The sequence below is a fragment of the Panicum virgatum genome, chromosome 5K, assembly GCF_016808335.1.
Source record: "Panicum virgatum strain AP13 chromosome 5K, P.virgatum_v5, whole genome shotgun sequence".
In the NCBI taxonomy this organism is placed as follows: domain Eukaryota; kingdom Viridiplantae; phylum Streptophyta; class Magnoliopsida; order Poales; family Poaceae; genus Panicum; species Panicum virgatum.
Window position 1 is genome coordinate 31,155,319 of NC_053140.1, and position 144,179 is coordinate 31,299,497.

General features: G+C 45.3%; 4 protein-coding genes across 8 annotated transcripts; 1 reads left to right on the top strand and 3 right to left on the bottom strand.

The window, feature by feature from the left end:
• Positions 1-7,218: 7,218 nt before the first annotated feature.
• On the bottom strand, positions 7,219-11,225 carry LOC120707104 (beta-galactosidase 1-like). Its single transcript, XM_039991878.1, has 15 exons — positions 11,130-11,225; positions 10,911-11,023; positions 10,755-10,821; positions 10,571-10,663; positions 10,325-10,477; positions 10,113-10,201; positions 9,888-9,993; positions 9,693-9,780; positions 9,458-9,576; positions 9,162-9,320; positions 8,821-9,017; positions 8,634-8,722; positions 8,431-8,540; positions 8,226-8,339; positions 7,219-8,108 (listed from the first exon to the last, which is right to left on the bottom strand). The coding sequence occupies exons 1-15, from the start codon at positions 11,223-11,225 to the stop codon at positions 7,389-7,391; spliced, it is 2,313 nt and encodes a 770-aa protein (XP_039847812.1). The 3' UTR covers positions 7,219-7,388.
• Positions 11,226-14,530: 3,305 nt separating this feature from the next.
• On the bottom strand, positions 14,531-66,804 carry LOC120707103 (callose synthase 7-like). Of its 5 annotated transcripts, XM_039991877.1 has the most exons (40): positions 66,616-66,804; positions 66,446-66,526; positions 38,648-38,748; positions 37,750-37,844; positions 37,555-37,639; positions 37,356-37,472; positions 37,134-37,265; positions 36,898-36,987; positions 36,703-36,788; positions 36,410-36,542; positions 30,222-30,329; positions 30,023-30,140; positions 29,587-29,918; positions 29,451-29,503; positions 29,317-29,377; positions 28,916-28,997; positions 26,403-26,452; positions 26,249-26,335; positions 26,090-26,173; positions 25,863-25,948; positions 25,710-25,791; positions 25,468-25,631; positions 25,242-25,365; positions 25,005-25,105; positions 24,827-24,911; positions 24,596-24,747; positions 24,266-24,375; positions 23,366-23,488; positions 23,211-23,279; positions 22,940-23,093; positions 22,752-22,857; positions 21,606-21,728; positions 21,425-21,540; positions 21,222-21,305; positions 17,561-17,673; positions 17,250-17,479; positions 15,714-16,511; positions 15,579-15,629; positions 15,306-15,491; positions 14,531-15,185 (listed from the first exon to the last, which is right to left on the bottom strand). In XM_039991877.1, exons 1-40 carry the CDS (start codon positions 66,650-66,652, stop codon positions 14,832-14,834), a joined length of 5,343 nt encoding a protein of 1,780 aa, XP_039847811.1. In that variant the 5' UTR covers positions 66,653-66,804; the 3' UTR covers positions 14,531-14,831. The 5 variants fall into 5 exon arrangements, 1 of the variants encoding a protein (XP_039847811.1); XR_005688810.1 differs by lacking the exons at positions 14,531-15,185; positions 15,306-15,491; positions 15,579-15,629; ... (33 more) ...; positions 37,750-37,844; positions 38,648-38,748 and adding exons at positions 62,120-62,459; positions 63,265-63,356; positions 63,650-63,739 and having other exon boundaries at positions 64,046-66,526; positions 66,616-66,702; XR_005688807.1 differs by lacking the exons at positions 14,531-15,185; positions 15,306-15,491; positions 15,579-15,629; ... (33 more) ...; positions 37,750-37,844; positions 38,648-38,748 and adding exons at positions 61,438-61,708; positions 61,778-62,459 and having other exon boundaries at positions 63,265-66,526; positions 66,616-66,753.
• A 1,123-nt stretch (positions 66,805-67,927) lies between these two features.
• Positions 67,928-81,770, top strand: LOC120709849 (ABC transporter B family member 4-like). The gene is made up of 12 exons (XM_039995486.1): positions 67,928-68,194; positions 73,699-73,753; positions 73,912-74,087; positions 76,621-76,842; positions 76,946-77,184; positions 77,530-78,055; positions 78,143-78,416; positions 78,830-79,448; positions 79,810-80,038; positions 80,128-80,394; positions 80,482-80,745; positions 80,830-81,770. Exons 1-12 carry the CDS (start codon positions 67,928-67,930, stop codon positions 81,472-81,474), a joined length of 3,783 nt encoding a protein of 1,260 aa, XP_039851420.1. The 3' UTR covers positions 81,475-81,770.
• Positions 81,771-83,170: 1,400 nt separating this feature from the next.
• LOC120709850 lies at positions 83,171-84,389 on the bottom strand. The gene is made up of 4 exons (XM_039995487.1): positions 83,968-84,389; positions 83,610-83,873; positions 83,419-83,529; positions 83,171-83,318 (listed from the first exon to the last, which is right to left on the bottom strand). The coding sequence occupies exons 1-4, from the start codon at positions 84,387-84,389 to the stop codon at positions 83,171-83,173; spliced, it is 945 nt and encodes a 314-aa protein (XP_039851421.1).
• Positions 84,390-144,179: the final 59,790 nt, after the last annotated feature.

Sequence of the window (144,179 nt, forward strand, 5' to 3'; positions counted from 1 at the left end):
GCTCTTCTGACCCAGGGGGGTCTTCCCTTGTCCCGTCAGCTAGGTGCCCGTTAGAGTAGCGTAGCTTGCGGCGTGGCCTGCTGAGGCTATTATGTAGGCGTCATAATGGGCGAAACCGAGCCGTCGTATCCATCTGCTATGGCAGACTGGCAGGCGTGGCGTGGGCGGCGCCAGCGGCTCCACTACCTTGGTAATACGCGATCAATAGTGTCCCCTGGTCAATGAAACGCCTCGCCTTCTGCTACAACAATGCGGACGTCCACCTACCACAATGAATGCAGCGGTGGGTGAGGCTTAGTAAGCGGCCTTGTGCCTGTAGACACGTGTCGGCTCCGGACCGCCCCGAGGCAGGGCGTCGACTTCTTCCCTCAGAGAGGGGTCCGGTCACTATACAGGTGGTCCAGGACCCCATGAGGGGTCCGGGACTCCGCGGGGGTCCGGACTCCTCAGGAGGTCCGGAGCCCCAGCTACTTGCGTTTGAGTGCCTGCCTCTCCCGGGACACGTGGCGTCTCCGGACCTTCCCCAGTCGTGGAACAGTTCCGGATTGTTGTCGGGGGAACAGGACTTCGGACCGCAGGGGTCCAGCTGTTTGGATGTAGTCAAGGATAACTACAAAGGCCCTTGCCTAGACATAGCAAGAGGGGGTACCCCAGTCCTGGGGTACCGACAATCTCGTTCTTCCATATGTTGCAATTCTTGACGTGGTTCTACTGTATCTTTTGTCTTTCCATACACTCCCAAGAATGCTATCAGGTTGACGCAAAAATTCTTCGTGAGGTGCATCACATCAATTGCATGACGAACATCTAACACTTCCCAATATGGTAGCTCCCAAAATATAGATTTCTTCTTCCACATGTGCGCCATTCTGTTTTCGTTCGGAACAGGTTGGCTACCAGATCCCTTTCCAAAAATAACTTCCAGATCTTTTACCATATTGAAGACGTCTTTACCACTACAGTGCATCGGTTTTGTTCGGTGGTCCGCTTGACCTTTGAAATGCTTGCCCTTCTTTCGTACCGCATGCCTTATGGGAAGAAACCAACGATGGCCCATGTATACAACCTTTTTACAGTGAGTCAACCATATATTATCGGTATCATCTAAACAGTGTGTGCATGCTTTGTATCCCTTGTTCGAATGTCCTGACAAGTTACTAAGAGCAGGCCAGTCATTGATCGTTACGAACAGCAATGCTCGTAGGTTGAAGTTTTCCTGTTTGTATTCATCCCAGATCCGTACACCTTCATCGCCCTAGAGCAATAAGAGTTCTTCGACCAATGGTCTTAGGTACACATCAATGTCATTTTCAGGCTGCTTTGGACCCGGGATAAGCACTGACATCATGATGAACTTTCGTTTCATGCAGAGCCATGGTGGAAGATTGTACATACAAAGAGTCACAGGCCAAGTGCTATTACCACTGCTCATCTCACCAAAAGAATTCATTCCATCCTTACTCAAACCGAACCTAATGTTTCTCGCATCCAAATCAAATTCAGGGTATGTTCTATCTATTTTTCTCCACTGCGACCCATCAGTGGGGTGTCTCAACATCGAGTCTTTCTTGCGTTCCTCTTTGTGCCATCGCATCAACTTAGCATTATCTTTATTTCTAAACAGACGCTTCAAACATGGTATTATAGGCGAATACCACTTGACCTTCGCGGGAACTCTCTTCCGGGGAGGCTCTCCCTCGACATCTCCATGATCATCTTTTCTAATATTGTAACACAATGCACTGCATACGGGACATGCATCCAAATTCTCGTACTCGCCTCGGTAGAGGATGCAGTCGTTGGGGCATGCATGTATCTTTTGCACTTCCAATTCTAAATGGCAAACAAGTTGTTTGGCTTCATACGTTGTGGTAGGCAATTCGTTGTCCTTGGGACAACAACACATAGGTTTTCAACCGTCCTTGCGTTGAAACGCAGAATGCTCTAACGGATTTCTTGCTGGCGCAGAAGAAGATGGCGGAGCTGAAACCTCCGAGTTTGGTGGTGACGAACCGTAACGCCGCAATAAATCCTCAAGATCAAACGGAGGTTCATCGCCCCTTGCCATGCATTCTCTATATTTTTTTTCCAAATAACGGAGCGCTGCCCTATGAAAAGCACTAGATTTTTTGGACCGACGACCTACTCGAGTTGTGCCCTTCTCTCCAGAAGGACAACGATCACCCCCACCGGCGCCACTCCCTCCAGCTGCTGAAGCCATATTTTACTGAAAAATACCTTTATTTTCCACAAAATTATAAATTCTTACCATTACAATGCAAATATTATTTACTATTACAATTACAATGATCAGATTAATAACTCTTGCAAATAACAATGAAATCATATACAAAATATACAAATAATCCATCACTAGAGTGTGAGCATGAACGAATGCAACACTAGAGTGTCAAAATAATCCATTCATAATACAAAAAATTCTAGTATACTCATTTCATTAATTCATTCATGAATACAAAAATCAACTATCTACAATATGGTCATATATACAAGTACATCGCATGAAGTGTCTACACTCATTCTAAAAATTTCTACTATCCACATACTCATCTAAATCTAAAAGAAAATCACACCTACATATGCAATCTAAATGTCTAAGAAATGAGCTAGCTACACATTTTCTCTATTTCTAAAGTATGAAATGAGCTATACAAGCCAAGAAAGAAGAGAAAAATAAGCTCCAAACCTTTAGCGCCGATGGATGGACGGGAGAATCAAAGATCTTCACAAATATGGTGAAGAAATGAGCAAAAACTCCCCTCTCTCGATCCAAAAACAGTAAGAACAAGTGAGCTGAATGGCTCGGGCGGGGAGAGAGGGAAGGGGATAAGGGGGCCAAGGAGTTTTGTCCCGATTGGAGACACCAACCGGGACAAAAGCGGGGGGGCCCTGTCCCCTCGCTGGCCCGGCTAGCCGTTGGACCCGGGACAAAAGCCACATATTATTCTGGGTCCAAAAGATGTCGGGACAAATGGCCTAGAACAAAGACCTATTTTATAGTAGTGAACACAGATGCCCATGACAGTGCCCCCACCAACTTAAGCGTTAAGCTTTCTACTATCCCCAAGCTAACGTAGTGGCCTTGCGCTTCGCAATTACACGGTCAACCTTAAAATTTAGGGCCTGTCGTATCTGGCTCATAAGAATGCTCTTTATTATCTGTTTTAAATTACCACTATCTTTAAATACCTTCATTTCATATGATTGTTTATTTATTTATCACCTGTGCTATGCCCGAGGTCCAAGTATCGCATGTGCTTTTCCAATCGATGAAGGTATAATTGCTCTTGCTCTTGCTTTCGGTAGGGAGGGTAGCCCGGTTGGCTTAGATGCCAACCTCCGGAAAAGGATAGCCGGGTTCGAATCCTGGACGGCCCACCTTGGTGGGAGTGAGGGCGTCACCGGCCAGGTGTATCGTAGAGAGAACTTGACTTTCCACTTAAGGTTTCAATGAACCTGGCCTCTGGCCCTTAAAATAATTGTTCTTGCTCTAGGTGAAAACTAGCACATTTTTCTTCCTAGCTAAAATAGACTACCCAGTATATGTTTGATATGCTCTGCTAGTAGTGGCGTATAACAAAAGAGATTAAACCTCGTAGGTGTTCTACCCTCCTACTATACATGTAAAGGAAATGATATATGGGATAGCTTGTGTATGCTAAATATGCTACAATACCCTCTCTTTTTTTAGGTGTGAGTGTGACTTATGAGCTCCTAGTTATTTCTAATGAAATTTTGCGTGCAGTGTCACTGCAAGCAAAGCATTATGTTTGCTCTGCCTCGGATCAAATAGAAAGGCATGGATGATCATGGCTAAAGAGACCTAAAGGTGATTATTCTCTGAACCCAAACCAGTTCAACAGCAAGTTGTAATTAACTTTAGTGGAATGCTCCCAGAATGTTGAACCAGATGAGGTGGACGAAAATTGGCTTCATCGCAGTGGTACCTACACAAGGATTGGGAGAGCAATCATGAATCTGTAACAAATCACACGATAATTGGAGAAACTAGATTGGCTGGAACATGTTATTTATCAAAAACTATCTTTTGCCTACTTTATTTTGTTTTAATATCTCTTTAGTATTAGATATTTTGTTTTATCCAGATTTGCAGGCATCAAGTGAGAAGTAAAATCAAAGGTGCGAGGAAAAGGACTGGCTTAAGAAAAAGAGAGGTGCGGTAAAAAAATTAACGGCAAAGAGATGCCGTAAAAAAAGATGAGTTAGAAAAGAAAAAAAAAGAAGTAATGGGCATATTTTTTTGGGTTGTGGGGGGGGGGGGGGGGTCGGAGGCAATAGGTATAATTCACTGTGTAGTTAACAAGGCGCTACTGATTTGTTAATGTAAAGATATCATCTAAACCTTTTCTAATTGTGTATATTAAATTACAATTTAAATTGAGAGGAAAAATAATATAAACTTATGCGTAGTGTGTACAATAAACGGACAAGTTTATATTAGATATTTAACCACTTTCATCCATTCACGAGAAATATAATAGGAAAAGCCGTTCTGCCAAATATTTTTCAAGAGCTCGGCTAACGTACGGCCGCCCCAAATTCGGAAAGCCAATTGGTATTGGTGGCACGTTTGGCACGCTTTTCTATCTATTCTATTGGATTTATACTGTTGTATTTTCTTTTTCCGCACGGCCACAACTTTTCCACCTATGTCCAGCTACTCCCACTCCCACCAGACATATTTGCCAAAAATCCCAACTGATTTGCCAAGGCTGCTTAAGAATGGCACAAGCATCATTCAATTAACTAGCAAACACAAAGCTTTTATCAGGCATCATTCAGTTATCTAGCAAACACAAAGTATTCATCAGGCGTCATTCATCACCAGGTATGTGGTTTAGGCAAATAAACATCATCATCAGACATCTTAGAACACAAATATCAGGCCGGCAATAGGCAAAATTCATCAGGCAGTTCTAAACATACAACATCAAAACCCATCTAAAAACAACACATAAATGACATGCATCATCCTACTTCTTAGAGCACAGATTTCATACCTGCAAAGTTGTATATTTATCTGCCTACAGATTTTCATTGGGAACTATTTGAATTAGAACAGCAAAATGTACTCAAATATGTATTTTCCAACTGCTAAATACATTTGCTTCTAACTACTCAAAATACCTTCCATTCTGCATTCATGCTCAATACTCTGATGACCTGCAATGTAATGATAGAAAACATAAAAAAAAATCAGAGAACATTTAACTATGTAAGTAATGGAGGTAAAAAAACATTCCCTAATTAGTAGGTTGAAGAATTATTGTTTGTCTTAGCACTGCTGTATCAACTATTTACTGAAGGCAGCCATAAAAAATGAATTGTAAGATACTCAAACAAAATTGCTTAACAAAATATATTGTTATGACTAGATACAACAATATTATTGCTTATTGGGAACCAATATTATTGCCTCTATAGGATAAATTAAACAACTATTCAATTCACGACCAAAAGCAAGCAAGTCATGATTAAAAAAAAATATAACCAGCAGTTGCATCACAAAGTTAAAAGCATATCATAATAAGCTCCAAACCAATTTAGAATAAATGTAGAAGTAATGTCTTGCCATCTTCTGCTTGATTCACCCAAACTGCTTAAAACAGCATAAACAATAAAAAAATGAATTGCGAGATACTCAACAAAATTGCTTAATAAACTATATTGTTATGTCTAGATAGAACAATATTATTGCTTGCTGGGAACCAATATTATTGCCTCTGTAGAATAGTTGTATTGATACTCAACATTGAAATGCCTATATGAGACTGAAAGAAGACATAGCTAACCCAATTAAAAAGCTTATGAGTCTTACCAAAATGCTAGTTGATTTAGCCTAAGTTGCCTAGAAATAAAAAATGCATAGGCTCGACTATGAACAAAGCAAAATGCTGCTAATTTTCCGTCTCAAAGCAATAGTTGAGCTGTAAATCTCTAATTCAGAACGTAAGCTTGTGGCGCTCCGGACTCAAACAAGAACAAAAAATAATTGTATTCAACTATGTTTAGCAACGCTCCAGACTCTAATGTACCTAAAATGACTAGTAATTTCCCTAAACATTGGAGCAACAAGGAGAAACGGAGTTGGGAGGCAACAGCAACAAACCCCAGCTTGTGGCGCGAAGTAGGTAGCGAGTAGGTTGCACCAGAAGCTGGTGGTGCTCGCCGCGCCGGGCAAGAAGATGGAGAGCGGCTCCATGGCGCCCTGCAACGCCGCCATCCCAGCTATCCTCGCTGTCCTCCTTCTCACTTGACTCGCCCACCCCCAAACCACAGAGGATAACGAACGCCTTCTTCGAGTAACCACCGTTGCCATGGCTCCGCGCCCCGCCGTCACTGCCGCACGCCCGCACACCGCTGCTGCCCTCCTGCACACCCTCACGCCGCCGCCTCAGCTCCGTGGTCCGTGCCGCACCGCCATGGCCCCGCGCGCCGCTATCGCCACGTCTCTACACCCCTGCCGTCGTTGTTCCGCTTGCACGCCGCGGTAGCCGCGGCTCCGAGCGGCACCGCCGCGGGCCCTCGTGTCGCGGCTATATCTCGATTGCGAGAGAGATGGGAAGAGAGAGAGAATTTGGGGGAGGGGGAGGGAAGGGAGGGAAGGGAGGGAGAAAGAGGGGACGAGGAGTAGATGGAGGAGACCTCACCAACACTCATCTCGCAGCTAGCCATCGGAGCAGAGTCGCCCTAGATCTGGAAGGCAGAGCTCAGAGCTCATGGAAGGGAGGGAAAAAATGGATGCGGGACGAGAAGAGCGAGGAGGACGGAGGGGAAAAGCAAAGTGGGCCCCACCATGTGATGAATGAGTAGAAGCGTGTGTGTGCTCGCAGCCTGTGCGTATAGAGCGACTAAAATACGGCCGTCCGTCGGGTAGTCATTACCATTTTTCAAAACAGTTTCACACCCACCGGAAAAATTGCTTCACTAGAGGAGCTAAAAGCCTAAAACCAAAGCTCTTTTCGCAGGGTAGAAAGTGATGGATGATGGATCTATAATCAATGCAATGAATGATCAAAAGGGTCAACATGGTAGAGGATTATGGACCATTGGCACAACTTTCTTCCATCTCAGAATCACCTTTTATTATCCATCCGTTGCAAATCAAATGGATGATGTATGGACTCATTTGCAATACATTCCATCAACCACAACACTTCGAGAGACTAGCAGAGTCCAAACCAAGCACAACACACTTAATTAACTAACACCTACTCGTAATTAAGCTAAGCTTCACCTTATATTCATTAAAGGTGAGCTGCTGCTAATAAACTACTAGCTAGCTAGATAAACTCAAGCCAACTGCCGCTCTTGTGACTGCCGCCCAGTCCAGTAGTAGTTGTTCGCTATGAGCAGGTGACCTGCACGGTTAGCGCGCCGGACTCGCACCCGGCGCCGGCGAACGCGCCCGTGTGCTTCACCGTGCACGACTCCCTGCCGACGCACGCCGCCGTGAACGCCTTGAGCGCCGCCTTGGACTCGCACCCGCCCTCGTACCCTCCGCAGCTTCCCCTCGTCACGCCGAAGCTGGCCACGTCCACGCCGGCGACCACGCGCCCGTGCCCGCCGCACGACAGCGTCACGTCGTCCCCGACCTCGGCGGCTGCCGCGCAGACGGCGCCCACGGCGACCGTGCGGAACGCGGCGCGCGTCGGGTCGCCGCCGGCCTCCTCGAAGAGGACCAGCGTGTTGGGCTCGCCGGCGCGGAGGAAGGCGCGGGGCACGTGGTAGAACCGCTGCGACGGCTCGCCGCACCCCGTCAGGCACCGGACGCCGCCGCCCTCCGCCTTGAACTCGCCGCGGTAGTCGCACACGTGGCACCCGCCCATCTCCGCCGCCGTGTACGCCGGCCAGTAGCGGCCCAGGCTGTGTCCGTTCACCCACGCCGCGCCCTTGTTCAGGCCGAGCAGGTCCACCACCACGGCCTCATCGCCGGCCGGGGCGGCGAAGCTGGTCTTGTACCACGTGAACGGCCTGTTCACCGGGATGCCGCTGCTGTTGTGGCCCCGCCATTTGTGGCCGGCCTTGTCGAGATGGATTTGCCTCTGCTCACCGGCCAAGCCAGACTGAAAGGAAATGTATGTTAATTATGCTCATGCATGGATCCTTTTTTTTTTAGTTTTGCTTAGAAAAAAAAATAGGAAAGGCCGATGAGCGAGCTAGGGATTTGATGTACTAGCTACCTTGTAAGACCAAGAGCTGTTGGTGAGATCAATATCGGTGCCATTTGTGCCGACAAGCTTAACCGGTCCGCCGGCGATGCCCGCCGGCATGAGCTCGAACAAAGGTCCATAGTTCTGTTTCACAGAGGAAAAACGTGTCAACCCTCATCATCCAGGACTCAACAATGGGATGGATCAGTGCTGTTTCGCTTGACAAGTTTAGTACCTTGAGGCCGACGGTGCCGCTGAGAAGTGAAATATAGTTCTTTCCAGATTGAAGCTTCACCGGAGTCTCGAGCTGGAAGACGAAAGCTCCATTAGCCGAGTGGTTTTGACCTGTCAGACACATTGTTCAGACAGAGATTAGCACCATCAGACTATCGATGGCAACAAAACAAGGATTACAGTCGGCAGGAGCAGAATGCTGACCGACAAGCTTCCCGTTCACAAAAGCGTAGATCTCATGGCCCGTTGTGTTCACATACAGCTTGTAAGCTCCCTCTCCCTTGTGCTCGAGGCTGTAATGTGTCAGACATTTTACAGAACTCCATTAATCCGTTGAGTAGAATTGACTAGGGTGAGGCTTAGATTAGAAAAGGATCGAATTGCCGAGTACCTTGTCCTGTACCACAAGTAGTCGCTCTGATCAGTGGCTGCAGCAATTTGATCCAGGAGCTGGGTCTTCCTGAAGCTGCCACGGTCGTCAGTCATGAAGGGCCTCAGGTTCTCAGGCATCCACGACCACCTCAAGGCTCCGGGCTCCTCCTCCACCGTGTTCGCCTTCTTCACCATCACTGACGTCTGCGTCTTGATCTAGCAACGGTACAGTCATTTGACAAATGGAAACTGAAATCAGCACTCACACACCCATGGCCATATGCATTTACAATTGCAATACCTGAAATAATGAGAACAGAACAGGGCATCGATAGATAATAACCGATCAGAGCAACACACCTTGGCGGTGTTGTAGGCAACAGTCTTGCAGTCAGGCAAGATGCTGACGGACCAAGCTGGCACCAGGTGAGTTGCGCCAAGGGTCACATTGACATCCGTGTCGTTGAGCTGGTTGCTGATGAAGCAAACCGAGGAACCACCGTAGGTGTACTTGGTGACCTGCAGTTATTGTTCGTACAGATCAATAATCTCTGCATCAGTCGGGTATGTTGGAAGAACCTGAATAAGATCGTACTTTTCCCCCCCTCTTATACAAGAAAAAAAAATAAATAGTTGGCATGAGATGTGAAACGCACAGTGACATTCTTGGCGTAGGCAGTGTCATTGTGCTCCCCATGGACAAGGATTTTCTCCATGGACCTGAGCAAGTTGTGGAGGTCCTTCAAGTGACCATATTTTGGCTGCCTAATGTTACCTGATGGGATATACATAGAAAACACACATTCCCAAAAAAAAATTACATCTCGAAATTGCTTTTAACTTAATCAAACATATTACGAAGAAAGAATCCTCTGTACTGAATAAACTCACCATACTCATCCAAAGGCGCATCGTAGTCATAGCTGGTTGTGATGTAGGGACCACCGGAAGTTCGCCCGAAGTTGGTCCCACCGTGGTACTGATAATCAACAACAACGTGAATTGAGGTGATAACATTAATGGCGCTATTAGAAGATAGAGTAGTCGCGTTTGTACAATTCATGTTTAAAAGCCCGAGAATTGTACCATGTAGTAGTTCTGGACAGATCCACGCTTCTGGAAGAACCTGGCAACCGCGAAGGCAATGTCTTCAGCAGACCGATGGAAATCCGGCTTGTCCCAGGCTTTAAACCTAATGGCACAATTTTCAAGCACCACATGTAAAACTAACCGAAATTACAAAAATTCAGAAACAAAAGCAAGCAGGACCAGATCGTATCGTAAAAGAGCAAAACAAAAAAGATTAATTACCAGCCAGTCCAGTTCTCTGTCCAAATCTTGGGAATGCCTGTCCTATTCGGGAACCAGTCGTGGCAATAGAATCCATTGCACGTGTTGATCTGCAGATCATAAGAAGGAGCTTGACACATTATAGCTAGCTGAAGCTACGACATAACATCACTACTGCATAAACCATTTTATCACAAACTACAACTACAAGAATGGTGAACAATCAAACTTACCACATTGTGTGGCACATGGTGATTCTGCTGGCACATGATCCACGGGACGCCGATCTTCTGCTTGTTGGCCATGTCGGCGCACCAGTGGATGTATTGCGACGCAGACTGGTTGTTGTTCAGCTCGCCCATGATGTTGCCGTACTCGTTCTCAATCTGCTGGGCAGGCAGGATTAACATTGGAAGCTAGATACTATATATAATATTGTCCACAGCGCAAGTGAAAGGGAGACCACAATATATATGCACCTGGGCGAGGATGATCGGGCCTCCCTGCCCCGCAAACATTTTGGCGTCCTTCATCTTGTCGACAATGAGGGTGGTGAAGGTCTCCATCTCCCGCTGCGATGCGGATCGATCGGAGGAAACAAAATCAAGCACACTGGTATTGCACTCCAGACTCCAGGGTTAATTATGCACCCTAGCTAGTTACCTCGAAGGGGTCATTGTGCAGCCTGAACTGCATGCCGGGGATGTTACGCAGCCAGGCGGGAAGGCCTCTGCAACAAGGACAGGGAGACAGTCAGAACAGTAGGGATCGATCAGTGTACACAATGAAATGAAAATTATAGATGAGATTTGCTGGTACCCATAGTTCCATTCCCCACAGATGTAGGGGCCAATGCGAAGAATGGCGTACATCCCGGCATGCTGGATCTCCTTGAAGAACCTGACGATGTCGTAGTTCCCCTCGAAGTTGTACTGCGCAAAATAGAGAAAATAGTGCAGGATTCAATTCAACACGAAGGAATTCTTTCGTTGGGGCCGGGATGATATATAGGACCATTGGTAGAGATAGATTATTTGCCTGGCGCCGGCGCGGCTCGTGGCCGTTCCAGAAGACATAGGTCTCGATGGTGTTGAGGCCGCCTTCCTTGGCCTTCCTGATCAGATCGGGCCACATCTGCAGCAAAGATAGATAGATAGATCCATGGGATCAGATTCAGATAAGATGGCTGCACCAGTCGTCGTAGAAGAACCAACAAGGAGAGGCAGGCCAAGATGACGACGAAGCAGGAGCGAGCGAGCGAGGCCGTCGCACTAAGAGAAGAGAAAGAACGGCGATCGCATCTTACCTCCGGCGTGCTCCTGGGGTAATGGATGGACCCGGACAGGATGATGCGGCGCTGGCCGTCGATGACCACAGCACGGTCGTTGTAGGCGACGGTGGCCGCGCCGCAGCCGGTGGTGATGGCGGCGAGCACGAGGAGGAGGGGCAGCGCGAGCGGCGCGGCGGCCATGGTGCAACGACTAACGGAGGCGCGTGGGAAGAGCACCATGTGCGAGTAGACTAGTAGTGTGTAAATGTAAGTGTGTGCGAGAGATGAAAAAGGAGATGTGTGGGCGCGAGGTATTTGTAGGCGGCGGAGGTCCATCGTCAGGCGCTGACGCACGCTTAGAGCGATAGCTCCGGGCGGCCGGATAAGGCACGCGCCAAGCACGGGATAAGCAGCTGTGTGATCGAGGTGGGCCCCATCCTTTTTTCTCCACGTGAAGATAGATAGCACTGGATGATGGCCCGTGCCGATCGAACTGCATGCCGATTTGTTCGTGTTTGACCCCGTGCGCCCGGGAAGATCGTCGTCTATGATTGCTCTGCATGGTGGCATGCATGCCCGCACGCGTTGCGGAATTACGATGGCTCGTCGATCTTATTTCTTATCTCTGCAGCGCATCAACGTGTAGTTCTCGTACGTCTTTGATTGGACAAGGTATGATTTCCATGTACATGGAGATTATGCATGTTGGTTTTCCTTGAACGTGGAAGTGCATGCCGCGCCAAAAACCATCAAAGCATGGTCTTCGCACGTACGTATTAGGGTATGATATTCTTCACTAGCTTTGTCGTCGAAAATGGCTCTCTTAATAAGCTAGTAAGTGTAACGGGTATTTTTCGATCACTGGCTAAACCGACATTATATTCTAGCTGGAGCTAAATGTCTGAAGAAATCACGTGCACGCAAGTTTTTTTTTTTTTGACTTGCTTTTGCACGACCGCTGCTGGATGGCCGATGATGACACTTCATTGTGTCCATCCTTTGCCCCAAGCAAGCAGACACGGTCCATCACGCACTTGCTCTTGAATTGCTCCTTCGCATTTTATTGGAAATCAGTTCTGCAAATTTATCTGATACTCCTAACGTTCTAAAATATAAGTCGTTTTGACTTTTTTAAATTCATATATTTTGCTATATATTTAGACATATGTTATATCTAGGTGCTTAGCAAACACTATGAATTTAGAAAAATCAAAACGACCAGCATTTTGAAACAGAAGGAAGTATTATAATAAGTTGGATTCAAAGAAAGGTCCCTTGATATGACATCTCGAATGCGCATATCTATCATCACCCGTACTACTAGTATCTTTAATTTTACCCTTAGCTCGCTGCTCCTTATCTTTGAGGGCTCTTTATTTCCGCTGCCGGCCCAAGAAGTAGAAGAGGCCAAATCGTCGTAGACTAGATTGCGCACGGATTGGGGGCGCTTAAATGCTCAGTGCAATTCGTTGCTCGCGGCGGAGCCGGCCGGGGAGTGGTTGCAACGACCTCGATCATCAAGTGAGTGCACGCCAACTGATCTCATCTCGCCGCTTACAAATAGAAAGAGATTTACGATATGACATGACGGATTCAAAGAAGGGTCCCATTGATATAACATCTTGAATCACACATACCCCAGCTTGCACGGAAGCACGGAAGGGAGTTTGGGACCGTCTCCACTCAATTGTCCATTTTCCCCCCTCTTTATTCCCTCTGTTGGTCCAACAAGCAGAAAAGGCCAAATGGTCGCCGGCCTACTTGTTCCAGAAACTAGATTGCGCATGGAGGAGGCGCTGATTAAATGCTTTCTTTTTTTTTTGAGGGAAATGCTTTCTAAATTGGCACGTAACCAAGCGTTACGTCATTTGCAACCACCCTGCACCTGGCTTACCTATTCATTGATCGCAGTCTTATTTTTTTTGATGGGCATCGCAGTCTTATTGGAGCTAGGGACGGCGTGGATGCACGTCAAATCTGAGAGTACTTCCTCCGTCCTGAGATATAAAGTATTTAATTTATTCTAAGAGAAACTGTTGATTAAATTATTATAAAAAAGTAATAATATTTTGAGTGTCAAATAAGCATAATTAGATTCATTGTAAAATATATTTTTATAATTTAATTTATTTAATATATTAGATGTTAATATTTTTCTCTATAAATTTAGTCAAACTTAAACTACTTTAACTTGAGACAAAATAAAATACTTTACATTTTAAAATGGAGTACATGCTGCGGATAGGAAATATATATCACTATTAGTAATCTTTTCCTATTTCTAGAGCACAATATTTTCATCCAAAATTTTGTTATGATCCAACAACATTACCGACAGGTGAACCCGAAGCTGCGTATATAATGAGCGCCAAAAAAATAAAACTACATTATATGCTAAACGAACTCGAACACGATTAGAGCTCGCCCTGTTCATGGGCTGGTTTCCCTGGGTTCTGGTTTGCTTTTGGACCAACCCAAGGAAAATATACTGGTCCGGTGTGGGTTGGCTTTGCATGGTCTGCCATCAGGCTGAATAATATGTTGGGTTGGGTTGGTTTGACTGGTTTCACGGGTTGCAACGCTGTTTCCGTTTAGTATGTTATGCATGCTGGTCGGATGTTTATGCCTATTAGCCTTAGTTTTTTTTTGCTAGTACATTTGATTTGGCTAAAAAAGAAGTGGGAATAAATAGATATCAAATATTTTTCAAATAGAAAAACTCAAGGTTCTCAAAAATAAATAATATCATGTCTATAAAATTATCAAGCCCTAGACAAACACTCTGATTTAATGCAAAACTGCAATGATTCAAATTAACAAAAACATAAGAAACACCCTCACGGAAGTAGCGTTTGGACCGTTTGATCTATCATGCAAGTTGCAGCAATCCCTCGGAAGAAGAAGGTGGTCCAAGATATATAAAAAAGAATAGTGATAGAGTGGGCAACATCAAATTTTTTTGGCAAACTTGCAAAGATGACAAAAAAATTGATGTTGTTTTAGACCACTTGGGTCCACGCCGGTCTGGCTCCAACCCGTGCTAGGGACTGGGACAACGGGTTAATCTGGGTTGGGTAGGGCTGGTACCCGATTTTGCTGAACCGGTGAACAGGGCGAATTAGAGCGTCAATACACATTAATTAAGACATGCTAAAAACGAGTGCTGGAATGAATCACAGTACATCACATCTCTTGTTACTTTTGACACCGGTAAAACCAAATCAGGTTCGAACGTACGCATGCAAATAAATCAAATTGGAACAACCAATGAATATGAGTCAAATTACGAGGTGAAAACCCAATATAATATACAATTGAACTGTCCGATTATTCCAGTTCTCAACTGCACGCCATGAACCTACTGCTTGATGCTGCACATGATGGAGCGAACAAAGTAGCGACGGGGATGGCACTCACGCATTGAAATGTGATCATTACGAAGCATGAAATGTGATCATTACGCAGACGCATCAGTCGCGCTTCGTGCCGCTCCCATTCTGCCCTGCAAGGATCCTCGAGATCTGCAGCCCCCGGCTGAAGGCCTGGTTGAAGAGCAGCCGCGTTTGGAACTCGGATACGAAGGGGAACCACGACAGCACGGCGATGGGCAACAAGATGAGGAGCCCCATGGTGTACTCGTACATCCTCGCCATCTCCTGGATGGAGTCCCATGGCCCCATCTTATGGAGCGCGGCTCCAGTCCTCTGCCTGAACTTGGCACAGCAGGGGCCTCTGCATGCCGCCCCAGTGCCAAATGGGCAACATAACTTGTGAAGTGGTTCTATGATCAACCTCCGGAACAGCGGTCCACATAGTTGTGCAATCTAAAAGGAGCAACAGAAGGTGACATTAACATGAGTGCCCGTACCAGAGAATAAATGAATACACATACAGTATATGAGCAAGGTAGCGTATAAGTATATTATTGATCAGAAGAAACTCACCAGAAGAATAAACCAGCCCGTGGGGATGAAGGCCAAGATACTGGCACCAACATCTGTCACAGCAAGATCAAATCCAACAAATAGAAGGACAAGCAAACTGATGAGAACAAGGAAAACAATGCCCTTGAGGATGCGGAACACGAGTTGAAACCTTGTAACAAACTTCTCTCTCCCCATTGAAACAACCTGAAAGAAGGGGGGACACTCCAGGTGTAAAAGCAATAAGATAAAAATATAAAATAGGATGCACTGCAACACTAAACTGACTGTTACCTTTAGTGACATAAGAGCGACTGCTACAACTAGCCATGACAGTGCATATACCTGGGGAAAAGAACAGAGCATTAGCTGATTGATTTTCTAACTGGGGATTACAATGACAAGGGCCATTCTAAGCAGGTTTCTTACCAAGAAGCTTTTGTTCCCGTGCACTATGTGCAAGTGGTAAACGATACCATATTGATAGATCAAGAACCGGAGGGAGAGGATGAGCTCCAAGAGCAAGCTACGTATTCTTGCATTCCTCAGGTGGTCATGCTCACTCATCCACCAAGCCTCCCAACTCTGCTCAGGTGCTAGGCCAATACCACCTCTATTGCTCATCCACTTCCACCAGTCCATCCAGTCATCAACAGTCTTGTGCCACTCAAAGCAGGATGGGTTAAAGACAAAAGGCGCAAATAGCCAACAGAAAACAAGGAACCATATGGAAACTGTGACGTACAGATACAAACTGGAGCTTCTGTACGTACTACCATATGCTAGATAAACAACCAAAAGAATAAGCAGCTCCAATGCTTTCACAAAGTGGCTCCGGGAATACATCCGATAATTCTCAGCATACTTTGCATGGCGCACAACAAACCCTCTCCCTGTAGCTCTATACTTTGCTCCACCATGAAGTATTGTCCTGCCATAGTAGTGACTCTTTGTTCCAAGATGAAAAGTGAAGAAAACGGGAGCTAACTGAAGTTGCATAATTACAAACTCTGCCAGTGCTCTACCAAATCCTTTCTCCAGGCCAACCTCCATCATCATTGGGAGGACGAGCAACATCCCAAGTTGGAATACAGATTGAGTGGCAAGTACATTTTCAAATGGTTTGATATTTTGAATATTTGGATCTTGGAGTATTGACTTCTCTAAGCCACTCAAAACAAGGTATAGCCTCCCATATAAAAATACATACACTGTGAGAACAGCCACCTGAAAGTAATACATATAACTCAAGGCCAAGTCATAGAAAAATTATAGAATTAAATTCATATACACACGATTTACGTAGTATGTGCTCAAGCCAATATATTTTTCACTTTCTATTAGATTATTAGTCCTTGATTAAAAACATTAAAGACACACATTAGTCACATTACCCAACATGCAAGCTTTGTACAAATTCTTAGGTAAATGAAATAAAAAAGGTCAGGGAGCATACATGGCATCCCAGATTATGCTTGTGAAAAATATTGATATCCAAAAACCAAAATTTTCTAATGGTTCCAGTGATGAGACCTTTTGCATGTTTTGTTGCTCAAAAGTTGAAAATCCAGATCCCAGATACTATTCTTTTTGTTTATTAGGCTTGGTTTGGCTTAGGCTGGGTTTGTTAGGAGAGATTGAGTTGGTTAGCAGGGACTGGGAAATTGTTTGGTAGATGTCTCCACTGATTATATAAACTAGGTAATGGTGTACTCATCCGCTTAATCAATATATCAATATCAGTTATCATGCCTTGTAGGCGAAGCTAAGCCATGATGGCTTTGGTGTCGCACTGATGAGGTCCAGGGCTGTGTCCAACTACCTCTCACAACTATTCCCTCAAATTCCTAACTCCAGTGAATATCACAGCCATCCTATGGAATCAATCAATCGGCTTTCCTACTTCCTGGAAGTCATATTTATAATAAGTTACTAAGTTGATATGTCAAAGTGTGAGACCCATACCATGCTATTGAAGTAGAAGCCAACTGTGGTGAAGTACAGAGATAGCATCCTGTAGAAATCAAATCTCTGTCCTAGTCGATATATATCACGACATAATGCCTGTTCACCGTTTCCATTTGCCACCTTAGCTTCAAAATTGGATATTTGGTTCATTCCAACATCATGTCCTTTACCCAACTGTATGTATTCATGATGTGTGACATTTCCACGACGCAGAGTTGAATTGAACCCTTTGATGTCAACAAGACCATTGTGAGCATAGTGGGAAGAACTAAGCAACTATGCTCACTGCATATCTCAGGAAAACATACCTGCAAATATATCCTCGCTAAGGTTGATAACCTTCGATGCTTTACTTATGCCACCCCTTGTGAGGTGAAAGAGTCTATCAAAAACATCAGGGTGGCCATAATGGAATCGTACCCTGCATCAGAAATTTCTTAGAACTAACATTCCAAATATTCATAAAGATCACCAAAACAAGTTCTAACAAGAGCATTCCCATCCTACTAACATTTGAATTCTACCACTCCCAAAAATTAATTAAATTACCAACTAAACTTATCACTCTATTTCATGTGTATATTCTACACTATTTCATGTATAAGTTATACTTGGAATATAGGCAGCAAACTGTGACTGTAGAAGGGATAGAATTGGTATAATGGATGGATTGTATTAGCTTGAGGCCTCGGCCGGTATATATAAGAGTACAAGACTTGGGGTGCAAGGCAACCCCACCGGATATGTATGGCAGTCCGGATACAATATCTAAACTACCAAATATACTCTAACATCCCCCCGCAGTCACAGCGGGAGCACTGCAGACGGTGAGACTGGAGGAGAAGCCGAAGGTAGGAACCGACGAACTGACATCCCCCCACAGTTGTAGCGTCGGCGCAATGCGGATGCTGCGACTGGAGAGAACCGGCGAGAAACTCATGCGGATGGTAGCCCTTTGTGCCGATGTCGAAGAAGCCGAACTGGAGCAAGTAGCCGTGGTCGAGGAAGTCGTGCGTAGGGTAGCCGTGGTCGATGGTGAGCTGTCGAGGTCGCCGATGGTAAGGAGCCGCACAGGAAGCCGCGGGCGCACTAGGAAGCGCCATGGTGGAGGCGTAACGGAGACGACGCCGGAGACGAAGACGCGACGTGTCGAGGCAGTCGAAGAGAGAGTCGATGCCGCAGTCGACGCAGACACGCCATCGAGCGACACATCCCCGGGTTTGCCAGACCCGTGAATGCATCGGGGACGATGGCACGCACCGGTGTTGCCAAGACCGGACGTGAGAGGAAGAGTGCACCACCAAGACGCCGTTGTCTGAGGGACCAGCAGAGAAGGCCTCCACGACGGTCGCAGGCGCAGAAGAACGGCGAGGAAGAAGATGCCGATGCAGCCCGCAGTTGCTGGAGTAGACGAAGGGGTAGAAGTGGACGGCGACGAGGTGGTGCTGGACGAAGCGACGAGGTAACCCCGGACGATCTGGCGCAAGGCCTGATGATCCGGAGGATGCGGCGGCGGAGCTCGAAGAAGGTGACGAAGAACTCGAACAGCTTGGTGAAGACCATGTGCGCGCAAGGCGCGCACTGACGTAGTCGTAGACGATGTCGAAGATGCGGTCTAAGTGGCCGGCGTGGACGAAGTCGAGGACGTAGTCGGCGGCGGTGAAGATGCAACGACGAGGAACACCACGGACTGTACCGCTGCTGCCCGAAGAGGCGAAGCAGCGACCACCCTCCATACTCGGAGAAGAGGCGCGCAATACGATGACGGACGTCACGGGAGCCAGGTGGATCGCACATGTCGGCTGATCAGACTGAGTATGCGCGAGGCGAGACGACGATGGGAGAAGTTGGTGGAGGCGACGACGAGCCGGCGAAAATCGACCTGCGGACGTGGCGACGAGGTGGGCGGCACAGATGGGCGTCCCCTAGGGCACCGTCCATGTCGCTATGCCGCACAGTCGAAGACGAAGAAGAGGCCGGTGAAGTCGATGCTGATGTCGAAGTAGAGGCGTGCGGTCGACGGGCGGTGGGCGACTCAATCTCGAGCAGTGCTCGAGTAAAAAACAGAGGAATTACCAAAAAAACAAATCAGCAGCAGCTCGTGTAGCACCTCTGGGTGCGCGTAGCGCAATCCTCTCAATCTCCTCTTTTTCCTTCTCTCCCGTCACAGTCAACGACCGCATCTGAAGCGGAAGAAACAGAGTGAGAGAGAGGGACGGCGGACGGCGATGAGGGAGGCGGGCGGCCGGCTCCCTGCGGCGGCGCTGGAGGTCCTGCGTCGAGCGGCTCCCCGCCGGGAGGGGCCGCGGAGGGGCGGTTGAAGCCGGGCGGCTCCCTCCCTTGCGGCGGCTGGAGCCCGCGCGGGGAGAGGCGGCTGGAGCCCGCGCGGTGAAGGGGCGGCGCCGTCATGCATGCCGCCGGCGACGAGGTCGACGCGCTGTGTCGGGGCCCCTGCTGCCACCACGGCAGCATGGGGTAGGGCACGGACGCCGGAGGAGACTGCGGCTGCCACCACGGCAGCGCATATCGGGGTCGTCGACGACAACTTTCATGGCGGCGGTGACGAGGTACGTCACGATCTGCTGTTGCTAGACGCGAGGATGGCGGCGGATTAAGTCGATCCGCCGCGATGGAGGGCGCTGCCCCTGGCGGAGGTCATGGGGGACCTCCCCGGGGGCGCGCTAGGAGGCCGTCGAGGGGGCGCCCTGGATGGGAGCCGTGGGGGACGGCCAGCGGCGCGCAGGAGGCAGGAGGGGCGCCGGCGGCGCTAGGGTTAGGGCAGCGGAAGATAGCCTAGGATCTCAAACCCTAATCTCGTGATACCATGTAGAAGGGATAGAATTGGTATAATGGACGGATTGTATTAGCTTGAGGCCTCGGCCGGTATATATAAGAGTACAAGACTTGGGGTGCAAGGCAACCCCACCGGATATGTATGGCAGTCCGGATATAATATCTAAACTACCAAATATACTCTAACAGTGACAACTCCAAAATCTCTGTACCCATGCCCATTCCTATAAGATTTATCACTTCAACACCATGCGGTACATTACCAGTTCAACAAGTCGCAATAATTACAAAATCTGTGTACCCCCATTATCCACTCTAAAATTTATAGGTGAAGACAACAATAATCAAAAGATTAGGCATTCCACAAGTAACAACTTATCAAACTAAGGGTGTGGGTACAGTTCAAAAAAACTAAGGGTGTGGGCAATGTAACAGACATATTAAGAGGTTCCTTTTGGCTAGAATAAATGCCTTGTCCTCATGATATTTCATTGATAGTTAACACCAATATACAAATCTTACAATGACGAAATACTTTTATATATGGTACTGTATAGATTCAGTAGGAGTGATGCTCAGCTATATTTGCAAATAGAAACAAATCAGTTCCAAAAGTAGAACATCCAGGATATAAAGCCATTAAGCCAATTTAACCAAACACAAATGTCTACACAAGCTCCAGCTTCTCTATGTTTCTCCATTAATAACATCACTTTCTCCATTGGGATTATTATTATTTACTAGTGCACATGCTAGAAATCTTGGACTAAGCACCCAAATGGAAGAGCTAGAAATACAACAAATGGATCATGTGGAAGCCTAAATTGTATTTGCGGTTTTCTACAAACAACGAACTACATGATATAGGCTATAACACAATAGCTGTTGGTGTATATGTGAGCCCATATATAGAGGCCCATCTAGAGGCCCATGTATAGGATCTATATATCCCACCCTTCTAGGGTTTGAAGGAATACATCCATTATTTCCTTCCTACAGTAGCACCAGAAGGTGAAGTGCTACAGAGGCAAAGCAGACTCTATTTAAAACAATGCTTAACACAAATATCAAATTTAATGAGAGGAACCGAGCAAGATTAAATATGTTGATGCTGTCAACAAATTACACATCTAGCTATCAGAGTTTGCTAAATGTTGAAAGAGAGAGGAGGCATACTTAAGTGTGTTGGCAAGAACACGTTGTCCAATAGTGACGAAGCTGGTCTCTTGGTTGGACATAAACCAGGCGAGGGATGAAACACTACATGTGAAGTAACAATAAAATTAAATTAGCATAAGACCACAATGGAAGTCAATAAAACATAGTGTAAGAAAAACTGAAGACATTTAAATATATTGGTAGCAAACAGAAAAATCAACCTTCCCGTAAATATATGCTCCCGAACACCCAATATGGTGGGCTTTGACTTTCCATGTGTAATAAGGAACTCTTCCAAGAGATTTCTCATTTTAAATGCTTCCTCAAGGTAGTTATCCTATATAAGTAGAAAACTGTAAGATGTCTGCTAACTTGAAACTTATTACATATGGATTAGTGTACCTGGTTCATGTCAATTGCTTGAAGTGCATCTCCTCTTGTGAAGATTATGGCATGATTTTGATTATTAGGCTTGCCCTCTCCAACATCTGTTGGTTTACCAGGAAGCTTTATCCGGTAAATTTCCTGAAAAATAAAAATAAAAATGATAACGCACCAGCACCCTAGAATGTTTAACATGATCATGTATCTCAAGATTTCCACATGTTAATTGGCTACAATAAAAGCAAGGTCAAGCCATAGTTATTCATGACCTATGTTAAATTGGATGCATTTTTAAAGTTGAAGGACACTTAGCACACTGAGCAACAAATGGATTAATCAGTTGTTATTTCCTTGTAATATTTATATTCAGATTATTTCATTGCCTATTGGTCCACATTTAATTTATAGATAATAATAGCAACACCCCATAGACAAGCGAAAGGTAAATGTAGTTGGTGATGAGAACCAAACACTTGGTCGGGTGGTAGTGCCTCCAGTTCAGAGGATAGCCACCTGGGCTTGAACTCAGGATAGCCTCCTGAGAAACTAGTCTCTGCAAGTCTCCTGACCAGACAGTGTTATGCATGTCCCACTAAAAAAACGAGTCGGTTCGTACTCGGGAGAGTTTCAACCTTTCCATGGCCAGAAAGGCCAAGCAAAGCAAAATATGTTCGCGCAAAAGGAAAAGAGCTATAGTATTGGAAGAAGTGTAAAACAGGACGGTCGAAACAGATAAGGTGTGTGTGGGTGGGGTTGGGGGTGGGGGGGTGGGGGGGGGGGGCAGATGAATGAGCGATTTAACTTTTTCCTGCTCTGCACTGCTACTGTGTCTGTGTGGCACTGCTCTTAGAGACTTAGGACTGTTGCTTGTGATCTTCTGTGCCACTAGTTCCACAGATGGTGTGAAGATTCCACATATATATTTCATTTAGTGATATGAACATACAAATATAATTAAAAAACATATATATATATATATGTGTATTAGAAGAATACAAGAATCCTAGTTTGTTTTCTAAAGTTTGCCCAAATGGACACCTGCACCCATGTCATGGTAACACTGCTTTCTATATTAACTTTGCAGTCCAGAGAAAACTATAGTTGATGATAACATGACATCTACGGAAGGAAAGTAAAAGTTCGAGTTGAATGTAAATTCAGTACCTCATCATCACCTTTCACAAGAACAGAGTAATACTGTTTCTCTATTTTACCATTTGGTAATTGTAATTCCTTCTCATCAATGTAAGCAATGCGCAAGGCCGGATACCTGCATGTTGTGCACAGGAAACTGATGGAAAACACGGAAAAAATTATTCAAAACAAAAAAGAGAAAAGGGTCAAGAACTTACGTCAGCATTAGATTTAAGATATTCTCATAGAGACCTTTCTCTCGGGAATCCTTGGATGCCTTATGCACACCATAGAGTTGACAAGAGACAACATAAGTGAACTTGATATCAGCAATAGCCTTGGACCTCGCAGCTTCCTCTCCACCCAAATCAGCTTTTCCATAACAAGATAATTCAATATATCACAGCATAACTAAGGGATACGATTTTCATTTGCATCCACCTAAAGTAAAAATTGGAGGAACCATGTTCAGAGGACTCAGTGGCTAACCTTCATCATTTATCATATCCTCATAGCATTGTAGTTCAAGAGCTCGTCTATAGTACATCATTCCCCTCACTATAGATAACAAGATAGAAAGAATAAGATAAGCAGACAAGACACATTTTTTTATAGCTCAATGAAGGATAGGAAAATCACAATACCAGTTCTGGCAAGTGTTTGACCACGATAAGATGCCCATAAACGAATATCATCCATGTGGCCTTTTACTGCTGCTTCATCATCTGGGTCAACTCCAATACGTTCTAGAAAGTTGTTCCATTCATCTAATGAAGTGGCAACACTAGTTATCAGAATTTAGTGTACGAGTCATCATTGACATTTTTACCTGTCTATAACAATCTGATGAAATTTGTTTGAGAAACATAGTACAAGTCTGCCTGCAAAAGGTCCGGGGCGACCCGTTTTGAAGCTCGCTCCGCTCCTCAATTTGGCCCATGGACCGAAGCGGGTCGATTCAAAAACAAAAGGGGGCAAGAGGGTCGTGACCCCATCCATCCGCGGTGACCCAAGGGGCAACCCTCCTCGCATGCCGCCGCTGCGCTCCGCAGCCGTGCTCTCGCATCGACTTCGGACTGCCCATCCCCGCCGCCGCCCGCCGCGCTCCCCTCCAACCTCCTCTCTAGCTCGCTGCCGCACTCCCCTCCGGCCTCCTCTCTAGGCTCCAACCACTAGATGCCAATGTCGCCGCCACCGGCGTCGGATTGACCTCTTTCTGCCGCGTCCAAGCTCGCTCGTCATCCTTGCAAGCTCCAGCGGATTTCGAGGGCCGGATCCCGCTCGCCTCTTGGCGGATTTTGCCTTGGCCGGGTCTCCTCGCTATGATGAAGAGCTCAATGGAAGCCGGGAGTCAAGCCCTTTCCCCCAGCATACACGTGTGTGGTTGGTTCGACCCTAGGTGCCCCACGGGGCAGTTGGGCTTTAATGACGTTAGGGGCGGTTCAATCCGTGAACCTCCTACTCTGACGGAGCAGAGGGTCACCAACAGGGGCGCTCCGACCCGGACCCTTGGCAGACATAAGTACAAGGTGTTTGCAGTTCACCTGGATAGATCTTTTGTAGATAGAACAAAATCGAGATACCATCTTCATTCTTTCTATTCAATTCATAAGACGAATAGAGTACTTCTTCATTGTAGTATGGAGTCAGAACACTGAATGTGGAAGCTCGTTAGAGTGTAAAACATTTCAAAATAAATGTATTAGAAAAAAAAAACATGACAGAAACATGAAACATTTCTGCACAGAAATACAAATATGTGATTTTGCTTTCTCTATGAAACACATATATTCCAATATTAAAAAAAAATGGAATAGTTGGGCATACCTGCTATACTACTGAAATAAAAGCTCATGGATGATATATATACACACCTGAAGGAAATCATATCATGCACATGAGGTGCTCTCGGCATTTTCATAAAAAGTGAGTTTGCGAAGAATGTGATCCTCCGTCGAGCATCCAAGTTTGTTGGTACATCCATTGCAGAATCCTTCATAGTCAACAATAAATGCAGCCGGACAAACTGAAACCATAATAATTTATTCAGTACAATGGAAACATTATCATCAAATTTTAAATAAATCATAGTGGTAATTGCAGACCTTCTCCCTCCAAAAGCCATCCTTTATCATATCCATATTCAGATTCGTGAAACTTTGCTTTCTCTCATCCTCATCTTTCGAAATGCTGCCACAATTTCCCATACAAGTAGAAATCATATTTCATAAGGAATTTTCTTACTACAATGTTAGAACCATATCAGATCATCAAAGTTCTTACCTCTGTCCATCTTTCATGAAGTCACGTGTTGTAATTTCCATAAAATCTTGCAACGCATTAACAATTTTCCTCTCTTCAGCACCATTAATAGGTTCACTCTTCTGCAAATGTTAGATGGTGAGTAAAAACAAAACATTAAATATGAAGGACATGGAAACAAGCAAATACAAAGTTTTCTCGAATAAGCAAGCACAGATATTGATGGGAAAAAATCACAGTAAGAATTCTAGCACTTACCAGAAACTGTAATAATTTCGCCAATGTAGCACTTACTTTCCCGATTTCTGCCATTTCAAAGTCTTCCAGGAATGTTTTATTTGTCATGCTATAAGTCACTTTTCTATCGATTTCAATGACAATACTGCAAGTATATGCCAAAATGCCCAAGTCAGCAACATTCTGGGTGATTCAATACAAAAAAAATAATTAACTTTCTATCAAAATGGCAAGGATGGTTCTTTACTTCCGATCATTAGAGTCTAGTAGAAGGCTATTGAGGATAATCATCAAGGATTCATAACATTCTATAACTGCGTTATATCTGTCTCGGTCTAGTTTGACTTTTTCAATTAGCTCATGTTCATCGCCTTCTTTGGAATTCATGGCCATATGAAGAGCTGTGGGTACCTGGTACATTCAAAATTCCATGAATATTCCTTATCTTACAATATTTGATCATTCGCATCCGATATGGCTACTACTCACCTTGCTAGCAAGAAGGAATGGTGGCCACTGAGTGACAGATAAGTTGCTTGAAGATGATGGAGCCATCAATATGTCCTTCTCTCTGATAACATAGAAGCAATCAGGTTTAAGGTGAATGACATACTAGCCTGACATACTGTTTAGTGTTCCAACCTATCGCTGATGAGGTCTTCCTCTCGTAAGGAATTGATGAATGAATTCCAAACACAAAAGAAACTCCTCTGCTTAAGTGCTTGCTGCTAGTTACAAACAAAAAAAAAATTAGTCAAATACAAATAAACTGGTTGCAACTTTGTGAGCTTTAAGAGAAAATAAGACATCTGCATGTTCAGCCATTCGAGGCATTGGCAAACAAAAAAAAACATTTGTCAGTATGAAACCTCTCTCTGTTTTGCCGCAATGCATTTACTGAAAGCTTCTGGCATTGATTTGAATCTGGCCCTGAACATGCCAAGGGTCCGTATCTACATTAAAAGCAAATGTAAGATCTGGTAACTAAAAATTCTTGTAAACACCATATCACAAATTAGACCACTGACCTCACCCACGTGATTGAGGGCACCAGAAACACCTCCGAAGGCAGTGGAAAAAAGGGCATACCAAATTTGTATGTCCATAAAGTACACCTACAAGTACAGGGGCAGGTGAAATGGCTGAGAAAATCATAAGAATTCTTGTAATTTATTTACATACCAAGACAATTGGTGCCCATATGGTAATGACAACACCCAGGTTGCGTGGCACTGCAAGAAAAAAAATATTGTATGTCACTATATGTCAGAGAGCCACTTTTTGGGGAATCAAACAAAATGGAGAATCAAGCAAAAGAGGTTTAGAACCCACTTTTTTTTTTGAGTAACGGTTTTTTTATTTTGAGTAACGGGTTTAGAACCCTCTCTGTTTCATTTAAAACTGTTGGTGTATATGTGAGCCCATGTATAGGATCTATATATCCCACCCTTCTAGGGTTTGGAGGAATACAAGCCATTATTCTCTCCTACATGATATCAGACTAGATTCTCTCCATCTCTCTCTCCTCCTCCTCCCTTCCTCCCTTCTCCTCTGCTCCGGCCGCGCCGTCCTCCTGGCCATTGCCCAGGCCCGCCACGTCCCCAGCCGCCGCCGCCCCTCCGGGCGCGTGCGCGGGGACCCTGGCCGCCGGTGCCGGGGCCGGCACCGCCGTCGGGGCTGCGGGGGGCCGGATCTGGTCGCACGCGCCCCGTCCCGCCTCCCGGTTGGTGCTGCTGGAGCCTGAGGCTCCCGCCGCCGCGGGCGCCGCCCCTGCTCCAGGCCGCCGCCTCCGGCCCTTGCGCGGCCAGGCCCTCTGCTCCCGGCGCGCCGCCGCCCCTGGTCCAGGCCGCCGCCGCCGGCCCTTGCGCGGCCGGCCCCTCTGCTCCCGGCGCGCCGCCGCCCCTGCCCCAGCCCGCTGCCCCTGCGTGGCACCACCCCGCGCTCGCCGCTGCTGCGGGCAGGCCGGCCCTGGGTGCCGCCGCCGCGGTCGCGCTGGGGCTGCCCCTGGCCCTCTCCGCCGCCGTCCAGAGCGAGCAGGGCGCGGGTGCGGGCGTGGGCGCTAGCGCCGCCGCTGCCGCAGCCCAACCCGGGCCCCTGGATCCGCCGGCCCAAGGCGCCCCTGGCCTCCAGCCCGCCGCCTCTGCGCGGCACCACCCCGCGCTCGCTGCTGCTGCGGGCGGGCTGGCCCTTGGTGCCACCGCCGCGGGCGCGCTGGGGCTGCCCCTGGCTCCTCCCGGCGCCGCACCTGCTACCGCGCATGAGCGCGCGCAGGAGATGCTGCGGGACCTCGAGGCCAAGCTCGTCGAGGCCAAACTCGTCCAGGCCGCCGTCGCGCCAGCCGCGCGGGTCCCCGCCTCCCTCGCAGCCGCGTACGCCGCGCAGGTCGTCGCGCCCAGGGACCCCGCACGGGCCGCTGCCTCCCTCGCCGCCGCGCGCGCCGCCCTGGGTGCTGCCCCCGGCGCGTGGCTGCCCCAGGATGCCGCCGCCACCCCGGCCGCCAGATCCGCCTTTCCCGGGGCCCCTGGCGCCGCCCCTGCGGCCAGACTTCCCGTGCACGCGCCCGCGACGGTTGAGCTGGCCATGGTGCGTGTGTCCGCGCCGCCCGCGGTGGTGCCGTTCTGGACCCCGCCCGCCCGCTCAGCCCAGCCAGCAGCCGACCTGGCCCGGGGGGTGAGACCAGGCTGCACTGGCGCAGTCCTTCAGCGCCATGGGGCTGACGTCGCCGGTCAGCACCGAGTGGATCGCCGACTCCGGTGCCTCTTTCCACACCAACCCAGATGCCGGTATCCTCTCTTCTGTCCGACCACCACACCCCTCTTGTCCTTCTTCCATCATGGTTGGTGACGGGTCTTGCCTTCCTGTCACCGCCGTGGGTTCTGCTCCTGGCTCTTTTCGTCTTTCCAATGTCCTGGTTGCTCCTCAGATGGTTCATAATCTTCTTTCCATTCGTCAGTTTACAGCTGACAATTCTTGTTACATCGAGTTTTATTCTTCTGGCCTCACTGTAAAGGATTCGCCCTCCCGGCGTCTGCTACTCTGGTGTGACAGCACGGGGCCCCTTTACACCCTTCGCCTTCCTTCTTCCGCTGCACCACTCTTGCCTTCTTCTTCGCCCTGGCCGTCTTGGTCTGCCGCGACGCCGTCTTCCACCACCTGGCACCGCCGTCTTGGTCACCCTGGCCGGGACGTCCTGGCTCAGCTCAGTCGTAGTACCGATGTTCCTGGTACTAGGGCTCATGCTGAGCCCCTCTGCCATGCATGCCAGCTCAGTCATCATGTTCGGCTCCCTTTGTGGGCTCATTTGTAGCAACACAACTGCTCATGAATGAAGTTTATGGACCTAAAAATGCATTTTCGGAGTTTTGGACCTAAGTGACACAAATTACAAGTCTATAGACCTAAAAATGCACTTTCAAATTTTATGGACTATGTTTTCAGAATTTATGGACCTAAGTGACACAAATTACAAGTTGATGGACCTAAAAATGCAATTTTGAAGTTCGTGGACCTAAATGACACACCAATACAAGTTGGTGGACCTCTAGTGCATTTTACTCTTATAACTATTAACCCTTCAAAAGAAGCATTCTAACTATTTCATATTACTCTGGCGTAGTACGTTTAGATGACCTAATTCATAATGATCATAAGTTCATAATCGCATTGATGTAATCTACTATATACAATATACTTACAGAAAGGGAAGATTTGATGCCATTCATAGTTTCCAATTCGTTGATCAAGAATGAACTTTGTTGGATCAATCAACGGGGATATCTGTACAAATTGAACAATGTGAATAGAGTAAATAAGCTATAAAATAATAACAAGATGTCAGTTATCACCATGAGTTCCAATTAATGAAAATAGAAATGTTAGAAAACTGGGCAATTAACTTTTAGGAGGACAAATCCTTATATTATAAAAAATGGTGCAGAATTCTTTTTTTAATGAAAATTCAACAGAATTTTCAACTCCTCTTGCAAGTAACCATTTTCCTAAAGAGTTATTGAACTTGCATCAGTTCAAGAATATAAATTTCAATGTGTCAAACCGATGTAAAAAGAAATGCTTCATTAAGTGTTAACTAACGTACCTCAACATAGAAACTGAATGCAAGCTTGGAGATGAGCAGCACAGCCCAAAAGAAGACATACCTGTTGATTCCAGTTGAATGTCATTTTCAATTGAAAGAGAAGCAATAGTTTGAGAAATATATGAAGCACTTACTTAAGTATTGACAATATATCTTCATGCATCGCCCGTCCAACATACAATCTTGGCTAAACATGGCAAAACATTATGTAAGAACTAGCGATGCTCGATGCTTCGACTAATTTTTTAATGAGGAATATGAAAGACTGACCTGAATCCACCACATCAGAAGAACAAATACTCGTGAATTTGAGCGCTCCATGAAATTCTGAAGTTGTGGCAACAAGAAAAACAGGGCAGCAAGAATATTTGGGATCATATATATAACAATTGCAACGTTGTAAACTGACTGGTTATACCAATTCCCAATCCAACTATTTAGGATTTTGCCAGCACCGGAGGGGTATTTGATGGAACTAGAATAGGTCACTGGAAGAATAATCATCCAAGCAATAGCCACAATGAACTTTAGCAGATATCTGATTATCTTTGTCCACTCCATACTTCCCCATGCTTGTACAGTAAACAGTATATCCAGAGTTACTGCATAAGTCGAAACTAGGAACTTGAGAAATGCAACGTCAAATAAGTTTAAACATAACATATCACATGTGTATCATGATGAATGCATTGAAAAAGTAACACACCTTTTATGAAGTTGAGAAGAGCTGCTGTGATGAAGATACTTAAGACATTTCTGAAAACAGTTCCATCAGTAATTCCAAAAAGAGATCCTGAAGAACTCCATGAAACTATGAGCATTGCCTGGAAAGCCGACATATATGTTTTAATATTCACATGTAAAATATACAAAATAATTTTCATATACTTCATAAGAGGAAATACCTGGAAAGCAAGTATGAAAAACATCCACATTCGGTCAAAACTTCTAAATATGTGCAGAAATGTGCGTACTTCAACAAAATTTGTTTTGGGCTTTCTTGCTGTATCACGCTGTAGACAAGGAAAAACAGTTAGAAAAGAGAAAAATGACGTCAACAATTGGGTCAAGTAAGCATGAAAACCTACTAATTTAAAATACTGTTAACTGTTGGAGTATATTGAGCCCATGTATAGAGGCCCATCTAGAGGCCCATGTATAGGATCTATATATCCCACCCTTCTAGGATTTGGAGGAATACAAGCCATTATTCTCTCCTACATGGTATCATTAGCCTAGCCCTCTCTCTCCCTCTCCCCGGCCGCCACCGCCGCCGCCTCCATGGCCGGCCGGCCGCCAGCGCCGGCCCTCTCCTTCCCTCCCCTCTCCTCCTTCCCTCCACTCTTCCCTGCTCCTGGATCGGGCGCAGGCCCCTCGGATCGGGGCTCCCCTACCGCCACGGATACCCTGCATCCCCTGCGGGCGCAGGCGGGGCCGCCCCTGCCGCTGCGGGCGCAGGATGCAGACGGCGCCGCTGCTGTCGCCGCCCAGGGCGCCAGGCGCGCGCCTGCCCCGGCGGCCGCCCCTGCCCTGCCCTGGCGCGCCTCTAGCGCCGCCGGGCCGGCCCCTGGCGCCGCTGCCTCTGGATTCGCGGGCGCCGCCGCTGCGAGCGCCGCCTGGGCCGTGGACGCCGCCGGATCTGCTGGCCCCTGGCGTGCCCCAGCCGCCGCCGGCCCGTGGCGCGCCCTGGAGGCCGCACTGCACGCCGGGGCCGCGGGCTTGGCCGTCGCCACCCAGGCTAGCCCCGCGGGATCCTCCCCCACCGCCCCTGCCGCGGGCTCCCCCGCCGGGGGCGCGCCACTGCCGCCAGGGCCGCCTCCCCCTGGGCCGGCCGCATCCGCCACTGATGCTCGCCGGCCGGCCATGGACGCGGACGGCACCGCTGCAGCCGCCACCCAGGGTGCCTGGCGTGCGCCTGCCCCGGCGGCCGCCGCCTCCCTGCCCTGGCGCGCCTCTGGCGCTGCCGAGCTGGCCCCTGCCGCGCCGACCTCCAGCAGCAGGGCGCGCCGCCCGGAGCCCGTAAAGGTTCATTCCCCCGCAGTCTGAACTACCGACGCAGCGGTATTCAAGACTGGACAAGAAGAGAGTACAAATAGAGTACAAAGAGCAAATACCCCCGCAGCCACAACTAGCCACCGCACGTTGAGGCTAGATCGAAACTCCGAGAAGGTCGAGGAGGGCAGCCCCTTGGTGAAGATGTCAGCAAATTAGGAGGTAGTCGGGACATGGAGTACCCGAACATCGCCGATTGCGACTCTGTCGCGCACGAAGTGTAGGTCGATCTCCACGTGCTTCGTCCGCTGATGCTGGACGGGGTTGGTGGAGAGATACACGGCGCTGACGTTGTCGCAGTAGACGAGCGTGCTCTTGGCGAGCGGACTGTGGAGCTCCGCCAAGAGCTGTCGTAGCCAGGACGCCTCCGCCACGCCGTTAGCGACAGCTCGGTACTCCGCCTCGGCACTGGAGCGGGAGACAACCGGCTGCCGCTTGGACGACCTGGAGACCAGGTTGCCGCCCAGGAAGACGGCGTAGCCGGAAGTGGAGCGACGAGTGTCCGGGCAGCCAGCCCAGTCAGCGTCAGTGTAGATCACCAGCTCAGCAGAGGACGAGCGGTGAAGCACCAGGGCGAGGTCCACAGTGCCACGGACGTAGCGGAGGAGACGCTTCAGCGCTGCAAGGTGTGACTCCCGGGGATCATGCATATGGAGACAGACCTGCTGAATAGCGTAGGTGAGGTCCGGCCTGGTGAAGGTGAGGTACTGCAAAGCGCCAGTCAGACTTCGGTAGGCAGTAGGATCAGCCACCGGATCACCCAGATCAGCAGACAGGTTCGCCTGAGTGTCGACAGGAGTGGAGCAGGGCTTGCAATCAGTCATCCCAGCCCACTCCAGAATATCGAGTGCGTACTGCCGCTGGTGAAGGAGAAGGCCAGACGGGCAAGGCTCAACAGTGACGCCCAAGAAGTGATGGAGCTGACCCAGATCCTTCATAGCAAACTCCTGCTGCAGAGAAGAGATGACACTCTGAAGCAACTGCTGACTGGAGGCTGTGAGCACAATGTCATCGACATAGAGCAGCAGATATGCAGTCTCATCCCCACGGCGGTAGATGAAGAGAGATGTGTCAGACTTGGCCTCGGTGAACCCCAATGTCAGTAAGAACGTGGCAAACCGAGAGTACCAAGCCCGAGGAGCCTGCTTCAGACCATAGAAAGACTTGTTGAGTCGGCAGACCATATCCGGACGACTCCAGTCCACAAATACCGATGGCTGAGAGCAGTAGACAGTCTCTGACAGAGTACCGTGAAGAAACGCATTCTTCACGTCCGGCTGGTGCACAGGCCAGGAGCGCGAGAGCGCAAGCGAGAGGACCGTGCGCACAGTAGCAGGCTTCACCACTAGGCTAAAGGTCTTATCATAGTCCACACCAGATCGCTGAGTGAACCCCCGGAGAACCCAGCGAGCCTTGTAGCGCTCTAGTGTGCCATCAGTCCGACGCTTATGCGTCCAGATCCACTTGCCAGTCACAACATTGCAACCAGACGGACGGGGCACGAGGTCCCACGTCTGGTTGGCAACAAGAGCCGCGTACTCCTCTTCCATCGCGCGACGCCAGTGAGAATCCGCCAAGGCGTCGCGGACAGAGGATGGTACCGGAGAGACCCGCGGCTCTCCCTCGGTGGCGGAGAGAGTCGTGGCCTAAGGCGCCATCCGCCGAGTCACCATGGGATGGATATGCAGAGGATCCCGATGGACGACGGGCGGGTGGTACACCGCCAACTCGGCTCGAGAGGGAGCCGGTGGAGGCGGCGGCGGCGACGGCTCAGATGGTGGGGTCGCAGGAGCCACCGGAGCAGGAGCCGGTGCCGGTGTCGACACCGAACTACGCTGGTACACCTGCACCGGCTCAGCGTACCGCGGCGGCGGCGGTGTCGGCGCCGAACGACGCCGGTACACCTGCACCGGCTGAGCGTACCGCGCAGGTACGGGAGAAGGCACCGGGGCCGCGCGTGGCGCAGCAGGAGACACCGGGGCCGCGCGTGGCGCGACTGCGAGCACCGGGGCCGTGCTCGGCGCAGCAAGGATCACCGGGAACGATGCCGATGTACCGGAAAAACCTGCAGGGAAAGGACAGACAGGAAAAGGTGGCTGAACCACTGGGTCAGTCGGAAATAGAGACTCTAGCTCGGGGTCAGGAGACGGTGTGGAGGTGGAGTAGAGGAAATCTGACTCGTCAAAGACGACATGTCGGGAGATCAGGACGCGGCGAGAGGTGAGATCAAAGCATCGGTACCCCTTGTAGTCAGGGGAGTAACCAAGGAACACACGAGTCGAGCGGGGGGCCAGCTTGTGAGGAGCAGTGGCGGAGGTGTTAGGGTAACACGCACACTCGAAGACCCGAAGGTGTTCGTAACGAGGAGTGGTACCGAAAAGAGCATGGTGTGGAGTGGGAGCAGGAGAAGCAGTGGATGGAAGAGATTGAGCAAGTAGGTGGCGGTGTGGAGGCTCTCAGCCCAGAAGCGCGGGGACAGAGAGGCCTGGATCAGAAGGGTGCGCACGACGTCGTTCGTAGTGCGAAACATCCGCTCAGCCTTGCCGTTCTGAGGAGAGGTATACGGACAAGACATACGCAGCTGAACACCCCGAGAGAGGAAGAAAGAACGGGAGGTGGAGTTGTCGGACTCCCGCCTTGTCACACTGGACGGCCTTAACGGTGAGGCCGAACTGAGTGGACACCCAGGCAAAGAAGTGGAGGAGGGTGGGGAAGGTCTCAGACTTAGCGCGCAAAAGAAACGTCCAAGAGTAGTGTGAGAAATCATCGACTACTACCAGATAGTACTTATAGCCAGAAAGGCTAAGAACAGGAGCGGTCCACAGGTCACAGTGAACAAGATCAAATGCATGCGTCGCATGCGAAGAAGAAGAAAAAGGGAGCCGAACATGACGACCAAGTTGGCACGCATGGCAGAGAGGCTCAGCAAGAGCCCTAGTACCAGGAACATCGGTACTACGACTGAGCTGATCCAGAACGTCGCGGCCAGGGTGACCAAGACGGCGGTGCCAGGTGGTAGAAGACGGCGTCGCGGCAAAAGCGGCAGACCAAGACGGCTAGGGCGAAGAAGAAGGCGAGAGTGGTGTAGCGGAAGAAGGAAGGCGAAGGGTGTAAAGGGGTCTCGTGCTGTCACACCGGAGTAGCAGACGCCGGGAGGCCGAATCCTTTACAGTGAGGCCAGAAGAATCAAACTCGATGGAACAAGAATTGTCAGCTATAAACTGACGAATGGAAAGAAGGTTATGAACCATCTGAGGAGCAACAAGGACATTGGGAAGACAAAAGGAGCTAGGAGTAGAACCCACAGCGGTGACAGGAAGGCAAGACTCGTCACCAACCATGATGGAAGAAGGACAAGAGGGGTGTGGGGTTCGGACAGAGGAGAGAATGCCGGCATGTGGTGTGGTGTGGAAGGAGGCACCCGAGTCGGCAATCCACTCGGTTCTGACCGGCGGCGTCCGCCTCATGGCGTTGAAGGACTGCGCCAGTGCGACCTGGTCCCACCCCCCAGGCCAGGTTGGCTGCTGGCTGGGTGGAGCGGGCGGGGTCCAGAATGGCGCGAACAGGGGAGCAGCGGCGGCGAGCATGGCCGCGGGCTGGGGCTGAGGACGAGGGCTCCCCCCCTGACCTTGAAACGGCCACATCGGAATGCGCCCTGACCATGGGGCGCTGAAGGATGGCCAGGGCGTACCTCCAGGGCCAGGAGCAGGAGTGGGAGCCGGAGTCTGGTCCGGAGTGCCCCGAGCACCACCACCTCGGTCCCTCCGCCGACGACGCCCTCGGCCTCCCCCACCCCCGGTCTGGCCGGTGAGAGGAGCACCAAGGGGCCAGGGGCGCGGCGCCAGGGGCCCCGGGGAAGCGGATCCGGCGGTCGAGGCGGCGGAGGCGCCTTGGGGCAGCCACGCGCCGGGGGCGGCGGCGAGGGAGGCAGCGGCCCGCGAGGGGTCCCTGGGCGCAACGGCCTGCACGGCGTGCACGGCGGCGAGGGAGGCGGCGGCCCGCACGGCGGGCGCGGCGTGCGTGACGGCGGCCTGTGCGGCGTGCGCAACGGCCTGCGCGGCCCAGTCCTGAGCCGCCGCAGCCTCGGACTTGGCGGCGAGGAGGGCCGCGGCGAGAGCCTCGTCGGCCGTAGCAGCATTGGTGGCCATCGCGGGTAGAGGCATCGCAGGCGCGGCCACTGGCGGCGCGGGCGCGGCGCCGTGGGCGGCAGCGGCGGCGGCCAGGGCGGCCGCTTGCACGGCGGGAGGGGAAGTAGAGGCGGCGGCCGCGCCGGCCGCGTGTAGCCGCGCCGGCCGCGCCGGCACAGGAGTCGGCGGCAGCGGCGGCCACGGGGCGGCGGCCCGATAGGTGGGCGATCCGCGGATACCCAGCAGCAACAGCGTCCGCGCAGGGCAGGGGGCCAGCTCGGGCCCGCTCGCCGTGCTCCCAGCAACCGCGCCCGCGGCGTGGGGGGCGGTGGCAGCCCCGCCCACGAGAGCCGCGGCGTAGGGAGGCCGAGAAGGGCCGGCGGCGCCCTGGACGCCCTGGATCCAAGCGCCTGGAGCAGAGGAAAGGAGGGGGAAGAAGGAGCCGCCCGAAGCAAGGGCCGTGGGAGGAGCGGCGGCGCCCGGCAGGGCCAGTGCGCCCAGCACGGCGGCGAGCAGATCCGGTCCGCCCGCAGCAGAGGCGAGGTCGGGCCGCGAGGTGGGGCCGCGCGCATGGTACCACAGCAGTGCCGCCGGGCTGGAGCAGAGGAGGCAGCGCAGAAGAGGAGGGAAGGGAAGGCAGCGCCAGCGGCCGGCCGGCCATGATGCCGGCGGCGGCGGCGGCGCTGGCTGGTGGTGGGAGGGGAGGAGAGAGAACCCTAGGCAACTGATACCATGTAGGAGGAAGTGATTGTGTGTATTCCTCCAAACCCTAGAAGGTTTGATATATAGTTCCTATACATGGGCCTCTAGATGGGTCTCTATACATGGGCTCACATATACACCAATAGTTACTAAAGTTAGAATGACCTTCTGTAGGAAGCCAAAAGGTTGATTTTTGCATGAGAGATACTTACATGGTGGAATATGTAGCACAGGCACTCAGGCATAAACCGAACATTTGAAGCCTCACCCCAGATAAGAAGATACAGTCCAATGTGAAGAAGCTTCAGCTGCGGCTGCTTATGTTCTGTAGCAACATGACTGATCCTACAAGACAAAAATGAATATGTAGGAGTTAATAAGGCATGGAAGATTTACATGTTCTAAAAAAGGGTGGACGTATGAAGTGCTAATGGACACAATGAGAATAGCTATCAGAAAAAAGTTGCAAACTGTAGATAACTAGTAAAACAACTACGCCACGCACATGGTATTGTAACTAACATGCAAATAGCGACACCATGATTTGTAATTTCCAAATATCTTTTTCCACAATTCGTTCACAGTGTCAACCTGGAAAATAACATGCCAGCTCAGTATCAGATTTCTTCAGAAGGGCATAAGAACTTGAAATATAAGATAAATTCCTCAAATAGAATCTTTAAAGTGGCATATATCTTACTAAAGGTTGCCCTTCCTGTGCAGCAGTTCTTGTACTAATATTTGCTAGAAGCAAAACCATGTTTTCTCTTTGATTTTCTACATTTGATTTCTGTACACAAAAAATGCACACCATTCAGTTCTCATAGAACGATGTTTGCCAAACACAATACATGTGAATCAGTAAGACTGAAGCAGTGACACTGTGTCACCTTCTTTTAAGGTGTCAGAAAACAAAAGAATAAACAGTGACATCACCTGAAATCCAAACGCTAGTGAAAGCCAGTCAAGTAAATCTCGGATAGATTTATCCCCCTGCCTATGCACAGAAGGCATGGGCGGCATTGGAAGACCATCTATGACACTTATGGCATCAATAGCACCTCTTATCTACATCATTTACAAGGTAACAAAAATCAAACTTACTGCAGATTTTCATGAAAAAGTAGAAAATGTTAAGTTATCATAGATGTGTAAGACCTCTGGAAGTTCAACAATTGCTTCAGAAGAACCAGGAAAATTGAGGGGGATAATGTTGTACTTGTAGTTCTTGAAATGATGACCCTTTTCCTCAATCATTTCCGCAAACCTTCTCACCTAAAGTTGAAAATTGTGTTTAAGAAGTTTACCAAGAAAATAGGAAATAACATATAAGAAACAAACAATTACAACACATCACCTGGGGATCAACTTTGTTATCTGTTACATCCCTTAACACTTCATAAAGAGCAGAGGCCACTTGGTAATATCTAGCCATCTCCTCACTGTTTCAATAAACATAATGTTGATTAACAGTACAACAGAGGAGAAGTACCTCACAAGTGTATATAACTATATATTCCTCCACCCATAGAAAAGTGTATAGATTTCTTACAAGTTTCTCTTTTCTGAAATTTGACTCATACTAGCGCAGTACTTATAAAACTGTTGGATCTCATTTGCATCATTGCCCGGAACTTGTATGTCATCCTGTCAGACAGATTAATCTCAGGTATTCACAAATGAAGATGGGTGACGAGTAAATAAAGTTTGAAAGGATTAAACTGGATCAAGATAAGTTGTTTCAAATGCCAATCTTCTCTCGCAGTGGAGAGGTTAGAGTATTGAACTCAAGGAGTCGTTGAAACTCCTGTCCCGACCAGGATTCGAAGCACGGCACCATCTTAGAACAAAGTCTGGGGAAGTCTGCGCCCATGTTGTTTTTTTGGTTGGTTAAACTGGGCGTGGTCACAACACGATTGTGCCTGGTGCCCTGGTTTGGATGCTAGCACCACTGCAGGGAACAATCTTCTTTATCTGGTATCAAACTAAAGAATAATCTACTTTATCTGTTATCAAACTACTAAGCCAAGAATGCAAGGCTGTCATAAGTCATGCCTAGGCCATATGAATCGCTAATACTGAGTGATTACCAATAATCATTGCTCCTCTGAGCAGCCAATTGAACAGTGTATATGTTTGGTGCCCCCAGGGATAAACCACACCATTTGCTTGGTTGATATACTACTGAAGTAGCGAGAAATATGAGTCTTAATTTTCCCCTCAATTTGGCATAGATGAAGGAAACTTAGCTAATGTGAGGATAGGAAGATATCAAAAGAACAGATAACAAGCAGTACTTTAAATCTTAACCAGAATAAGAGTAAGCTCAGTACTACAAGATGTGCACTAAGATTTCTTTCCCACAGCCTGATGAAAAGCAGATTACGGTTTTAGGGACAGTAAAGGGGGAGGGGAAATAACACTATGAACAATTCCATGTAGAAGCTTACTTGGTCCAGTTTAATTGACATGTATGTTTTGAACTGACGAACACCACGTTGGGTTGATGAAGGATCCATTCTTTGGACTTTCTTGAAGGCATATCTGCGACCTTGGTACAACATGAACGGTAGATCCAACTTCATATCAGAAAAAACTTTTCTACTTGACATATCAATAATGAGAATATAAATGACACATTTTCTTAAAAAAATGCAACTGAGATGTTGCGAAGGTAGAGGAAAATGAACGAAAATCAAAATGGTTCATGATAGAACTAGATATGCAATAAATTAATAACATAATATGACTTATGTCGATGAATTGATTAAGAGTTATTTAGAAAGCTCTCGCAGGTGTTGTACACTAAACTAGTTTTGCCAAGTAACCATCTACTAAAACACTTTTTGAAGGCAGTGAAATGCAGTTAGTCACTACACAAGCAGCAAATTCAAATGCAAGCATGAATGTATTCGCGCATTCCTCCAGCCTGAAAAATCTGAACTATTAGCCATTTGAATTTTTTTACCTACACACTAGTATGCATTGACATGAATGCCTCATGTTCTCTGTCAAGCATAGATCCTTGGTGCTTTCAAATGAAAATGGATCTTACAACAACACAGCATGCTTATCAACAAAACAGAACAATGAGGAAACCTTTATATCGAAGTTCCAAGAATGTTGCAGTCAAAACATGAGGAAATTCGTGCCACAGGTGAACATCGGGGGTCCACCCAGATGTTGCTATGCACGTAAACCGTTTAATATAAAATGCAAAGTATACTTTGCTGACAATGATCATAGACTTAGTACATAACAAAGTGCACACCCGGCTCGATTTGATTTTGAACCGTCCCAGTGCCATTTTGTACACCAGTCACTACCTGTTTCCAACGGCATTAAATGCATGCAAGCTAATATCCCAAAATATCAACTCCATAATGTAAAGTCATGAGCAACATTTTGCCGTAACTAACGGAAGCATTCAGGTGACAACAGCAAAACCATGAGCGGCCGTGCTTTCTGGAGCAAGCAGTATTCTAGTTTCGTGAGGCAAATGTACATGTAGATCGAACCACCAACTCCACTAGCTACCGCATTGCACCCGGGGAAGAGAATAATCCAAGGGAAGGGAGGCAGGCAAAGGCTACTCACAGAGGAACGCGACGCGCGGGTTGAGCGGCTCGACCTCGTCCGCGGCGCGCACGAAGGGCATGACCTCGGGCGCGACGGCGCCGGGCACCCGCTCCCCGGCGTCCGCCTCTCCCCCCGGCAACCTCCGCGACGCCAGCGTCAGGGCCAGCGCGTCCCGCCTCCGCCTCGGAAGCGCTCCCGCCGACGTCGACGCCTCCGCCGTCGCCCAAAGCTTGCTCGACCAATGGGCGAGGCAGCCGGCGTCGGCGGCGATTTATATGCCATCGGGGAAAGATTGGGAGGCTCGCGGAGGGGATGGACGCGCGGTGCGGTTGCCGGGGCGGCGCGGCAAGCGCAGTATTCGTATTCAAGCACCCGCCGAGGAAGCAAGGAATTCTGCTCTCCGCTCGCCAAGCCGCGGGACGGGGCAAGTGACCAACAAGAGGAATGGCTTTTTCGATCTCTCTCGGCGGCGGCGCACCGCTGCGCTTTCTCCGCTCGGTCTCCGAGTTGCGGCTGCCACGTTGGGCGCCCGGTGGGTACGGCCGTGCTTTTTTTTTTATCAAGCATACCTGTATTCCAAGTTAAGGATACCATATACAGCCCCGTACGAATACAGATACTAGAAAGGATACAGGGGACAGCAATCCCACCCAAATTGCACAGAGGCCCCTAACGAACAAAAAAATTACAAGCAAGTCCCTAGAACCCCTGCAAACCAAAGACACCAGAGTTCGCCGCCGGTCGCCGCTGCAAGCCGCCGTCAACTCCAGTCACCTACTCCCCAGGTCAGAGGAAGCTCTATCGCCAGAAGGCTTTGACGAGCCACAGAAGAAGAAGCAGTCGTGGTAGAACATCGGCCGGGGACGCACCCTGAGCACCTAAGACCTTAGATCCAGGCCCGCCGCGGAAGACAGCCGCCGTCGCGGGAAGGTCGAGCCGGATCCATCCTCCTCGCCGCCACAGCACCCACAGCGACCCCTGCATCCTGGAAACACAAGACCAGCACTAGCCGCCGCCACCGAGGACAGCGCGCCGCCGCCGACCAACTCCTGCACAAGTCTCCCACGAAGGAAGACCTACCTCCACAGGCTCACCGTCGGTGCCGGAATAGAGCACCAACGGGGCGAGGACGAGCCGGGGAGGACCTTATTCAACGAAGGCGCCGCCGCCGCCGCCTCGACAGCGCTGCCGGGGAAAAAAGACCTAGAAAAACTAGTACCTAATCTACACCGCCGGGCAGAGAGACGCCGTTCCCGCACACATTCGAGGGCCCGAAGGCCACCAGAGGCGGAGGGGAACGGCGACCTCGCCGGCGGGAGCACGCGTCGCCCCCCTTTCGCCTCCTTCAACTGTAGCAGGCAGAAGAGAGGAGAGAGTTCGAGTCGTTTTGGGTACGGCTGTGCTGGAAAGCGGAAAAGCCTTTTTTGTCCTTTGCAGAAGGGGGCTCCTATACCCCTCCCGGAAGATAGATAACAGACTATCTATAAAGCCCAAAGCCCATTATTGTTGGCGTCGCGGCCCATCAGAGGCAGTCATGTGTTGCGTTGTCGAATCGCGCAAGCACATGCAGTAAGCATGTGCAGCTTACACTTCGCCACTTGTTAGGAAGGTGCAGGTGGTGGAAGGCATTCTTTTTTTCCCTCTTCAAGCCGCATCAATAATTATCACTTTCTCTATACTACTACGATCAATATTTTAAAATACAAAATTCAACATTCATTCAAACTTAATACAATATTTCTTATAAACTAGTTAAACATTTTATATGAAAATGTTGAAACCGTATGTACAAAATGTTGAACATGTATACTCAAATGTTGCAATAGTATACTTTGATTGTTGATATTTTTAGAAAAACTAAAATTAATTAAAACATATGCATATGTGATCTTGGTTTGTTGCATAAATTCTAAATAGCATCACGGTTAAAACAGAATTCAAAATATATTTACGGTTTAAAAGAAAAATAAGATTAAAGTTTTGAATCTAAATGGAATCCCCACACCACCAGCCATGCACGAAGCCGCACATGCGCGCAGTGCTGCTGTGCTCCAATCTCATTCTCTTGATGCACTCCGCACGAATCTCAAACACTGCAAGTTCAATGTCTTTCCCATTTTCCGGAAAATGTAAGATTCCTGTTTGCACAAGCTCCCGTGGGCTTTCAACCTGTTCGTATGACTGGGCTTGCCAGCTGCCCTTTGCAGCTGCAGCAGCCAGAGCGAGCAGACACCCATCGCATCCAGCCCAGCCCAGCCACGGGCCTTCTTTTCCTCTTGTTTTGGGTTCAGAGCTAAATTTTAGACCATATTACTTTAAAAATCTTAATATTTAGAAATATTAAATAAAATTTAATTATAAAACTAAGTGCAGAATCCCAAGACTAAGTTGTGAAACGAATCTAATAAGGCATATTAGCTCATAATTAGCGGATGGTTACTATAGCATCACTATAGCAAATTATGGATTAATTTGGCTCATTAAATTCGTTTCACGAATTAGCACCCATTTGTGAAAAAGTTTTATAAACAGATTTTATTTGATATTTAAAATAGTAAAATTCCTTTTCATGTGACATGAGCTCAAATGAAAAATCTGGAAACAAACAGGGTCCTGGTGGCGTTTGGATGGATAGCCATAAGCAATGGGTTTGGCTTAAGAGAGGAGATATAAGATGGAGGTGGTTAGGCAAGTTTTACTTTTATTGAAAAATTTCATTGCACAATTACCAAAATAAAAAAATGTTAATAGAGCCAAAAGAGTGTCATGGTGATAAAATTTCTTTTTTATCCTATAAACCCCTCTCCTGTCCCCTCGTAATGACTCTACCATATATATCAGCAGATTTACTGATGTAGTATAAAATTTAACAGTCATGGCGCATTTATGAAACTTCCATTAATTTTAGCACCTATTTGGTTAGAATTCAAAAAATAGCCCATCTAACTAAATAATTGTTCTAAAACCGTTAAGATTGGTAAAAAGATTAGTATACCTATATTTTGAATTTGTTAGCCAACAAGCACAAGCTTTGGTTCCTTTTTTTTTTTCTTTTCGCATGTTTGTTCCACTATCCAAATATTTGATACAATTTGCCCCCTTAGGATAACCGACTCGGCGGGCCGCATCTCTGTAGATAGATGTTGCAGCATGTTAGAGCCACTGGCTTCAACTCTATACTGTACTATAGTAGTATTAAATTTATTTATGATACTTGTTAATGGTGCCTCGAGAAAAATAATACTTTGTTAATAAGGTTGTGATTTTCTTATGCCTGATTTTTCAAATCAAATCGATTAATTTTTGGGTATGCTTTCTGGATTATCTTTCCACAGAGAATCTAGCACCAAAAGTGTTGCTTAGTGTCACATCCAATTTTAAGGACAAAACCGAATACATAACTATATGTATATCAGAATCAAGTTTCATACATATAGAGACATTATGAGTGAATAATCAGTAACAGTATAACGGAAAAGAGAAAATACAGCAAACAAAAGACTATCAGAGTTATACAGCTTATCCTGGAAACGAAGATTCCAAACTTCACAGGCAATCGACTGGGGGTTGTGTGTACGCCTAGAACTCAGCAACATCTTCACGAAACTTCATACACCTTTTTTCTTCTGAATAGCAGTAAGTAAGGGTGAGTACACTTATAGTTGGTACTCAGCAATGTCACAAGAAATAACCAGAATATGATTTAAATCCATCTTTAAGTTTAATTAATCATGTGAGGGTCCAAGCCACTATTGTCCGTGAGCACGGCTGATATATCAGTTTTACACTCTGCAGAGGTAGTACACTTTTACCACAATTTGCGTAAAAGTTCCAAAAAACTTTGAACCCAACCACGCATGCGCTGATCAGGCACAATACCACACTTCCGAGGTGTGATTGCATAGGGACGCTACGAGGCCTTTCTAAAAAATCCCTATATGTATGTGTTGGTCCCTACTTTTGCGGTACCTCAGAAGACGCAGCTTCCTTAACCAGCTCCACCACACAAACTCATAACCATCAAACAAACCACCCCAACACAACATATAGTTCATCTAATTACTTAGCCAAGACCAGAGCCATGTAGTATTGTGGTTGTACTGTTTTCTTGGGTGGTTCTCCATGTTCCATTTAAATCATATAATTCTCATAAATAAGCATAGATAGAAATATGGTTAGGGTCACTTGCCTTTCTCCAACAAAAAGCCACTCTTACTGCTCTTCGGCTCTTGCTCACTTGGAAAACTTGATCTTCAATCCTCAAACAGCGATCCTTTTACTCGAAGCAATCAACGAGCAATCATAAAAAGCAAACAAAGTAGATCTAAGAATAATACACCAAAACAAAAGAAAGAATTTAAAAGAGCATACTAAAGCATAGGGCTCGCTGCTATGGTTACAAGAGCGCAAGAAACGCGGAAAACGGAGCTAAAACAAAGAAGTTATAGCTAAAACGGGGTTTCAGGGGCTTATTTGTAAGAGTTTTGGAAAGAACAAGGGCTCTGGGTGAAGAAACTGAGGCTAAAACGTGATTAAACCTAAACTTCAGGGGCTAGCTGGAAAAACTACAGGCTAAGGATGGTAGGTTAGATTTTTGAAAAGTCTAGGGGTTAAAACAGAAACAAAAGAACTGGTTTGTAAATATTTTTAAACTAGCAAAGACTACGGGTTGATTTCAGAAAACAGAGGGGCTATTTTGAAAAACAACCTAGGGTTGACCCGTATAGGCCTGAGTTGACTCCGGTCAGATCTGATCTGGAGCGTCGGATCGCGATCGAGCGGCTCAGGTCGATCGGGGCGAGCGGGCGGCGGCGCTGTGAGGCCGGCGGTGGTTTTCGCGGCGGTGGGCGGCGGCGGGGTCGCCGGCGTAGGCCGAAAACGGCCGTCCGGGCTTGGATTTGGCTTGGATTTGGGTCGGGGAGCGAGTGCGCGATGATGGGGCGAACTTGTTGGTGGGGCTTGCGCGGGGCACAGAGGCGGCGGAAGGCGAGAGCGGCAGCGGAGCGGTGACGCGGAGCTCTGGCGAGCTAATGCGCGCGCGAGGAAATGAGATAGTGAGAGGAGGGGTCGGCGAGCTTCTCTACCTTGACACGAAGCTCCGGGGCAGCTCTAGAACGATGGGGAAACGGTGGAGCGGCGGAACGCGAGCGGCGGCCGAGCTCCGAGCTCAACAATGGGGGCGCGTGGCTAGGGATAGGGTTTGCACGGCGAGGCGGCGGCTGCGGTCGATGCGGGGCAAGGCAAGAGGGCGGCGCTATATATAGGGGCAGCCAAGCGCCTCGGCATGCGGGCCCAGGCGAGCGGGGAGGCGTGCCCCAGCTGGACTCTGGCTCGAGTCCGAGCCATCCACGGGAAGGGGACGCCCCCGACAGGCGGGGTCCACCTGGCGGTGACCGTGTGAGAGGGGAGGCGGGGAGGCGGGCTGGGCCGGGAGAAGCTGGGCCGGCGGTGGGGTTTCGGGCCGCGGGAAAAGAAAAAGAAAAAGAGGGAGAGAGAGTGGGCTGGGCTAAAAAGGGATAGGGAAAAAGAAAAGGTTTTGCATTTTCTGAAATAGAGCCGGACAAATTCAATCTAAATTTAAATTCAGAGAATTGAAATTCAAACTGAACAACAAACAATAAAACAACACATTTCAGCATGAATGCAACACAAACAAAACAATCTCATTTAATTTAGAAGACAACCAATTGTTTTTTATACTAAATTCCCTGTAAAGAAAAATAAATGTTGGCAAAATTTAAAATTATGAGAAAATTGTTGATTTATTGTTAATTTTAATTACATCCTGAAATCCAAAAATTTCAAGGTGTGACAGAACTACCCCCCTTATAAGGAATCTCGTCCGGAGATTCATAAGGCTGGCAAGAGATAAAGATTTAGATGGGTAGTATCCAACACATATTAACTTTCTTTCCGGTTATTCCTTCTTACAATATCTCCTCAAATACACTCCTTTGTTTTCCACAATTCACAACAAACACATCAACTTTCCATTTTTAACTATCTATTCATTCCTCGGCTTCGTTGGCCCATCTTTCCTAGAAGATCCTTCGTACATTGATAAAGTGATTTGAATAGAGCTTGATTGCTTCTCTTCGGCTTGAGTGTCTTGCATCCCCTTTCCTTATGCACATTTCTTAACCTTCAAGTAAAGTGACGAAGAAAAACAAACCATAAAGTTCAGATCTTCCCAAACATCCTCAGGCGTGCATTGTATTGTGGAAACCTGCTTTTCTTGCTTTAGTATCTTAGTGGCTTGATAAGACATGAGATTTGGGTATCGGAGATTGATGGAATTCTTATCTGGCTGAGATATTCTGATCATCCATCCTGACAAGGGGCCAACTAATGACATCTAACCAAGTGCAGGGCTATCGGAAAATTTGGTTATGAGGCTGGTCATCATCCTCTTTTTCACACCAATGGGCAAGATGCCTGTCTTCTCCGCACTTGAGGCAATATAATCCAAGATCATGAGACCTAGTCCTCACGCTTTGATGGACATCCATTGGCATAGTGGCCTTCTTCACCACATCTAAAACACACTCTTTTAGCAAATCCATCATGACTTCCTCGCTTTGTGGAACATCTATTAGCATAGTGGCCTTTTTCACCACATCTAAAGCACACTACTCTTTTAACACGTCCATCCCGACTTTCTTTCAGCTCCATCTCCACTCTTGGTGGAATGGCTTTTGCGTCAGGATTCTTCTTGATAGAGTTGTCATATGGAGGTTGAACCACTTCAGGCTGTAGTTAGTTGGAACTGGGTTGAACACTTCTATCTGCCAATGGTTGTGGTAACTCCACCTTCTCTTGGCTTGCTTTACTAATTTGTTTCTTAGGCTGCTTGCTTCTTTTGGGCTGAAACTCTTTGAAAGAGACACTCCAATCCTCGAGGTTTATAATCCGAGTACTATCTTCATCTTGGGAGGCTCCTTCTAGTACTGAATCTTGGGTGGATAACTTCCTCTTGATATCTAAATGATAATGTTGTCTTGTCTCCACAGTCATTAAGCTATCCTCTTGGAGACACAGACTGCCATAATGCTCACATCATTAACATGTTCCTGGAGTGTTACTAATCTCATGTTGTTCTTTTTGGAGTGGCTTTGGTGCTTCATAGTTTCTCTTACGCCTTTCATTGTTCCATGCTTCAGCAACTTGCCTCTTGACTGGTCCGGTAGGAATTTCTGCTTTGCTAAACTCCATGCTATGAGGTGATACTATATTAGACTGCAACCTTCCTTGTAAGACACGAGCTTGCATAGCTAATAGCTTCTCTTTTATCAAACGATGGCAGATTAGCTGGGATTTGATGGTTGGTACTGCTAACAGGGTTGTCGTCCCTAAGGAATGAGGCTTACTCTGCAACATGCTGTCGAGTATTGAACATGATTAAAACCATTGCTTGTAGTCCCTGAGTTTGTGCTGGGATGTTGAGGTCTTCTTTCTCCTTTCTGCTGGGACTCACCATCTGCTTGGGTGGTAGGGATAAAGTTAGTAGAGAGAATGAATATGAAAGATTGAATAACAAGGCAAAATCCATGATACCCTCTTCACCAACTCTTAGTGATCGTGATTGCTAAATAAATCAAGGTGGAGAGGAGAAAGACATGAGAGTAGCAAAAAGGAAAAGAGAGCATTCTTGTCTTCAGCTTCTTTCAATTGTCGATCATTGTAGATGCTTGGAGGTTTCTACTATTGCTGTCAGTGTTGCCTTGAACTTACTTCTTGAGGTCCTCTAAAGGACTAGGTAGAAAGACAGAGGATAACAAGGAGGGTAAGGTGTGAAAGATTTCATCTAAGCAACTGATGTTATTGTAGGTAGAAGACCTACAATACACCAACAATCATTACAAAGAAGAAAATCAGACTGTTGACACTGTTTTTTGACACGTGTCAAGGAATATTCTGCGAAGATGCTGATTAGTCCGCTCTGGTGCTCGGCCGATGGAGAGTTGCCGATGAAGTCAAGGAAGAAGAAGAGGATCTGGACTCTACGAGAATCTTGATGATTCGGTTGTAATATTTTAAGTAGTTTATATTTTAGATAGTCTTTTCTTTAGGGTCAAGTACTGTTTGCCGTAATCGGCTAGGACTTGATAGCGCTAGGCTATATATATCAGTTGTAAGGGACCGGAAAAACTTGATACACATCCAATACAACAAAATTTACAATTCCTTTACACTTTTTCGGTGACTTCGCCTTTTCTTTTCTTTTTTCGACGAGTTTCTTTCAAGTTGATCAAGGACGCCTCACATTCAAGCGACTTGATTTGCTGGTGAGTTTTTGTTTTACCGATTATATTTGAGCTTTAGCTACCGGGCACATTGCTGTGGCTTCATTCAAATCTATTCAAAAGTTATCGAGTTTATCTAGGCTTTGACTTCCGGGCGCATCGCTGTCGTCTCGTCTAGATTTATTCACCAATTATCGATATCGGCTAGATTTGTAGGTTTTCCTATGCTTTTTGGCCATTATCACATCTAAAAACATACTAGATCAGCTTTAGGTTTTGGAGTAACACTTTTGTTATCTCAAGAGCCGGTTTAGATCTGTTTTTTGCTTCACATCATCTGAGTTACACATTCGTAACTTAGATCTTGTCATACATACACGATCGGCTGCTCAAAGCCGGTTTTGTCGTTTAGTGTATCGGCTGATCCTGCCAATACGCTCGTTTACTACGCGCTTGCATATAATATCTTTTTGTCGTCCATAGTATCGGCAAAGCTTGCCGATATGCCCATCTGAGAGATATTCGGAATCCCAGCCCATACGCTCTCGAATTTGACTTTGTTTTCTCCCTTGTCAATTTCAGGTCAAATTGACTGGCATGCTTGGTTGACTTTTCCGTGCTTGGCGAACACTTGCCCTCGGATTCCAGTGTGTTGATTTTTACATCAACACATCTTTTGGCACGCCCGGTGGGACAGAAAGCTTCAACATGGTGGACATTGCTGATAAGTCTATGGTTAGTAAAGAGAACCAGATTCATGTTCCTGAAGATAAGCTCAAAGAAGAACAAAACAAGGAATATGAAGAGCTGGTGGAGAAATTCAAACGTGAATGCCTCAAGTCGTACAGCGTCAACAGATCTGGTGAGGTGATCAAGAAGTTTAATCTTCCATCTTTCCAGCCATTGACAGAGGCTCAATGTGAAAGCAAGATGATAGACGTAGTTGGCCAAGCTATGGCACAAGCCTTCATCAAGAATGCAATAGTCATGGGCAACACGGTGCACAATGCAGTGGTCAAGACTTTTGCTGAAGGCACATTACTAGGGTGCATGGGTCCTTGCTATATACAACCAGATCAGATGCGATATACTCCCTTGGAGGTGTCTATGACAGCAGCCCTATCGGCTCAAAATAGCCAGGCAGGAACAAGCAACAATCAAACTCCACCCCAAATGACTACTGCAGCATCGGCGGGTACAGCAGATCCTATTTACTCAACCACACCACCGATTGCTACAACTGTGCAAGATGGATCTGCATTTGTATTTCCTAAAGGATGGAATCCTGCTACTGGGTATGGTATGCATCCGGATTTCTTTTCTACGCCACCCAAGATGCAGTTTAATGCGTCGGCTTCTCAGCCGATAGCCTCTCAGCCTGATCCATCGGCTGTTCAGCCGATGGGTGCACAGCAGGATGCATCGGCAACACAGCTGAATGCACAAGGCACATAGAGTCTACAACAGATGGCACAAGTTAATGCATCAATGCCATCGCCGATGACCCCGCAGCAGCGTCTTGCTATCCTGCTTCAACCCCAGTCTCCTTCAGAAGTGTTATTGTCGCAATCTCCACATCAGAAGGGAATCAACTGGGTATTCCATAATCAAGCAACTGGACAGATACGGTATGTCAATGTGCCATATATGGATATTGCTGGTCAACAATCGGCCAACCCATCAGCTTCACAGCCGACGATGACTCAGCAAACATCTAATCGGATAGCTCAGCAAGCACAACAGATGCAATCAGCTGGATGGCCGATGAACTATGTAGCTCAGCAACTTGCGATGATGACCAATGCAGCGAGCACGGTTTCCCCTCAGCAAATGCCAATAGTTGAGCCGCAAGTTGATTGGAGCACAAAGATAGCTGAAGTGATGAGGCCAAAGCAACAATCCGTTATGTACAAGACTCCCTATCCTCCGGCTTACAATCAGATTTCTCTCCCCCACAAGTACAAGATGCCTGATTTCACAAAGTTTTCAGGGCAGGGAGAAGTTTCTACGATGGAACATATTAATAGGTTCCTTCTACAGTTGGGAGAAGCGGGCAACCAGGATGCACTCAGAGTCTGTTTGTTCTCCTTGTCTTTGTCTGAATCAGCCTTTGCTTGGTTCACCACTTTGCCGACAAATTCCATATTATATTGGGCCGATCTAGAGAGACAATTTCATCAGTTCTTTTTCTCTGGGATTACTGAGTTAAAGTTGACTGATTTGACCGGCTTAAGACAAAGAAACGATGAATCGGTTGCTGCTTTTATCCAAAGGTTCAGAGATGTCAAGAATCGATGTTATAGTTTGGTTCTGTCCGATCAGCAGTTGGCCGATGCAGTATTCAATGGGCTCTTGCCACACATTAAAGATAAATATGCATCGCAGAAATTTGAAAGCATTAGCCAGATCGCGAGTCGGATGACAGGAGAGACTCGATCCTATGAGTCCAAGAAGCCTTTTCAGAAGAAGATCAACTATATGGAGTATTCTACCAATGATGAATCTGAAGAAGAGCAAGAAATGGTTGCATCGGCTGAATGGATACATAACAGCAAAAAGCCAGTGATGTGTCTGTTTCGGAAGAAAGAGCCTGAGTCGTATGGGTTTGACATCACCAAAGCCGACAAGATCTTTGACTTGTTATTGTCGGAAGGGTTGATCAAGTTGAAGCCATATCACAAAATTCCATCGGAGGACGAGCTCAAAAATATAAAGTACTGCAAGTGGCACAACACCACGTCGCATGATACGAATGAGTGCAAGGTCTTCCGACAGTAGGTTCATATGGTTTCGAACAAGGGAGATTGAAATTTGAGGCTCCCAAGAAGATGATGAAGATTGACAGACATCCTTTCGCTACAAAAATGGTTGATGTGGCCAGAGATGAAGGTTCTCCTCAAGCCAAGATTCTGACGTCATCATCGGCCAAGAAATATGGAGCTGTTAATCCTAAAGCGCAGATAGCGACCGATAATGTCAAAGGAAAGGGTCCGATGAAGGATGCTGAATGTTCATCGGCACCACGTAGACGTGTAGTGTCTCAAATGCTGTTGAACAAGTTTCAGCGTGATCGTGAAAGGCGGCAGCATAGAGAAGAAGAGGAGCGACGCGAGCAAGATCATTGGAGGTGTCCTTTCTTTGTCTACTGCTAGGAAGAAGGGTTGACATTGCCATCGGCATATGGTTGTCCTGAATGCAATGCTCAAGGCAGCCAATCATATGAAAGGTCACGTCATGAGCCCTATCGGCGTGAGCGCACTCCTGTGCATGACCGGCTGGGAAAAAGGGTATCGGTGCATGATCGACTGGGGGGGCAGGACAATGCTGCGTGATCCTGCTGGGAGAAGAGTGCCTGTACACGATCGGCTAGAACAGGTGGCCGATGATAGAGTGCAAGATGATCAGCCGATGCGAAGAGATCCAGAACGTGAGCCCGATCACACGGATCAATCTCAATGGTGCCCAAGGGGTTTGACCAGGTCTCATAAGCGACATGTTCAGAGGTTACGCCAGCTGGAGATCATTGAAGAAGAGCGAGAATAGATTCTGCACAAGAAAGGGATCAGGTCACAAGTTTGGCGTGCTAAGCCCAGGGCCGATAGTGATCAAGATTCTGGATCATCGGCTGTGCCAATTAATATGGTTTTCATAATGCCGAAAGAGTTTATGGCACCAGGTGTTGAAGATCATGAACCAGAATTAAAGGAAGCCATGGCACAGTTGAATTTGGAACCATTGCCATCAACATTTGAGAAGCCAGAAGATGATAAGAGGCAGCATCTTAAGGCACTGTTCCTGAAAGGATTCGTTGATGGCAAATCTGTTACGAAGATGTTGGTTGATGGAGGTGCAGCCGTGAATATAATGCCCTATGTTATGCTACGCAAGCTTGGGAAGAATCAGGATGATCTGATGAAGATTGATATGATGCTCAAGGATTTCGAAGGAGTCGTATCTCCTGCTTTAGGGGCATTATTCATCGATCTCACAATTGGCAGTAAGACCCTTTCCACTACTTTCTTCGTTATTAATGGCAAAGGTTCATATAGTTTGCTGTTGGGTCGGGAGTGGATACATGCCAATTGTTGCATTCCATCTACTATGCATCAATGTTTGATTCAGTGGGTTGACGATACTGTTGAGATAGTATTGGCCGATTCGTCATTCAGCGTGGCATCGGCTGAAGCCCATATAGTGAGTTATGATCAGATGAATTGTCTTTTTGGTCAAGCATGGGAGAAGGATTTCTTTCGGATGGTTGATTATGAAGTCACATCGGTGAAGTCAGGAGATTCTTCGGATGAATCTTGATCAAGGAGGGGTATGGCCGATTGTAGTATCGGCCGGATTTTGTAAGTTATAGCCAATACTAGAAAGTATTGCCTTTAGTGCAAAATATATGTGAAAGCCGATTTGCAAGTCAGATACATCGGTTGTAACATAGCCGACACGATATGAGTCACCCTTAGAGCAATAAATCATAAAGACAAGTTTCTGGGTCAAGATTAAGTTGCCTGCCGATTCTGAAGATTACACGAGATGTTTTTACCATAATCCTAGAGCTTCCCGGATTACTTTTATCGCGCACAGGCGGATTTGATCAATATTTTCAATTACTTGGTTGTTATCTACTGATGAGACAGAAATCGGCCGCAAACTCTTGTGAAGTTGATATGTTTGACGAGCATGCTTTTGCTTATCTTCCTCGAGTTTGGCAATGGCCGGTGGGATTTGGGAGAGATCCTGATCTGCAGTATTTATTGCTTGATTTACCTGATTGAGTGCTTGCAGAAGACGATCCCATTTAGCTTCCAATGCTGCCTTATTTCTCATAATGTTGGCCAGGGTATCATTCAGATATTTGATCTCACCAATGGCCGATTCTGCTAAAGCTTTGAAATTATCCCTTTGCTTGATGATTTCTTTCTGCTGAAGACGATCAGCGAGTTGTTTCTAGGCCTTGTTGAATTCTGCACGATGACTCTCGATAAAGGCTGCAGGAATTAATACCTCTTCTATCGGTTCTGGAAGCTTACCCTCCAGTTCTTCCAAGATGGCTCGGATTGGCTATGCATTCTTAATCAGTTGACCGATGTCTTGATTCAGAAACTGGAGGAATTCTTGGAGTTTGGCCTTGATTTCATCCGATAGTACAATGGAATCGGCCGATGATGTTTCTTCTCCTTCTTCCTGAGAAATAGGTCCAATTTGGAAGGAGAATAAACTGTTGTCCGGAGACTCCTGTGCCTGAAAAGAAGATAAAGTTAAGATGGCTGATGGAAACAAAAGAGTAATGGAATCGGCCAACAGAAAGAATAGTTGTTTACCTGCTTCAGGCGTATTTCTTCTAGATTAGAACCAGCAGGGATGAGGGTTTGCGATGAAGAGCTCGGGATTGTAGTGTTTAGCTGGCCAAGTAATTCATATAGTGCATGGTCGGCAAGCTGAAGGATGATTGTCAGAAATATACAGAATATGTTCGTGAGCGAGTTCTGAAATCATACCTGTATCAATGGAGAGTCCGCCCTGGATTTCCTGGGAGTTGGAGGCGAATGCTGTATCTGATGAAACCAAAAGGAAATAATACCAGACTCAGAATCATGAAAAGATTTAGATACTTACTGAGTAAACAGAATCATACCTGAATGATGATTGATGGAGGAGGAGGTGTTTTCTGAGGATTGTCTTCTTCTTCAGATTGGTGTTCAGGGTTATCTTGATTGTGAGACGAAAATATGATCAGCATTCAGATAAAGTGGAGTCATAAAGGATTCAAGTTTTCTTACCTTCTGAAGAAGAAGGAAGATTGACTGGAACATCTGTTTGAAGTGTTGTTGCTGCTGAAGATTAGCCTGGAGATTTCTTTTTCTTACGAGTTGTTACCTTAGTGTAAGATACCTTGCGTTTTCTCCCAGTGGCCACATCTGTCAGAGTCGGGGCACCATAGCCGATGTTTGGCTTATCGGCTGGCAGGGCGTAGTTGATCGGCTGCCCACTCCTGCTGATTGTTGGAGGATTCCGATCATCATTCTGCAAAGAGTAGAAGTTAAAAGGCTGCGAGCAAGAAGTGCTAAGAGACATTGTGGGGGTTGATTTTGCTTGTACCTCATTCTCGCCTGATTGATAATTGTTGTCTAGAGCGATGCAGTATAAGTTGGCCGATTTGCAGAAAATATGCTCTTGCCATTCAGACCACCATTGGATGAAAGGGGTGGTGGCAAAAGGTGCAGTCTGCCAATCGGCTAGAAGTATCATGTTCACATCAGGCTCCAGGTTTTTCATTCGATCATAAGAGAGGGCGTTGTCAAGGGCTCCTCTAAACAGAACTTTGCCAGTGAAGAAGAGAAAAGGGGGCACTTGGACAAATCCCAATTGTCTGGCTGCCATTGATGGATTATAAAACTCATAGCTAGGGGTATCTTTGCCAGCTGTGAAATTGATTGGCAGAATTCTTGGAAAAATTATCTCTTTCATTATCTTTGTGGCTTCTTCGTCAGTCTTCCAAGAATCAGACTGGAATTTGAAGGGATTCTCGTAAATGACTTTTTCATCCTGATATGCAAACCAGATAGTAGAGATTTCTGGAAACCCATTGTAGAAGGACTTGAAAAAGTCAGTAATGCCAAGGGTCTTGGGATTATTGACAATCATAATAGCCACTTCACCGAATGATGTGCATCGGCGAGTGACGGTTTCTTCTTCTTCAGAGAAGTTTTCTGATGGGAATTCTATCTCTGACAATTAGACTGTCATAGTTTTGTGCATGTACATGTGCAGCCACAACTGAATAAACCACCAGGGGCCTCCCAAGTTGGTGATCGGCTGGTTCTTTCTGAGTCTGGATGATACTTGATGAAGCAGATGGTAAACTGACCCCAGAAGATGTTTGCCGAGAGGGACAGGGTTGCCAGTAGCCAGATTTTCTACCAACTTGAGATTATTGTTTGTTCGGCCAACGGTTTTACCGCAGAAAATAAATTTCTCAAGCCACATATTAAGGAATGCATCATGTTCTCTGGCAGATACAGATCTAGTTTTCATGTTCTTACTGATATATCCTTTCCATCCGCCGATGTTCTTTGTTTCGATCTTGAAAGAAGCTTTTTCTAGCAGATGGAAAGGTCGATCGGAAACATGGATATTCAGGCCGGTAAGCATTACGACATCCATTAGAGTCGGTGTCATGGGTCCATGGTTGAACATGAATGCATTAAGCGCATCGTACCAGAAGTAAGAAGCTGATATGAGCATCGGCTCGTTCCTAATCATCTCCGATAAGGTAGGTTCAGGCATTGGCTGATATCGTATTGTTCCCAGATGGTCCTTTGGGAATTGGCTATTCTGCGGAACCAATTTCTCCATCCGGGAGTAACGCTCGGCCAAGATCTGAAGGCTGGAGTCCAATCTACGTTCATATTGGAGGACTTAAGGGGGATCCTGCTGGTTTCCATGTTGATTATACTAGTTGGGTCTGGATTTCCCATAGGACCTAAGCAGACCATGCTAGATTGATTTTCTAGCAGAATAATCATGTTACCCCTCAGATTCTGAAAGGCGGAAATGAGGAACACGACTGAAGGGATCGGCAGGGGAATGAAAAACAAATGCTACGGATGAAGAAAGGAGACGTACCTCTGGAATCTCGGAGATGGACGCCATTGCTGGAGGGGATGGTCCTTAGATTTGGATCTTCGAAACCCTAGGGAGCTGCGATGGCGGCGGCAGAACAGATGTGTTCTCGAGCAAGAGAGAAGGTGGAGGTGCTATAGGGAATGTGCCAGCGGAAAGGAAGACGGAGATATTTATGTCCTTTGCTCAAGGGCAAAATAGGGATTCGATACACCGTCTGATTGGGAGATTTAGATAAATTTGAACATTGGCAGTAATGATTAACATTAATTTCGGAGCAACAGATCTATTACTCCGAAACTGGGGGGCATGTGTTGACACCGTTTTTTGACATGTGTCAAGGAAGGTGATTTCGGTGAAGGAAAGGTGGCCGATTCAAAAGAAACCAAAAGATGCACAGAGTTGGAATCGGCCAATGGGAGTCCGTCCGATGGACCAGGAGAATATTCTGTGAAGATGCTGATTAGTCTGCTCTGGTGCTCGGCCGATGGGGAGTTGCCGATGAAGTCAAGGAAGGAGAAGAGGATCTGGACTCTACGAGAATCTTGATGATTGGGTTGTAATATTTTAAGTAGTTTATCTTTTAGATACTCTTTTCTTTAGGGTCAAATAATGTTTGCCGTAATTGGCTAGAACTTGATAGCGCTAGGCTATATATATCAGTTGTAAGGGACCAGAAAAACTTGATACACATCCAATACAACAAAATTTACAATTCCTTTGCACTTTTTCGGCGACTTTGCCGTTTCTTTTCTTTTTTTCGACGAGTTCTTTCAAGTTGATTAAGGACGCCTCACATTCGAGCGACTTGATTTGCTGGTGAGTTTTTGTTTTTCCGAGTATATTTGAGCTTTAGCTACCGGGCGCATCGCTGTGACTTCGTTCAAATCTATTCAAAAGTTATCGAGTTTATCTAGGCTTTGACTTCCGGGCGCATCAATGTCGTCTCGTCTAGATTTATTCACCAATTATCGATATCGGCTAGATTTGTAGGTTTTCCTATGCTTCTTGGCCATTATCACATCGAAAAACATACTAGATCGGCTTTAAGTTTTGGAGTAACACTTTTGTTATCTCAAGAGCCGATTTAGATCTGTTTTTTGCTTCACATCATCTGAGTTACACATTCGTAACTTAGATCTTGTCATACATACACGATCGGCTGCTCAAAGCCGGTTTTGTCGTTTAGTGTATCGGCTGATCCTGCCGATACGCTCGTTTACTATGCGCTTGCATTTAATATCTTTTTGTCGTCCATAGTATCAGCAAAGCTTGCCGATACGCCCATCTGAGAGATATTCGGAATCCCAGCCGATATGCTCTCGAATTTGACTTTGTTTTCTCCCTTGTCAATTTCAAGTCAAATTGACTGGCATGCATGGTTGACTTTTCCGTGCTTGGCGAACACTTGCCCTCGGATTCCAGTGTGTTGATTTTTATGTCAACATAGACAAGGTCATAAAGTCAAGCATCATCATGCAGACACCAAATTTCACCAGTCAACATAGTCAAGAAACGATGCTAAACGTTGCTAAGCATTGTTATTTCTTCCATCTTCATCATTGATGACACGTGTCTCCTTCAACTTGTCCGTCGTTGACTCCACCTTTGTGATTGTAGTGGTAGTGAGAGTGTCATAACCTTGCTCGGGCTTGAGTCTTTGGTGGTGTTCTGAATCCTTCATCCAACTTGAGCATGAATGTGAGCAAGTGGTATGATTCCAATTGCTTCGACTTGGCTCCTCAAGATGAACTAGTAGCTCCATTCTTGAGATGGCTTGGACAGGCATTAGGATGACACAAATAATCTAATTTTTTTTTGAATCAGAAGGGATACTTTGGAATCAAAGAGAGGGACGAATCCAAAGCAACATTTATTTGGAAAGAAAAGGAGAGGGTGTCGAGAATTAGGAAAAAGGTTGATTAACCAAGGGTCAAATATAAATAAAGAAAGTTTTCAAGGAGAGAGTAAGTCAATATACAAGATCGAGGATTTTACATTTGCAAATAAGAAAGTACAAAATAAAAGAGGGTCAGGTGGTAAAGGCGAATGGTCAAGGCTGATTGAGAAAGGAAAAAATGGTTAAGGAGAGAAAATATTCAATGGAGGGTGTCAAAGAATAAGCAAGAAATAAATTTTTATACCAAAAGAAATCTTATGAAATGACCATTGCAACCTAGGCTTACGTCCTACAGTCGATACAGCTCTGATACCACTTCTGTCACACTCGGTTTTAAGGACAAAACCGAATACATAACTATACGTATGCAAGGATTAAAATTCATACATATAGAGACATTATGAGTGAATAATCAGTAACAGTATCACGAAAAAGAGAAAATACAGCAAACAAAAGATTATCAGAGTTATACAGCTTATCCTGGAAACGAAGACTCCAAACTTCACAGGCAATCGACTAGGGGTTGCGTACGCCTAGAACTCAGCAACATCTTCAAGAAACTTTATACACCTTTTTTTCTTCTGAGCAGCAGTAAGCAAGGGTGAGTACACTTATAGTTGGTACTCAACAAGGCCACAAGAAATAACCAGAATATGATTTAAATTCATCTTTAAGTTTAATTAATCATGTGATGGTCCAATCCGTTCTTGACCGTGAGCACGGCTGATATATCAGTTTTACACTCTGCAGAAGTTGTACACTTTCACCACAATTCGCATAAAAGTTCCTAAGAACTTTGAACCCAACCACGCATGTGCTGATCAAGCACAATACCACACTTCCGAGGTGTAATTGCATAGGAACGCTACGAGGCCTTTCCAATGAATCCTTATATGTATGTGTTGATCCCTACTTTTGCGGTATCTCAGAAGACGCAACTTCCTTCTCCCGCTTCACCACACAAACTCATAACCACCAAACAAACCACCCCAACACAATATATAGTTCATCTAATTACTTAGCCAAGACCAGAGCCATGTAGTATGGTGGTTCTTCATGTTCCAACTAAATCATATAATTCTCATAAATAAGCATAGATAGAAGTATGGTTAGGGTCACTTGTCTTTCTCCAACAAAAAGCTACTCTTACTGCTCTTCAGCTCTTGCTCACTTGGAAAACTTGATCTTCAATCCTCGAACGGCGATCCTTTTACTCGAAGCAATCAACGAGCAATCATAAAAAGCAAACAAAGTAGATCTAAGAACAATACACTAAAACAAAAAAAGACTTTAAAAGAGCGTACTAAAGCATAGGGTTACGAGAGCGCAAGAAACACGGAAAATGGAGCTAAAACAGGGTTTTAGGGGCTTATTTGTAAGAGTTTTGGAAAGAACAGAGGCTCTGGGTGATGAAACTGAGGTTAAAACGTGATTAAATCTAAACTTCAGGGGCTAGCTGGAAAAACTACAGGCTAAGGATGGCGGGTTCGATTTTTGAAAAGTCCAGGGGTTAAAACAGAAACAAAAGGACTGGTTTGTAAATATTTTTAAACTAGCAAAGACTGCGGGTTGATTTCAGAAAACAGAGGGGCTATTTTGAAAAACAACCTAGGGTTGACCGGTATAGGGCTGAGTTGACTCCGGTCAGATCTGATCCGGACCGTCGAATTGCGATCGATCGGCTCAGGTCGATCGGGGCGAGCGGACGGCGGCGCTGTGACGCCGGCGATGGTTTTCGCGGCGATGGGCGGCGGCGGGGTCGCCGGTGTAGGCCGAAAACGACCGTCTGGGCTTGGATTCGGCTCGGATTTGGTTCGGGGAGCGAGTGCGCGATGCGGCGAACTCATTGGCGGGGCCTGCGCGGGGCGCAGTGGCGGCGGAAGGCAAGCGCGGTGGCGGAGCGGTGACGCGGAGCTTCGGCGAGCTAACGTGCACGCGAGGAAACGAGATAGAGAGAGAAGGGGTCGGCGAGCTTCTCTACCTTGACGCGAAGCTTCGGGGCGGCTCTAGAACGACGGGGAAACGGTGGAGCAGCGGAACGCGAGCGGCAGCTGAGCTCCGAGCTCAACAATGGCGGCGCGCGGCTAGGGATAGGGTTTGCGCGGCGAGGCGGCAGCTGCGGTCTATGCGGGGCAAGGCAAGAGGGCAGCGCTATATATAGGGGCAGCCAAGTGCCTCGGCGTGTGGGCCCTGGCGCGCGGGGAGGCGTGCCCCGGCCGAATTCTGGCTCGAGTCTGAGCCGTCCACGGGAAGGGGACGCCCCCGACAGGCGGGGTCCACCTAGCGGCGATCGTGTGAGAGGGGAGGCGGGGATGCGGGCTGGGCCGGGAGAAGCTGGGCCGGCGGTGGGGTTTCGGGCCGCGGGAAAAGAAAAAGAAAAAGAGGGAGAGAGAGTGGGCTGGGCTAAAAAGGGATAGGGAAAAAGAAAAGGTTTTGCATTTTCTGAAATAGAGCCAAACAAATTCAATCTAAATTTAAATTCATAGAATTAAAATTCAAACTGAACAACAAATAATAAAACAATGCATTTCAGCATGAATGCAACACAAACAAAACAACCTCATTTAATTTAGAAGACAACCAATTATTTTTTATACTAAATTCCCTGTAAAGAAAAATAAATGTTGGCAAAATTTTAAAATTATGTGAAAATTGTTGATTTATTTTTAATTTTAATCACATTCTGAAATCCAAAAATTTCAGTGACACTTAGTGGAGAATTCTAGCTTTATACAAAGACTTATATTCTCTTCTCTTAATGATCAAAGCATCGCGCGACCCTCCCGCGTGGAGTTGCAGCATTGTTTGTGGGCCGATCGAGTAGAAGAGGGTGTTTCGTCAATGACGCGGGCCAATAGCCATGTAGGATGGGGAGCTGACTTTTGGGGCACACAGTATTTTTTTTCCTGAGATTAAGGAAAAATTGTATTGTATCAAAGCTGAGTACATCATCAAATTACAAGCACTCTCAAAATACTTAAGCACTAAATTGTTCCAAAATTCAATGCCAAACCTATGTAAAAAATTAAATAGAAGGCCACATAGGCAAACACTCGGCATGAAGGAATTGCCTCAGGCTTTCTCCAACCATTCCCCCCATCCAACTCCCCCCAAACGTACTATTTACTATATTTTACTACCTCCCTCCAAAAAATTCCTCCCCCTATAACTCCTTCTCTCCAACCATTCCCTCCATATCTATTCCCCCTATATACTATCACTCATTAACTAACTATTTAATTAACATTTTTGAATTTTAAAAAAAATCATACAGTATTTGTACTGCCATAGTACACAGTATCATCGTGTTACGGGGCTCAAACGGGATTAATATCGCGAAGAAACGGTGTGATTAGAGATATAGGGGGAGTTGAAACTCCCCCCATACGTGGGGGGAGATTCATCTCTCCCCCTGCGTAGGGGGAGCTGTGGGGGGAGCCGTTGGAGTGCTCGCTCCCCCCAAAGCCCCCCCTACGTAGGGTGGGGGGCGGCTTACGGTGAGCCGTTGGAGCTCGCCTCAGCACGAAACGAAACGAGTTCTAAAAATCAAGCTGCGTGAGGGGACGAAGGAAAAAAAAACGACCACAGATTCCAACTGAGCTCAATCGTGTGCCGTGCAAGGCGAGCCGCGAGCAGCACCTCTAACCCCGTGTGGGGCGCGAACAGCTGCATCACCCCGGTAGTCGTTGCGATCCTCCGCACAAGGCGAATGGCAGCTCCGGCGATCCGCATATATAGCGAGACAAGCAGCACCTTCTACGCTCTACGGTACGGCCACATCGTCGGGCGTCATTCGATGCCCAACTCTCGCTTTCCCTTCCCCAAGAAATTACTCATCTCTCTTCCAAATATCAAAATAATGATTTTGATCATGAAGGTGCTCCAGCAAATTATCGATTCAATTCTCATTACCTATAAGTTTTTAGTAATCTCCAAATCACATCTCTCTCAAAAAAAAATACACATCCAATCACTACAAAAGCAGTATTTTGGTATCGAGGAAAGGGATGAGTTCACGTAGATGCTCATATACACCACGCACGCACACTCATATCTATGAATACACGCACGCAACCAAGGTGAGAGACTAAGCGGACAGATCCTCGAGATTGACGAAATCACCACAGACACTTCTCTATCAACGGGCACATCGCCTACCACTAAAAAATAGCGCCAAATAAATTTGGAATACATCCAGAAAATATGAACACCCGTGTTGAGACTCGAACCTGAGCGGACATGTTCCACCATAAGGAATCTTACTAGTTGAGCTGCCACTCAGTTTCCAGGGATGAGTAATCTAATGGAAATGCACAACAACAAAACAAAATAAGATATATATAATGTATGTGTTTTGAAGAATAACTATATGAGCAGAAAAATTATGTGCAGCCGTGACAGCAACTATGCATATACTTGTCGATTTATCAATATAAATTGTTATAGAATACTTAATTAAATTGGAATTGTTATCTCATCTGGGGGCTAGCTAGTGCTATGTGACCTGGCTAATATACGGCCGGTCATAATTTAGGCCGGCCGTACGGCCTACCCAAATTAGGAAAAATAAATAGAATAAAAAAGCTACTTTCCATATTTGGAAACCACGTGAATTAGTACATGAAAAGAAGTAGTATCACGAGCAATTGTTTACTGGAATCACAACCACCACCACCCTTCCTAATCTCCTGACACATTATTTCTACTTCACTAATACTGCCATTCAACTCAATGGTCACATGAAGCAACTTTTTGAGACCAATTAAGCAAATTCATGAAGAACTCTAAGAAAATTAAAACATATACAAAGGAAATTTTCACCCATCTAAACATTCATACAAAATAAATCTTCAGGCATCATTCTCTAGCTCCAAGAAAATATGGACCGCCACCATCATCAGATTTGTGAGCCTGCTATGGCACCAAAACAAGAAATGTGAATCAGTATAAATAAACAGCAAATTGCTTAAATTGACGAGAACAATTGACTAGCAGAACAGAGAATTGAATCAGTATTAATAACTAGCAAAATGGCCTAAATTGATGAGGACAGCTAACCAGCAAATACAAAGGAGTTGAATCAGTATTAATAACAAGCAAAATGGCCAAAATTGATGAGGACAGCTAACCAGCAAATACAAAGGAGTTGAATCAGTATCAATAACTAGCAAATCCCCCCAATTCAAGCCTTCTGTGAGCCTGTTCACGCCTATTTGTACAACTAACCGGCAAACCAGACACAAATGATGAACTTATGGGGGGACGCTTATCGGGAACCATATTATTGCCCATCTAAAATAGTATTATTGCCTAATTCCTAGTTATAAATGCTTATAAATTCTACCAAAATGCTAGTTGATTTACCTTAAGTTTCATGCAATGCTTATGCACAAAAAAGCAAAAAAAATTCTAAATTGCTTCATGTGAACATTTTAAATGCTAGTCGGATAGCATTAAAATGCCTATTGAAATTTATTAAAATGCTAATGATACATATGCATGCAATCAGTTTGAGTACTACAAGATAAAAACTATCTTCCACGCAGAAATACATTTCCACGGATGTAATTTTATGCCATTTGACTGAACCACGGTTTCTCTGCATGCTTTATCTTACCCAATAAGATAGCAAAGAAAAAGATTGTCTTTCTAAACTATTAGCAAGAAGTAGCAAATAAAAGACATGCTTGAACATGGTTTTGCATGAAGCAGCTACCTTTGAAACACTGTGCCCTCAAAAGAATAGCTGGGAAACTGAAGAGTAGATGCTTGATTCTGGGCATCAAAAGTCTCCAAGATATTATTGTCCTAGCACAAAAGAAAAAATAATCAGTGTCCACCACCTGTTTCAGCAAACTGAACAAGAATAGTGGTGTGTTCACTGAATAGAAGACTGCAGTGCATTTTGCTCCAGTGCCTTACACCAGACAAGAAAAGGTAATCTTCTAACTTCGAACTAAGCATTACTCTTACCGCCGAGGTGTATGAGTTTATCGATTTTGTAGAGAAAATAATCTAATAAGTTGGCAGATTATCTTTTATATTTTAATTAATTATTATTGTTACACTTGTAAGTTGCTATTTGTGAAAAGTTAAGTTACCTTGCAGCCAATCACACTTACAAGCTCAAAGCCTAGGCATTGAGCAAATAAAGGAAATGATTCACCTGCGTCATTCATATCCAAAACATACTGACAAGGGAAAATAGAACTGTTAGAGTAAATTGTGATTATTTGGTTGGATATGCTTCAGGTTTGGGCATCCAAAATAGATGATCCAAAATTATGATACTGAAATATGATATGTTCTACTGAAATTAACAACATTAGAAGCAACTCATAGTTAGGAACTTATCAATTCCAAACTGCTAGACAACTAATTGCATCTTATGTGTGGTTCGGCCCAGGCAGGCCAAGGTGCCCACACCAATGGCCTTAGCTGGCTAGTAGTCTTAGATTGATTAGAGATAGGCAAGAGTATTCAAAATCACAATCTACCTGAAACACTTTTTTTATTGTCTCAAAATATACACCTTGCTTCTCTGATCCACCGGTAAACAACACACCATTCACTGAACTCAGTTTTTGCCCACTGGAAAGTAATGAACTGCTTCTCATATTTGATGTATTTGCCCACTGGAAAGTATGAACTGCTTTTAATAATTGATATAATTCTCTATAGGAAATTACTGAAAATGCATGTACTATTTGACAAAAATGCCTATTGCAAGGTACTCAAATGCCTATTGTAAAAAATTGTATATTTGCTCTAATCAAAGTCAAGCTGTAGAGAATACCAGCAAAGTTAAAAAAAAAAATAGCACATTGACCTAAAGTTCTATCCTCTAGCCAAATGCAAGCAAGCCATGACTTAACAATGGAACCAGCGGTTGCATCCTATAGCATGAAAAGACCTTCCATGTACTTGGTATATGAAAATCTTACTGGATTGCCAAGCTAAAGACATACACTGCTACTATTGCGGCTTCAATACAACTGATGCTGCTGTTGTGCCGACCTAATCAAAGAGGAGATGAGCTCATGTTATCCCTACTAGCATGAAGCGGAGTGGAGAAACTACGGCAAATGCAGGCAATTCCAATGTAGCAGAACAATATCGAAGGGGGAGATGCCTTTCTAATAAGAATACTTTGCCAGACTAATAACAATAATTTGCCTAATTAAAAATAAATTTTAGCTAAACTAATAATAGTACTTTGTCTGACTAACAACAATACTTTGCCTATCTAAGTACAATACTTTGCCTAACCTAGAATAGTAATGTGCCTGAACTAAAGCAAATGAAAAGCAGCCATGACGTTTAAGTACTGCCACGGCTTGATAAGGGTAAATCAGTGACAAGCTCTAACGATAGCCTGGCGAGTATGATTCTGGATTGCATATCATGTGCAAATTTCATGTCCAATTGTCGTTTCAAAGTGATATATTGCTTTTGCGACTCATGCTCTGCTCAGTGCTCACATTTTCTAAAAGCAATAGCCTAGCCTGCTGCATGCTAATCTAACAATACTACGAGCGTGTCAATTTGTTGTGCATCACGGCTAGATCTTATTGCTAGACTAATACAGTGCATTTGATTTTATTGATAGAGCATGGTTATTGTAGTAAAAAAGAACTGTATATTCTGAATAGAACTACATTTAGATTATTGCACTTAAGAAGAACCTGATCTCCTAAACAACAAACCAGCTGTGTAACTGCAACACGAATCTATCCCTGCATATATGACTCCCAGTCAGATTATACCTCGAAATCATTTAGTTTTGGTTTTCCACCACCTAGAAAAACTATATGTTGATCCTCTGGACAGATATGAGATATATATAGAAACAACAATCTAACTGTTCAGAAGGGGGCAGCAGTTCATATGCAATCACTTTTTAGTGATATATCAGAACACAGATTTAGAATGAACAAAATACTACAGATCTAGAGATGTTTATGTCACGTAAGTATTTGGGGAGAAAATCACAAAATTCTGACATAGCTGGCAAAAGGTGTTCTGGGGTCATAGCACAAACTAATCCATTAGCAAAAATTAGTCTATGGTGTCAAAACATGAACCACTCCTCGGACCGCATAATAGGCTAGTAGCTATCAAAACTAGCTGTTTTTGAACTCGGCGTTTTTGGACAAGTCATCTAAATAAATTGAGCTTAAAATTTGAAGTGAATACTTCTGTTGCACAAGGATTCTAGTCTTTGTACCAAAATCATTCTGTTACATTTACATATAAAATGCAACCAAAAGACTACGAAGCCCCAAATGGATAAAGTGCACTGTTTTCAGTTATCATAACTAGTGAACTTACCAACCAGCACACACATAATTTGCCTGTGCATGTGTATTTCTACAAACCAACCAGCAACCAGGAGCAAAATGAAAACTGGACTGCTTGATTTACCTTTGTGTACGGGAGCACAATACCCCCTACAAATTCAGAGAGCAGAACACATGTGCGCGCAAACACCCTGCAAATTCTGTGCATGGGGCGCTGCTAAACTTGCCTAAATCACACTTGCAACCCCATCCCCCTGCCCGAATAACCCTCGCCTGAATCAAAATGCGTGTCGCGGATGAACTCCGCCAGAAACAAACCGCAGAAGAGAAAAAACAGAGACATAATCAGAGACCTAATGCGCGTGAGCAGGGGTGTTTTGGGTGCGCGGGATGCATGAACTCGACCTAATCTGCACTTCCAGCACACATCCCACCCAAATAACCCCTCGCTTGAATCCAAATGCGCACAGCAGATGAGATCCGACCGAAATAAAAATCGCGGAGAGCAAAAAAGCAAGGGCGCAAGCAGGCATGATTTGAGTCCGTGGGGGTGCATAAACTCACCTGATCTGGTCTGATGGGGGTGCATAAACTCACCTGATCTGGTCTGAATCTTCCAATCCCCCTCGCCCAGATCCGCAGATGCTTCGCTGGACTCCAGAAGCGCACGCCGAGGACCTCCACCAAACAAAAATGGAATCAAAATCGACCAAAAAAACTTGGGGAACATGGTTTCAAGCATGCTGCGGGAGCGTGGATTTGCTCACCTGGTGCCAATCTGCACTTCCGCTCACTCCCACTCATCTTCTTCCACCGCGATCCAAAGGTGTGTGAAGTCGCCGGTGGATGCGAGAGCAGAGAGAGAAACCCTAGAGAGAGAGTGGGGAGAGGAAATGAGTAGGCTTGTGAATCCGATATGCTCAGTCATTTATGACGTGTGGGACCGGTTCAGTAGCAGTACATGCATTGCTCGCTCCGTGGATGGGAAAAAGTGGCCGCACGAGTGGTTAAAAATACGGCCGGCTGTGTTACAGTTTTTACATATATATATATATATATATGTAAAAACTGTAAAGTGATATACTAGTATGATTGTAAAGTGATTTGGTCAGCTGCCGCCAACCGCCATGTGCTGCTGCTATGCCAGTCCAGACTTCTACCGGCCGAAAAATTCCGAAATTTCCGAAATCTCCCGTCTACCGGTGGTGCCCGGTATTTTGTTGGTACCGCCCAAAATTTTCGGCATTTTGAAACTGTGCGTGCTAAAAATTGGGCCTAAATGTTTTGCGAGCCCGCCAAGCAATTGGAACACAATAAAAACCCGTTCCTAACCCATTATGGTGCTACTTGTTGTATTTTGGATTGTGCATTGATATTATATAATATTTGGCACTATGGTGGACTTTGTAATATTTAGGACTGGACTATTCATATAAATATCATTGAATCGGTAGTTTATAGTATGTGTATATTTGTTTTTTTTATCTAGAATGATATAGAACTGATGTACATGATTTTCTGAACAGAACGAATGTTTCTTTTGTAAATTTTGTCCAAAAGTTTTTTTGTATCACCGATAAATTCCCGATATATCCGATATTCCGGTTTACTGGTGACCACCGAGATTTTAAAAATACCGGTAGAGAAAACCCTGCTGCCAATAGCCCCAGACCCCAAGTTCCAGCTCATTGCTGATCACGATCAAGGGATGCCGAGCGCTCGGTGTTTAGTTGCTTTCATGAGCTCATGCCGTCGGCCATTGACCAATATATTGGCATGTGTGTTGTTTACAGCGGTGGTCTAAAATTAATAAGAGCCTCGTATGGTTTAATTTTTGCCTGGCATCAAGCAACACGAGGCCTTTTTTATATACTCCTGCGTACGTCAACTTAACCACTGCGCCTGCACCGTTGATGCGCGCTCTCCCAGTCACTAAGCAGCGAATTAACAAAAGCTCTATCTCCCGCCGGGGCCGGGGTCATCGAAGTCTCGATGATAATTTAAAGGTAGCAGTGGCCGAAGCCCTAGACGAAGGGATCGGATTCGAGGCTCACAGCTGGTTGACTATAGCTCTCGTCCATGAGAGGGAGCGGCGAGACAGCGGCCGGCGGCCGTGAGAGGCCGCCGCCGGCGGTGGGCAAGGCGGCCGCCGTCGGGACCGTGCCGTTTCACCGGCTGTTCGCGTTCGCGGACAGGGCGGACGCCGCGCTCATGGCCGTGGGCGCGGCCGCGGCGGTGGCCAACGGGATGGCGCGGCCGCTCATGACCTTCATCATGGGCGACGTCATCGACGCCTTCGGCTCCTCCACTGATGGCTCCTCCGACGTCGCGCACAGGGTCTCTAAGGTAATTAAGTAGCCACGTGCATGTGCGCAGCCTATTTCTTCCTGCTACATGTTCATCTTAACTTGTTGGAACACAACTAGCTAGTTGGTGGTGGACACAGATTTTTAGTCCAGTCTCAGGAGTTTCATGCATGAGCATAGTCACATAGACTGAGAACTAGGTAACTGTGCCAGATGAGTTTCATGATGATGAAACTCTTCTCGCATTCTATGAAACTCTATTCTTCTCTCTCCTTAACATATCAGCAAAATTGATGATATTTAAGCCATGAAACTTTCCATAAAATTTCATTGAGACTGGCCTTACACAACATAGACGCCAATGCCAACACAACGTCGGCGCCACACCAAGCCGACAAACTCCATTAGGGATTTTTATTTTTTTCACTTGAATCTCGGTGAAAACTTTTATTCTACCTGTGAACATAAACTTCATTCTTATGTTTTCGACACGAGTTCTCAAGGTTACTAATTCAGGTGTAAGTAGTGAAGAAATTAACTTCATGGTTTAGAGTGTGTGTAAATAGTTGACAAAATACATCAATTGACCTATCCGGGGTGCTGTCATCCATCATCCGTCCATCGCCCATTGCTAGTGCGGTACCATTGTAGGCTTGTAGATGGATAATGTGATTTCCGTGCTTGGAATTTTTTGACTGTTATGTTTGGAAGCTTCTTCCTGGCACTAGGAGGGATGGGGACCTGCTAGTTTACAGTCGCCCATTAGCAGGGCTCCTTCTGGTCGAATTCCGACAAGCTGTCTGGCAGGCCAATCAAAGGTCAAGTGCGCTCGCCCGCCGTTCCATTCTTTTTGTTATCCAAATTTGTTCAAATACAAATATTCTTTAAAAAGTTATATGAAAATTTTAGACAAAAAAGCTTCCAATACAATCTGAAACCAAAGATTCGAGAACAAAATTGTGAAATGGAAAAAAATCGCAAAAACTCAGAAATAGAAAATTGAAATAAAAACTTACATGCAAAATTTTGTTGAAAAATTGGGAACAGACATTAGGGATTCAGGATAAAAGTTTTTAAATCAAAATTTAAAAGTAAGAAAAAAATTAAAAAATATAAGCAAAGAATTGGGAGCAAAAGTAGGAATACAAAGAAAAGAGAGAGGACCGAACAAAAAAAAGTGCAGCCAGGATCCGAAGAACCCAGCGCACCTATCGCCAGGGGGAGTCTATTCCTCGCACGCTGCGATGGGAATCCATCCCATCGCAGAAGCACCCTTGTTCTTCCTTCGCCCCGGCCTCTGCTCCCTCACCTCCTCCGCATGCTTCGGCATCGGCACCCCCTCCGCAGCCGCCCTCCAACGGCTGCCACGCTAACCTTTGCTTTTCTTGGTGCGTTCACTACTCGAAACAGGTCCTTCCTCTATCGAATATCCCTAACTAGCTTTCCAAGCCAGATGCGTTATTTCCAGCCACCGCCGTGCCACCTTCTCCTTGCCCCCACTGCCGGCCACCGCCCATCGGGGGTCCGGCCAACCCACCACCACCAACGGGCCGCCGCCGCCCCCAGCCCCCTCCCCTAGGTCCGAGGCCTCTCTCTCTCTCTCTCTCTCTCTCTCTCCCCGTGCTGCCTCTTGGAAGAGTGCGAAAAGAGAGAAAAAAAAATAGAGAGAAAATGAACGGGATGTGCGGAGGTGATATGGCTATAGTGAAGCAGCGAATGATCAAGCGTGGGGTCCGCCAGTGCCTAGTTTTAAACGAGTCGAAATCGACCGCTGGACCGAGAAGTTACGGTCAAGTGTAGAATTAGCTTCTCGGGAGGGATGTGCATCAGAAGAGATTAAGGGTAATGGAGACAATGACAGTCTACAATCAGCTTTCATCAGAGCAAACCATCGCTTTTGCACACATTGACAGAGCTTGGGGTCCACTCTCTCCAATGCATGTAATGCTCAGTTTTTTTGAGGAAACATACAATGCTCATTTGATGTCCCTCCTTGACTATGAGGTTACTATGTGCCTATGTGTCACTATTTTAGCTCCCCTGCCCTTTATGCTCTTGGCTAATGTCCTGCTGGTGTTTCCCTTCCAATACTACATGTTGCTCCCTGCCATCACTATGTAAGAAACGATCTATAGTGACGTGCATAAAGATGACGCGTTGTTGTTGCGCGTCATCTTTGCGATATGGGTGACACGCGAAGATGATGCATGTAACCTTTGACACCTTGGGGGGCCTCCCTAAAATATTGCCCGTCACCTTTTTATAACATAGGTGACGTGCAACATCAAAACATGTCACCTTTGTTATAGGTGACGGGCCACATCTATGGTCCATCACATATAAGTTTTATATAGGTGACAGGTAAATTAAAGCATGTCACCTATAAAGTTAGCATAGGTGACGGGCTTTGACAAGTCAAAGGTGACGGGCATCGTCAAACCGCGTCACCTTTGTAATGATATAGGTGACATGCAACATCAATGCACGTCACCTTTGTGATTTTTTATAATATTTGAACACATGATTTTTGAAAAGTTTAAATTGTCTCCAATTAAAAAATGGTCTATACAAAAGTTGCATGTCCGAACCAGATCTACAACTTTGTAGTCGAAATGTTTTTCAGTTGAGGTTGTTTTGGCACCCAAATACATGGTTTAAATTTTGAATTTTGAATTTTCAAAATTTTCAAATGATCTCAGATGGAAAAAAGTATATACGAAAGTTGCAGGTCGCGACCAGATCTCCACTTTTGTAGTTGAAAAAAAATTCATTTGAGATCGTTATAACTATGAAATTGGTTATATAAGACATTTGTAAGTGATGATAAAAGGAAAATATCTCATTGTTGGTCACATGTGATGGTGTAGCCTAGTCGTAGGGAAGGGTACGCGCGAGGTTGATGTTGCTGGTTTGAATCCTGGTAATGGTAGAAAAAATCGCGCGACTTGAGGTGCGAGCGCGGTGGGAAAAAGAAAACATTTTTTGATTTTTATTCACACTGAAAATATTTATTTTAACATGCAAAAGAATGATGTACGTCACCTATGTGTTGACATAGGTGACAGGCTAAGACTAATGCTCGTCACCTTTGTGGTGCATAGGTGCGTCACTTTTGAGTAGTCATCAGTGACATGATAAATAATGTCCGTCACTTTAGGAAGATGATGCCTGTCACTATATATGCCTTTTCTTACATAGTGCATGCTGACTGTAAAATTTGTACCCTTTTGCCTTACATGCCTAAGAATGGCAGGGAGGTTGTTGCCAATGCACGCGGTTTTTCTACTTTCAATGGAACTTTTTGTTTTTTTGGAAAAAAATTTGAGTTTCAGTGTTTGCATAATTAATTTAATGGTTAGAACAATCTTCTTCTTCTTTTTTGTTGTTGTTGTGGAGAACTAGCTAGTTCTATGGTTGTGGGTGTGGGTCTCACACGAGGCTAACTTTGGTGACAAGGTAGCTAGTCGACTGAGTGTCGTGGCTTTGGTTAAGGACAAAAGGATCCTTGTTTGAATTTGGCTGAGTGGAAGTTTCTGACTTGGGCTTAGCAATTTTTATAGTTTGTTTTTCGAGGCGGAGGGGAGAGTTATGAAGTACTGATCGAGCTTTTGCACCATTCAAGCAAACACAAATAGGACCCTTGCATTGGGAAGGAGAGGATAGGATTTTGGCCATTGTGTTTTTTTATTTTATTTTATTTTATGAAACAGGTCTGGTTCTAAGCTTTTTTACTCTAGCTAGGACCCCCTTAAGACCTCTTGCTGTTGTGTATGAGGTCGGCTCTAATATCTTAAGACCCCATCTATTTCCTACAGTACGGGTGCTTACAAGAGAGACTCTAGCTAATCAGAGATTCCTGGGAAGTATCTTCCTTTTGCCATACGGAGCAGTAGAGCAAACTCATGTTCGAAGTAGGCCTAGCAGTTCTGTAGAGAATGGACTTTTTGCTTGAAGACGACTCTATTTCTTTCAACCCAGATGCTCCAGGTCATCAAGATCATGATTTCCATGGAGAAGGGGCAAGAGATAACTGCCTTATGAAGTTATGAAGAAGTTCATACAGTTTTAGTTGATCATTTACTTGCAAACCAATTGCAGCTTAACACAATTTAGAGAAGGGGGCATTGTATGAAGAGATGAAATAGAGATTCCTCTATACGGGAGGAGCATATAACATAGGAACAATTTTGAAGGATCATGTTTTCCTCTTCAACATCGAGCTAGTATTTAATCTATCCTCGAGTAAGAGAAAAGGAACACTTTTATGTTTCATTTGGCAGGAACTTTTGGAGAGCCATGAGAAAGCGTGTACCTATATTAAGCTATAGCCTATAGAAATTATTCCTCCAAATATATGTCCACATTTCTTCCAAATTGCTGTACTCATATCTAGACTTGATCATTTAAAGGGTGACACCGTTGAAAGGCTTACAGAGAAAGAGAGGCAACTGAAAAAAGTTGATGTAGAGATGATCTACTCAAATAACCTGGTTGAGTGAGTATTCTTTTTTTCTGCAAAAGAATATAGTTCTTGGAAGTGTAGTGTAGGAACTAATCCATTCCAGACATCATTCCAAAAAGAGTCAGTTCTTCTATTGTTGGGTTCTGGTGCTGCAAGGCCTTTGTAAGTATCTAACAACTTGATTATATCTCTCCACCAGAAAAAAGTTTTTTTTTGTGATTCCTAGTAATATCCCATTGGAATAATAATTATTCCATATTAGTTTGACCCACCGGAGATTCTCATGATTGAAGAATTTGTGTAGATGCTTCATAAGCAAATCCTCATTTTGACAATTAATCTATTTTACAAGATTCCATGTTTGACAATTAATCCTAGAGAATAAAAGGACTTTTATTATGGTTTGAAATAAGTAAAGAAATAATGATGATGATGATGATAATACAAGGTTTTCTTTTCTAGTCAGAAATGTGAGACAAACCCTACACAAAATGATATATAGTGACAGGAATTGTTGGGAGTGTTCATAAATCATTGGCACTAATATAAGAATCAAAGTGTACCGGTCTTGTCGGTGTGTTACCGCCAAGCCCACTGAGAGATACCCTCGAGGTGGTTGATTGCAGACAGGGACTCGCCGAGATCTGAACTCGAAGGTGCAAGAAACACGTAACTTTAGACAGGTTCGGGCCGCCAAGAGCGTCATGCTCTACGATCTGTGTTGATTTGTATTGCATTAGATGATTGATGACGTGCGTATGTTTTGGAGGGATCCCTGCCCACCATTATATAGTCTCGGGGGGACAGGGTTACATGGAAATCCTAGTTGAATACTAGCATAGAGTCATCCTAGTCAAACATGGTCAAGTAGTTTCCTTGTATGTCGACTAATCCTATGCCTAATCGAGTAGTTACAAGAGGATAAGGTACATGGCATGTGCTATCCCTTACTCTAGAATAATCTACGCTTTTAAGCAGTCCCACTGTTCCGGATCTGACAAGTCCTTTAACTATTATTGTTTTGGTAGGGTGGCTTGCTCATCATTATTACCTTTGACCAAACTCACATTTCTTGTTTTCAGGTGATCGTGAACTTTGTCTATCTTGCCATTGGGGCAGGAGTTGCTTCAACACTTCGTAAGTGGATTTCTTATTCAGAATCATATCATATCAGTAAAGAAGTAATGTTCCATTGTTCTTTTTATCTAAAGAATCTTCCTAGAAACCAATTCTATTGTTTTACAAAAAGTTAGAAACAAACCTTTCTCAATCTAGTAGTTTCTTTATTTTGCTAGAGGTATCATTGTGGACAATTGCTGGAGAAAGACAAGCAGCCCGAATCAGAGCCCTGTATCTCAAGGCTATTCTAAGACAAGACATTGCATATTTTGACATGGAAATGAGCACTGGGCAAGTGACTGAAAGGATGGCAGGTGACACATTTCTCATTCAAGATGCCATAGGAGAGAAGGTATACTATTTTGAGACATTGAAAAGCTATGAACTATGATAACATAAACTACATCCACCTATTACATAAAGCTCATCACCATTTTGTAAGGCCCCATCACCGATGGTTGGAGGGGACATTGGATTTAAGTCGGCAGTGATAATATTGTGTACCACTGACATTTTGGAACATGCAGTGAAGATGATTATCACCGCTGGTTAGAGCCATGAGCCTCGAATGGGCGGTGATCACCTTCTAAAAAACAATAAAAATAAATACACTATTACATAAAGCTCGTCGCCATCACTGCTAGTTTGAGATGTTGGATTTAAGTCGGCAGTGATAATAAGCATATTATTGCCATTTTGGAACATGTCGTGGAAATGATTATCACCGCCGGTTTGAGCCACTAACCTCGAATTGGCAGTGATCACATTTAAAAAAACAATAAAAATAAATATATAATAGTGAAAAAATTAAATCAAGCATCTACCACATCATCACCCATTACAAGGTCGTACGCATGGCATTTTTCATGCAAAATACACAAGGATGCATTCATAAGGATTTGAACTCACACCTTGAAGCCTCACACATACCATTCTTACTACCACACATAAAGTCTCTTATGATTAATATAGGGATGCTATTGCTTTGGGTTAAGTTTTTTTGAAACTTATAATGTAATATTTGACCATGAAAATTGTCAATGAAAAAGTTGTAGATCTCTTTGAGTACTACAACTTTGATGTTGACCTTGTTTACATATGTGGTCATTTGATATGTTTGAGTACTTATATCAAATAGTTGGACATCTAAACAATCTCAAATGAAAAAAGGTCAAGTATAAAACTTTAGATCTTATTGGGCTCTGTAGTTTGAATGGGTGGCTTTTCACCACCGGATCTAGCCAAGATTCAGCAGTGAAAATAGACATTTTTATCATCACCGCTTCGTGGCTTGACCTAGTAGTAAAAATAGCATTGTTCACCTACGTAGACGTTTAGCCCATTTGCGCGATGTGTAAATGATACATATATAGGGGCTAGCCGCATCCATTTAATCTATCATACATTTATCCCGTTTAGTGACCATTTAACCCATTTAAATGACTATTTAGGCGACTGCCTATTTACCATTTATTGTTTAATGGTAAATGACCAACTATTTAGCATTTAATGTTTGGGCTAACACTGAAGAATGATTATCATCGCCAGTTGGAGTACCAAAGTAGCGGTGAAAATTGATTTTGTTTTCATGTTGGTTCCATACAAAATGATGATAAGATGTATAGAATTTTCTAGCTAATTGTTTGATCGCAAATCTCTTAGCTTTCATTGGACCATTGTTCACCAATCCTCTGGTTGTACATCCGCTTATATTATTTCCATGGATAAAAGTTGCTATCTATCGTGGCTTGAGGCTGGAATTGTAAGGGATCCCTCCCACACTTAATTGTTGATGGCAATTAGACTTTCATTTTAACCTTGTAGTTTGAAACTTAAGATGATTATTTGGCTATAAATAACTTTAAAACTTAAAAGTTATCAACTACAAAGTTGGAGATCACATTGAGATCTACAATTTTATATAAAAATATTTCACCAACTCAGTATAAATATTTGTAGTTTTGGAATATCCCACCGGAAACTCATGACAACCCTTTGATTTCATATCTCCATCATAAACTAAGTAAAATTATTGCATATATTATCATTTCATCATGTAATTACTACTTTTATAATTGATTTCTTATCTAACCTACATATCATCATCTCACTTTGTTATTACAACTATTAGTGATGATACTACTTAACCACTCCATATACCACCTTATATGATTCTTAATAACTTAAATCATTAGAGATGGCACAATATCTAACGATGGTCCATAGAATATATGTGAGATGTTGAATGTGAGACTTTTTAGGTAGTGCATATAACAATTGATTGATGCAGCATGTACCATTATTCCACATGCACTTATGCATCGACCTTACAATTTAACACAAACTAAACACTTTCTATGACAAATGATCATAAGTGAATAAACAAATAAATAAATAAATAAATAAATAAATAAATAAATAAATAAATATAGTGCTCTTCTTGTAGGGGAAAGGGTTTAGTGCAGTTAGTTTTATGTTATCAAAAGTACACATTGTTTGAGTTATCGACTCACCTTATGTGTTGGATGAATAGTGCTATTAGACAAAAATATGAGTTTGAGTTCAAACCAACTGCAGTTAGTTAATAATATATCTAATTGTTGTGCAATGCCCCACATTGGTAATAAAAATACAGAAGTTGTGAATATCTACAAGTTCATGAATAGTGAGCTCGTACTATCTTTGTTTTTCTTGCTATTAATGATGTGAGTTCATCTTATTTAGCATTGTCTATTTTTTCTGTTAGAGATGGTGAAGCCTAAGTAGGGCTCGGTTCATCCAATGTTGACATATATGAATTTCTTACTGAATGTATCAAATTTTGTAATTATATTTTTAAATGAGTAAAAAATATTTATATAAGTTAGTATACATATTCTGGTTAGGTTGGAAGGTCCATACAACTCCTTTCTACTTTTGTTGGTGGCTTCATTATAGCATTTGTGAGAGGATGGCTCTTGGCTCTTGTTATGCTCTCAAGCATTCCTCCGATTGCTATTTCCTTTGCAATCATAACTAAGTTGAGGATAAGACTCTCCACCCACATGCAAGCAAAATATGGTGATGCTGGAAATGTTGTAGAACAAACTCTTGGGGCCATCAGAACGGTTAGTGCAACTAGGCACATGTTTGTTGTTATTCACCTTACATATCACTAGTAACTACCAAGTTCTGTTAACTTTGTTTAATTTACCTACTTATGCTTTGAAGGTAGTTTCGTTCGGTGGTGAGGAACATGCTATAACAATGTATAACAAGTTAATAAGAAAAGCGTATGAATCCTCATTATTGGAAGGTATTGTAACGGGACTTGGACTGGGTGCCATGGAGCTATCCTTGTTTTGCAGTTATGGATTAGCAATCTGGTATGGATCAAGATTGATAATTGAGCGTGGATATAATGGAGGCTCAGTTATTTCGATTATAATGGCTGTCACGATCGGTGCAATGTAAGTTTCTCATGCATCACATTATAAATAAAATATTCTTAAAATATGAAATAGTAATGATGATAATGAGCTATGTTTTTAGATGGACATGCTTCTGCCCTCATGTAGTTGTTTCTATCTTATATTTCTTAAATGCGAGGTATATTATTTTGCACTTCCCAAGATGACATTGTCATAAGTCACAATATTAATTAAACTTCTCGAGAAGGTTTACATCATGGTATTTAAATAGGCATTCTCATATCTTATTTACATCCATTGGTTTACATCATGGTATTTAAATAGGCATTCTCATATCTTATTTATATCTTTTGCTGATCTCAGTTACATACTTCTCTTCCACAGGTGCTTAGGTTTGGCAGCACCATCAGTGACTGCTTTCGCAGAAGGTCAAGGAGCAGCATATAGAATGTTCAGGACAATTGAACGACAGCCAAATATTGACATATATGATACCGCGGGCATCGTTTTGGAGGACATCAAGGGTGATGTTGAATTGACGGATGTTTACTTCAGCTATCCTACCAGATCTGAACATTTGGTATTTGACGGATTTTCATTGCGAGTACCAAGTGGCACTACTATGGCCCTAGTTGGAGAGAGTGGCTGTGGGAAGTCGACCGTGATCAGTTTAGTGGAGAGATTCTACGATCCACAGGCTGGACAAGTCTTGATTGATGGAGTTGACATTAGAAGAATGAATCTTGGGTGGATAAGAGGAAAAATTGGTCTTGTTAGCCAAGAACCAGTGTTGTTCTCAACTACGATCAGGGAGAACATTGCATACGGGATGGAAAATCTAACACTTGAAGACATCAAGGAAGCTACCGAGCTTGCGAATGCAGCCAAATTCATTGATAACTTTCCAAATGTATTATAAACTTATATGTCCATTATTGTAAGTTTGTTGTTAACTTTATGCTATACAAATAATAATGTGTTGCTTGTAACCTAACAGGGTCTTGACACAATGGTTGGTGAACGTGGAATTCAACTATCTGGAGGCCAAAAACAAAGAATAGCAATTGCCAGAGCAATCGTGAAGAACCCTAAGATCTTACTACTTGATGAAGCAACTAGTGCATTGGATATGGAATCAGAGAGGGTAGTACAAGAAGCTTTGAATAGGGTAATGTTACAAAGGACTACAATTATTGTTGCTCATCGTCTCAGCACAGTGAAGAATGCTGATGTGATATCAGTCCTACAAAATGGGAAGATGGTCGAACAAGGTATACCATTTGGCAATGTTTTCTTAAGTACAAATCTAGAAATATATATCCCTATCCACAACCTTTTCAAAAATTGTTGTTCCTAAATTGTCCCCATGTTCTGTAAAATTTTAGGTTTGACAATATATATTCGTGTTAATGTTTATGTTCCAGATTACTCATTTTAATCTTTGTAGTCTGTAATCCTGAGAACACAATTTATCTATATAATATGAAATGTCATAGTTAAGGCACTAAATGGAAGATGTTTCTATTAACTAATTGATATATATTTGTGATATTCCATTAATTACTTTGTTTTAACTACAACACAACCCGGCAACATTAGAAAAGTTGTCAATTTTTATAGTAATAAATCTTAGTTTCTTTTGCCTGACATGATATTTGACCTTGTTTGTGTGAACTCAACGCAGGTTCACATATAGAGTTGATGAAGATACCTGAAGGTTCTTACTCTAAGCTAATTCATCTACAAGACACTCAGCAAGAGGCAGAAACTTATCATACTGATCCAAGAAGCAAAAGTTTCTTTGAGAGATCAGTTAGTAAAGGTTCATCTTCTATTGGGCATAGTGATAGGCACTCTTTCTCTGCCTCACCTTGGATACCTGACCCAACAGAGTTTAGTCCTGCTCCGAATATAGAGGATGACAAGACACATAAAGTGATGCCAAATGGTCCAAAGAAAGCTCCAATTGCTAGGCTTTTCTATTTGAACAAACCAGAAGCTTTAGTTCTTGCACTTGGTTCTATTATTGCTGCAATGCATGGAGTCATTTTGCCATTATTTGGCACACTGATTTCAACTGCAATAAAGACATTTTATGAGCCACCAGAAAAACTACCAAAGGACTCCAGGTTCTGGGCTAGCATGTTCGTTGCACTAGGCGCTTATAGTTTTGTTCTGAATCCAGTAGAGTATTTCCTATTTGGATTAGCAGGTGGGAAGCTTGTGGAGCGCATAAGATCATTGATGTTTCGAAGTGTAATGAGCCAAGACATCAATTGGTTTGATAAACCTGAGAACTCAAGGTGTGTATACCTTTTTAACATGATGTTTTGCAATAATATGTTTTGTTACCATGCTCAGTAATATTCCTCCATATTGCCATTTTCAAAATCTACAAGCGTGAAATCAATATCCTACTAGTTGTTTCTAATGAAACCTTCAGTATAATATTTTCACCTTAATCTTGCAAGGAGTAAATAACAATGCTTTCAATATCCTGGAATAAGTTTCTGAGCACTATGATAAACTTTTGGTACATTACTGCGATATTACTCATTGTTAAAAACCTTTATCATGAATGTGTTTAGACGAATAGTTACAAATGCTAATTGGAAGTAAACAAAAAAAATACATTCCTTTGAGAAGCTTTAATTTTTGTTTCAGTGGATTGATAGGTGCCAGGCTATCGACCAATGCTGTTATTGTGAAACAACTAGTTGGTGATAACTTAGCACTTAATGTGCAGACTTTATCAACTATTGTATCAGGCCTCACAATAGCAATGGTGGCAAATTGGAAGATGACACTGATTATAACAGTTGTGCTGCCCTTAGTCGGTTTGCAAGCCTATGCTCAGATGTTGTTTCTTAAAGGTCTCAATAAAAATTCAAAGGTATATTAAACGGATAGACCATTAGTATTGTTTGTACAATTATTTCTCATATAGAAAGTATCTTTGTCTAATTGCTTGGTGGGATGCAGTTGAAGTATGAAGAAGCAAGTCAAGTAGCAAGTGATGCAGTTGGCGGCATGAGAACTGTGGCATCATTTTGTGCCGAAAAGAATGTGATGAAAACATATGAGATGAAATGTGAATCTCCAATAAGGCAAGGAATAAGGGAAGGTGTTGTTGGTGGCTTGGGACTTGGCTTCTCATTAGCTGTATTCTACTTTGCGTATGCTCTCTGTTTCTACGTTGGTGCAAAGTTTGTTCAGCAAGGAAAGGCAACATTTCCTGAAGTATTTAAGGTGCACACACATTCTTATATATACCAATACTGCATCATTTCATTTTTTTTCCATGTTTTGGCCATCTCATGATCCAGCGGTTGTCAGGTGTTTTTTGTATTAGTTCTGGGAGCTGAAGGAATCTCCCGATCAAGCGCAATAGGTGCAGACAGTAATAAGGTTAATGATGCAGCCACCTCTGTCTTTGAAATTCTTGATTGTAAATCCAAGATTGATTACAGCAACGAGGAGGGTGTGACCATTGCAAGCGTGAGGGGTGACATTGATTTCCAGAATGTATGCTTTAGTTATCCACTGCGACCAAGTATTCAAATATTCAAGGATCTATCACTGAGTGTTCCTTCCGGAAAGGTGGTTGTTTTCATCAGAACTAAAAAGTAGCCTACACATTTTCAAATGATGCAGAACTTAACTTTAGTGGTGTTGTCCTTGCAGACTGTTGCACTCGTTGGGGAGAGTGGAAGTGGGAAGTCCACGGTGATTGCACTGCTTGAGAGGTTCTATGACCCGGATTCCGGTAGCATTTTTCTTGACGGCATTGATCTTCAGACCCTCAATGTAAGCTGGCTTCGGCAGCAAGTGGGGCTGGTTTCCCAAGAACCAGTACTGTTTAATGACACCATCCGCGCCAACATTGCTTATGGGAGGCAAGGGGAGGCTTCCGAAGAAGAAATCATTGCTGCTGCTGAAGCAGCCAATGCACATGAGTACATCTCCGCCCTTCCTGATGGGTACAACACCATCGTCGGCGAGAGAGGGATCCAGTTGTCAGGTGGGCAGAAGCAGCGTGTTGCCATCGCTAGGGCCATTATAAAGAATCCCAAGGTGTTGCTGCTCGATGAGGCAACGAGTGCACTGGATGTGGAGTCGGAGCGAGTGGTGCAAGAGGCTCTAGACAATGTGGTCATTGGTCGGACGACTGTGGTGGTGGCACATCGCTTATCGACAATTAGAGGCGCGGATATCATCACTGTCTTGAAGAACGGGACAGTAGTCGAGAAAGGGAGCCATGGTGACCTAATGCAGATAAAGGATGGCATCTATGCTTCACTTGTTGAGCTCAGCTCTAGTTCTCAATAATCTCAAACAGAGACCTGGACATTATTCACAGCTAGCATGATGAGCACCTTCACTTTTGGATATGGAAAAGGTGGCTACGCTACTCAAGCTTACATGAAACAATGAGTTCGCTTATGTCTATGTAAAATGTCATTTAATGTTTGTGAAAAGTTTCATGGAACAAGGTATTTGAATTGTTAAGTTGTACCTGAATTGTTAAGGTACATACGAGATGGGTGATTTGGAAGTATATCTCCAAAGTTGATTATGTTTCATTATGTCGATTGAATGAAAAGATATATTTGGGCCATGGACTATCAAGAATGTGTATACATGTATTATTTGAATAAGCATACTGAATATATTGGTTAGCTAGGGAAATGACTCGTCTTGAACGAACTCATAATAAAAATGTTTTTTAATTTTAACATATGAATCGAGAATGATTGTAAATGAAAAGGCCTGAGTTTAGTATTGCTCAACACATATCCATTTACTGAATATACTAATCATGCATGATATTATTCAAACATAAATCTGGACCCATATTACGGTATGCATGCATGATCTGTATGTGAAAATAATTGGTAGGAGATATCTACTGTCCTGCAGCCACAATATTTCAATTTTCTATTACACCGTTGAAGCCTTGAAAGTATACCGGACAAGTTCATTTAAAATAGCAAAAAAGAATTAGTTATTAGCTAGATGGATATGTTACCTCACAAGGATTCCACCTTAAAATTGCATATGCAAATGATGGTATATGGAACATCTCACAGTTATATAGTCACCTTAACATTTTTCTAGGGATTTTCTTTTTCTTTTTGCACTACTACAAAAAACCTTTGTAGGGGCGGGCTAAACCATATTTGTAGGGGTGGATGGTGCACCCGCCCCTAATCTCTGCTCCTGGAAATCGATTCGCAGGGCTGGGCGACCGCATGTGCCGCCCCTGGAAATCGATTTTCAGGGGCGGTACACGCCCAAAACCGCCCCTAGAAATGGATTACCAGGGCGGTTCGTGGGGCAGACCGCCCCTGAAAATCTATTTCCAGGGGCGGCTCATGCGGTCGCCCAACCCTGGAAATGTTTTTCGGGCCCACAAAAAAAATAATATAGCGATTTGAAATATGGATTCCCGCTTTTATGTTCTATCGAGCTAGTTCGCAATTGAATGTCAACTATATTGTTCTATCGAGCTAGTTCACAATCGAATGTCCTAGTGATCGACATGGAACCTTTCATAAATATCAATAAATACGAACGCAAAATTAAATGTAGTGATTAACCACACACATGTATCACTACAAAGCATATATAACTAATATAGTACATCATTAAAATTGTATCTTGAATGCATGGTTTTCTCCTATTTACCGACGCTACTAGAGGAGGCACAGTGCTTCTTGTTCTCCCACTCACAAAGACCAAGATATTTACTCTCCATTGCTAATTCACTGTGTTTATCATAAAATGTTCTCTTCGGGTTGATCACTTCGTGCATGATGAAACGGCATAAATCGGCGACTACTTCTAGAAGTTGTTTCTCATGAAGTATCCCATAGTTCCTTTTGGGATGGTCCTGAAATTAACGAGAATCCATGAAAAAAGTAAGCACAAGTGTTAGATATACACAAAAATAATGTAACACATGTAAATCTATGCGTAATAAATAGTAGTCCCTTACATTTTCAGGATCAATTGTGTATCTCCCTTATACCCTGAGATGCTCGCACAAGTAATACCCGCAGTACACAGAGCAAGCAGGTTGCTTGTGGAACGAAAAGTGTGTGCGTAGAGTCATTTCTTTAGGCTTCTCAGGGGGATGAGTACCATTTAATGCAATATATTGCTGGTAAGCCCTGTTTGAAAAAGATAGAAGTGAGAAGTTAGTCTATAAATGCATGTTATTTATGCGAAATTTTACATGATGTACGTATGAAGCATAGTAAGTGCACTAACATTCTGAGGATGAATAAGAAATCAGTGTATGTTTTCTTTGGCCAATCCAAGGAGTCGAAGACAAGGACTCTTCCAATCTTGGGTTGCAGTGCAAAAGCGATCCAGTGATTTCTGCAATATTAAATATGTATTTTTTTAGCTATGAATCGCAGCAAGTGTATATTGTAACAAATGATTAAAAGTAGAAGTACCTAATGTTATATGGTGCAAAAATGACATCAGCATCATCTTCCCATTTTTTCATCATTTTTGCTATGTAGGCCGCCACCATCTTCATGGCCTCTTTGAGGTGAAATTTTCGTTCCTTAGCTATCTGCGCAGGCGTCTTACAGTTCTTGAAGAGATCATGGTCCTCTTTCCACGTATTTGGCCTGTTGTGCTTGGCCTCACAAATTGCTAGAGGATCAAGATACTTGATCCTTCTACCTAAGATATATGCATCACTTGTTTGCATCCTGTAGAATAGAATTATATAATTAATAAGATATGCGTATATATAGTAGTTAAGACAATAGCATAAAATAAATTAAGTATCAATGAGGCACTTACATGCACCATAGTCTAACCATCTCGATGTCAAGTTCTTTGAGGCAGAACATAGCGTGGATGTCTTGAAAATTGAACAAGACATCAATGATGCCAGGGCCTGCAGGTCCAAATACTTGGGAATAGTATGGAGCGGATATGGTACGAAGCCCAAGTCTGCATGCCCTAATGTACCAATTATGCATCCGCTTCATTTCACTTGGAACATCCTGGAGGCACCAATCAGGTAGAAGTGGCTGTCTGTACGTAAACTTCTTAGGACAATCAGGCAAATCTGGAATTTCATCGACCCCGACTACTTGTTTGAAGTTCGTGTCAGTGCGGGGCTTGGAAAATCCTGATCTTTTAGCAGTAGAGGTTGAATCATCTTTTGACTTCGCCTTTGTCTTGTCCTTCGCTTTAGGCTTTGGATCAGCCTGCTTCATGTTTGCCTTGTGCCACAAGTCTGCAATCTCTTTCCCGTCCTTTAGCTCCTCATAGGCACATATCACTCGCGACACCTCATGCGGCGGCTGTTGTTTCTGTGCTACTATTGGAGCCTTTGTCGGGGCCGATGATCGCGGGGTAGGTGGAGATGCCTCTCGGGATGTAGCCGGTGGTGATCGCGGGGCAGGTGGTGATGCCTCTCGGAGTGGAGCTGGTGGTGATGCTTCTCGGAGTGGAGCTGGTGGTGATCGCGGGGCAGGTGGAGTTTCCTCTCGGAGTGGAGCTGGTGATGCCTCTCGGGATGGAGCCCGTGGTGATCGCGGAGCCTGTGGTGATGCATCTCGCGATGGTGGAGCCGGTGGTGATCGTGGAGCAGGTGGTGATCGCGGAGCCGCCGATGGTGATGCATCTCGCAGAGCCGGGGGTATTTGATCAAGCAGTACGATATCTCACTTATGCCAAAGAATTGTGCTGCCGACACATTGTCCAAGGCAATTCTTCCCATCTGCAGTGGGGATGTCTATCTCATTATACTCATAAATTGAATTCAATAGTTGCTCCACTTGTACGCATGCATGCAGGGGTGCGACTGGCTTCCCCTCAAATAAACCCCCGACGGGCTCCACCAGGGCCTTGGCGACTTCTTTTGTCTTCCTGGCCTTGCCAATCGGATAGAGCAACAAGAAGGGAGTAGTAGTTATTATTCTATCCACCGGATATAGCTCTCCAGTGGTCGAGGTGACACTGCTATGAGCACATGTACTCGGTTGGGCAAGTACCAGAGGAGGCGCTGGCATGACCACCAACTGGTTTTGCCCCACCTCTTGCGTCGAGTTAAACAAAAATAGCCCGACTGCTGGTCCACAACTGTTGCCCTCAACAAATCCTTAAGCTTTGCCTCCATTGCAATCTCTGCCGCTGCCACAATTTCTTCTTTGTAGCGGTCATGGCTCCTGTACCTTGACCGGTCCTTCTCGAACCCATCCTTGAGGCTCAACTTAGAGGACAAGCCTCTGACGCGCCCTCCATGCTCCTTTGACCCAATTGCTGTACTCAGCACATCCCTCTCCCTATGTGGTTTGAACTTTCCTTGTTTTTGAAGCTCGGCAAGTTCTAACATGTTGTCTGCCACCGCTTCGGTCTCGGGGCGATCAAATTTTGGCTTTCCTTCAACTATTTTTGGCTTCCTTGCTTTAAGCCACAACCATCCACGTTCATCCAATCCTTCGTAAGGATCCGGCTGCTCGGCAGCTATTGCTGCCTCTCTTTGACGCCGCCATTGGTCCACCTTCCTTTGGTACCCACCTGGCCCAAGACGGACTTTGTGTATGTTGCTCTGTGCTAGTTCTCGATTTTTCTGGCTAAGGGCTAGAGCTTCTTCAGTGGTCTTTTGTCGAACAAATTCTTCCCACTGTGCTAGTGTGATGTCCCCAAATTCTGAAAATGGAGTTCGACCTTTCTGGACGTACTCGGTATTCAGGTGACTTTTCCACCGGCAAAAAGCTTCACCTAGCATCTTCGTAGCATAATACTTAACTTTCTCTGTTGTTCCTCTTGGCAGAACGAAAGTACCGCTCAACAACTGCCACATTGCTTCTTTCTTGCCCGCGGGAACCAGCGGCCAATTGGCAATTGTTGGATCCAAAACCATTTTTGTTCTGATTATAGCACCGATGGCGTTACAGAACTTTGCTGCCATCTCCGGGGGTTCTACGGGCTCTCCTGCCGCGCTAACTGCATTAACAGTATACTTCCCTTCGGGGTAGTGGTTTCTTCCTCGTTGACCCCATTTCCTTTTGTTTTTGTTCTCCGAGGACATAGTTGCAGGATCAGGGCCCGAGTTTGCATTGCCTTCCTCTGTAGGGCTAGGGGGTCGGTGTCTGCGCTTACCCCTTCCTGTCTCTGCCGCCTACATGGATCATACGATCCGACAATTCGTTACACGTAGTCTATGAAAACGTATAGTATGGGTTCAATCTTATATGCATTACCTGATGTGGTTCCGATTCGTAATCCGGATCAAGTTCGTCCCTTGAACGGCTTTGTCTTGGTTCAACAAGGAATGGATCAAGCGGATCTTGCCACTTGCCATCGACCCATGCCCCTTGACCAATCCTAGGACCCTCCTCGTCCTCAGATACGGAATTGCGGTCGTACTCCTCGTCCCACTCAATCTGGGATGCAATTTTTTCAAGTTCGTCACCACCCTCACCTTGTGGTGCGGCTTCATCCCTTCGAGATGAAGATGGCAACGATGGATCCATCTACGATTTTTTCACTACATAGCCATCGACGATATATTTGAATTTGCAATTTAAAACAAAGTAAACAATAGGACATTTATAAAACAATGTTAAATACATAGTAATATTAACAATTAAGAAAAGTAAAATTTCAGATAGTAAAATATTGACTTACAAATTTCACATACTCATGTTGACATGTACAGTCAAAAACATGTATAGAATAATTTGTAGCTCAGGTTGACTTACAAAGTACTCAGGCTGAGATACAAAAAATTATTAGCTTACGAATTTCTAAAAATCAAATTCATATGTATTGAAATTACATTAAACAATATCACATGTGTAGAATTCAAATTACATTAAAATACATAGTAAAATTAACATTTGTAGAATTTAAACTAAAATTCATAGTAAAATTCAAATTTACTATATTGAGATACAAAAAATTAAATTCATGTACTCAAATTCAAATCTACAAATTTCTAAAAATCAAATTCATATGTATGTTAAAAATACTAGAGTCCCTGCAAACAATACATGTACTCAAATTTTGCACTACAGTCCCTGCCAACAATTCATGTAAAGACATTTTGCACTACAGTCCCTGCCAAAAAAAATAGAAAAGCAATTGGGTCCCTGCGCACACTGCACCTTCACGGCGTGGGCGCGCGGGGAGGAGTGGAGGATGCGTCGGCGCACGGGGAGGATGGAGGCGCGCTGAGGAGGCGGCCGGTGTCAGGGAGGAAGCCGCCGGGGCCGGTGCCGGGGAAGAGATGGCAACACGCGGAGGCGGAGGCCGGACGCGAGCGAGGAGGAGGCGCGGCTCTTGTCCCGACCGAGAGGAGTGTCGACGCGCGGGGAGGAAGGAGCCGGGGCAGCCGCGCGTGGCCGTAGATCCGCGCGGAGGAGGAGGAAGTCGGTGCTGGCGGCGAGTGGAGGAGGCCGGAGGTGCGCGCCGCCAGGGCCCTGGATCCGCGCGGGGAGGGCGCTGCGGGGAGTAGCGGCGTGGTGGGGAGGACCTACTGCGGGGAGGAGCGGCGGCGAGCGCCGAGGGGCGGCGGCGCGCAGGGAGGAGCGGCGGCGTGCAGGGAGGGCGGCGGCGGGAAATTTCGGCAGCCTGTCGGCGTGGTGTGTGTCGCGCGCCTCAGGTTGTTAATTTTTCTAAGTGTTGGGAGACTATATAGTGCAGACATTTCTAGGGGCGGGCTAAGCGCCTGTCCGCCCCTAGAAATAATTTTTCCAAATTCTCTGAAAATTCATTTAATGCAAAATAAATAGTAAAACACATCGAAAATTCATGAAATTTTTTTACATACGTATACTATGCTATGTATCACATAGGAAAATATAAAAACCATATTTCACTGAATTTAATGAATAAAAGTGTCCAAACTACAAAGTGACCCTATACACTACATATCTCATAACCCTTGAGACCAACTTTGTATTTTGCACACTCATAAACAATAAAAACTATAACTTAAGTCTTTCATAATTTTGTCTAGTTCTATAGGTCAGCATAGTACTATGGCTTAAATTTCATTAATTTTTGATGTAAACTACTATTTATTTTGTATTAAACGAATTTTAGAGGAATTTTGGAAAATGATTTCTAGGACCGGGCCGGGCCCTGGGCCGCCCCTACAAATAGATTTCTAGGGGCGGGCCAGCTCCCTGGCTGCCCCTAGAAATAATTTTTTATTTTTTTTCCAAATTTTGTTTAATGCAAAATAAATAGTAAAACACATTGAAAATTCATGAAATTTTTTCTATAATCATATTGTGATTTTGAGAACATAAGAAAAATACCTAAGTCACAGGTCAATGTATAGAGTACATTGAACTGTTCAAACACAAAGACCTCAAATGTTAATATAGTAACAGGTGAGATTCATACTAATAATTATTTCAAAATACAAAAATTCATGAGATATTTAAGCTGTAACAATTCTCCATTCGCCATATTTGCGTGCTCATGGCTTGTCGTCTTTTCTTATGCCTGCTTCTATAATCTTCATCTTCTATGGTAGATCTTGTGACACCCTAGGTGTCTGCGTAGTAGAATTGCATTTATTTTATGCATCATGTGTTTATTTTACTTGATCAAGGACCTTATTGTAAATATATAAGGTCAAATGTGTAATTATGATTTAATGTAAGGTTTTTCTATAGATTAATTTGAATAGGGAGAGCAAATATTGCTTTTGTGGAGAGTTTATTTGAAAAATTTAGTGTAATCATTACATGGCAGAAAATTTTACTCTTAAGTCTAAATTTGAGGTGAATTTGCAATGGAAAAGACAAAAGTCCATTAAATTCAAAATCCTTCCTTTGTTTTCAAAATAACTCTTTAACCTTTGGTTAAATCAATTTTTGCACAACATCAAAGTTGTAGATCTTGAAAAGTTGAACAACTTTCATGTTGGGCACTTTTTCATTTGAGCCCTAGGTTAGAAGTTATTTTTGGTTTACGTTGGGACCCCTGAAATTTTTGGATTTTGCAAAGAGGTCCAAACTCTTTCTTCCACCTCTCTCCCTCTCTGCTTCAGCGCCGCCGGCGCTGAGCGCCGTCGCCCACCGACGAGGGAGGCCGCATGCCACCTCCTGCTTCGCCTGCGGCCTCACGTGGCACCTCCGCAACCTCTAGACCCACTTCCCCGCGCGCTGTACCCCTCCTCCCCTCGCCACGTCGCCCCAGCGAGTTCTGCGGCCGCCACCTCGCCGCCGCCATGGCCAGCGCAGCGCAGAGCCTCGGCTCCCCAACTCGCGTGCGCCCCAGCACCTGGATGAGTCCCGCATCACTTTCCCCTCCTTGCCTCGCTCGCTCTCTGCCCAGAACCTCCGGAACACCGCCGCCGACCGCCTGAGCTCCGACGAGCTCGAAGCTCACTGTCGACCACCCCCTGCAGCCCTTCTCCACCCACGCAGACCCCACTATCAGCTCCGCCTCGACCTCGCACAGCTCGCAGACCCCTCCTCCTCGCCCAATCCCACCAGAGCAACCTCGCCGCTGTTTCCCGAGCTCCAAGCGCCGCTGCTCGCCGTCGACAACCTAGCTCCGACCATCCCCTCGGCCTCCCAAGCCCACCCAGAGGTGCGCCCTGACCTGGTGAAGCTCCCACGCCTCTCCACCCTCGTCGCCGGTCTCCCTCGCCGCTAGGATTTGGCCGGTCAACGCCCACCCCCTGCTCTAACTCCGGCCAGGGTCATATCTGCTAGGATTTGAATTCTTTTAGGGGCCTGTCTGCAAGATTTCATGTCTTTTCCTTTTTGCTTTTAGGCTGGACTTTGAAAATGCCTAGAAATTTGTAGAAAAATCAGAAAAAAGCAAATCAAAATGTTTTGGAATCCTTGTTACAAGAACTATAAGTTTTGTTACATGCATATTTTCAGTTCTGGTTTGTATTTTAATCCAAGAAATAGAATATAAATAGTAGGCTTTATTTATTCTAGGAGTTCTATCAGTAAATTCATGTGATTTTTGGCTAGATTATGTCTTGCAGTGTTGTTAGCATCTGGTAAAAATTTGAAACCTTTTTGACATCATTAGCTATGTCAAAGTTTCAAGATTCTTGAATATACTAGTTTTCCTAATTTTTTTGTACTGGTAGAAATAATCAAGTTCTATGTGTGAAACTTTTTCCATGATCGCATGTTACTAAAACTTTGCTGTCGCCCAAGTTTGGGAAATTTTTGATCTGTTTAACTATTTCTTTGATTTAATGCTGATTAAGTAGGATTTAATTGTGATAGATAGTTCCCTTGATTACAAAATTCTGATAATTTTTGTAGAACACTCTGTTGGTCGTGTGTTCATGTCTGTAAAATTTAGGATCCAGAATCTCTATAGAACTTTCAGTATTAATTAGTTTTATCATATGTGGTTTATTTTTGTCTAATTTATTACTTCAGTTTTGTGACTAGATAAATTCTGAAAAAGTTATGACGTCTTCATAATCATATGATGTCTGTTCTAAAATTTTTTGAGCTTCTTAAGTGTTGTAGTTTGTCCTATAGAATTCAATCTTGCTCTAAGTACTATGTGAATAATTGTTTTATTCTGATTAAATGTCTACATGAAATGGCATGAATCATACAGGGAAGATTACTCTATGTACATCCTGTTTGAAGTAATTTTTGTTGAATTTAAATACTATTTGTGTACTGAGTTACTCATTTCTTTGCAAATCATGTTTGACATGTTATATAAACTATTTGAAACTTACTTTGTAAGTTTAATCAAATTGTCTTGTGATGTTAACCATGTTGTTTTGTGTAGTAATCGTTGTTAAATAACTACCCTATAAATGCTTGCCCATATGAATGTTTGTTTGCTTAATGTTGGACTACAACTTTATCGTGAAGTGTGTTTGTGTAATACTGTTCTTGCATCACATGTAGATACGACTGCTCTAGCGGACGGGATGTACGAGCTGATCCCAGAGTCCGAAGAAGGAGATCAAGAGGCCCAACTGAACACCACTGTACTAACTAAAGACCCGGACCAAAATCCGGAAGAGCCCAAGGCTAATCTAGCTAGTGACTACCGAGAAGGCAAGCCCCGGACATAACACATATTTCAAATTATTACAATTTATCATTATTACTTACTTGTGCATTTACAGTTCTTAGGATTTGAATTGAAATCCTAGATGCATGATCCTAGGAACCTATGTACTGAACACTAGACCTGAGTTCGAATAATTGCTAAGCTTATAGGACCGGTAAAAGTCGAGTGATTGCCTATCACTCGCGAGCTCTATAGGAATTGCTTGTTTACTTTCTGCTATCAATATAAGGACAACAGACTGGTTCGTGTTCGATATCATGACCTTGTGTGAGACCCAGTCTGTGTTGATGAACTTGCTAAGGTCGCGGTGTGTGGTAGCGGTGGTTAAGTTTTTGAACGTACTAGCCACATGCCGTAAATATGGTACGCGGTAAGCCTAGTAGCCGATCGGACCGGTGAGTGGATATACCTTTCACTCTCTCTTAGAGATAGGTTTTTATTTATGTTTATGTTGAGCAACACCGCGGCTACAGGGAGGAAGGTGGTGCCCTGTAGTTGGGGAGAGTGACCCTATCCACAGGTCGGAATGAAAGGTAAACGGTTGTTTGGGAACGACCCGATGATGTTCCAAACTTGTGTGTTAGGTCTGCCTGGCCAGGTTAACAAATTTCGATTAGAATCGTCCGCTTCTCACGGTTTGGGACTGCTTGATCCCTTTGCCACACAGAGTAATAAGAGCAACATTACTATGATCAATCTTGATGTTTGACTAAAGTTCTACCATGGTTGGATAGGATTAGTTGCTTACATAGAATGGTTAATCAACTAGAATATGGAAAGCGAAAATGTGAAGTAAGGACCTACTCTTTATTGCTTTTCAGCAAAAGGAAACCAGAGCCTTACAAAACCCTGCATAGTCTAGCTAGGTAGGTTAAGTATACCCGTTGACGGTTAAGTTTTGCTGAGTATTAGAATACTCAGCCTTGCTGTTGAAACCTTTTTCAGGTATGAGTTTTGAGGACCAAATCGCTAGTCTGTCTTGGCCCTGCTCTTTGCCTCCTGGCTGGTCCGTAGAATGGGATCCATCTTCGGCCGGCGATGATCCTGACGAGTGATACCTTGCTTGGGCTAGCTTGGTATACTTTTGCGACGTGTTGTAGCCGTCGTGTTTTCTTTCCGCTGCTTTTCAACTCGGAACTTTAAACTTATGGCTTGTATAACGTTTACTGAGTTTGGACATGTAATAATGCTTTGAACTGGTTTGTAATAAATACTATGCCTGTGTTGTAAAATATGTATGGTTGTACTATCTTTGGACTCGCCATCGTGCGGGGTATGCTTGTTCGATCCGACAACCGGTGGTTGTATCGGGACGTTACCCGACAGACCAAGAATTGTTTCGTTGGAAGTGCGTTTGGGCCGGTGTTGCCTTTAGGGTGATGGCCAGCGCACTTAGCCGGGATAATTCAGGTGGTTCTGCCACAGCTGATATCAGAGCTGCAAGTGTACACCAGAGGTGTTGGAACATTAAAAATTGATTTCGATATAAAAATTGGACCAACAAAGTGTTTATAAAACTACGTTGGTTTCGTTAAGGATTGTGCATAGAGCGTAAAGCCCTAGGGAAATTATGGGATTTATCAGGTGGCTATCTATGTATGGTTTATTATGTCTGACTTCCAGCACTTTACATTTTTGTCAAACCATACTCACAAGCGACCCTTAATTTCTGTAACGACGCATCTACGCTAAGGTAAGAAGGTAAGGATCCTCAGTCAGCTGAGGGAGTCTGGCCTTCCCGTCGGTGATGCGAGCCGAACGCTGCCCTCAAGCAGTGGCTTACTTGAGGTACTCCCAATATACCAACTATTAGTTGACTATATTGGAAGTAAAGTGTACTCAGTTAGCTGAGGGAGTCTGACCTTCCCGTCGGCGATGCGAACCGAACGCTGCGCTCAAGCAGTGGCCTACTTGAGCTACTGCCAATATACCGACCATCGGTCGATTATATTGGGAGTAAAGGAACTTGTGAATACGCTATCTCAGTGGCGTATGTTAACGTTGGCCATACGGCGGAAATTGTATGGCTGCCGCTTCTATAGTGAGCGGTAATGTATGGGAACACTTTCATGAGTGCTGGCATGAAAGGCTCAATGTATATATGTATTCTGTCAATTTTCTGCAGGTACACTAACCACGATTCGATAAGTTAAGGACGGTTAGAATTTATCGACTAGATAAAATAGGGAGAGACGTATTTATGTTATGCCACCGTACTAACCGCGTAAGCCCAACAATAGTTGGCAATTGTTTATCTTGTGAGGGTGAATTGGTCGTGCATGCATAGTGTGAATATGTTTGATTTGATTCCTAGAATTTGAAATTGTGACATGAGTCTTTTTAAGGAATTTCTAGTATGGATCTTCATGGATATGTATTAGTATGCTTAAAATCATAAGTTGAGTTTAAACTTGATATTAGGAGCATGTTTGTTGAAACATTTAGATTTCCTTGTATAAAAAGATGGATTTAAGTCATGCCTTTATCATTAGCCCCATCTTGATGTTCTAATGATCTTTTCGTTCCAAAGAATCTCAAATGATGAACCAGTACCAATTGTGGTTGTTTACCTCCTGAGTTTGTGAAATCATATAATCTTTTGAATCAGAATCACATTTTTCCGCAGTCTTCTTAAAAGCTTTATTTGAGAAGTCTTGAGATAATTATATAACTCACATTTGAATCTTTTTGATTCAGATGGCGGACTGTCACAATGTCTTTTGGGATGAGGATGGATGTGCTCATACTGATTGCCTATACTAGGAGGGCTGTCCGAGTATTTTGTGGGATACACTCCGTATTTTCCACTACCCAGACCCACCCCGGTACAAGGGATGATAGTTTTCTGAGGATGGAGTTCAGAAGAGCAGAGTCACCATGACCATTCCTCAGCACCCCACCTTGGCTTGGCCGCCTATGGTTGGATATCGTCTTGTGGACGCTTTTGAGATAGCAGCTCTCAAAGCTATCACTACCTTCTGTGAGCATCATCCCGATGAAGTAGCCGCTTATCCTATTGGCTTGTTTCTGGCAGTCAGTGCTGGCAACGCAGAGTGGCTCTTCAGGACCACCCACTTGGACACTTAGTTGGAGATGTAGCTGAGGAGATTGTCTAGGCGGTGATCAGGTATATGAATGCCCAGTCCCACTATCAGATCCTTCAGCAGAGGCACATGGATCAGGTGATGGACTTGGCCCAGACTTTTCAGCGAGGTCTTAGTTTGAGAGACACTCAGATTCAGGGGCTTAGTGAGGCTGTTGCTGGGAGAGATCACGCCATTGCAGAGTTTGAGCTTCAGGTTCTGGAGCATGGTGCTGAGATAGTGCAGCGCAACACGGTGATTGCTTTTCTTCAGGAGCAGGTTCACGAGCTCCAAGTGGATCTGGATGATGCTATGGCCCATATTGGTATGCTCCATGAGCAGCAAATACCCCCAGTTGTTCTAGCCGAGCCTGCAGCAGTAGAAGAAGATCCAGAGGAGATTGAGGGAGTTTCTGAGATAGATTCCGAGCACGTGCTTGCCGAGCCTAAACCTCAGCCGGATGACTCTTCCTCCGGCAGTGCTTCCTCTGTGGGCAACCTCGACGACTTCTAGGCATCTTAGGATAGTCCTAGATAGCATGTGATCTTCCTTGTTGTAGTATATGTAAATAAGTAAGGAGATGTTGTAAAATAGCCCTAGGAAGGAGCACCAGTCATGTCGGGTACTTTCTCTATTCACAATAAACCCGCAGTCATATTATTTGATTCTGGTGCAACTCATAGTTTTGTATGTGCCAAATTTGGAGCAAGAATAGGATTGGATTTTTGTCATACTAAGGGATCTTTCATGATAGCAACCCCTGGTGGGAAGATAGCTTCCAATCAAATTATTAGACATGTACCAATTAAGTTGGATAGCAAATTGATAAAGACAGATTTGATCTTACTGAACTTAGAAGGCATGGATGTTATTCTGGGCATGGATTGGATGACTAGACATAAAATACTGTTAGATATCTCTTCCCGAGCTATCGAGATAGATTCACCATATCAAGGAGCCACCATACTCTATCTACCACAACGAGAGCGCTTCAACTCTTGTGCCTATGCCATAAAAGAAGTTAAGATTGAAGATATTCCTGTTGTGTGTGAGTATGCGGATGCATTTCCAGATGATTTACCTGGAATGCCCCCTGATAGAGATATCGAGTTCGTTATCGAGCTTCAACCCGGTACCGCCCCTATTTCTAAGAGGTCGTACCGAATGCCTCCAAATGAGTTGGCAGAATTGAAAATCCAACTTCAAGACCTTCTTGACAAGGGTTTTATTCGTCCAAGTGCTTCACCATGGGGATGTCCAGCCCTATTTGTGAAGAATAAGGACAACAGTTTGAGGCTATGTGTTGATTATCGACCACTCAATGCGGTTACTATTAAAAACAAGTATCCTCTTCCCCGCATTGATATCCTGTTTGATCAGTTAGCTGAAGCCAAGATTTTCTCTAAGATCGATCTTCGTTCTGGCTACCATCAAATAAAGATCAAGCCTTGTGACATTCGAAAACCAACTTTCTTGACCAGATATGGACTCTATGAGTATCTGGTTATGTCTTTTGGTCTTACCAATGCCCCAGCATATTTTATGTACCTGATGAATTTAGTCTTCATGCCAGAGCTTGATAAATTTGTTGTGGTGTTCATCGATGACATTTTAATCTACTCCAAGAATGAAGAAGATCATGCTCAGCATTTACGCATCGTTCTTCAGCGATTACGAGATCATTACTTTTATGCCAAATTCTCCAAGTGTGAATTTTGGCTAGATAGTGTGAAATTTTTAGGTCATACTATCTCCAGTGAAGGTATATCGGTTGATCCAACTAAAGTGCAAGAAGTGATGGATTGGGAACCTCCTACTTCAGTCCATCAGATTCGCAGTTTTCTCGGTTTAGCTGGATACTATCGTCGATTCATTCCTGATTTCTCTAGAATAGCCAAACCTATGACGGAGTTATTAAAGAAAGGAGTGAAATTTGTTTGGGATGATAAATGTGAAGAAGCCTTTCAAACTCTCAAAGCACGTTTGACTACTACTCCAGTGCTGGCTACACCGGACAGTACCAAACCTTTTGATTTCTATTGTGATGCTTCTGGTACGGGACTTGGTTGTGTACTTATGCAAGACAACCAGGTGATCGCGTATGCATCAAGAGCTCTCTGAAATCATGAGAAGAACTATCCAACACATGATCTGGAGTTAGCAGCTGTCATTCATGCTCTTAAGCTCTGGAGACATCATCTTATGGGAACTCATTGTAACATTTACACTGACCATAAGAGTCTCAAGTATATCTTCACCCAAGCCGATCTCAACATGAGATAGAGACGCTGGCTAGAATTGATAAAGGACTATGATCTAGAAGTGCACTATCATCCAGAAAAAGCTAATGTGGTTGAGGATGCACTCAGTCGCAAGTCACAATGCCATTGTCTATTTGTAGAGCCATTCAACGAAACTCTATGCCAGGAAATGATGAAACTAAATCTAGAAATGGTACCTCAAGGAAGTCTGAACCATATAGCTGTCGAGCCTATACTTCATGATAGCATCATCATGGCACAATTACATGATGGAGGTATCAAAATCATCAAGGAAAAGTTATCCCAAGGAGAAGCAAAGTACAAGTGTTTCCGAGTGGATCATAAAGGAGTTCTATGGTTTGAATTTCGTCTTGTTGTACCCAAGAATCACCAGCTTAGAAAGCAAATCCTTGATGAAGCACATCTATCGAAGTTTTCTATTCATCCCGGTAGTACCAAGATGTACCAGGATCTTAAACAGAATTTCTGGTGGACTTGGATGAAAAGAGAGATCGCCAAATATGTTTCTGAGTGTGATGTCTGTCAAAGAGTTAAAGCTAGTCACTTGAAAGTAGATGGTACTCTCCAACCTTTACCCATTCCATCCTGAAAATGGGAGGACATCAGTATGAATTTTATCGTTGGCTTACCCCAACACTTCGCAGAAGCATGATTCTATTTGGATAATCATTGATAGACTCACCAAAACTGCTCATTTTATTCCTGTGAATACCACTTATTCTGCCAAGAGGTATGCAGAGATTTATCTCGACCAGATTATCCGTTTGCATGGAGTTCCAAAGATGATCATTTCTGATCGTGGGGCTCAGTTTATTGCACGTTTCTGGGAGCAATTACAAGAATCCCTTGGAACTAAATTGATTCGTAGTTCAGCTTATCATCCACAAACAGATGGGCAAACTGAACAAATCAATCAAATTCTTGAAGATATGTTGAGAGCATGTGCTATTCAATATGGCAAGAACTGGGATAAATGCCTAGCACTGGCAGAGTTCTCATATAATAACAGTTATCAATCCAGCTTGCAAATGGCACCATTTGAAGCGTTATACGGTCGAAGGTGTTGAACTCCTTTGAGTTGGTCACAAGCTGGAGAACGCAAAGTATTTGGGCCAGATTTAGTTACTGAGGCAGAAGAGAAAGTCAAAGTTATCCAGGCTAATCTTAAAGTAGCCCAATCAAGACAGAAAAAGTTATGCAGACAAAAGAAGAGATCCTTTACAATTCAAGGTAGGGGATTTCGTATATTTGCGAGTATCTCCTACTAGAGGTGTTCAACGCTTCGGCATAAAAGGGAAATTGGCACCCCGATACATCGGACCATTTGAAATCATCGAAACTTATGGACCAGTTGCTTACTAGATTTGTCTTCCTTCTCAGTTGGCCGCCATTCATGATGTCTTTCATGTATCTCAACTTAAGAAGTGCATCAAAGTGCCCACTGAGATTCTTGAACCACAAGATATCGAGGTTGAACCCGATTTATCTTACGCTGAGTACCCAATCAAAATTCTTGACACCAAAGAAAGAAGTACTAGAAGGGAGAAAGTTAAAATGTACAAAATCCAGTGGAATCATCATACTGAGGAAGAAGCCACTTGGGAGACTGAAAATTTTCTCCAAAGAAACTTTCCCGACTTTCTTAGAACAAATTCAAGTATCAAACCTTTCCATTCCTTTTCTTCCTGTAATCTCGGGGCGAGATTCCTTTTAGAGGGGAAGGTTGTGACACCCTAGGTGTCTGCGCAGTAGAATTGCATTTATTTTATGCATCATGTGTTTATTTTACTTGATCAAGGACCTTATTGCAAATTTATAAGGTCAAATGTGTAATTATGATTTAATGTAAGGTCTTTTCTATAGATTAATTTGAATAGGGAGAGCAAATATTTCTTTTGTGGATTGTTTATTTGAAAAATTCAGTGTAATCATTACATGGCAGAAAATTTTACTCTTAAGTCTGAATTTGAGGTGAATTTGCAATGGAAAAGACAAAAGTCCATTAAATTCAAAATCCTTCCTTTCTTTTCAAAATAACTCTTTAACCTTTGGTCAAATCAATTTTTGCACAACATCAAAGTTGTAGATCTTGAAAATTTGAACAACTTTCATGTTGGGCACTTTTTTATTTGAGCCCTAGTTTAGAAGTTATTTTTGGTTTACAGTAGGCCCTCTGAAATTTTTGGATTTTGCAAAGAGGTCCTAACTCTTTCTTCCACCTCTCTCCCTCTCTGCTTCAGCGCCGCCGGCGCTGAGCGCCGCCGCCCGCAGCCAAGGGAGGCCGCAGGCTGCCTCCTGCTTCGCCCGCCGCCTCACGTGGCATCTCCGCAGCCTCTGGACCCACTTCCCTGCGTGCTGTATCCCTCCTCCCCTCGCCACGTCGCCCCAGCGAGCTCTGCGGCCGCCACCTCGCCGCTGCCGTGGCCAGCGCAGCGCAGAGCCTCGGCTCCCCAACTCGCGCGTGCCCCGGCACCTAGAGGAGTTCCGCATCACTTTCCCCTCCTTGCCTCGCTCGCTCGCGCAGCTCGCAGACCCCTCCTCGACCTCACTATCAGCTCCGCCTCGACCTCGCGCAGCTCGCAGACCCCTCCTCCTCGCCCAATCGCCACCGGAGCAACCTCGCCGCTGTTTCTCGAGCTCCAACCGCCGCTGCTCGCCGTCGACGATCTAGCTTCGACCATCCCCTCGGCCTCCCAAGCCCACCCAGAGGTGCGCCCTGACCTGGTGAAGCTCCCACGCCTCTCCACCCTCGCCGCCAAGATTCGGCCGTTCAATGCCCACCCCCTGCTCTGACTCCGGCCAGGGGCATATCTGCTAGGATTCGAAATCTTTTAGGGGCCTATCTGCAAGATTTCATGTCTTTTCCTTTTTGCTTTTAGACTGAACTTTGAAAATGCCTAGAAATTCATAGAAAAATCAGCAAAATTCAAATCCAAATGTTTTGGAATCCTTGTTACAAGAACTATAAGTTTTGTTACATGCATATTTTCAGTTCTGGTTTGTATTTTAATCCAAGAAATAGAATAGAAATAGTAGGCTTTATTTATTCTAGGAGTTGTATTCAGTAACTTCATGCGATTTTTGGCTAGCTTATGTCTTGCAGTGTTGTTAGCATTTGGTAAAAAATTGAAACCTTTTTGACATCATTAGCTATGTCAAAGTTTCAAGATTCTTGAATATACTAATTTTTCTAATTTATTTGTACTGGTAGAAATAATCAAGTTCTATATGTGAAGCTTTTTCATGATCACATGTTACTAAAATTTTTCTGTCGCCCAAGTTTGGGAAATTTTTGATCGTTTAACTATTTCTTTGATTTAATGGTGATTAAGTAGGCTTTAATTGTGATAAATAGTTTCCTTGCATAGAAAATTCTGATAATTTTTGTAGAACACTCTGTTGGTCGTGTGTTCATGTCTGTAAAATTTAGGATCCAGAATCTCTATAGAACGTTCTGTATTAATTAGTTTTATCATATGTGGTTTAGTTTTGTCTAATTTATTATTCAGTTTTGTGACTAGATAAATTCTGAAAAAGTTATGACATCTTCATAATCATATGATGTCCGTTCTGAAAAATTTTGAGCTTCATAAGTGTTGTAGTTTGTCCTATAGAATTCAATCTTGCTCTAAGTACTATGTGAATAATTGTTTTATTCTGATTAAATGTCTACATGAAATGGCATGAATTTTACAGGGAAGATTACTCTATGTACATCCTGTTTGAAGTAATTTTTGCTGAATTTAAATACTATTTGTGTACTGAGTTACTCATTTCTTTGCAAATCATGTTTGACATGTTATATAAACTATTTGAAACTTACTTTGTAAGTTTAATCAAATTGTCTTGTGATGTTAACCATGTTGTTTTGTGTACTAATCATTGTTAAATAACTGCCCTATAAACTCTTGCCCATATGAATATTTGTTTGCTAAATGTTGGACTACAACTTTATCGTGAAGTGTGTTTGTGTAATACTGTTCTTGCATCACATATAGATACGACTGCTCTAGCGAACGGGACGTACGAGCTGATCCCGGAGTCTGAAGAAGGTGATCAAGAGGCCTAGCTGAACACCACTGTTCTAACTGAAGACCCGGACCAAAATCCGGAAGAGCCCAAGGCTAATCTAGCTAGTGACTACTGATAAGGCAAGCCCCGGACATAACCCATATTTCAAATTATTACAATTTATCGTTATTACTTACTTGTGCATTTATAGTTCTTAGGATTTGAATTGAAACCCTAGATGCATGATCCTAGGAACCTATGTACTGAACACTAGACTTGAGTTCGAATAATTGCTAAGCTTATAGGACCAGTAAAAGTCGAGTGATTGCCTATCACTCGCGAGCTCTATAGGAATTGCTTGTTTACTTTCTGCTATCAATATAAAGATGACGAACGGGGTCGTGTTCGATATCATGACCTTGTGTGAGACCCCGTCTGTGTTGATGACCTTGCTAAGGTCGCGGTGTGTGGTAGCGGTGGTTAAGTTTTTGAACGTACTAGCCACATGCCGTAAATATGGTACGCGGTAAGCCTAATAGCCGATCGGACCGGTGAGTGGATATACCTTTCACTCTCTCTTAGGGATAGGTTTTTATTTCTGTTTATGTTGCACAGCACCGCGGACACAGGGAGGAAGATGGTGCCCTGTAGTCGGGGAGAGTGACCCTATCCACAGGTCGGAATGATAGGTAAATGGTTGTTTGGGAACGACCCGACGATGTTCCAAACGTGTGTGTTAGGTCTGCTTGGCCAGGTTAACAACTTTCGATTCGAATCGTCCGCTTCTCATGGTTTGGGACTGCTTGATCCCTTTGCCACACAGAGTAGTAAGAGCAACATTACTATGATCAATCTTGATGTTTGACTAAAGTTCTACCATGGTTGGATAGGATTAGTTGCTTTCATAGAATTGTTAATCAACTAGAATATGGATAGCTAAAATGTGAAGTAAGGACCTACTCTTTATTGCTTTTCAGCAAAAGGAAACCAGAGCCTTACAAAATCCTGCATAGTCTAGCTAGGTGGGCTAAGTATACCTGTTGACGGTTAAGTCTTGCTGAGTATTAGAATACTCAGTCTTGCTGTTGAAACCTTTTTCAGGTATGAGTTTTGAGGACCAGATCGCTAGTCTGTCTTGGCCCTGCTCTTTGCCTACTGGCTGGTCTGTAGAATGGGATCCATCTTCGGCCGGCGATGACCCTGACGAGTGATACCTTGCTTGGGCTAGCTTGGTATACTTTTGCGACGTGTTGTAGCCGTCGTGTTTTCTTTCCGCTGCTTTTCAACTCGGAACTTTAAACTTATGGCTTGTGGTTCCGCTGTTGTCCCAGGTTGTCGCTCTATGAACCGGTCCTTAGGGAGAGTGGCCAACCCAGCACTAAGCACCGTGCTGGCCCCCTAAACCATGTTTCTAGAAAAACTAATTTTAACGAGACGTGAGCCACTCAAGCACAGAACACAGATGGCCACTCTCAGAATTAAGTTGCATTAACCATTAATCAAATTAAATAAAAAGGACCAAGTGTGTTATAGCGCGGCACCTAGCACAACTAACCAAAATGCAACCCAAGGGATATATATATATACATATACATATATATATATATATATACATATATATATAAAGGATATAAAGTGGCTAGGAAAGTCCTTATAGCCATACAGTATTAAAATGCAATATGAAATTGTATTTAAAAGTGATAGGTGATGTTCATGTTATACTTGCCTTCCTCAAAGTTCTCCTACTGCTCAAACTGCTCTGAAGACGGTGGCTGCTCCGGGTACTGGTACTCCTCCGAAGGATCAACGTCTACCCACGATCGCAACGCCAAAACAAGTCCAGCACATACACATACATGCAAACAAGAGCAAACACTGTGAAATAGTACAACAATACATAAAAACAGCAAACAAAACTAAGCTAAGACTATTCTATGAGTTACAATGATCGCGTGGACATAAAGAACACATAAAACAGAGCTAGAACGCGAAATCTAGGCTTAAAACAAGATCTAGGGGCTAAAGTGTAAGAAAAACAGAGTTTCCAGGGCTTCTGCGCAAAAACCAGGGGCTTATGTGCAAAAACCAGAAAGATTGGAGGGCTCACATGCAAAAATACCTGGGCTGGATGGCGGGCACAAAAACTGGAAAGGTTAGGGGCCTAAGCGTTAAAAATAGGGCTTAACTGGAATTATTTTTGAACTGGTGTGGACTGAGGGTTGATTTCAAGTAAGATCAGGGTCTCTTTTGCAAAAGGGACTGGCGCTGACCGATATCCGATCGGTTTGACTCGACTGGCTCGGTTTGGGATCGTTGGATCTTGATCGGGCGGTCTAGAGTGAGGGGGCGGGAGCCTGCGGTGGCGCGGTTCGCCGGGGCACTGGTCCGCGGCGGCGATCTCGCCGGCGTGGGCCGAAGTTGGTCGTCCGGGGTTCTTTTGGCTCGGTTTTTTTTGTCGGAAAGCATGAGCGCGCCACGGTTAATCCACCTGGGCACTCAGGATGGTGGATCGGGGCTCGGACGTGGCTCGCCGCGGTTAGAGGAGGGTCTGCACGGCGAAACTCGCCGGCGAGCGAGCGTTCGAGCTCTGCTAGGCTCAGGCCGGGGTCGGAAAGGGTCTACGTGCGTGCGCAGGGCCAACGCGAGGCACGTGCATGGCTAAATCGCACCACAGAGGACTCGCCACGGTGAGGTCACGGTGCAGGTGGCGGCGGAGCACCGGTCGTGCGGTGCTCCGGCACTTAGAGGGCGCTACGGCCTACGACATCTAGCGCAAAAGGACCGGGAAGGCACGTGGGTTCTTACCGAGGGCTCGTGGTGGCTGGAGTAGCAGCGCAAGGTCACCAGCGTCGATGGCGAGCGGCAGCGGATGACGCTGCGCACCGGGCATCTGGGCGGCACGGCTCGACTCATGGCGTCGCTGTGAAGGTACAACGGGGGTTAGGGCGGCCTGAGCTTCGCAGGCGGCGAACAATCGCAGGAGAAACCGAGCTCACTTGCGCGGCGGATCCGAGGGCAATTCCAGCGGGGGTGTGGTGGAAGCTGAGGATGGCGAGCTCGGGGGCTATCCTGGGCGTACGGTGAAGCTCCTGCAGTGGATTGCAGGGGCTGGGGTGCAGTGTGGTGGTGGGTTCACGGCGGCGCAGAGCCCTGCGCGGCAAGGCAGGGCAGAGCGGGGTGGAGGCGGTGCTAGGGTTGCGGTGGCGGCTGCAGGATGGAGAGGTGAGACGCAGGGAGGGGTCGAGGTGCGTTTAAAGAAGGTGGCCGAGGATCTCGGCATGCGTGCTCGGAAAGGAAACCAGTGAGGTTCACGGGCGGAGATCGCGGCTTGGCCGTTGCGCGAGCGCGCGGAGGACGGGGATGACAGGTGGGCCTGGAGTGTCAGCGGGACGCGGAAGTCGGGCGAGCGCGCGGCGTCGGGCGAACAGGCACCGACAAGTGGGTCAGCCCTGTCAGTGGCAGAGCGAACACGGGTTGCAGGAGCGGCTTGCTGGGCTGGGGCCTGCGCGGGATGGGCCGGCTGGGTGGTCTTCGCGGGAAAAAGAAAAGGGGAGCTAGGCTGGGCCGACTGGGCTGGTTGGGTTGGTTTGGGTTTTCTCTTTTTCCTTCTTTTTTTTCTATTTCAAACACCACTCAAACTATTTGAATTCAAACCCTATGCACTCAACCAAATAAAACTTATGCACCAGCATGAATGCACAAACATGTTACCTTAAAATAAATTTTAATTACTTGTGAAAGAAAATTTATTTAAATGCAAGGCTAAGCATATAAATCTTAGGAAATTAAATAAAGCCAATTAAATTTATTATTAAATACTGAAATTTAAATTAGGGTGTTACAATAATTCAGGTGGTTCTGCCACAGATCTGTGAAAAGGTTCATTTGATCATACTGATTATATTCTTCCACATCGTCGATACCCTCAACTTCGATGATATCTTGTTTTCCTGGGACGACAACATGCTTTGCCTTTTTTGCAGAATCAGCAACATACAATACCTGTGCAACCTGTGAAGCTAGTACCCATGTGTCGTCTTTATAACCAATATTGCTGAGGTCAACAATCGTCAATCCATAGCCGTCGACCTCAACACCTTTCGGGTGTTTGACCCAACGACACCGAAAGACCAGGATTTGTATATTGGAACCATAGTGCACTTCCCATATATCATCAATGACAACAAAATATTTTGTATTTTGACTTGTTCTCTCGTCTAAGGCCTCAATACAAACACCACTATTCTGGGACACAGTCTTTCTGTCCTTGGTGGCAGTATAGAATAGATATCATTAATATCATACCCTTGCCAGGATGTGACCTGGCTAGATGGGCCAGCTGCCAATCTTTTGATTGTTTGCTCCTCCATGGTTTCCCCATCTGGTAGATGCAGGTCCTTCAACCATACAGTTAGTCGACGCTTGTGCTCTCTCATGATCCAATCATCCGAGCGGCCGTTACTCTCTGCACGAATCATGCTCAAGTGTTCGTTGACTAAAGGTGTCATTATCGTGAGGTGCTGCAAGATGCTATAATGTGCTTACTGCACACCTTTGAAATCTTTGTCGATGAAGATTTTCCTCCCTACTGTGCCAACACCTTCCAACCTTCCCAAAAATCATAGAGTTAGCAAGACTCGATGACTTCCTCAGTACTGTATCCCTCTATCATGGACCCCTCAGGATGAGCACGATTCAATACATACCGGTTGAGGATGGACATAAAACGCTCATACGTCCACATTTCGTGTAGGTAAAGTGGACCAAGTGCCCGTATCTGATCGGCCATGTGAATCATTAGATGTTCGGTTATATCAAAAAAATCCGGAGGGAAGCACATCTCGAGCTGTGCCATAGTCTCCCCAATGAATTCTTTGAGATGCTGCAACTCATCTTTGTCGATCACTTTTTATGAAATCCTATAGAAGAAGTAACACAACCGAGTGATTACCATCTTTACATATATTGGCTTGATCGCTCTGATTGCAATCGAGAGGAACAATGTCAGCAACACATGACAATCATGACAGTTATAGACACATAGTGACAAATCTTTCATGTTGGATGTGAAACGACTCGGGACTCCGATCCCTCTTAAGCTCTCGCACATTGCCTTCTTCTCATCACGTGTCAAGTTGTAGTAGCTGGGGGAGGTTCATATCTACCATTCCCTTTCTCAACGGGGTGAAGATCTTTTCTTATCTTCATGGCTACCAAGTCTTGTCGTGACTTGCATATCCTTTGTTTTGACAGATGTCTCCAGAAGGAGCCCAACTGTGTTACCAAACACATTCTTCTTGAGGTGCATACCATCGATTGCATGGCGGACCTCAAGATCTGCCCAATACGGCAAGTACTTGTAGAAGATGGACTGCTTCTTGAATGGTACGCCTTCGATAGGTGCCTTATCTCTCTTTCTCTTCTTCCCATCTTCCTTCTTCTTTCCATAAATGACATTTACGTTTCGGACCATATTGAAAACATAATGCCCGTCTCGTCATTTTGGAGTAGAACGGAATTCAGTGTTGCCATCAAAATGATTATAGAACTTCTTACTTCGGTACCTATGCCCTTCAACCAAGAAGCGTCTGTATCCAAGGTAAACTACCTTCCAAGAACCCTCAAGGAAAGCCGATACGGTGTCATCCGTGCACACCGTGCATCCCGTCCTACCTTTGATCTGTCCAGATAGGACAAACAATGCCTAATAATCATGGATAGTGACGAATATAATAGCTCTATGATTAAAGGGCTGCCGTGCAAAACCATCATATATATCGATACCCTACTTCCATAAAGTTTCTATCTCTTGCATCAGAGGCTCCAGAAAAACATCTATATCGATGCCAGGATGCTTGGGGCCCTGTATAAGCACGGATAGCAAAAGATACTTCCTCTTCTGGCACAGCCATGTAGGCAGGTTGTACATTGTCAGTATCACTGGCCATGTGCTATGGGTGCTACTTCTTTCACCAAACGGATTCATTCCATCCGTACTCAACGTGAATTGAACGTTTCTTGGGTCATTCCCAAATTCCAGATAGCACTTGTCATTGAATTCCTTCCATTGCCGAGCATCAGCTGGATGTCAGAGCTTTCCATCGCCCTTTTTGTGCTTATCTGAATCCCACCATCGCATCAGCTCAGCATCCTTTGGGTTCGAGAAGAAACGCCTAAGGCGATCGTAAACTGGGAGGTACCACATAACCATGGAGGGAATTCTGCCCTATTTCTCAGAAATGCCTAAAGTAGTGTCATCTGTCTCAATGGAGGCAGCACTATTATTCTTCGCCATGTTCCCCTTCCCCTTATTCACACCGGTTGGACCTTGATTGTCGTCACCACAGTATCCGGCATTATTTTTGTACCGACTTGCGGAACATACAAGGCATTTTTTCAAGTCTTTAAAAGCATCCCCATGATAAAATATACTATGATTTGGACATGCATGGATTCTTTCCACACCCATGGTGAACGGGTTGACAAGCTTCTTTGCTCGGTATGTGTTTGCTGACACTTTATTTGGCTTTGGAAGCAAACAACCCAAGATACGCAGCAGATCGTTGAAACTACAATCTGACCAACCATGCTTAGCCTTCAGAATCAATAGCTCAATTACAAAATGAAGTACGGTCCAGTGTTTCGGGCATCCCTTCGATCGCTCATATATATTTTCCTCTGCTGATTTTCTAACCGTATCAAAGTTTGATAACCCCCTGGCATTAGCAACCAATACCTCCACTTCGGTGTTCTGCAACAACTGGCTCAGAAAATCACCATCGTCAATTTCCTCATCACTTCTCTCACCATCGATGGGCCCGTCGTCAACATCATCACCATAGAATCCACCAACACCGTCATCATCACCTCCATCATCATCAATATAAGCATCAAACATTCTGTCAAACTTCTCGTCTAGTATCATTTCATCCGGTGGATTATTCGTCGGAGGGGGAGCATCCGTCTCGCCATGTTTCTTCCAGATCATGTAGTCCTTAACAAATCCACTCACTATCACATGCGATCTGATTGTGGTTTGGTCGCTGAACACTCTCAAATTCTTGCATGCTTTGCATGGGCAATGTATCCATTGTGTCTTCTCATTTCTTGCATGGTTCTGCGCAACTTTAATGAATTTGTTAAGCTCTCCACAAAAATAGGGTTCCGTCCTATTTGCCTTGTATATCCATGTTCTTTCCATCTCTGAACAACACCAAATAAATAAAATGCATTAACACAATCAAGTTTTAATGTAAATACATGAAAACAAATAAATCAAGTGCCCTAAATTTATATAAATATATACTTATATATATGCATATGTGTTGAAATTTTTTTTGATATAACTACTACTAAGTACAAACTATCAAAACTGATCATATTATATTACCACAAAGTATTGAAAAAAAACCTAAAAGGTATCTTTGTAAAATAGGAAAAAAAAATAAAATTTCTTCACTCTCCTCCATAGATCTTGGGCACTATTTTCTTAAGAATGAGGCTAAAAACTATAGATTGAGTGCTAATGATAACATAATCTTGTTCTCCTACTAAAATAGCACAACTTCATCCAAAAGTTTGAGGGAAATGGTGTCTCAAATGGCTAATCCACACTTTGAAGATCTAGATCTAGTTAGAGGCTAATAGAGCTCCATTTGAGCCATAAATCTAACAAAAGAGCTTAGAAATGAGAGAGAATTAGCGTCAACTTACCTCCTAGACCCTCCAACTCCAAGGAATTCAACTTGAAAACCTCCCCCCCCTTTTTCTTTTTTTTTGGATCTTGGTGGAGCTCCTCTCCCGACCAAATAATGGGGGGTCGAGAGGAGGAAGAAGGGCCCAGATTTTTATACACCTTTTTAGGGGCGGGTCATCCCATAGGCCGCCCCTACAAATTAAATTTTGAGGGGCGGCACACCCCCTCGGCCGCCCCTGAAAATGGCGAGCATTTTCAGGGGCGGGTGGTAAGATGAGCCACCCCTGAAAATTGTCGCTATTTTTAGGGGCGGCCGAGGGGGTGAGCGGCCCCTATAAATGCATTTACAGGGGCGGCTCATTAGCACAGTACCCCGCAGCTTATTTGTAGTTACGGGTGGATTTTTGGTGCGCCCCTAAAAAAAATTGGGGTGTTCCCAGAAATCTTTTCTGCAGTAGTGCTAGTAACTTGTTGATTGAATTAAGATGTTTTTAATGAATGACACTCGACGAGTGTGTTTCTATTGATATAGTAGCGAAAAATACATGGTTATGTCTCTGAAAGGTCATTACCAGGGAAAAAAGAGAAAATGTGAAAACAACACCGACGGTTTGGTTTGGGGCATCAACACATGCTGAGCATAACTCAACTAAATACAACTCAGGCTGGTCGGATTGGGACTTCGACGCAAGCCAAACAACTCAGGCCGGTTGGATTGGGACATCAACACGGCTACACAGATCCACTCGAAGTATCAAACCACACCACTCAAAGACGGCAACATAGTCGAAGCAGTACCGCAACACCCACCTGCACTCCACACTCTTGTAAACGTCGAAAACCTCGGTGTGACCCAACGTCGATAGAGGACGAAGGAAGTGGATATCACCGCACCAAGAGGGTTGCCGCCATGCAGGACCCTTCGCCATGATGGTGCTGCAACAAAATACACCACTCAACAGAGTGAACAAAACTAGATCCAGGCCACTCACAGACTGCCACGCAATCGCCGCCGCGACAACACAACGTGCGGGTACTTCGCCGCTTCCGCCGTTGGACTCCACCTCTAACGTCGCCTCAAAGAGAACACTGTGCACGAAGGGCCTTGCCATACCTGCCACATACTCCATGCCCAGGATCTGTTTCAGAAGTCGACATCGAAGTGGGGAGCAAAGATGCACCGCTACCCAGGTCTGTATCAAACAACCAAGCCGTCGCCGCAGTTTTGACTTCGCCTCATTGCTTTATCCTCGCATCTAGCCACCGCCGCCAGAGCAGCAAGCCAAGGAAGTCGCTTGCGTCGTCTTCCAATGTTGTACCGCACTAGGTGGCCCCAGCTAGGTTGAGCAACCTGACGCAGTCCACTACAAGCTTAGTTGTCCCATGATGCCGGTGCCGCAAGCGCCGTCCTTCGAAGCAGTCCCACGCTGCACTAAGTGTTGCCAAGCACCGTCAATCGCTGCTGTTCGCTGCAAGTAGTCAACCGGCAACCAAGCGACAACCCCTTACTGCCACCAAGACAACGATCACCTCCATTTGGGCATGGCGACACCCTTACAGCTTGCCATGGACAAAGGACCGGCGAAGCCACACACCGAGCTGGGTCTCTAGAGACGACACCTCCAAGGAGGAAGTGACACCAAAAGTGCCATCGTCACACGTCCAGAGGATAGGGTTTTCACCTAGAGAACCCCGTGTAGCAGAGCTATAGCTCCAAAATGACGCCAAAACGGGGAAAACGACATCAAGGATGCTGTCGTCATCCCCCGAGAAATGTTGGCGAGGGCTTTTTCCCGAAGCATCCCAACCCCAAGCTGCACGCGGAGGGCATAGTAAACTAGCACCAAAGCCATGGCAGTCCGTCCGGGATGACACCACCACCGGGCCGCCACGTGCCATGCAGCCAAAATCCACCTCTGCTTGGTCGCCGCAAGTAGCTTTGCGCGACGTTGCTCTGTGAAACAACCCGAGTTTCTGAAAGGAGAACCTGAATCCTTGTGTCGTTGTGATAGTCACTGGAGCAGTAGCTATCACATACAGAACTCATTTCAGGCAGTAAATCAGTTCATACTCACTTAAAAGAATCAAACATGGGTTTAATTATTACAACATCCAAAGGATTTGTAGTATGAATTTCAATTTCTTATTACAAGCCCATTAGGCTAAACTGGAACAAAAAGAAGCCGGTAGCGGTAGCTAGTCTTCGGGCCATCCTTCAACTTGAATTTCTTCTCCACAGGAAGAATTTGAGCGTAGCACGAGCTTCTAAGCTTCAGTCATACCATCCATCGTTGTTGACGTCAAACTCTTGATCGGATCGTGCATCTTGCCAAACTATCCCCAAGGACAAGATAGGTTCACGTCACCATCTGTATGCAAGCTTTAAATGGATGCAATAAGGTATAAAAGTAGCCAATGGATAGGATAGGGTTTCCTATGCAAGCATATATGTCATCCATAACTCGACACGGGCCGTACCGACACCGGTCAACTTCCATCTACAAAAGCCCAGGTCGATGCAGGAACTTCCTCTCCCTGGACCTCAGCTGCTATCCAAGTAGGAAAAGTGGTACTAGAGGGAGGTAGAAATATCAAGGCACACTAAACTAGATGAAGTAACATAAGAGTAGGAATATACATGACCGAGTACGCGGCTATACGTATTGTTTTCACCTTGCAGGGGTTGCGCACATGTACCCACTCGCCCTGATGCTAGCTAGGGGTCAGCTGACTAACCTCGAGGCACCAGTCTATTGAGAACGAAACTAACCACTACGGCACCATCCTGTTCCCCCAGGTTGGGATGCATCCTCTCGCAAGAGGTCGCCCAGGAGTTGTGAGGCTTTCCCCCTATTACCATTCGGGGTTCTCCAAGGCCAGTGCCACCCCAACACCTAAACCTTCCCCGCACAATGATATCCCATCCTACCAACAGGTCCGGTGACGCGCATAGCTAGCTCGGATCGGGTCCACCCGCATAGTGGATAAGTGGCGTGCATGTTTACAAAGTCCCATAAATCATAGTTACCCCATCCGGTCCTCATATGTCGGGGCAAGCATCTCCTCACGCAGTCCTCCGTAGAGGTCCGCCAAAGGCACCCATAATAGGTATCACCTCTCCTTGGGCACCCGCAACAGGTATGCTCCTCCTTGTCCCGCACCCGCCACAGGTGCTCCTCAGGATGTGCCCAAGTCACATCCAAGGCCAGTCGCTCACCCCCAGCTAAAAGCCCTAATCACGGATGCGCTAGTGTCACTGCTGGCACCTGCTCCGTGAGCTACCCATGGGTAGAGCCGGTGTTGCTGCCGGAGACTCTGGCCCGTGCAGCAGCTTCTGGTGTGGGGTGGTGGCCCTGTGAGGCGGGAATGTGGTGGAGCCAGTGTTGACTCGGGGTGGCGGCCCTGTAACGACCATTTCTAGGCGTCAACTTGATCAGAAAATCAAGAGAGTTTGCATTTCTTACACACATCTTTAGCCAAATAAATCTCCAAACCACACTTTACTTCTAGAATATGCAAGATGTGTTTTTGAGCTAATATGCAGGTTGCAAGCAAACTTTGGTCCGACATAAAATCATAGAAATTGTCAGAGAGCTGATTCAGTCTCAAACGAACCAAGTGAAGCCAAAAGGCCATAGTAGACCGGCTTAGGACAGGCCATACCCCAGAGTTAGGACAAGAGGAGGCCCAGTACAACCTGCTGGACGAAGCTCGGGGCGGTTGGCGCCCCTGGGCCATCGGCCGACCAGGCCCGTGGGCCCTACCGCCTCAGCTTTGCACGTGTCGCCTCCTCACTGGTTGCTTAAGGCGGTTCAGCAAGTCCCAGCTCATGGCTCCCTCCTATAAATACAAGGGGAGGGGATAGAGATTAGAACACACACACACACACACACACACACACACTCACCTCACCTCTCATCTCAAGGCATTCTTCCTTAGTCTATAGGCTTAGTGGAGTTTAGGAGAAGTCTAGGAGTCATCGAGTCCCCGGAGTTGCTCGGGAGTTCTGGTATGGATTCATCTCTAGTTCTCTCTTGTAATATTCGGTCATTTGTAATAGAATTAGACTATGGTTACCAATATCTGCTTGAAGTATGTTCTAAGTTATTGAATTTATGCTTTGTGATCTAGTTGTGTTATCTTTCAATGCTTGCATTGCATGATCGCCCAGTGCTTGCGATGGTTAACATATTGGCCTTAGAACTCTATCAACTGATCAAGTATTCGTATGTTTGCTCTAGTATGATGTCTGTCCATCCGGAGGGTAGGGGCTCCGCGCGGGATACTAGAGTATCGCTTACTACTGTAGACATGGTGTCTAGACTAGTGTTGATGCAAAAATCAACACACTGAAATCCGAGGGCAAGTGTTCGCCAAGCTCCGGAAAGTCAACCAAGCGTGCCAGTCAATTTGACCTATAATTGACAAGGGATAAAAGAAAGTCAAATTCGAGAGCGTATTGGCTGGGATTCCGAATGTCTCTCACACAGGCGCATCGGCAGGTTCTGCAGATTGGGAAAACGATAAAAGAATATTAAATGCGGGTGCATAATAAACGAGCACGTCGGTTGGTTCAGCCGATACAGAAAATGACAAAATCGGCTTAGAATAGCCAATTGCACGTGTGTAACAGATCTAAGCTACAAATGTGTAACTCAGATGATGTTTCTTAAAACATATCTAAACTGGCTTTTATAATAACAAGATGTTACTAAAGCCGATCTAATATGTTTCTAAGCAAATAGAAGTGATAATGACCAAAAACATAGGAAAAACCTACAAATCTAGCCGATATCGGTAAATTGTGAATAAATCTAGACGAGAAATAGTGATACGCCCGAGATCAAAGCCTAGATAAACTCGATAACTTTTGAATAGATTAGAACGAAGTCACAGCGATACGCCCGGTAGCTAAAGCTCAAATATACTCGGTAAAATGAAAACTCACCAGCAATTCAAGTGATATATATAGTACTTGATCAATTTGAAAGAACTCGCCGAAAAAAGAAAAGTGGCAAAGTCGCCGAAAAGTAAAGTGCAAAGAAATTGAAAAGGGTTTGTTGTATTAGATGTGTATCAAATTTTTTCTGGTCCCGTACAACTGATATATATAGTCTACGCTAACAAGTCCTAGCCGATTACGGAAAACATATTACTTGACCTAAAAGATAAAGACTTCCTAATTTAGAATATACTAAAATATTACAACCGAATCACCAGAATCCTTGTAAAGCTCGGGCTTCCTTCCCTTTTCTTGACTCATTGGCCGATCACCAAAACATACGGATCAGCATCTTCATGGAATATTCATGTAGCCCATCGGCTGCGACTTCATCGGCCGACCCCGACCCTGTACATGTTTTGGTTTCTTCCAAATCGGCAACCTTTCCTCCACAAAATCACCTTTTTTGACACATGTCAAAAAACGGTGTCAACACATGCCCCCAATTTCGGAGTAATTTATTTGCTGCTCCGAAATTAATTCCAATCATGATTGCTAACGTTCAAAGAGATCTTTGTTCTCCAAACAGACGGCGCATCAAATTCCCATTCTACCTTTCGAACCAAGGTTATAAATATCTCTGCCTTCTTTTCTGTCAGCACTTTTCCTGTAGCACCTCCCTGCCTCCTCTTTCGTTCAAGAGCACATCGACTCCGCCACCATTTTTGCAAACAGAGTGCCCCCCTAGGGTTTGAAGATTCGAGCCCAAGAATCATCTGCTCCAACAATGGCGCCCATCTCCGAGATCCCAGAGGTACATTCACCTCCTTCACCCATGCTTTTACTCTTAATCTTTCTTCTGATTTCTCATTCGCACCCCTTATTTCCGCTTCGCTTTTCCAGAATCTTAGGAGTAATGCAATCATCCCCCTAGAAAATCAATCCAGCATGGTCTACTTAGGTCCTATGGGCAATCCAGATCCCACTAGCATAATCAATCTAGAGACTAGCAGAATTCCCCTCAAATCATCCAATATGAATCTGTATTGGTCTCAGGCCTTCAGATCTTGGCCGAGTATTACCCCGGGGTGGACGAACTGGTTCCGTAGAGTAGCCACTGCTCAGAGAACAAACTGGGAACAATATGACATCAGCCAGTGCCTGAATTTGTCCCTGTCTGAGATGGTCAGAAACGAGCAGATGCTCATATCGGCTTCCTTCTTTTGGTCCGATGCTATCAATGCATTCATGTTTGGCCACAGACCAATGACACCCACTCTGCTAGATGTCACGATGCTTACTAGTCTGAATATCCATGCTCCCGATAGGTCTTTCCACCTTTTAGAAAAATCTTCCGTCAAGATCGAGACAAAGAGCATTGGTGGATGGAAAGGATATATCAGCAAAAACATGAAAACTGGATCAGTATCTGCTGGAGAGCACACTGCCTTCCTCAATATGTGGCTTGAGAAATTCATCTTTTGTGGCAAATCTGTTGGCCCAACAAATAATAACCTTAAGCTGGCCGAAGCTTTGGCCGATGGAAACCTAGTTCCTCTCGGTAAACACCTCTTGGGAGCAGTCTACCATTTGCTTCACCAAGTATCAGTTCGACTCAGAAAGGATTAGCCGATCGCCAATCTTGGAGGCCCCTGGTGGTTCATTCAGTTATGGCTACATATGTACATGCACAAGACTATGGCAGTCGACCTGACAGAGATGAAATTTCCATCAGAAGCATACTCTGAAGAAGAAGAAACAATCACTCGCCAATGCATATCATTTGGTGAAGCAACCATAATGATTGCCAATGACCCCAAGACCCTAGGCATCACTGATTTCTTCAAATGCTTTTATCAGGGATTTGCTGAAAATTCTACCATCTGGTTTGTATATCATAATGAGAATACCAATTATGAGAACCCCTTCAAATTCTAGCTTGATTCTTGGAAGACTGACGAAGACGCCACAAAAAGCATGAAGGAAATAATCTCTCCAAGAATCCTACAGCCAATTTTCACATCTGGCAAAGAGGCACCCACTTTTGAATTCTACAATCCATCAACAGCAGCCAAGCAACTGGGACTTGGCCAAGTGCCACCTCTTCCCTTCTTTACAAGGAAAGTCCAGTTCAGAGGAGCCATCAGCAATGCCCTCTCCTACGTTCGGCTGAAGGACTTGGAACCCAACGTTGATATAACACTCCTAGTCGATTGGCAAATTGCACCTTTCACCACCATCCCGTTTACCCAATGGTGGTCAGAATGGCAAGAGCATCTCTTCTGCAAATCTGTCAACTTGTATTGTACTACTGTGAACAACAGCTTCCAAGCACCTGAAGATGAGGTACAAACCAAATCAACCCTTATGACATTTCATGACATCTTTTATCTGCATTTGCTGATCACTATTTTTTGCAGGACGATGACCGCAACCCTCCGATAATTAGCAGAAGTGGCCAGCCAATCGACTATGCTCTACCAGCCGATAAACCCAATATCGGCCATGGCGCCCCATCCCTCACAGATGTGGCCACTAGGAAAAAAACACAAGTTGTCTAATACCAAAGTAACAACTCGCAAGAAGAAGAAGTCCTCAGGTCAATCTTTGACAACAGCACTAACATCTCAGACAGATGTCCTGGCCAATCCTCCTTCTCCTCCTTCGGAAGGTAACATTCTGAATTTCCCTGTAGTCTTATTTTACCTGGATGCTGAACATATCTTCAATTTGTTATCAAGATATTCCCAAAGATCAATCTGAAGGAGAAGAAGAAGACTTTCAGAGCACACCCCCTCACACATCATCAACCATTCAGGTATTGATCCATTCAGCAAATACTCAAATCCTTTCATGATCCTGAATCTGTCATCTTTTCCTCTTTGATTCTATCAGGTGCAACACTATTGGTACTTTGTAACATCATGAATAAAATCCGCAAGCGCACGGATACCGCTGTAGCTTTCACCCAAGAGTATTCCAGGGTATCGTATCCACTGGGAACGTGAGTGCACTATCTACGGGTTCAGACAGTCTAAGGACACACACTGGTGGAGAGATAGGGTAGAGAGGACATTCTAAGATTTAGAATCTATGTTTAGAAGAAGAGATCACGTCGTCATTATACTTCGAGCTACTAGTTTTGATCGGCTTATACAAGCCGATATTTCCAATAATAGTGCTCTATCCAATATCCGAACGTGGAGGATTACGAGGGCTCGACCAGGGCTGTCACCACCTACCAGTTACCTCAACAAACCGTGTGACTATCGGACAACTGAGTGGTATAGTCCAGCCTAGACACCACATCTACGCCTTTCCCTACTAACTCTAGAGGCGATCAGGGTTATCCTTTTCTATCCGGAGCCCAACTCTAGAATCAAATGCTACTTGCTAAGCATACACATCAACTAATATAAGGCAGAGATGATAACTTGCAATCTAAACTCTAATTCTAAATAAACAAAGAAAGTCTCGAACACTTACAACTGAATAAGCATCCTTCGAGGTACAAGCGGAGAAGAGCGCCGACAAGCCCGTCACATCCCCCGACTCCTCCTCACTCTCGTGTAGAGGTACAAATTGGAGAAGAGCGCCGTTGCCGGCGCCCCTCCTGAGTACCTCTACTCCTAACTCCCTAAGATAACTCTATACCTCAAGTGAGGACTCAAGAGAAGAGTGAATGGTGTGGTGTGTGGTGCGTGTTCTAATTCTCACCCCTCCCCTTGTATTAATAGGAGGGAGCCACAGCCTCTACCTCCTGGAACCGACTTGCCAAGCCAATGGGGAGACGCCACATGGAGGTTGAGAGGCGGTGGGGCCCATGGGCCGTCGGCCGACCACCTTAGTCGGCCGAGCCCATGAAGGCCCCAAACCGACCTCTCCTTTGTGGTGTGGTTGACATGTGGGCCCCTTATCCAGGGAAGAGTGTATGCCAAGTTTCCTCCTGATGCATGGCTGCCATATTGGTCGAGTGGAGTTTGCCTCGGATTGTTGATGTGGCATTGCGCATGGGCTGGTTCTCCTCCTCTTGTGTGGCTGCCAAGTGGGCCTTTTTGGCCCTTGGACGTACTTGTGCTTGACCCAAGAATTTATGTCTTGGATAATATGCATGTTACATGCAGTTTTGGCCCAAATTCACCTGCACACATTCTCAGACCAGCATTTGTGGAATTCGTCAAATAATCATCCTATGTTAACATTTATTCCTTCTGATGCTCGACTTTTGCACGATAGTTGATGGTCAAAATGGGTCGTTAGTGACCGTCAACAAGATCCCCCACACTTAGTTCTTTGCTCGTCCTCAAGTAAAGCCAAGAACTAAGGCGGACCCAACTTCACATTGTATGACGCCTGCATACAGATTATTCTAAGCCTTACTTTTGCCTGTGAATTTTGATGTGTCTACCATGAATTGCTTGGGAAGTTGAAGAGCGGAACAGTATTCACTTCAGTCTCCTCCACTTTCCTATTATATGACTGGGCTTTTGGAAATATTTTTGCAAAGACCAACCATAGATTTACTTCTCCATAGGATCTCTCATGTCGCTCATTGTGTATATATCCTCACCAAGGCATTTCCTCTTTTCATCCTACTTCTAAAGATGGCTTATGTGGAGCTCATGGTAGGGAAATGGAAGCATGCACTTGTGTCACATATATTGCAAAATAAAACAATGGATCCATGGAGACGACAAGTCACACAAGTTGATCAAGATTGTGCACATGTGTGGAAGGTGGATGGTAGAATGAAATACTCCTTTTATGAATGTCTCTCTCCTTTATTTGGATAACATGAGGACATGGCTATATTATTATTATTATTATTATTATTATTATTATTATTATTATTATTATTATTATTATTATTATTATTATTTTCTTCTTTTTCTCTTCTTCTCTTTTTTTTTCATGGACATTGATGTGTCCATTTTTTTTGGGTCAAGCTTCTTGGGCATTGCATCTTTCTCTCTTTTTTTTGAATAGCCCATGCCTCATTTAAAGGATATTAGAGAGAGATCATTAAACATAGAGTTTTATTTTGTGGATGGATGGAATGGCATAGCTAACTTCCAGTGTAGAAGTTTAGCTTGTGGAGTGCACATGATCTTGATCAAACATGAATGAAAGACATCTCACTAGAGTCACAAAGTTTGAAGAAGCTCAAAGCAACAACTAGACATCAAGAAGAGCAACATATGGCTTTGATAGGACAAACACCTGGAGTTGTAAAGCTATGGAGGTTTTCTTTTTGATAAAAATTTCCCAGACATAAATGTAGAGAAAGCAAGGATTCTTCCATCAAACCATATCTCACTAGTCAACAACTTAACAATTATGGATTCTCTAAGATATGATTCACAAGTTCAGGCTTAGCAAAGAATAAAAGGTATGCAAGCCAATCATAGAGAAGCACAAGAACCAGAGGATACCATGAGTTTAGTTTTAATGATTAAGTATGGCTTCCATTTAAACTCATAGATTAGGGAGAGTATGAGGGGTAGAGTGCGCAAACCGTCGCGATGAAGAACGAACGGTGGTAGTGCCGGTTGGCCAAACCTTGCCAGCACCAGTTTGTCTTGGCCTTTTGCATTCTGGTTCGTTCGGTGTTGTGCACGTGTTGTGGGAGATCTCGAGTGTATATGCTTGAAAGTTCCGAGAGATCTCCCCCACACTTGTTCTTGTACCTGGTGCTTATTCAAAAAACAAAACTACGGAAACAAACCAATGGCTTTACCGATTTTAAGAACCAGGGAGCTTCTAAAATTTATTGAAACTAAAATTTAATCTCACCAAGATACTTACTCAAGCAAGGCTGAATCAAGATTGCATCAGCATGAGTATGCCATGCAATAGTAATCCAAAACCTTGTCTTTCCTTTCCATTTGAATTCAGCTCAATGACTAGCCCAATTGGATTTGATTTTCCTGCAGGGGTTAGTCCATATATGCAACCAACATCTATACAAGTATTAACTCCAGAACGTCAATCAAACTTGATGCAAGGTCTAGTTTGACTGAAGAGAACATTTTAACCCAAACACCATGCTTGATTTAAAAGGCCTATGAATGTGTTTCTAGACACACATTCAAACTAGAGCATATACGAACAGATAAAGGGAGCATGAAGCATGATTGAGCTTTATTCAAAGATAGATTGGCATGGGTATGAACCTAGTGATCCTCGGGCGACCTCCCGGCAGGGCTTCGTTTAATGTCAAAAGCAGGACATTGAGAGTACTTACCATGATGGTTTGTTGATGAAGACAATATTGTCACCATGGCAACTCCTCTCTTTTTTTCTCTTTTTTTTATCGAGCAAGATGCGAGGATATACACCAATTTCGAGACAAGATATGAATTGAGGAAAAGAACTTACTTTGGGGTACTCACATACCTCCCCCACACTTGGAGTTTGCAAAACTTCAAGTGTATGGAGTTCAAGTCTCCTTCTGTAGTTGTTCCTTCATCAAGGCATATCTAGGTGTTGTAGTCGGTGTAGCTCACATGTTCATAGGCGTTGTCTATCCTTCGTTCTCTTTGATCTTCTCCTGGAATGGTTAGCGACCAAAAATACCCGAAGGAAAACTATATCCTAGAACATGCCCTTGCTTTTTATTGAAAGGGAAATAAATAAGTAAATAAATAAATGATAGTCCGAGCTATCTCCCGACAGTGCTTTGTTTCTGGTCATAATCTCGACCATGATAACTCTTGTAGCCATCATTGGTGATGGGTCATTGTTTCTCCACCAATTGTTGAAGCTAGCTAGAAAGTTAGTGCCACAGTGCACTCAAGAAATCTGCAATGTTTACGATAAACATATACATCTACAACCAACCTTCTGAAAATTTTACAAAAGAGGACCTTGAGTTGGTTGTAGTCCTCGTGTGTGCACGGTGCACTAAGCATGCCTGACTCTGGAGTTGCATTGAATGAGCATAGTTTTCGTGGTATGTCAAAAGTGAAATTTCCATGCTCATTTGAGGAATCCTTTCCATTGGACTCGAGTCGGCACCTCGCAAAATTCTATGGCCCATTGATTCTCTATCTCAAGAGATGCATTATGAAAGCTTGATGCTGATTCTCGATTGTGGTCGAGAATAACATATTCTAGGCCAGCGGGAAGAGGCTCAAACTCAGTCGAGAGTGATGATGATCGTTCATCTTCACAAGAGTGAAGGCTACATTCCGAGTCATGTTCTTCAGAGGATTCTAGAACTCCCAAGAGAATAGGTTCAAATGATATGAACGGAGATGTATGCATCATCTCCTCGAGTGAGTTCTGCTTGGGAAAGGGCTTTGCCAGAAGATTTTCTGAGCAAGAAGTAGTAGTGGCAAAAGCAGTTTCCCTAAGCAGTTCAGCTAGGCTCTCTTGAAGAGATGTGAGTGAATTTTCAAGTGGGTAGCCTATGAGAAGATCAAAATCGAGGACATCGAAGATATGAAAGTCTAGGTGCACCTCGATTTTGTCTAAGGTTAGCAGCACATCACTTGCAACCCCCCGATATTCAATAATATGTCCAAAGGGACAACATTTGAGTAGCTTGTCGGATGGTTTTAGCGTAACATCGCCCAACAAAGTATATGCTAAGTGCCATGGCATTATGTTAACATCCATGATGGGGTTAACATGGGCTTCTACGGTAATTCCTTCTATAGAGCATGGAAGGATCGTAGAGGGTATACTCGTCCAAACGTCTTTGGAAAAGCATCTCGCTCCATCTGACTGTTCCACCTCTACGACCTCCTCGAGAAATTATTTGTGAAGAGGATTAGGAGAAGAAGAAGGTACCGTAGGACTAAGGGAAGGTTCTGTCAGGAGATTGTGCAATTGATCGATACTGACAGAAGAAAGTTTCTCCCTTAATTGGGCGTTGTGGATATTCGAGGTGTTCTAGATGTTTCCTGAAGGATCATCGTCGAATTGGGAAGAGAACTCTGAAGGTTGAATTTCTTTTTCCTTCGGTGTTCATGGTTAGGGAGAGGGCTCAATAGACGAATATTGGGATGTGAAAGATGATGGCTTAGATTCGGGTGTTGAGAGACTCTCATGGCTCGACACGGGTTCCACACGACGAGTTTTCTTTGGTCGGTAGGAAAGAAAGAGTTTTCTAAAAAACTATCCAAGATTCCTCTTCCTTCTGCTGGAGTTGTTTGTGCAAACGAACCTCCGGCGGCGAAGTCGAGTTTTAGGGCAGACTCCATGTCTAAACCCGAGCAAAAGATGTTCAATGATACATCATCGGGTATAGATAAGTCTGGGCTAGATGCCAAAAGGCATAAAAATCTAGCCCAAGCTGCACCTATAGACTCCTCTAATTGTTCGAAGTCGAAGATGTCAATCGGTAGGGAGTTTATGCGTTTAATGAGAGAGAACGAGTGACAAAAGTCAGCTCGAAGCTCTTCCCAATCACCGTTCATATTTCCTATCATGAGGGTGTACCATTGTTCCGCCCTCCTAATGAGAGAGAAAGGAAACAATTTCCACCACAAGACTTCATGTGTCATGCTTGGTGTTGACGCTCACTAACGACCATTTCTGAGCATCAATATTGCCATAATAAATGGATGGGCTTACATTTCTTACACTCATGCCACTAATAAATCACCGAATTCCATATGTTCCTCTAGATTTCTATGAGTGCAGGTTTTAGCTAAAAATGGAGAGCAATCATACCCTTTTGGCCAAGGAGCAAACACCGACTAATCAGCCATCGCCACACATGGATTAAAAGCCCACTAGAGAAGAAAACCAGCAAGAACAAAGCCAAGCCACACACCACTAACAAGTGGGCCCCGAGAGCAGCCCACAGGACAAAAGAGGAAGGTCGGTGGGCCCAATGGGAGGCCGGCCGACCTACCTGGTCGGTCGACCAGCCCATGGGCCCCACCGCCTTCAGTCTTCGACATGTCACTCCCTGATTGGTTCACAACGTCGGTTCAAGTGGTTCCCTGCTGATTTCCCGGCCGAGGAGAGGGTGGCTCCCCTATATATATATGAGGGGAGGGGCTCCATTTCAAGCATATCTCATCCATCAAGCCAACACACTATCTCATCTCAATCCAAGGAGAGATGTAGTTCATCTCCACTTGTAGAGGTCTTAGGATTAGAGGAGTTCGGGTTCGAGTCGTAGTTCGAGGTCTTAGAGTCTTCATGGAGAGTCCGGTATGTCTTTTACCCATGGTTTTAAATAGCGGGCTATAACCCTGCTATAGCTCCGCTATAGCCTTTTTAGAGGATTCCCGCTACGCTATTTGTATTTGTGCCGCTATGGCAGCTATGGACGCTAAATTGGGCTATAGCTGCACTAAATGGCGTAGCTTTAGCGCCGCTATAGCCTTATCCTTAGCTCAGTGCTATTATTTTGGTATTTTGGATAAATGAATATTTAATTGTATGATTTTATTGTATTGTCAATTTAATTAATGTTCCCGTAGCCCTAAAAACATATTTATGTTTATGAGATTCGCTAATTGGTATATTTGTGTGTATTTATTACTTGTATTTTTCATGATTTAGTAGTAAACCGCTATTTGGCATAGCCCTATTGTCGGTCAAAACCCACCGGCGAGTAGCGACAGGCAACACGAAGAGCCGGGAGGCTGCCGGGGCGCTGGCTGGCACCGGTCCCTCGGTCAACGGCCCAGATCCTGGCACACGCCGATGCTTCCAGAGATGCAGGGCGTGCCACCTGACCTATACCCGATCAGGAAGGTGCAAATGTGCTTTCGACGATTTGCCTACATGCACAAACACGTGTAAAAATTAGTCCGAGCCGTGGTTGGCTCCCCGGGACGACTCTTGCATCGGCTTTAAAGAGCTGATCGAGTCCCGGTGTCACATGCTCGATGGAGCTAGCTCCTTCTGACCAACTGAACTTGGTGAACTCCGGGAGCCGATACTTGGGTGGCAACGGGATCAAGTCGTAGTCGCTTGGGTATAGCTTGGAATAGCGGATCGCCTTTCTCTTGGGCAGAATGCCGAACTGGTCCCTTAGTATTGCGCTGATCTGCTCCACACTAAGAACTCCTGGGGCTGAGGGCTCAGAACTCGGCCCGGTGGCGTACCTCACTAGCCATGTTTGTTTCTCCGCATCAGTCCCTGAAGCTCCTGTACTCACCAACTATCCCGCGCGTGTTGGGTTGATGTTGTCAGGTATGTACACGCACGTGTAGCCGTGTGGGATCTCCTTAGGCGTGTCGCTCAGGAACTGGCCCTCCTCGGGATCACCGCCGATCTTGTAGACAACGTAGATCGGCGAACTCTGCGGCCCTGGAGTTGTGAGCGAGTGTGGCAATGGCGGCCTAGACTGAAGTGGGGCCTCTCCCGTGTGACTCCCTAGGATTGGTCCCGATGGGGAGTACTGGTTCTTGATCACCTCCTGGTCGACGCGATGTGCCACACGCTCGAGCTCGTTCACCAGGCTTTCTGAGTGCTGATGAAGCGAGTGAGCCACCATGTAGTTCATCTCCTGGCGCAGGGCTCTGTTGCGCTGCTCTGACAGTACGGACAGGTCGACATTGTCAAGAGCGCCTTCGGGTGAGAACCCCTTCCACCTGATGCCGTGGTTGCGGGTCCTCTCGAAAGAGCCGATGAGATCGGCTTCGAACTGAGCTTTGACCTCATCATACTTCTGCTGGTGTTCGGGGGTCAGCTCTTCATACATGACAGGGTTGGTGGTCGGCGGAACCGGCGCTTGGTTCTGAGGTCTAGTCATCCCGGCAGTGGATGTTGTTGCTGATGAAGGTCCCACCGGGTGTGCCAGAATGTGTTGTCGGTCAAAACCCACCGGCGAGTAGCGACAGGCAACACGAAGAGTCGGGAGGCTGCCGGGGCGCTGGCTGGCACCGGTCCCTCGGTTAACGGCCCAGATCCTGGCACACGCCGATGCTTCCAGAGATGCAGGGCATGCCACATGACCTATACCCGATCAGGAAGGTGCAAACGTGCTTTCGACGATTTGCCTACATGCACAAATACATGTAAACATTAGTCCGAGCCGTGGTTGGCTCTTGCATCGGCTTTAAAGAGCCGATCGAGTCCCGGTGTCAGATCAGATCTGCATATCTAGATATTAATAGATAAAGCAAATAACTGCAAAAACTACTTCAATTAGATCTAGTTAATCTAATCCACGACGATAAAAGCTTCACTGCTAGATCGGAACATCCTACACGTAGTTAGCCCTAACGAGTGTAATAGATAACCAAACTTTAACCAGAATAGAGGCCTAAGAATAAGCAAAAGCCGATTCCCGGATCAATCCCTGTCAAGATCAAGGCAAAGCATCTAAAACATCGCCAGATCGTCCAACCCGTTTGCAAAGCCTAAACTAGCAGATATTAAGCCGATTCTTATGTATAAGAACAAACCATAACAGATTAGATCTACTAGATAGAAAAGAAGCAGGGTGTTATCTCTACGTGACTAACTCTATGCAACGAGAATTAATATAAGATTAATACATGATCACGCAGAGATAACATGATATTCGTAGATGATAAACAACAAGAGCATGATAGATCTACTAAAGGTCATGCTACGAATACCAGGATAACTAGCACTACTCGCCATTAAAAACGCTTCAGTACGAGTAATACCAAGGTAAAAGTAAGAACAATGCTGCCCTGATCGCAAGAAGTAATCAGGGCAGCATGGCGCTTACTTGGATGAAACCCTAGTATTAGGGATGGCGGTGCGCCGAGAATTGTTGTTGCGAGACGTGATGACGTTCTTTCTTTACGAATGTCATAGGGTACATATTTATAGTCTGGAGACTTGGAAAACAATCTAAACTAACGTGTCCATATTGGACTCTATCTTTAACTCAAACTGAACTTAAACCTAAAGGTACATGGCCCAGATGGCCTGAACACCCATGCAGGAGCCGATTCGTAATCCTCCTTTAATTTCTGCATTAAGCCCAACTCACTTGCGGCCCATTAATTAACCCTGTTAATTTATGGCGATAACACATTCCCCCTTGTTTTGGCAATGATAATTCCAAAACCATCTCGTTGCATCATCTTCTTGTTGACGCTCATTAAAATGCGCTACAACCACCACGGAAGACGCAACGTCTCTGCAGCCGGCTCCTCGCAGAATGTGAAAGTGCCGATTCATCTTCCATTTTTTCTATTTAATCTCACCCTGAATCGACTCCTTTCACCACAAACTCGTCTTCCTCCCTCAGCCAAACAGCGCAGAGCACCCAAACCTCCTGTAGCCATGGCGATCTCCTCCTCCTTTGGCCCCAATTCCATCGGCTCCCCTCTTTCCCCCTCTTCCTCGAGTTCCTCCGTCTCCTCCCTCGACCCCATCTCCGAGAGCCGAGAGCCGATGCCGGAATACAACCCGACGGTGGCGCACGAGGTGCTCGCTCCTCTGCATTAGGATGCAGAGGAGTTCGACTTCGGGGTCGTCTCTAAAGAAGACGAACCCAAGACCAACGGCAAGGACCTCTGGCTCCTATTCCAGGAAGAGCTGGAGGAGAGTAGCGATGACCACATCTCCTAGGACAGAGTCGATTCCTCCTCGGAAGAGGAAATCGACTCCTCCTCTGATGAAGACGACCCGATGGCCGAAAGCGCCTTCTGATTCCTCGGCTCCTCCGAGGAGGACAGCAAGGAGGAAAGCAACGGCAGCGGCGGCTGGAGCAGCGATGACGAGGCCAGTGACGGCAGCAGCGCCGACAAGAGCGGCGGCAGCGACGACGACGGCGAAAATGTGCCGGCGCGAAGCCCCAAGCGCCGTAGGCACCTAGGTACCTACAGGTGGTAGATGTAGGTAGTACTGTAGTGTTGATTGAGCCGAAGGATTCGCCCCTTTGTCAAATTGGCTCTTTCTCTTGTAAAAACTTTATCTTTAATGAATAAAGTTCCTTATCACTTAATTGCTTGCTCGGACAACCCTCCAAAAGCCGATGGCACTGCATTGGGCTTTACCAATATCCAAGAGCCGACAAAATTCAAAACTGGAAGTAACCCGCATAAGAACAAAACATCACCCCCACTCTGAATCCGACTCGAAATAGATATTCCAAATCCGAGCGCAATTCGAGAATCCCGCTCCATAAGTTCGAGCAAAAACTCACAGTATTCAAAACTTGAACCAGAGCCCGCAAAACAACCAAACCCTAAGTTAGCAGATCTGAACCATGGCGGACTCTGAAGCTCAAACAGCGAGATCTCCAATCGCAGATACGGCAATCCTCGGCCTGAAGGTAATATTCAGCCTGTCCTTTCAACTTTCCTCAGCTCCGAATGAATTAATCTCTGAAATATGACACCATATATAAATTTCTGAATTTCTGAACTCCAGGTGTCAGACATCCTCTTGCCGTATCCTTCCAATCCCAAATCCTTTTGTCTTGGCCCACGAGCTTATGAAAATCCCACAGATTTAATCTCCTGTGAAGCGAATAGAATCCCCTTCGTAAGTCAAGACATTAATTTAAATTCATGGGCCGACTGCTTAAGAGCCTGGCCTAATCCACCCGAGAGCTGGATTGCATGGTATAGCAGAGTAGCAAAAACCAATATGCCCTTGTGGCAAGAATTGAACATAGCTGACGCACTCAGTTTATCATTATCCCCCCTTGATAAAGATGAAAACCTTCTGAAAACCATCGGCTATTTCTGGTCCGACGCTCTGAACTGCTTCCTCTTTGGTCATGGACCCATGACCCCTACTCTGCTAGATGTTACCATGATTACTATCCAAGACATTAGTAGGGTTCACCTAACTGGTGGGAACCGGTCCGGTTTGACCGGTTACTGGTCAAACTGGTTCCGGTTTGGGCCGGTACCAAACCGGCCCAAATTCAAAATTTAAATTTAAATTCAAAAAAATGAAAAATTACCAAAAAAATACTTCAAGGTGCGACAAATCTAATGGTGTCAAATTTTCTCAAAAATTTGTTCATTTAGTATAGTTTGCGGGGATTTGAAGCTAAACAAAAAAAAGCGTGCATACAAAAGTATACAAATACAATGTAAAAGTAGTACAAAAGAGGGTTGGAGGGTTCATTTAGACTAAAATATGTTATACAAACATTTATTTAGTATACTTTGCGGGCATTTGAATTTAAACCAAAAAAGAAAAAAAATTGAATTTGACCAGTTACCAGTCAAACCGACCGGAGGCCCTTGGTGGTTCATTCAGTTATGGGCACAACTCTACTTCCAGCATCAGATTCTAAACTTTCAAAGCCTAGCCAAGAATTCCTTCCCCGACGAGAATGGCAAGCAAATTAGATGCACCAGCTATGGCCAAGCCCTATTTAGCCTCCCTGGCAGTAAACTGAACTCGACAGATGCAGCAAACTGGTTTAGAGTTTTCTACAAAGGTCTAGACAATCCCCTCTACTTTCCATTCACTGAATCTGAAGCCTTTGAGAACCCAACTACCTTCAGGCTGGATAGCTTTGCCGATGACGATGGCACTCGGCATCTGTATTCCCTAATGATCCGACCTGGCTTCCTCCCTGTTGGCATAAGTACTTCCAACAGAATCATCAAACCAGGTTATGAAACCTATCAACCAGTCGTAGCAGCTCAGCAATTTGGCTTAGGACAAGTCCCTCCCCACTTCCATATTCACCACTTGGTGGAGAGTAGAGCCGATTTACCCGATGGTCTTACCAGTTCAAGATGCTACAGCATGTTTGACAACCTCCACATTTCAATACCTGCCAATCTGTCCTTTACTCCCTCATCAATCGGTTTTAACACATGGTGGGGAATGTGGAAAACTCATGTATTCAGAAGAGCTTTAGGCCCTCTACAGCAGCAAATTGATCCTGAATACGCAATCCCCGAGGAAGAGGTACTGAATCGATGCACCTATATTTTCAACGTGAAACCCAATTTCACGGAGTTGTGGTGGCATGAATCTAATTTTCTCTTTTTTCTAAGTCCTCCACCACTTTACTTGGCTAACCCTGCTCACCTTGGTTACATCAACAAGATGATCCAGAACCCATGACTAGTGATGGGGAGCCATTCTACTTCCTTCCAACCGCCCCTAATGTTTTTTTTTGCAAGGAGTCACCGCCAATGAAGAAAGTAATAATGACTGCTCAGCCAGACTCACCCCAGTCGGCTTCTAAGCGGAGACAAACCTCTGGAAGTGCTGCCCCCTGAGTCCCGATTTAGAAAAGGAAGATAATCGCAAGACGAGTCATCAAGAAAACAGTACAACGTTCCCCGAATCTATCAGAATCCAACACCAACCAGGTAATTCATCTCTCCGAAACTTCTTTCTTACGCATATATATTCTGGTTGACTGTAATCCTATTTTCAGGACGCAGCTAGAGACACCCTCAGTACTGGAAGCCCAGCACGACAGGGAACCACCATTCATGAAGCCGACACTAGAACAACTGAAGTCCAAGAACAGCAAGGTTCAACCATCGTCTCAGCAGAAATTCGCAGCGAAGGAACTGCAACAGCTGATGTACTGATGGAAGCTCAACCCAGAACTCCCGATGCTCCGATGGAGGTGCGTGATGAACAGGCTGACATAGCCGATGCCCCTATTGTTGCCTCAAAGCCAACTGAGCCGATCACACCCGGACCGACCATCGCTTCTTCCTCAGAACAGGTAACACTACATGAGCCGATTCTAAATCAGCCGATAATTCCATTGATGCACCTTGTTCCCAAAACTAAATCCACTATCTCCAAAGGGCTTCCATATTTCAGATTTGCTCTCCTTTGACCCAGCATCAATGGGTCTGATCGCCCCTGGAGCGAAAGTACCACCATCACAGCAGCCGATTGACCTCGCGGATCAGCTTCAACACATAAAAAATCTCTATCTGCTCCAATTAGTACCCTGGTTAACGATTCCAGTGAAATAAAGAAAATCCTCGAGCAGATAGAATCCCAACTCCCAGAGTCACTTCAGGTCAAGCTCTGGCCAGCCGGCCATCTTCCCTTCTTTCGGGCAGAGGTGAAAGCAGCACAACAGAGAATAGAACTACGTCATTCTCAAATTCCTCTGAAAGCCGACATCGCACAAAAGTGCAAGATGCTCAACTAGAAGAAAGCAACTCTGGACGCCAAAGCCGATATCTCCGCGAGTACAAGGCGACTCAATCTCCTGGAGAAAGAACTGGAGGAACTCGAAGAAAAGGTCCGCACCACCCAAAGACTAATCCATGAGGAGAAAGCCTCGATTGCAAACTCCAAGCAAGAAGCCAAAGAAATAACCGAGCAAATACAGGCAGAGTTCGTAGAGATAAGCACCTTGAATCAACAGATAGTAACAGGCGGTGACAAGGATGATGAAGTGATCATAGCAAGAGCCGACGCCATACGCGCAGAAGCCATCCATGGCATAGAAGGGTTCCTGAACTAGTAGAATAATTCAGAGAACATTTAATGTTGCCTGTTAAATCTGAAACTCGTACCTATTAAAAACATCTTAAGTCGATGGTTACACATCGGCTGTCTTGCTTCTCATATATATTACTGGCCAACTCAATGTGTTGGCCTCTCTCACTCTTTTTTTTACTGTCCAACTCAACGTGTTGGCCTTTTATAATATAGCCAGATGGATTTCATCGGCTCTTGTTATTCGCCTTCCCACATGCTCGGGAAATATTTCTAGAGGTCTTGGCCATTGATGGTTACAGGAAACTTGACACCATCCAATTCTTCAAGCATGTACGCATTTCTAGGCAAGACTTGATCAACCTTGTACGGCCCATGCCAAGTTGGAGACCACTTACTATGCTTCCTATCTTTAGTTCCCAATGGTAGCACTGCCTCCCAAACCAGGTCTCCGACCTGGAAATCTTTTGGCTTGACCTTTTTGTTGTATGCACGAGGGACTTTAGCCTTGTTTTCCTTGATCTTCTCAAGTGACCAAAGTCTTAGCTCCGTGAGATCCTCCACATTGTCTCTCATCAAAGCTGCATACTCCTCAGCCGATAGATCATTCTAGAACTGAACACGCCTCGATCCGGCCGTGATCTCCCATGGCAACACAGCGTCTTGACCGTAGACCAGATGGTATAGTGACGTCTTGATGGATCCGTGACACGAAATATGATATGCCCACAAAGCCTCTGACAACACCTCGTGCCAGTGCCTAGGATATTCATCGATCTTCCTTTTGATCAGCTTGATAAGGCTCTGGTTGGATGCTTTAGCCTATCCATTAGCCTGGGCATAATATGGGGATGATATGATCAGCTTGAACCCCATGTCATCGGCGAACTTCCTAAATTCCTCCGATATAAAGACCGATCCTCCATCGGTCGTAATGGTCTAGGGAATCCCGAACCTATGAATGATGTGCTCTTTAACGAAACTGATCACATCTTTCGATGCCACCGACCTCATGGGTACCGCCTCCACCCATTTCATGAAATAATCAGTGACAGCCAACACCCATTGGTGACCTTTGCTGGATGGCGGGTTGATCTGGCCAATCATATCCATGGCCCAACCCCTGAATCTTGCCGAATCTCTGACATGCCTGACATCCCTTGTAATATTTAAAGCAGTCCTCAAGCATGGTAGACCAGTAATATCCCGATTGCCTAATCAGCCACTTCATCTTATGAACCGATTGATGAGTACCGCAGGCTCCCTCATGAACCTCATGCAAGAGCCGATTCAACTCCGAAGGCCCCAAACATTTAAGCAGCAGTCCTTCCAAAGTCCTGTAGAACATATCGTCCCCTATCAGAACATACTTCATAGCTTTGAGTCTTATCCTTCTAGGTGCCCCCCGAGCCGAATTCTTCAAATAATTGAAGATATCGGCTCTCCAATCTACAGGTTCTAGAAACTGAACCTCTACATCTAACCCATCGGCTGTTTCCTTGTATAATCCCAAGCGAAACAGTCCCGATATTCTTTCAATAGTGCTATCATCGACTCACGTAGGCTCGGGTCTAACCTTTTGCTGATAAAAGTTGGTCGCGGCTTATCCCCGGGACCTATATCGACTTCCTCCAAATCATCAGCTGAAGTAAACCCGTACCCCAACTTGCCGTCGCCTGTAAAATCAACTGTGGACGTAGGCAACTCGTCGTCATCTGCCACGTCGACAGCAAATACGGAGAGATAACAAAAGAAAATTTTTGGCTGACCGCACGGGCTGGCCGTTTCTGTATTACCATTCGAAACTGAATGCTCATTAACTAACCAACTACCAGAGCAGGCTATTGTTTGTTCATAATGTAAAAATTTCAACTCCAAATAAGAATTATCTACCTTTTGGGGCCGGTCGCTGGGACCGGCCTCTCTAAACCTGCTGAATTCCATAGCGTGCCAGGATGTGTTTATTCTGTGAGGCCAGTGGATAAGACCAGCCTCAATCCATTTTTTGTCGCTTCGATCCGATCACAGTCTTCTAGCACAATCCTTGAGATCGGCTCTTGTCCTTCCGTGTCCCAGGCGTTCATGTCTGCGAACGAAACCTCGCTGGAGTCATCTGCATGGACCACCTCCACTTTGTCGCCATCCCATTGAACCAAACACTGGTGCATTATGGAAGGAACACAACAATTGGCGTGAATCCAATCCCTCCCAAGCAGCACTGTGTACGTACTCTTACTGTTGATGATGAAGAACGAAGTTGGGACGGTCTTGCGGCCAACTGTTAGCTCCACATTGAGGACGCCCTTTGCCTCCGATGGCTGCCCGTTGACATAATTGAGCATTACGTTGGTCTTGATAAGGTCAGCAGCAGAACGACCCAATCGGTGCAGCACTGAATACGACATCAAATTAACTGCGGCGCCAGTATCGACCAACATCCTGTTCACAGGCTTGCCGTCGATGAGGCCCTTGAGATATAACCCCTTCAGGTGTTTGTAGCTTTTCTCCTTGGGCTTCTCGAAGATGATTGGCTGGGGTCCAAGATCGAGCTGTGCGACGGCCAACTCCTCCGGTTGGGGCGCCCGAGACTCTGATGGGAGCACGAACACCATATTCACATCAGCCAATGGCTTTTCATTTGCTTTTGGCTGCTTGGGGCACCACTCCCTCCTTGGAGGGCGCCTTTCCACCCTTCGCGAGTGCCTGACTTGCTCCGCGAGATCCGGACGCGCCTTCCTCAGCACGTCGAGGTACCTTGCTTCCGCCTCTTCGAGATTGCATAAGCGCTGCACTCTGCTCTTCTGCGAGCAACTGAGTCCGTCAGGACACCATCGTGGATGATGATACTTATCCTCTCCTTCGAGCTCAAGATCATCCATGGATGGCCGCTCAACATGGTCGTCGTGACGCGCTTTTGGCCCCAAGCACCGGAACACCGACGTCTCGTCTGACTGGCGTCCCCGAGGCCTGCACTCTAGGCAATCATCGATAGTAGGCAATCGGCTCATGCCGGAATTCAAACAGTACCTGAAGAACGAGCAATGCTAGTGGTCGCACACAGCCTGGCGCCTCCCCAGCGTTCTCCCCGCGCGGTGCTCTTACTCCTCCTCTTCCAATTCATATCGGCGACGTAGCTTGTACTAATACTCGTATTTTTCAAGAAGCCGATTGGAAGCTGGGAGTTGATTGCGGATGTGACGCACTTGTTCTTCAGTAATATGTTGTTGCTCCGACTCGTCTTCATCCTGGGGACGTTTGCCAGAATCGGCCTCTCTAAACCTCTGCTCGTCATGGCGGCGTATGGGTCCCGCCATGTTAATCTGGAACGAAAAATTCTGGCCCTCAGGTCTAAGATCCGACAGCTCCACCACTTTAGCCTGTGGGAACGGTTGACTGTCAACCTTCATCGTGTGTTGGGCCAGAATTAATCGGCCTTGCTCAATAGCCGATTGGATCTGCCGACGCAGCTCCTTGCAGTCATTCGTGGCATGGGTGAACGAGTGGTGCCACTTGCAGTACGGCCTCCCCTGCAGCTCTTGCGTCGTTGGCAGCTTGTGATTCTCTGGGAGCTTCAACTGCTTTTCCTTGAGCAGTAAGTCGAATATCTGCTCTGCCTTGGCCACGTCAAAATCAAAGCCCTTCACAAGCCCCTTCTGTTTGACCCACTTGCACGGGACGGGGTTTGCCCCCCGGGTCCACTCTGCCACAGCCACTTCCTGTTCCCCGCTAGAATCATCAGAATCATCTGCTTGGGCCATATTCACATGGCGCGTGAATTTTTTCTGGTATAGCTCAGGGTGATAGTGTTCATACGCCGTGAGCTTCTGTACCATGTGCGCCAAAGAGGTGAATTCCAACTGAAAAGCCAGATCCTTGATCGGCTTAGCGAGCCCCAGAACTACCAAATCGACTGCCTCCTTTTCTGTGATGCGCGATGAGTAGCATCGATTCTTAACCTCTCTGAAGCGCTGCACGTACTCTGACACACTTTCCCCTCGCTTCTGCTTGACTTGGGCGAGGTCGGCAATCCCGGCTTCAGCAGCCTCTGAGTGATACTGGGTGTGGAACTAATCTTCCAGCTGCCTCCAAGTGCGGATCAAATCTGGGGCCAATGATGTTTACCATCCAAAGGCTGAGCCCGTGAGAGGCTGGAAGAAGAACCGGACCCTCAGAGGATCCGATACTGAAATCATCCCGAGCTGCGTTAGGTATCGGCTCACATGCTCGATGGAGCTGGCCCCTTCTGACCCACTGCACTTGGTGAACTCCGGGAGCCGATACTTGGGTGGCAACGGGATCAAGTCGTAGTCGCTTGGGTACGGCTTGGAATAGCGGATCGCCTTTCTCTTGGGCAGAATGCCAAACTGGTCCCTTAGTATTGCGCTGATCTGCTCCACACTAAGAACTCATGGGGCCGAGGGCTCAGAACTCGACCCGGTGGCGTACCTCGCTAGCCATGCTTGTTTCTCCGCATCAGTCCCTGAAGCTCCTGTACTCACCAACTGTTCCGCGCGTGTTGGGTTGATGTTGTCAGGTATGTACACGCACGTGTAGCCATGTGGGATCTCCTTAGGCGTCTCGCTTTGGAACTGGCCCTCCCCGGGATCACCGCCGATCTTGTAGACGACGTAGATCGGCGAACTCTGCGGCCCTGGAGTTGTGAGCGAGTGTGGCAATGGCGGCCTAGACCGAAGTGGGGCCTCTCCCTGTGACTCCCTAGGATTGGTCCCAATGGGGAGTACTGGTTCTCAATCACCTCCTGGATGACGCGATGTGCCACACGTTCGAGCTCATTCACCAGGCTTTCTGAGTGCCGATGAAGAGAGTGAGCCACCATGTAGTTCATCTCCTGGCGCAGGGCTCTGGTGCGCTCCTCTGATAGTACGGACAGGTCGACGTTGTCAAGAGCACCTTCGGGTGAGAACCCCTTCCACCTGATGCCATGGTTGCGGGTCCTCTCGAAAGAGCCGATGAGATCGGCTTCGAACTGAGCTTTGACCTCATCATACTTCTGCTGGTGTTCGGGGGTCAGCTCTTCATACGTGACAGGGTTGGTGGTCGGCGGAACCGGCGCTTGGTTCTGAGGTCCAGTCATCCCGGCAGTGGACGTTGTTGCTGATGAAGGTCCCACCGGGTGTGCAGAATGTGTTGTCAGTCAAAACCCACCGGCGAGTAGCGACAGGCAACACGAAGAGCCGGGAGGCTACCGGGGCGCTAGCTGGCACCGGTCCCTCAGTCAACGTCCCAGATCCTGGCACACGCCGATGCTTCCGGAGATGCAGGGCGTGCCACCTGACCTATACCCGATCAGGAAGGTGCAAACGTGCTTTCGACGATTTGCCTACATGCACAAACACGTGTAAACATTAGTCCGAGCCGTGGTCGGCTCCCCGAGACGACTCTTGCATCGGCTTTAAAGAGCCGATCGAGTCACGGTGTCAGATCAGATCTGCATATCTAGATATTAATTGAGAAAGCAAATAACTGCAAAAACAACTTCAATTAGATCTAGTTAATCTAATCCACGACGGTAAAAGCTTCACTGCTAGATCGGAACATCCTACATGTAGTTAGGCCTAACGAGCGTAATAGATAACCAAACTTTAACTAGAATAGAGGCCTAAGAATAAGCAAAAGCCGATTCCCGGATCAATCCCTATTAAGATCAAGGCAAAGCATCTAAAACGTCGCCAGATCGTCCAACCCGTTTGCAAAGCCTAAACTAGCAGATATTAAGCCAATTCTTATGTATAAGAACAAACCATAACAGATTAGATCTACTAGATAGAAAAGAAGCAGGGTGTTATCTCTACGCGACTAACTCTATGCAACGAGAATTAGTATAAGATTAATACATGATCACGCAGAGATAACATGATATTCGTAGATGATAAACAACAAGAGCATGATAGATCTACTAAAGGTTATGCTACGAATACCAGGATAACTAGCACTACTCGCCATAAAAAATGCTTCAGTGCGAGTACTACCTAGGTAAAAGTAAGAACAATGCTGCCCTAATCACAAGAAGTAATCAGGGCAGCTTGGTGCTTACTTGGATGAAACCCTAGGATTAGGGATGGCGGTGCGCCGAGAATTGTTGTTGCGAGACGTGATGACTTTCTTCCTTTACGATTGTCATAGGGTACATATTTATAGTCCGGAGACTTGGAAAACAATCTAAACTAACGTGTCCATATTGGACTCAATCTCTAACTCAAACTGAACATAAACCTAAAGGTACATGGCTCAGATGGCCTGAACGCCCACGCGGGAGCCGATTCGTAAGCCTCCTTTAATTTCCATATTAAGCCCAACTCACTTGCGGCCCATTAATTAACCCTGTAAATTTATGGCGATAACAAGCCCGCTATAGCTTCCGCTATAGCCTCTTCGCCTCGAATAAAAATATACCGCTATTTACTATAGCCCGCTATTTAAAACCATGCTTTTACCTTCTCTTTATGTAATTCTCTGAGTTTGTACTAGATGCTTATTTATTTATTCAGTACTTTGGCCCATATGCTCTTGTGTGTATGTGATCCTTCTTGCGAGTTATGATTGTCTTGAGTGATTCATATGCATAGACTAATTCGTGTATCATGGCTTTGTTTCATCTTACTTAATTGGGCGCTCTAGAACTAAGGCCTCGGACAGACAAGGGTGTCCTTGCGCAAGGCTAGAGTGGTGCTCGTTAGCGCAGGCGTGGTGCCTGGGTTGATGACTACGTTTGAATGCGACTTTATCCCAAGGTTTGTAGAGGTCGCCGGCAGGTGGTGACAGCCCTGTCCGAGCCCGTGTAATCCTCCACGTTCGGGTAGAGGAGTAGAAGGTACATAAAGCCGTCGGATGATCAGGCTCCTCCTGTTCATCTGGATGCGGTCTCCCTAGTCCATTGATCAGGCTTTTCCTTTGTTTATGAATGACTCAGTTCGGTTTGCTCATGAGAGTACGATAGATTATGGCTCTAGTCACCCTTGATCTTGCTCTTCCCTCTCCGATGTCCTAGGCATATTATCTAGTTGTGCTTGTGTGTTCACTACCCCCTTTACCATGAATATGATTCCCCTGTTCGGATCATTGACATTAATCCATAGTTGTTCCTCCTAACTTAATTAAATTCTATACACCGCCGCCTTCCCTGCGGAAATATAAATGACACCCGGGTTACTCTTGGGTAAATTGCTACGGCGATACTCTGTGCGCTTGCGGATTTATTCGTGGCCCATGAAATACTTGCCACCCGATTGACGTCTGCGGACGCCATCGCTGATTTCCAATGGTGACGTTGGTAGGCGTCAACATTTGGGATTACCAAGCTCGAACATAGTTTCTCAAATTCTCGCAAATGGTCAAGGGGATTATCATTGATCGCTCCATAGAAGAGTCATTTCCGAACCATGGCTATAAAGACTGGGTCAAGTTCATAGCTAGAGGAAGATGGTGATGGCTTAGAGAACTCGCCCCTTGGGGTAGAGAGCTATGGAAAGGATAGCTGCTCCATGGGTAGCAGGGGTTGAGGTAGATGGAAAGAAGAGGAAAAAGATACGAGGACGACTGAGTCCGCAGATAATGTAGCTGTCGTTCCTCGGCAACGGCGCCAGAAAGCTTGTTGGTATTTTGTAATGTCATGAATAAAATCCACAAGCGCACGGATACCGCTATAGCTTTCACCCAAGAGTATTCCAGGGTATCGTATCCACTGGGGAATGTGAGTGCACTATCTACGGGTTCAGACAGTCCAAGGACACACACACTGGTGGAGAGATAGGGTAGAGAGGACTTTCTAAGATCTAGAATCTATGTTTAGAAGAAGAGATCACGTCGCCATTATACTTTGAGCTACTTGTTTCGACCGGCTTATACAAGCCGATAGTTCCAGTAATAGTGCTTTATCCAATATCCGAACGTGGAGGATTACTAGGTCTCGAATAGGGATGTCACCACCTGCCGGCTACCTCTACAAACCGTGGGACTATCAGACACCTGAGTGGTATAGTCTAGCCTAGACACCACGTCTACGCATTTCCCTACTAACTCTAGAGGCGATCAGGGTTATCCTTTTCTATCCGGAGCCCAACTCTAGAATCAAATGCTACTCGCTAAGCATACACATCAACTAATATAAAGTAGAGATGATAACTTGCAATCTAAACTCTAATTCTAAATAAACAAAGAAAGTCTCGAACACTTACAACTGAATAAGCATCTGTTGAGGTACAAGCGGAGAAGAGCGCCGACAAGCCCAGCACATCCCCCGACTCCTCCTCACTCTCGTGTAGAGGTACAAATTGGAGAAGAGCGCCGTTGCCGGCGCCCCTCCTGAGTACCTCTACTCCTAACTCCCTAAGATAACCCTATACCCCAAGTGAGGACTCAAGAGAAGAGTGAATGGTGTGGTGTGTGTTCTAATTCTCACCCCCTTCCCTTGTATTTATAGGAGGGAGCCACGGCCTCTACCTCCAGGAACCGACTTGCCAAGCCAATGGGGAGATGCCACATGGAGGTTGAGAGGCGGTGGGGCCCATGGGCTATCGGCCGACCACCTTGGTCGGCCGAGCCCATGAAGGCCCCAAACCGACCTCTCCTTTGTGGTGTGGTTGACATGTGGGCCCCTTATCCAGGGAAGAGTGTATGCCAAGTTTCCTCCTGATGCATGGCTGCCATGTGGGTCCTTTGATCCTCGTGCTTGCGTCTGATTGGTCGAGAGGAGTTTGCCTCGGATTGTTGATGTGGCATTGCGCACGGGCTGGTTCTCCTCCTCTTGTGTGGCTGCCAAGCGGGCCTTTTTGGCCCTTGGGCGTACTTGTGCTTGACCCAGGAATTTATGCCTTGGATAATATGCATGTTACATGCAGTTTTGGCCCAAATTCACCTGCACACATTCTCAGACCAGCATTTGTGGAATTCGTCAAATAATCATCCTATGTTAACATTTATTCCTTCTGATGCTCGACTTTTGCACGATAGTTGACAGTCAAAATGGGTCGTTAGTGACCGTCAACAAACACTCACCTTTAGCTCCCAGGAAATTCAGGACAGACTCTCCACTAATCCAGGTATAATTTTAGAACTTACTCATAAACACATTTTGCAAGTTTCTGACAATTACTTTTCAGCTTGCCGATCAAGCACTAACCGGATCGTCTGATCAGCCAAACATAATGATCCTGGCTTCTTCATTATTACTCCTTGCTCCTGTGGCTCCAATTTCGATGAAATAAACTTGAAGCAAGTAAGCATCTTTCCCCTTAGCCAATCTCACAAGATCTATTGCTTTTATCAGCTACTCTGATTCTTGTTTTCCTTTTAGGCACAAGAATCTCCATACAACAACATGTTTTCCTTCCAAATCGGAGCTGCTTCCCAAGAAGAAGAAGAAGAAGAAGCATCGGCCGAATCAGTTGCATTATCTGATGAAGTCAAGGCCGAACTCCAGGACACACTTCAATTTCTGCACCAAGATATCGGCCAACAAGTTAAAGATGCCAAGCCGATTTGTGCCATCCTAGAAGATCTGGAAGGCAAGCTTCCGGAACCAATCGAAGAAGCACTAACTCCTGCAGCCTTCATCAAGAGCCATCGCTTGCAAGTCCTCAGGGCTCAAAAGCAACTCGCTGGTTGCCTTCAGCAAGAGTAAATTGCCAATCAGAGGGACAGTTCTAAAGCTTTGGTAAAGTCAGCCTGCGATGAAATCAAATCTCTGAATGACACCCAGGCTGCCATCCGAAGAAACAAAGCTGCACTGGAAGCTGAACGTGATCGCCTTCTGCAGGAACTTAACCGAGTAAACCAAGCCATAGACACTGCAGATCATGACCTCTCACAAATCCCATTAGCCATCAAGAGACTCGAAGGAGAGAAACAAAAGCACGCTTGTCGAGCATATCAGCTTCACAAGTGTCTGCAACAGATCCCTGGCTCATCGGAAGGAGAAAAAAAGTAATCCAAGAAGCCGATCAGATTCACCTGCGTGCGATAAAAGTAATCCAAGAGGCATTAGGATTACTGTAAAAACTTCTTCTAACATTCTGTGTTGTAATCTTCAGAAGTTGCAAACAGTCTGACCCAATTTCAGAAACATGTTTTCTTTATATTTCATTGCTCTAAGGGCGACCCATATCGCGTCGGCCATGTTACAACCGATGTACCTAACGTACTATCGATTTTACACATTTTTTGCACTAAAGGCAACACTCAGTATTGGCTATAACTAAAATTCCGGCCGATATTACAACCGGCCATGTTCCTCTTCGGTCAAGACTCATATGAAGAATTCCCAGTTTGCGTCGATGCGATTTCATAATCAGCCATCTAAAAGAAATCTTTCTCCCACGCTTGACCAGAAAGGCAATTCATGTGGTCATAACTTACTATGTGAGCCTCAGCCGATGCCACACTGAACGACGAATCGGCAGAAACTATCTCAACAGCATCATCAACCCATTGAATTAAACATTGATGCATAGTAGATGGAATGTAACAATTGGCATAAATCCAATCTCGACTCAGGAGCAAACTATAAGAACATTACCATTAATAATGAAGAAAGTGGTAGGAAGGGTCTTATTGCCAATTGTTAGATCGACGCACAATGCCCCAGTGCCGGAGATACGACTCTTTCGAAATCTTTGAGCATCATATCAGTCTTCATCAAATCATCCTGACTTTTTCCCAATTTGCGTAACATCACATAGGGCATTATGTTCACAGCTGCACCTCTATCAACGAGCATCTTGGTAACTGATTTGCCATCGACAAAACCCTTCAAAAACAATGCCTTAAGAAGCCGTCTCTTATCATCCTCTGGCTTTTCAATTGTTGTCGGTAATGGCTCCAAATTCAATTGCACCCTAGCTTCTTCCAACTCTAGTTCTTGATCCTCATCATCTGGTGCCATGAATTCCTTTGGCATTACAAAAACCATGTTAATCGGCACAACCGATGATCCAGAATCTTGATCATTATCGGCCCTTGGCTTAGCACGCCAAACTTGTGCCTTGACTTCCTTCTTGCTTAAAGTTTTCTCTTGCTCTTCCTCCATAATCTCTAGCTGGCGTAGTCTCTAAACGCGCCATAATCTCTGTGATCTGCTCAAACCTCTCGGATGTTGGCATTTCTTAAGTCGACACCGGGTTTGCGATGACCTCGGTAACAACCTCAGAATTGCCTGTTGGCGGTCCTTAGTGCAATCACTAGAAATGAGGGCGCCGACCCCATCCTAGCAACTGCACCCAAGGGGTGCCACTCTCGTGGTATAATCAATACGATTACAGATGGATCCGCAAGCGCACGGATATACCATTGTAGCATTTTACCCGTAGAGTAAGGGTATCATCATTTATTTGTGTCCCAATGGACGGCAGCGGCAAAGGTATTGTACATAACATTAACCATGATATTGTGCCTCAAGCAATAGGCAAACTCTAACAGGGGTAAGTCTAGGTAAATAATAAGCAAGGGTAATGCGACACAGCACACAACCACACTCCAAGAGGAAGGAATAAAAGAGAGAAATGACAAAAGAAAGAGACTACTCTATCCTACGTTAAGTCAGCTAGAGCTTAGGCTAGGTTAGGTGTCCTAGTGCTTCTATCCAAAGCTGAGGTTATGTTAGGACATAGTTAGGACTGCAGGTGCCAGGAAAATGGGATAGCGGGGAGAAGGTCCTGCACTGGAGAACGTCCAGTTCCGTTACCTCTTTGCATGAACTCCTACACCGAACCCGAATGTCGGGGAATACGCTAAACGCAACACCTCTGTTACGCCGGACGGACAGGGCTGTCACCACCTGCCGTCTACCCCGGTCACACCGTGAAGCACGGTCAAATCCGATGGATACCGCATACCCGAGCACCACGCTCGTATATGAAGTCACTACTCTAGCGTCCCCGGGTCTCCCATCCTTCGGATGGACAAGTAAAACACTAGAGCAAGCCCGAAAGCACAACAAACCTCTATCCGTACCCGGATCATCTGGCCTAACCAAGACCTTTGCATAACTCATGAACAAACTAAGCATGGATTGATAAACTATCAAGATAGTAAAGCAACCATGGCACATCTCTATATTATGAATAGAAGTATGACAATATGAATACAAAGCTATACCGGGAGCCGAGGATTGCTCAAAGACCCCGAGGACGACTTGCTTCGCTAAAGAGAACTAGCCTAGCTCCACTACCTAGCTAAGAGAGAAAGAGAGAGAACCTTCTTGGAGAGAGTGGAATGAGAGGTGTGTGTGTGTTGAGGGGGGTGGAGAGAGGCCCTATTTATAGCTCTAGAGGTCGGTTCCCGCCAAATGCACATATGGAAAGTGATCAGGTGCCTTGGCCGTGACTCCTCCCCGAGATGCACCTGGACGCATTGCAGGCTAGGTTCGGCTGACCCTAGGGGTCGACCAACCCCACCAGTCAGCCGTTTGTGCCGATCCTTTGCTAAGTGGTTGATTCGTTGGATCTTATCCTTATCCTCTAGTGCATCTTGCGTGGAGGCCCCGTTTCCTCTGACATGTGGGCCCTCTTTGTAAGGGTGTGATGCCGGATGTGATAATCTGCGTAGTTGTATGGCGTCTGCTGCGTGTTTTCGTCTTATTCCGCTCTTGCTCATCTGAAATGTACAAAACTCGAAAACAACTGTGGAGCAAGGTTAGTGATACAAATATGTGAGTAAGGCGTATAGTTTTCCTTTATTATTGAGTATAGTTGACGGTCGGATTTGGCTCTTAAGCACCGTCAACATCGGACACCATTGAGGCTGACTAGTACGATCCGAATGCGGCTCACGTTCGGGATCTCTACGCATCGGCTGATTGTTTTGCACTCTGTCATCAGCAATCTGTTCCAGCCGATCATGTGCGGGTACTCTTCTTCCAACAGGATCACGTAGCATGGTCCTGCCCCCAGTCGATCATGCGCCGATACCTTTTTTCCTAGCCGATCATGTATAGGAGTACGCTCACATCGGTAAAATTCATCAACATGACGTGGCCTTGATCGGCTTCCTTGACCATTGCATTCGGGACAATCATATGCTGATGGCAATGTCAACCCTTCTTCCCTGCAGTAGACAAAGAAAGGACACTTCCAATGCTCCTTCTCACAACATGACACGCCTCCTTGGCGCCGAAGAACGTTCGGCCTCTTCTTGTGGACCCTTTCCTTTGACTACATCGGCCATTATCTGTGCTTTGGGGTCAACAGCTCCAGATTTTCTGGCCGTTGACGACGTCAGGATCTTGGCTTGAGGAAGACTCTTGTCTTTGGCCACGTCCACCATGTTAGTGGCAAACGGATGCTGGTCAATCTTCATCGTCCTTTTAGGAGTCTCAAATTTCAGCTTTCCTTGCTCGAAGGCCAACTGAATCTACTGTCGAAAGACTTTGCACTCATTTGTATCATGCGACATGGCGCTGTGCCATTTGCAGTACTTCATGTTCTTGAGTTCTTCCGACGGGATTTTATGGTATGGATTTAATTTAATCAACCCTTCCAACAATAACAAGTCAAAGATCTTGTCGGCTTTGGTGATGTCAAACCCATACGACTCGGGTTCCTTCTTCCCAAATGGACACATCACTGGCTTCTTGTTGTTCTGAATTCATTTAGCCAATGCGACCATTTCTTGCTCCTCATCAAAATCATGATAGTGGAGTATTCCACTAAATTCACCTTCTTCTGAAAAGGCTTCTTGGACTCGTAGGACCGAGTCTCTCCTATCATCCGGCTTGCAATCTGACTGATGCTCTCGAATTCTTGTGATGCATACTTGTCTTTGATGTGTGGCAAAAGTCCTTTAAAAGCTGCATCGGCCAACTGCTGATCTGATAGAACCAAACTGTAGCATCGGTTCTTGACATCTCTAAACCTTTGAATGAAAGGAGCTACCAATTCATTGTTCCTTTGCCTCAAGCCAGTCAAATCGGTCAACTTTAATTCGGTGATCCCAGAGAAGAAGAACTAATGGAATTGTCTTTCCAGATCGGCCCAATACAATATGGAATTTGCTGGCAAGGTAGTAAACCAAGCAAAGGCCGATCCAGATAAAGACAAGGAGAACAACCGAACTCTGAGTGCATTTTGATTGGCTGCTTCTCCCAACTGCAGAAGGAATCTGTTAACATGCTCCATCATAGAAACTTCTCCCTGCCCTGAAAACTTGGTGAAGTCACACATCTTGTACTTGTGTGGGAGAGGAATCTGATCATAAGCCGAAGGATAGGGAGTCTTGTACATGACAGACTACTGCTTTGGCCTTAATCCAAACTGCTCCCTCATCACTTCAGCTATCTTAGTGGTCCAATCAACCTGCTGATCAACTGCTGGCATCTGCTGTGGAGAAGCCATATTTGCTGAGTTCATTGCCAATGCAGGTTGCAGTGACATAGGGGTCATCGGCCATCCCGCCGATGGCATCTGATGTGCTTGTTGAGCCACCTGATTGGGTGACTGTTGAGTCATTGCCAACGCAAAAGCGGTCGCTGGCTGCGCAGCCGATGGACTAGCTGACTAGTAGAGTCCATGTATGGCATGTTGACATATCGTAATATTCCAGTCGCCTGGTCCTAGAAAACCCAATTAATTCCACCCTGATGAGGAGAATGTGAAATCAGAATTTCC

Coding starts and splice junctions, on each gene's coding strand:
- LOC120709849 (XM_039995486.1), top strand. CDS start 67,928: ATGAGAGGGAGCGGCGAGACAGCGGCCGGCGGCCGTGAGAGGCCGCCG. Junction 76,843..76,945: donor CTCTTGGGGCCATCAGAACG/GTTAGTGCAACT, acceptor TATGCTTTGAAG/GTAGTTTCGTTCGGTGGTGA. Junction 78,417..78,829: donor TGGGAAGATGGTCGAACAAG/GTATACCATTTG, acceptor AACTCAACGCAG/GTTCACATATAGAGTTGATG.
- LOC120707103 (XM_039991877.1), bottom strand. CDS start 66,652: ATGAGTGGGAGTGAGCGGAAGTGCAGATTGGCACCAG. Junction 37,473..37,554: donor ATAACAAAGTTGATCCCCAG/GTGATGTGTTGT, acceptor TTTCAACTTTAG/GTGAGAAGGTTTGCGGAAAT. Junction 25,949..26,089: donor TTGCGGCAAAACAGAGAGAG/GTTTCATACTGA, acceptor GTTTGTAACTAG/CAGCAAGCACTTAAGCAGAG.
- LOC120707104 (XM_039991878.1), bottom strand. CDS start 11,225: ATGTGGCCCGATCTGATCAGGAAGGCCAAGGAAGGCGGCCTCAACACC. Junction 10,478..10,570: donor GCCCGATCATCCTCGCCCAG/GTGCATATATAT, acceptor CCTGCCCAGCAG/ATTGAGAACGAGTACGGCAA. Junction 9,781..9,887: donor CTGTCCAGAACTACTACATG/GTACAATTCTCG, acceptor GTTGATTATCAG/TACCACGGTGGGACCAACTT.
- LOC120709850 (XM_039995487.1), bottom strand. CDS start 84,389: ATGAAGCAGGCTGATCCAAAGCCTAAAGCGAAGGACAAGACAAAGGCG. Junction 83,874..83,967: donor ATGGTTAGACTATGGTGCAT/GTAAGTGCCTCA, acceptor TCTATTCTACAG/GATGCAAACAAGTGATGCAT. Junction 83,530..83,609: donor TTTGCACCATATAACATTAG/GTACTTCTACTT, acceptor TTAATATTGCAG/AAATCACTGGATCGCTTTTG.